This window comes from Phyllobates terribilis, unplaced genomic scaffold, assembly GCF_046119375.1.
Source record: "Phyllobates terribilis strain yellow unplaced genomic scaffold, ASM4611937v1 Scaffold_40__1_contigs__length_11209783, whole genome shotgun sequence".
NCBI classification, from domain to species: Eukaryota; Metazoa; Chordata; class Amphibia; order Anura; family Dendrobatidae; genus Phyllobates; species Phyllobates terribilis.
This window is the reverse complement of record NW_027362800.1, coordinates 1176285-1312713: the sequence shown is the minus strand read 5'-3', so window position 1 is coordinate 1312713 and position 136429 is coordinate 1176285. Positions and strand designations below refer to the sequence as shown.

The 136429-nt window shown below is 62.0% G+C and overlaps 1 long non-coding RNA gene across 1 annotated transcript; it reads right to left on the bottom strand.

The window, feature by feature from the left end:
• Positions 1-51746: 51746 nt before the first annotated feature.
• On the bottom strand, positions 51747-132156 carry LOC141184084 (uncharacterized). The gene is made up of 4 exons (XR_012258873.1): positions 132096-132156; positions 126995-127057; positions 124962-125175; positions 51747-52949 (listed from the first exon to the last, which is right to left on the bottom strand). It is a non-coding gene; the product is annotated as an uncharacterized lncRNA (long non-coding RNA).
• Between the last annotated feature and the right edge of the window lie 4273 nt (positions 132157-136429).

Below are 136429 nucleotides of genomic sequence, written 5' to 3'. Positions count from 1 at the left end.
TTGATTTGGACTAAAACCACTTAGTGGAAATTGAAGTGGTGGTCCATAGCATTATTTAACTGTAGCCCGCTATGTTCCTAAGTCTAAAGGAACTATATTAGAGGTGTAACCAGTTCCACAGATTTACTCTCTTTAGGCGGCTGAGTATAGTTTGCAAGAGTCACCATCGCTTCTTTCTTATATTTTATATTTTATTTCTATTCATCATGATTTTAAATAGCTGAATAAAAGTTAATTTTTAATCTATATATCACAATTTGCCACTTTTTGCTCATTGGTGCTTTCTCTCTGGCTCTGGCCTGCTCTCGCTCTGGCCTGCACTCGCTTTGGCTCCGGCTTGCTGTCGCCCTGGCTCCGGCCTGCTCTCGCTCTGGCACTGGCCTGCCCTCGCTCTGCCTCCGGCCTGCTTTCTCTCTGGCCTGCCCTCGCCCTGGCTCTGGCCTACTCTCGCTCTGGTCTCGCCCTGTCTCCGGCCTGCTCTCGCCCTGGTTCCGGCCTGACCTTGCCTTGGCTCTGGCCTTCTACCGCTCTGGCTCTGGCCTGCCCTTGCCTTGGCTCTGGCCTGCCCTTGCCTTGGCTCTGGCCTACCCTCGCCTTGGCTCCGGCCTGCTCTCGCCTTGGCTCCGGCCTGCTCTCGCTCTGCCTCCGGTCTGCCCTCGCCCTGACTCCGGCCTGCCCTTGCTCTGGCTCTGGCCTGCTCTCTCTCTGGCTATGGCCTGCCGAAGCCTTGGCTCCGGCCTGCTCTTCCTCTGGCTCTGGACTGCCTTCGTCTTGACTCTAGCCTGATCTCGCTCTTGTTCTGGCCTGCCTTCGCCTTGGCTCCAGCCTGCTGTCGCTCTTGTTCTGGCTCTGGCCTCGCCCTGTCTCCGGCCTGCTCTCGCCCTGGTTCCGGCCTGCCCTTGCCTTGACTCTGGCCTTCTATCACTCTGGCTCTGGATTGACCTTGCCTTGGCTCTGGCCTACCCTTGCCTTGGCTCCGGCCTGCTCTCGCCTTGGCTCCGGCCTGCTCTCGCTCTGGCCTGCTCTCGCCTGGGCTCCGGCCTGCTCTTGCTCTAGCCTGCCCTCGCCTTGGCTCCGGCCTGCTCTGGCCTGCACTGCCCTGGCTCCCGCCAGCTCTCACCTTGGCTACGGCCTGCTCTCGCTCTAGTTCCGGACTGCCCTCGCCCTAGCACCGGCCTGCCATCGCTCTGGCTCCGGCCTGCCCTCGCCTTAGCTCCGGCCTGCTCTCGCTTTGGCTCTGGCCCGCCCTCGCCCTGGCTCCGGACTGCTCTCTCTCTGGCCTGCCCTCGCCCAGGCTCTGGCATACTCTCACTCTGGTTGTGGCCTGCCCTCGCACTGGCTCTGGCCTCGCATTCTCTCGGGCCTGCTTTAGCTGTTGTTCCGGCCTGCCCTTGCCTTGGCTCTGGCCTTCTCTCGCTCTGGCTATGGCCTGCCCTTGCCTTGGCTCTGGCCTAATCTCGCTCTGGCTCTTGCCTGCCCTCGCCCTGGCTCCGGCCTGCTGTCGCTCTGGTTCTGGCCTGCTCTCGCTCTGGTGTGCCCTCGCCTTGGATCCGGCCTGCTCTCGCTCTGACTCTGGCCTGCCCTCGCCCTGACTCCAGCCTGCTCTTGCTCTGGCCTGCTCTTGCTCTGGCTCTGGCCTGCCCTCGTCTTGACTCCGGCCTTCTCTCGCTCTGGCTCTGGCCGGCCCTTGCCTTGGCTCTGGCCTACTCTCGCTCTGACTCTTGTCTACCCTCGCCCTGGCTCCGGCCTGCACTCGCCTTGGTTCCGGCCTGCACTCGCTCTGGCCTGCTCTCGCCCTGGCTCTTGCCTACTCTCGCTCTGGCCTCGCCCTGTCTCCGGCCTGCTCTCGCCCTGGTTCCGGCCTGCCCTTCCCTTGGCTCTGGCCTTCTATCGCTCTGGCATACCCTTGTCTTGGCTCTGGCTTACCCTCGCCGTGGCTCCGGCCTGCTCTCGCTTTGGCTCTGGCCCGCCCTCGCCCTGGCTCCGGACTGCTCTCTCTCTGGCCTGCCCTCGCCCAGGCTCTGGCATACTCTCACTCTGGTTGTGGCCTGCCCTCGCACTGGCTCTGGCCTCGCATTCTCTCGGGCCTGCTTTAGCTGTTGTTCCGGCCTGCCCTTGCCTTGGCTCTGGCCTTCTCTCGCTCTGGCTATGGCCTGCCCTTGCCTTGGCTCTGGCCTAATCTCGCTCTGGCTCTTGCCTGCCCTCGCCCTGGCTCCGGCCTGCTGTCGCTCTGGTTCTGGCCTGCTCTCGCTCTGGTGTGCCCTCGCCTTGGATCCGGCCTGCTCTCGCTCTGACTCTGGCCTGCCCTCGCCCTGACTCCAGCCTGCTCTTGCTCTGGCCTGCTCTTGCTCTGGCTCTGGCCTGCCCTCGTCTTGACTCCGGCCTTCTCTCGCTCTGGCTCTGGCCGGCCCTTGCCTTGGCTCTGGCCTACTCTCGCTCTGACTCTTGTCTACCCTCGCCCTGGCTCCGGCCTGCACTCGCCTTGGTTCCGGCCTGCACTCGCTCTGGCCTGCTCTCGCCCTGGCTCTTGCCTACTCTCGCTCTGGCCTCGCCCTGTCTCCGGCCTGCTCTCGCCCTGGTTCCGGCCTGCCCTTCCCTTGGCTCTGGCCTTCTATCGCTCTGGCATACCCTTGTCTTGGCTCTGGCTTACCCTCGCCGTGGCTCCGGCCTGCTCTCGCTCTGGCTCCGGCCTGCCCTCGCCCTGACTCCGGCCTGCCCTTGCTCTGGCTCCGGCTTGCCCTCGCATTGGCTCCGGCCTGCCCTCGCCCTGGCTCCGACCTGCTCTGGCCTGCCCTCGCCCTGGCTCCGGCCTGCTCTTTCTCTGGCTCTTGTCTGCCCATGCCTTGGCTCCGGCCTGCTCTTCCTCTGGCTCTGGCCTGCCCTCTAGCCTGCCTTCGTAATGGCTCCAGCCTGCTCTCGCTCTGGCTTAGGCCTGTTCTCGCTCTGGCTCAGGCCCGCCCTAGCTCTGGCTCCGGACTGCTCTAGCTCTGGCTCTGGCCAGCCCTCGCCCTGGCTCCGGCATACTCTCGCTCAGGTTCTGACCTGCTCTCGCTCAGGCTCTGACCTCGCCCTGTCTCCGGCCTGCTCTCGCCCATGTTCCGGCCTGCCCTTGCCTTGGATCCGGCCTTCTCTCCTTCTGGCTCTGGCCTGTCCTTGCCTTGGCTCTGGCCTACTCTCGCCATGACTCTGGCCTGCTCTGGATCTGGCTCTGGCCTGCCCTCGCCTTGACTACGGCCAGCTCTCGCTCTGGCCCGCCCTCGCCTTGGCTCCAGCCTGCTCTCGCATTGGCTCCAGCCTGCTCTCGCTCTGGCTCCGGCCAGCCCTCGCCTTGGCTCCGGCCTGCTCTCGCCTTGGCTCCAGCCTGCTCTCGCCTTGGCTCCAGCCTGCTCTCGCCTTGGCTCCAGCCTGCTCTTTCTCTGGCTCCGGCCTGCTCTTGCCCTGACTCTGGCCTGCCCTCGCCCTGGCTCCGGCCTGCTCTTGCTCTGGATCTGGCCGGCTCTCGCTCTGGCCTGCCCTCGCTCTGGCTCTCGCCTGCCCATGCCTTGGCTCCGGCCTGCTCTTCCTCTGGCTCTGGCCTGCCCTAGTCTTTACTCTGGCCTTATCTCGCTCTTGTTCTGGCCTGCCCTTGCCTTGGCTCCGGACTGCTTTCGCTCTGGCCTGCTCTCGCTCTGGCCTCCCTCACCTTGACTCCGGCCTGCTCTCGCTCTGGCTCTGGCCTGCCCTCGCCTTGGCTCCGACCTGCTCTTGCTCTGGCTCTGGCCTGCCCTCGCCTTGGCTCTGGCCTGCTCTCACCCTGGCTCCGGCCTGCCCTTGCTCTGGCTCCGGCCAGCCCTCGCCTTGGCTCCGGCCTGCTCTTGCTCTGGCCTGCCCTCGCCCTGGCTCCGGCCTACTCTTGCTCTGGCTCTGGCCTGCCTCGTCTTGACTCCGGCCTGTTCTCGCCCTTGTTCCGGCCTGCCCTTGCCTTGGCTCCAGCCTGCTCTCGTCTTGACTCCGGCTTCCTCTAGCTCTGGTTCGGGCCTGCCTTTGCCTTGGCTCCGGCTTGCTCTCACTCTGACTCTGGACTGCAGTCGCCTTGACTCCGGCCTGCTCTGGATCTGGCTCTGGCCTGCCCTCCCTCGCCTTGGCTCCGTCCTGTTCTCGCCCTGGCTCCGGCCTCCTCTCGGTCTGGCTCTGGCCTGCCCTCGCCTTGGCTCCGGCCTGCTCTCGCCTTGGCTCCGGCTTGCTCTCGCTCTGGCCTGACCTCGCCCTGGCTCCGTCCTGCCTTCGCCCTGGCTCCGGCCTGCCCTCGCTCTGGCTCCGGCCAGCCCTCTCCTTGGCTCCAGCCTGCTCTTGCTCTGGCTCTGTCCTGCCCTCGTCTTGACTCTGGTCTGCTCTCGCTCTGGTTCTAGCCTGACTTCGCCTTGGCTCCGGCCTGCTCTCGCTCTGGCTCAGGCCTACTCTCTCTCTGGCTCTGGCCTGCCCTTGCCTTGGCTACGGACTGCTCTCGCTCTGGCACTGGCCTGCTCTCCTTCTGGCTCTGGCCTGCCCTCACCTTGGCTCCGGCCTGCTCTCGCTCTGGCTCTGGTCTGCCCTCGCTTTGGCTCCAGCCTGCTCTCGCTCTGGCACTGGCCTGCCCTGGCTCTGCCTCTGGCCTGCCCTCGCCTTGGCTCCGGTCTGCTCTCGCCTTGGCACCGGTCTGCCCTCGCCCTGGCTGCTGCCTGCTATTGCTCTGGCTCCGGCCTGCTCTCGCTCTGCCTCTGGCCTGCTCTCGCTCTGGATCTGGCCTGCCCTTGCCTCGGCACCGGCCTGCTCTCTCTCTGGCCTGCCCTCTCCTTGGCTCCGGCCTTCTCTCGCTCTGGCTCTGGCCTGCTCTCGCTCTGGATCTGGCCTGCCCTTGCCTCGGCACCGGCCTGCTCTCTCTCCGGCCTGCCCTCGCCCTGGCTCCGGCCTGCCCTCGACCTGGCTCCAGCCTGCCCTCGACCTGGCTCCAGCCTGCTCTTGCTCTGGCTCTAGCCTGCCCTCGCCCTGGTTCTGGACTGCTCTCACTCTGGCTCTGGCCTGTCCTTGCTCTGGCTCTGGCCAGCCCTCTCCTTGGCTCCAGCCTGATCTCGTTCTGTCCTGCCCTCGCCTTGGCTCCGGCCTCCTCTCGCTCTGGCTCAGGCCTACTCTCTCTCTGGCCTGCCCTTGCCTTGGCTCCGGACTGATCTCGCTCTGGCAATGGCCAGCTCTCGCTCTGGCACTGGCCTGCTCTCCTTCTGGCTCTGGCCTGCCCTCACCTTGGCTCCGGCCTGCTCTCGCTCTGGCTCTGGTCTGCCCTCGCTTTGGCTCCAGCCTGCTCTCGCTCTGGTACTAGCCTGCGCCGGCTCTCCCTCTGGCCTGCCCTCGCCTTGGCTCCGGTCTGTTCTCGCCTTGGCACCGGTCTGCCCTCGCCCTGGCTGCTGCCTGCTATTGCTCTGGCTCCGGCCTGCTCTCGCTCTGGCTCCGGCCAGCCATCGCCTTGGCTCCAGCCAGCTCCTGCAATGGTTCCGGCCTGCCCTCGCCTTGGCTCCGGCCTGCTCTCGCCTTGGCTCCGGCCGGCCCTCGCCCTGGCTCCGGCCAGCCCTCTAACTGGCTCCGGCCTGCCCTCACTCTGGCTCCGGCCTGTCCTCGCACTGGCTCCATCCTGCTCTCGCTTTGGCTCCGGCCTGCCCTCCTCTTGGCTCTGGCTTGCTCTCGCTCTGGCTCCGGCCTGCTCTCGCTCTGGCCTGCCCTAGCCCTGTCTTCGGCCTGCTCTCGCTCTGGCCTGCCCTTGCCCTGGTTTCGGCATTCTCTCGCTCAGGCCTGCCCTCGCCCTGGTTCCGGCATTCTCTCGCTCTGGTTTCGGCCTGCCGTCTCCTTGGATCCGGCCTGCTCTCGCCCTGGCTCCGGCCTGCCCTCACCCTGGCTCCGGCCTGCCCTCGCCCTGGCTCCATCCTGCTCTCGCTTTGGCTCCGGCCTGCCCTCGCCCTGGCTCTGGCCTGCTCTCACTCTGGCTCCGGACTGCCCTCGCTCTGGCTCCGGCCTGTCCTCGCCCTGGCTCCATCCTGCTCTCGCTTTGGCTCCGGCCTGCCCTCGCCCTAGCTCTGGCCTGCTCTCACTCTGGCTCCGGACTGCCCTCCTCTTGGCTCTGGCCTGCTCTCGCTCTGGCTCCGGCCTGCTCTCGCTCTGGCCTGCCCTAGCCCTGTCTTCGGCCTGCTCTCGCTCTGGCCTGCCCTCGCCCTGGTTCCGGCATTCTCTCGCTCTGGCCTGCCCTCGCCCTGGTTCCGGCATTCTCTCGCTCTGGTTTCGGCCTGCAGTCTCCTTGGATCCGGCCTGCTCTCTTTCTGGCTCCGGCCTGCCCTCCCTCGCCTTGGCTCCAGCCTGCTCTCACTCTGGCTCTGGTCTGCCTTTGCCTTGGCTTCGGCCTGCTCTCGCTCTGACTCTGGCCTGCCTTTGCCTTGGCTGCTGCCTGCTCTCGCTCTGGACTGCTCTCGCTCTGGCCTGCCTTCGCCTTGGCTCCAGACTGCTCTCGCTCTGGCTTGGGCCTGTCCTTGCCTTGGCTCCGGCCTGCTCTTGCTCTGGCCTACCCTGGCTCTGCCTCTGGCCTGCCCTTGCCTTGGCTACGGCCTGCTCTCGCTCTAGCTCCGTACTGGTCTCGCCCTGGCTCCGCAATGCCATAGCTCGGGCTCCGGCCTACTCTCGCCTTGGCTTCGTCCTGCTCTTGCCCTGGCTCCGACCTGCTCTTGCTCTGACTCTGGCCTGCCCTCGCCCTGGCTCCGGCCTACTCTCTCTCTGGCTCTGGCCTGCCCTCGCCCTGGCTCCGGCCTACTCTCGCTCTGACTCTGGCCTGCTCTTGCTCTGGCCTCGCCTTGGCTACGGCCTGTTCTCGCTCTCACTCTGGTCTGTCCTCGTCCTGGCCGCCTGCTCTGGCACTAGCTCTGGCCTGCTCTCGCGCTGGCTCCGGCCTGCACTCGTCCTGGCTCCGGCCTGCTCTGGCTCTGGCCTGCCCTCGTCTTGGCTCCAGCCTGCTCTCGCACTGGCTCCAGCCTGCTCTCGCTCTGGATTCGGCCTTCCCTCGCCCAGGCTCCGGCCTGCCCTTGCTCTGGCTCCGGCCAGGCCTCGTCTTGGCTCCGACCAGCACCTGCTGTTCCTCCGGCCTGCTTCCTTCGCCTTGGCTCCTGCCTGCTCTCGCTCTGGCCTGCCTTCGCCTTGGCTCCAGACTGCTCTCGCTCTGGCCTGCTCTCGCTCTGGCTTGGGCCTGTCCTTGCCTTGGCTCCGGTCTGCTCTCGGTCTGGCCTGCTCTTGCTCTGGCCTACCCTGGCTCTGCCTCTGGCCTGCCCTTGCCTTGGCTCCGGCCTACTCTCGCTCTAGCTCCGTACTGCCCTCACCCTGGCTCCGCTATGTCATAGCTCGGGCTCCGGCCTGCCCTCGCCTTGGCTCCATCCTGCTCTCGCCCTGGCTCCGGCCTGCCCTCGTCCTGACTCCGGCCTGCGCTCGCCTTGGCTCTGGCCTGCTCTCGCCCCCGCTCCAGTCTGATCTCGCTCTGGCTTAGGCCTTCCCTCGCCCTGGCTCCGACCTGCCCTAGCTCTGGCCAGCCTTCGCCTTGGATCCGGCCAGGACCTGCTCTGGCTCCGGCCTGCCTTCGCCTTGGCTTCGTTCGGACTGCTCTCGCTCTGACCGGCTCTCGCTCTGGCCTGTCCTTGCCTTGGCTCCGGCCTGCTCTTGCTCTGGCCTGCTCTTGCTCTGTCCTACCCTGGCTCTGCCTCCGGCCAGCCCTCGCCCTGGCTCCGGCCTGCAATGGTCTGGCCTACTCTCGCTCTCGCTCTGGCTCTTGCCTGCCCTTGCCCTGGCTCCGGCCTGCTGTCACTCTGTTTCTGGCCTGCTCTCGTTCTGGTGTGCCCTCGCCTTGGATCCGGCCTGCTCTCGCTCTGACTCTGGCCTGCCCTCGCCCTGACTCCAGCCTACTCTTGCTCTGGCCTGCCCTCGTCTTGACTCCGGCCTGTTCTCGCCCTTGTTCCGGCCTGCCCTTGCCTTGGCTCCGGCCTTCTCTCGCTCTGGCTCTGGCCGGCCCTTGCCTTGGCTCTGGCCTACTCTCGCTCTGGCTCTTGTCTACCCTTGCCCTGGCTCCGGCCTGCTCTCTCTCTGGCATGCCCTCGCCTTGGCTCCGGCCTGCTCTCGCCTTGGCTCTGGCCTGCCCTCGCTTTGGCTCCGGCCTGCTCTCGCTCTGGCCTGCTCTCGCCCTGGCTCTGGCCTACTCTCGCTCTGGCCTCGCCCTGTCTCCGGCCTGCTCTCGCCCTGGTTCCGGCCTGCCCTTCCCTTGGCTCTGGCCTTCTATCGCTCTGGCTTTCGCATACCCTTGTCTTGGCTCTGGCCTACCCTCGCCGTGGCTCCGGCCTGCTCTCGCTCTGGCTCCGGCCTGCCCTCGCCCTGACTCCGGCCTGCCCTTGCTCTGGCTCCGGCCTGCCCTCGCATTGGCTCCGGCCTGCTCTCGCCCTGGCTCCGACCTGCTCTCGCTCTGGCTCTGGCCTGCCCTCGCCCTGGCTTCGGCCTGCTCTTTCTCTGGCTCTTGTCTGCCCATGCCTTGGCTCCGGCCTGCTCTTCCTCTGGCCTGCCCTCTAGCCTGATCTCGCTCATGTTCTGGCCTGCCTTCGTCATGACTCCAGCCTGCTCTCGCTCTGGCTCAGGCCTGTTCTCGCTCTGGCTCAGGCCCGCCCTAGCTCTGGCTCCGGACTGCTCTAGCTCTGGCTCTGGCCTGCTCTCGCTATGGCTCTGGCCAGCCCTCGCCCTGGCTCCGGCATACTCTCGCTCAGGTTCTGACCTGCTCTCGCTCTGCTCTCGCCCATGTTCCGGCCTGCCCTTGCGTTGGATCCGGCCTTCTCTCCTTCTGGCTCTGGCCTGCCCTTGCCTTGGCTCTGGCCTACTCTCGCTCTGGCCTACTCTCGCCCTGGCTCCGGCCTGCCCTCGCCCTGGCTCCGGCCTGCCCTCGCCCTGGCTCCGGCCTGCTCTCGCCCTGGCTCCGGCCTGCTCTCGCCCTGGCTCCGGCCTGCTCTCGCCCTGGCTCCGGCCTGCTCTCGCCCTGGCTCCGGCCTGCTCTCGCCCTGGCTCCGGCCTGCTCTATCTCTGGCTCTGGTGTGCCCTCGCCTTGGCTCTGGCCTGCTCTCGCCATGACTCTGGCCAGCTCTGGATCTGGCCTGCCCTCGCCTTGGCTACGGCCTGCTCTCGCTCTGGCCCGCCCTCGCCTTGGCTCCGGACTGCTTTCGTCTTGACTCCGGCCTGCTCTCGCTCTGGCTCCGGCCAGCCCTCGCCTTGGCTCCGGCCGGCTCTCGACTTGGCTCCAGCCTGCTCTCACCTTGGCTCCGGCCTGCTCTCGCTCTGGCCTGCTCTTGCCCTTGCTCTGGCCTGCCCTCGCCGTGTGCTCCGGCCGGCTCTTGCTCTGGATCTGGCCGGCTCTTGCACTGGCTCTGGCTTGCCCTTGTCATGACTCCGGCCTGCTCTCGCCCTGGCTCTGACCTGCTCTCGCTCTGGCCTGCCCTCGCTCTGGCTCCGGCCTGCTCTCTCTCTGGCTCTCGCCTGCCCATGCCTTGGCTCCGGCCTGCTCTTCCTCTGGCTCTGGCCTGCCCTCGTCTTTACTCTGGCCTGATCTCGCTCTTGTTCTGGCCTGCCCTTGCCTTGGCTCCGGACTGCTTTCGCTCTGGCCTGCTCTCGCTCTGGCCTCCCCTCACCTTGGCTCCGGCCTGCTCTCGCTCTGGCCTGCCCTCGCCTTGGCTCCGACCTGCTCTTGCTCTGGCCTGCCCTCGCCTTGGCTCCGGCCTGCTCTCGCCCTGGCTCCGGCCTCCCCTTGCTCTGGCTCCGGCCAGTCCTCGCCTTGGCTCCGGCCTGCTCTCGCCCTGGCTCCGGCCTGCTCTTGCTCTGGCTCTGGCCTGCCCTCGCCATGGCTCCGGCCTGCTCTTGCTCTGGCCTGCCTCGTCTTGACTCCGGCCTGTTCTCGCCCTTGTTCCGGCCTGCCCTTGCCTTGGCTTCAGCCTGCTCTTGCTCTGACTCTGGCCTGCCCTCGTCTTGACTCCGGCTTGCTCTCGCTCTGGTTCGGGCCTGCCTTTGCCTTGGCGCCGGCCTCCTCTCGCTGTGGCTCAGGCCTACTCGCTCTGGCCTGCCCTTGCATTGGCTCCGGACTTCTCTAACTCTGGCACTGGCCTGCTCTCGTTCTGGCACTGGCCTGCTCTTGCTCTGGCACTGGCCTGTTCTCACTCTGACTCTGGCCTGCCATCGCCTTGGCTCCGGCCTGCTCTTTCTCTTGCTCTGGCCTGCCCTGGCTCTGCCTATGGCCTGCCCTCGCCTTGGTTCCGACCTGCTCTCGCTCTGGTTCTGGGCTGCCTTCTCCTTGGCTCCGGCCTGCTCTCGCTCTGGCTCAGGCCTACTCTCTCTCTGGCTCTGGCCTGCCCTTGCCTTGGCTCCGGACTGCTCTCGTCTTGGCTCCGACCAGCACCTGCTGTTCCTCCGGCCTGCTTCCTTCGCCTTGGCTCCTGCCTGCTCTCGCTCTGGCCTGCTCTCGCTCTGGCCTGCCTTCGCCTTGGCTCCAGACTGCTCTCGCTCTGGCCTGCTCTCGCTCTGGCTTGGGCCTGTCCTTGCCTTGGCTCCGGTCTGCTCTCGGTCTGGCCTGCTCTTGCTCTGGCCTACCCTGGCTCTGCCTCTGGCCTGCCCTTGCCTTGGCTCCGGCCTACTCTCGCTCTAGCTCCGTAGTGCCCTCACCCTGGCTCCGCTATGTCATAGCTCGGGCTCCGGCCTGCCCTCGCCTTGGCTCCATCCTGCTCTCGCCCTGGCTCCGGCCTGCCCTCGTCCTGACTCCGGCCTGCGCTCGCCCCCGCTCCAGTCTGATCTCGCTCTGGCTTAGGCCTTCCCTCGCCCTGGCTCCGACCTGCCCTAGCTCTGGCCAGCCTTCGCCTTGGATCCGGCCAGGACCTGCTCTGGCTCCGGCCTGCCTTCGCCTTGGCTTCGTTCGGACTGCTCTCGCTCTGACCGGCTCTCGCTCTGGCCTGTCCTTGCCTTGGCTTCGGCCTGCTCTTGCTCTGGCCTGCTCTTGCTCTGTCCTACCCTGGCTCTGCCTCCGGCCAGCCCTCGCCCTGGCTCCGGCCTGCAATGGTCTGGCCTACTCTCGCTCTCGCTCTGGCTCTTGCCTGCCCTTGCCCTGGCTCCGGCCTGCTGTCACTCTGTTTCTGGCCTGCTCTCGTTCTGGTGTGCCCTCGCCTTGGATCCGGCCTGCTCTCGCTCTGACTCTGGCCTGCCCTCGCCCTGACTCCAGCCTGCTCTTGCTCTGGCCTGCCCTCGTCTTGACTCCGGCCTGTTCTCGCCCTTGTTCCGGCCTGCCCTTGCCTTGGCTCCGGCCTTCTCTCGCTCTGGCTCTGGCCGGCCCTTGACTTGGCTCTGGCCTACTCTCGCTCTGGCTCTTGTCTACCCTTGCCCTGGCTCCGGCCTGCTCTCTCTCTGGCATGCCCTCGCCTTGGCTCCGGCCTGCTCTCGCCTTGGCTCTGGCCTGCCCTCGCTTTGGCTCCGGCCTGCTCTCGCTCTGGCCTGCTCTCGCCCTGGCTCTGGCCTACTCTCGCTCTGGCCTCGCCCTGTCTCCGGCCTGCTCTCGCCCTGGTTCCGGCCTGCCCTTCCCTTGGCTCTGGCCTTCTATCGCTCTGGCTTTCGCATACCCTTGTCTTGGCTCTGGCCTACCCTCGCCGTGGCTCCGGCCTGCTCTCGCTCTGGCTCCGGCCTGCCCTCGCCCTGACTCCGGCCTGCCCTTGCTCTGGCTCCGGCCTGCCCTCGCATTGGCTCCGGCCTGCTCTCGCCCTGGCTCCGACCTGCTCTCGCACTGGCTCTGGCCTGCCCTCGCCCTGGCTTCGGCCTGCTCTTTCTCTGGCTCTTGTCTGCCCATGCCTTGGCTCCGGCCTGCTCTTCCTCTGGCTCTGGCCTGCCCTCTAGCCTGATCTCGCTCATGTTCTGGCCTGCCTTCGTCATGACTCCAGCCTGCTCTCGCTCTGGCTCAGGCCTGTTCTCGCTCTGGCTCAGGCCCGCCCTAGCTCTGGCTCCGGACTGCTCTAGCTCTGGCTCTGGCCTGCTCTCGCTATGGCTCTGGCCAGCCCTCGCCCTGGCTCCGGCATACTCTCGCTCAGGTTCTGACCTGCTCTCGCTCTGCTCTCGCCCATGTTCCGGCCTGCCCTTGCGTTGGATCCGGCCTTCTCTCCTTCTGGCTCTGGCCTGCCCTTGCCTTGGCTCTGGCCTACTCTCGCTCTGGCTCTGGCCTACTCTCGCCCTGGCTCCGGCCTGCCCTCGCCCTGGCTCCGGCCTGCCCTCGCCCTGGCTCCGGCCTGCCCTCGCCCTGGCTCCGGCCTGCTCTCGCCCTGGCTCCGGCCTGCTCTCGCCCTGGCTCCGGCCTGCTCTCGCCCTGGCTCCGGCCTGCTCTCGCCCTGGCTCCGGCCTGCTCTCGCCCTGGCTCCGGCCTGCTCTCGCCCTGGCTCCGGCCTGCTCTCGCCCTGGCTCCGGCCTGCTCTCGCCCTGGCTCCGGCCTGCTCTCGCCCTGGCTCCGGCCTGCTCTCGCCCTGGCTCCGGCCTGCTCTCGCCCTGGCTCCGGCCTGCTCTATCTCTGGCTCTGGTGTGCCCTCGCCTTGGCTCTGGCCTGCTCTCGCCATGACTCTGGCCAGCTCTGGATCTGGCCTGCCCTCGCCTTGGCTACGGCCTGCTCTCGCTCTGGCCCGCCCTCGCCTTGGCTCCGGACTGCTTTCGTCTTGACTCCGGCCTGCTCTCGCTCTGGCTCCGGCCAGCCCTCGCCTTGGCTCCGGCCGGCTCTCGACTTGGCTCCAGCCTGCTCTCACCTTGGCTCCGGCCTGCTCTCGCTCTGGCCTGCTCTTGCCCTTGCTCTGGCCTGCCCTCGCCGTGTGCTCCGGCCGGCTCTTGCTCTGGATCTGGCCGGCTCTTGCACTGGCTCTGGCTTGCCCTTGTCATGACTCCGGCCTGCTCTCGCCCTGGCTCTGACCTGCTCTCGCTCTGGCCTGCCCTCGCTCTGGCTCCGGCCTGCTCTCTCTCTGGCTCTCGCCTGCCCATGCCTTGGCTCCGGCCTGCTCTTCCTCTGGCTCTGGCCTGCCCTCGTCTTTACTCTGGCCTGATCTCGCTCTTGTTCTGGCCTGCCCTTGCCTTGGCTCCGGACTGCTTTCGCTCTGGCCTGCTCTCGCTCTGGCCTCCCCTCACCTTGGCTCCGGCCTGCTCTCGCTCTGGCCTGCCCTTGCCTTGGCTCCGGACTGCTCTCGCTCAGGCACTGGCCTGCTCTCACTCTGGCTCTGGCCTGCTCTCGCTCTGGCCTGCCCTCACCTTGGCTCCGGCCTGCTCTCGCTCTGACTCTGGTCTGCCCTCGCCCTGACTCCGGCCTGCTCTGGCTGTAGCTCTGGCCTGCTCTCGTGCTGGCTCTGGCCTGCTTTCGCCCTGCCCTCGCTCTGGCCTGACCTCGCCTTGGCTCTGACCTGCTCTCTCCCTGGCTCCGGCCTGCCGTCGCCCTGCTCCGGCCTGCCCTCGCCCTGGCTCCGGCCTGCCCTCGCTCTGGCTCCGGCCAGCCCTCTCCTTGGCTCCAGCCTGCTCTTGCTCTGGCTCTGTCCTGCCCTCGTCTTGACTCTGGTCTGCTCTCGCTCTGGTTCTAGCCTGACTTCGCCTTGGCTCCGGCCTGCTCTCGCTCTGGCTCAGGCCTGCCCTTGCCTTGGCTACGGACTGCTCTCGCTCTGGCACTGGCCTGCTCTCGCTCTGGCACTGGCCTGCTCTCGCTCTGGCACTGGCCTGCCCTCACCTTGGCTCCGGCCTGCTCTCGCTCTGGTCTGCCCTCGCTTTGGCAACAGCCTGCTCTCGCTCTGGTACTGGCCTGCCCTGGCTCTGCCTCTGGCCTGCCCTCGCCTTGGCTCCGGTCTGCTCTCGCCTTGGCACCGGTCTGCCCTCGCCCTGGCTGCTGCCTGCTATTGCTCTGGCTCCGGCCTGCTCTCGCTCTGCCTCTGGCCTGCTCTCGCTCAGGATCTGGACTGCCCTTGCCTCGGCACCGGCCTGCTCTCTCTCTGGCCTGCCCTCTCCTTGGCTCCGGCCTTCTCTCGCTCTGGCTCTCGCCTGCCCTAGCCTTGGCTCTGGCATACACTCGCTCTGGACTGACCTGCCCTCGCCCTGGCTCCGGCCTGCTCTCGCCTTGGCTCCGGCCTCCTCTCTTTCTGATTTAGGTCTTCCCTCGCCCTGGCTCCGGCCTGCTCTGGCTCTAGCTCTGGCCTGCTCTCGCGCTGGCTCTGGCCTGCTCTCGCCCTGGCTCCGGCCAGCCCTCACCCTGGCTCCGGCCTGCCCTCGTTCTGGCTCCGGCCTGCCCTCGCCTTGGCTCTGGCTTGCTCTCGCCCTGGCTCCGGTCTGCCCTCGCTCTGGCCTGCCCTCGCCCTGGCTCCGGCCAGCCCTCACTCTGGCTCCGGCCTGCAATGGTTCCGGCCTGCCCTCGCCTTGGCTCTGGCCTGCTCTCGCCCTGGATCCGGCCTGCCGCCCTGGCTCCGGCCTGCCCTCTAACTGGCTCCGGCAAGCCTTCTAACTGGCTCCGGCCTGCCCTTTAACTGGCTCCGGCCTGCCCTTGCCTTGGCTCCAGCCTGCTTTTGCTTTGGCCTGCCCTCGTCTTGACTCCGGTCTGCTCTCGCTCTGGTTCGGGCCTGCCTTTGCCTTGGCTCCGGCCTCCTCTCGCTCTGGCTCAGGCCTACTCTCTCTCTGGCCTGCCCTTGCCTTGGCTCCGGACTTCTCTAGCTCAGGCACTGGCCTGCTCTCGGTCTGGCACTGGCCTGCTCTAGCTCTGGCCTGCCCTCACCTTGGCTCTGGCCTGTTCTGAATCTGGCTCCGGCCTGCCATCACCTTGGCTCCGGCCTGCTCTCTCTCTTGCTCTGGCCTGCCCTGGCTCTGCCTATGGCCTGCCCTTGCCTTGGTTCCGACCTGCTCTCGCTCTGGTTCTGGGCTGCCTTCTCCTTTGGCTCCGGCCTGCTCTCGCTCTGGCTCAGGCCTACTCTCTCTCTGGCTCTGGCCTGCCCTTGCCTTGGCTCCGGACTGCTCTCGCTCAGGCACTGGCCTGCTCTCACTCTGGCTCTGGCCAGCCCTCGCTCTGGCCTGCCCTCACCTTGGCTCTGGCCTGCTCTCGCTCTGACTCTGGTCTGCCCTCGCCCTGACTCCGGCCTGCTCTGGCTGTAGCTCTGGCCTGCTCTCGTGCTGGCTCTGGCCTGCTCTTGCCATGGCTCCGGCCTGCCCTCGTCCTGGCTCCGGCCTGCTCTCTCTCTGGCTCTGGCCTGCCCTCGCCTTAGCTCCGGCCTGCTCTCGCCCTGGCTCCGGCCTGCCGTCGTCCTGGCTCCGGCTTGCTCTCGCTCTGGCCTGACCTCGCCTTGGCTCCGACCTGCTCTCTCCCTGGCTCCGGCCTGCCCTCACCCTGGCTCCGGCCTGCCCTCGCCCTGGCTCCGGCCTGCCCTCGCCCTGGCTCCGGCCTGCCCTCGCCCAGGCTCCAGCCTGCTCTTGCTCTGGCTCTAGCCTGCCCTCGCCCTGGCTCTGGCCTGCTCTCACTCTGGCTGTGGCCTGTCCTTGCTCTGGCTCTGGCCAGCCCTCTCCTTGGCTCCAGCCTGCTCTTCCTCTGGCTCTGGCCTGCCCTCACCTTGGCTCCGGTCTGCTCTCGCTCTGGTTCTAGACTGACTTCGCCTTGGCTCCGGCCTGCTCTCGCTCTGGCTCAGGCCTACTCTCTCTCTGGCCTGCCCTTGCCTTGGCTCCGGACTGCTCTCGCTCTGGCACTGGCCTGCTCTCGCTCTGGCACTGGCCTGCTCTCCTTCTGGCTCTGGCCTGCCCTCACCTTGGCTCCGGCCTGCTCTCGCTCTGGTCTGCCCTCGCTTTGGCTCCAGCCTGCTCTCGCTCGGGTACTGGCCTGCCCCGGCTCTGCCTCTGGCCTGCCCTCGCCTTGGCTCCGGTCTGCTCTCGCCTTGGCACCGGTCTGCCCTCGCCCTGGCTGCTGCCTGCTATTGCTCTGGCTCCGGCCTGCTCTCGCTCTGGCTCCGGCCAGCCATCGCCTTGGTTCCGGCCAGCTCCTGCAATGGTTCCGGCCTGCTCTCGCCCTGGCTCTGGCCTGCCCTCGCACTGGCTCCGGCCTGCCCTCTAACTGGCTCCGGCCTGCCCTCGCTCTGGCTCCGGCCTGCCCTCGCCGTGGCTCCATCCTGCTCTCGCTTTGGCTCCGGACTGCCCTCCTCTTGGCTCTGGCCTGCTCTCGCTCTGGCCTGCCCTAGCCCTGTCTTCGGCCTGCTCTCGCTCTGGCCTGCCCTCGCCCTGGTTCCGGTATTCTCTCGCTCTGGCCTGCCCTCGCCCTGGTTCCGGCATTCTCTCGCTCTGGTTTCAGCCTGCGGTCTCCTTGGATCCGGCCTGCTCTCGTTCTGGCTCCGGCCTGCCCTCCCTCGCCTTGGCTCCAGCCTGCTCTCACTCTGGCTCTGGTCTGCCTTTGCCTTGGCTTCGGCCTGCTCTCGCTCTGACTCTGGCCTGCCTTTGCCTTGGCTCCTGCCTGCTCTGGCTCTGGCCTGCTCTCGCTCTGGCTCTGGCCTGCCTTCGCCTTGGCTCCGGACTGCTCTCGCTCTGGCTTGGGCCTGTCCTTGCCTTGGCTCCGGCCTGCTCTCGCTCTGGCTTGCTCTGGCCTACCCTGGCTCTGCCTCTGGCCTGCCCTTGCCTTGGCTACGGCCTGCTCTCGCTCTAGCTCCGTACTGGTCTCGCCCTGGCTCCGCAATGCCATAGCTCGGGCTCCGGCCTGTCCTCACCTTGGCTTCGTCCTGCTCTTGCCCTGGCTCCGACCTGCTCTTGCTCTGGCCTGCCCTCGCCCTGGCTCCGGCCTACTCTCTCTCTGGTTCTGGCCTGCCCTCGCCCTGGCTCCGGCCTACTCTCGCTCTGACTCTGGCCTGCTCTTGCTCTGGCCTCGCCTTGGCTCCGGCCTGCTCTCGCTCTCACTCTGGTCTGTCCTCGCCCTGGCCGCCTGCTCTGGCACTAGCTCTGGCCTGCTCTCGCGCTGGCTCCGGCCTGCACTCGTCCTGGCTCCGGCCTGCTCTCGCTCTGGTTCTGGCCTGCCTTCGTCTTGGCTCCGGCCTGCTCTCGCACTGGCTCCAGCCTGCTCTCGCTCTGGCTTCGGCCTTCCCTCGCCCAGGCTCCGGCCTGCCCTTGCTCTGGCTCCGGCCAGCCCTCGCCTTGGCTCCGGCCAGCACCTGCTGTTGCTCCGGCCTGCCTTCCTTCGCCTTGGCTCCTGCCTGCTCTCGCTCTGGCTCTGGCCTGCCTTCGCCTTGGCTCCAGACTGCTCTCGCTCTGACTCTGGCCTGCTCTCGCTCTGGCTTGGGCCTGTCCTTGCCTTGGCTCCGGTCTGCTCTCGGTCTGGCCTGCTCTTGCTCTGGCCTACCCTGGCTCTGCTTCTGGCCTGCCCTTGCCTTGGCTCCGGCCTGCTCTCGCTCTAGCTCCGTACTGCCCTCACCCTGGCTCCGCTATGCCATAGCTCGGGCTCCGGCCTGCCCTCGCCTTGGCTCCATCCTGCTCTCGCCCTGGCTCCAGCTTGCCCTCGTCCTGGCTCCGGCCTGCTCTCGCTCTGGCCTGCCCTCGCCTTGGCTCCGGCCTGCTCTCGCTCTGGCCTGCCCTCGCCTTGGCTCCGGCCTGCTCTCGCTCTGGCTTAGGCCTGCCCTAGCTCTGTCTCTGGCCAGCCTTCGCCTTGGATCCGGCTAGCACCTGCTGTCGCTCTGGCCTGTCCTTGCCTTGGCTCCGGCCTGCTCTTGCTCTGGCCTACCCTGGCTCTGCCTCCGGCCAGCCCTCGCCTTGGCTCCGGCCAGCTCCTGCTCTGGCTCCAGCCTGCCCTCGCCTTGGCTTCGGCCTGCTCTCGCCCTGGCTCGGGCCTGCCCTCGCCCTGGCTCCGGCCTGCCCTCGCCCTGGCTCCGGCCTGCCCTCGCTCTGGCTCCGGCCTGCCCTCGCCCTGGCTCCATCCTGATCTCGCCCTGGCTCCAGCCTGACCTTGCCTTGGCTCCGGCCTGCTCTCGCTCTGGCTCCGGCCTGCTCTCGCTCTGGCTCCGGCCTGCCCTTGCCCTGTCTCCGGCCTGCTCTCGCTCAGGCTTGCCCTCGCCCTGGCTCAGGCATTCTCTTGCTCTGGTTTCGGCCTGCCCTCGATTTGGCTCCGGCCTGCTCTCACTATGACTCTGGCCTGCCCTCGTCCTGGCTCCGGCCTGTGCTCATCCTGGCTCCGGCCTGCTCTCGCTCTGGCCTGCCCATGCCTTGGCTTCGGCCTGCTCTCTCTATGACTCTAGCCTGCCCTCACCCTGGCTCCGGCCTGCTCTCGTCCTGGCTCCGGCCTGCACTCGCTCTGGCTCCGGCCTGCCCTCGCTCTGGCTTCGGCCTGCTCTCGCCCTGGCTCCGGCCTGCTCTCGCCCTGGCTCCGAGCTACTCTCGCTCTGGCACCGGCCTGCCCTCGCCCTGGATCCGGCCTGCCCTTGTTCTGGCTCTGGCCTGCCCTTGCCTTGGCTCCGGCCTGCTCTCTCTATGACTCTGGCCTGCCCTAGTCCTGGCTCCGGCATGTGCTCATCCTGGCTCCGGCCTGATCTCGCTCTGGCCTGCCCATGCCTTGGCTTCGGCCTGCTCTCTCTATGACTCTAGCCTGCCCTCGCCCTGGCTCCGGCCTGCCCTCGCTCTGGCTCCGGCCTGCCCTCGCTCTGGCTTCGGCCTGCTCTCGCCCTGGCTCCGACCTACTCTCGCTCTGGCACCGGCCTGCCCTCGCCCTGGATCCGGCCTGCCTTGCCCTGGCTCCTGCCTACTCTCGCCCTAGCTCCGAACTGCTCTGGCTCTAGCCTGCCCTCGCCCTGGCTCCGGCCTGCTCTCTCTCTCTGGCTCTGGCCTGCCTTTGCCTTGGCTCCGGCCTGCTCTCTCTATGACTCTGGACTGCCCTCGCCATGGCTCCGGCCTGTCCTCGTACTGGCTCCGGCCTGCTCTCAATCTGGCTCTGGAGTACCCTCGCCTTGGCACCAGCCTGCTCTCACCTTGGCTCCGGCCTGCTCTCGCTCTAGCTCCGGCCTGCCCTCGCCCTGGCTCCGACCTGCCCTTGCTCTGGCCGGGGCCAGCCCTTGCCCTGGCTCCGGCCGGCTCTCGCCCTGGCTCTGCCTCTGGCCTGCCCTCGCCTTGGCTCCGGGCTAATCTCGCCTTGGCTCCGGCCTGCTCTCGCTCTACATCCGGACAGCCCTCGCCCTGGCTCCGGACTGCCCTTGCCTTGGCTACGGACTGCTCTCGCCCTGGCTCCTGCCTGCTCTTGCTCTGGCTCTGGCCTGCTCTCTATGTGGCTCTGGCCTGCCCTAGCCCTGGCTCCGGCCTACTTTTGCTCTGGCCTCGAACTGTCTCCGGCCTGCTCTCGCCCTGGTTCCGGCCTGCCCTTGCCTTGGCTCCGGACTGCTCTCGCTCTGGCACTGGCCTGATCTCGCTCTGGCACTGGCCTGCTCTCGTTCTGGCTCTGGCCTGCCCTCACCTTGGCTCCGGCCTGCTCTCGCTCTGGCCTGCCGTCGCCTTGGCTCCGGCCAGCTCTCGCTCTGGCCTGCCCTCGTCTTGGCTCCGGCCTGCTCTCGCCTTGGCACCGGTCTGCCCTCGCCCTGGCCCCGGCCTGCTCTCGCTCTGGCCTGCCCTTGCCTCGGCTCCCGCCTGCTCTCGCTCTGGCTCTGGCCTCTCCTTGGCTCCGGCCGTCTCTCGCTCTGGCTCGCGCCTGCTCTAGCCTTGGCTCTGGACTACTCTCGCTCTGGCTTGGGCCTGCTCTGGCTGTGGCACTGGCATGCTCTCGCTCTGGCCTGCCCTCTCGCTCGGACTCTGGTCTGACCTTGCCTTGGCTCCGGCCTGCTCTCGCCCTGGCTCCGGCCTGCCCTCGCCCTGGCTCCTGCCTGCTCTCACTCTGGCTCCGGCCTGCCCTCGCCTTGGCTCCGGCCTGCTCTCGCTCTGGCCTGCTCTCGCTCTGGCCTGCCCTCGCCCTGTCTCCGGCCTGCTCTCGCTCTGGCCTGCCCTCGCCCTGGCTCCGGCATTCTTTCGCTCTGGTTTCGGCCTGCCGTCGCCTTGGATCCGGCATGCTCTCGCTCTGGCTCCAGCCAGACCTCGCCTTGGCTCCGGCCTGCTCTCGCTCTGGCCTGCCTTTGCCTTGGCTCCGGCCTGCTCTCACTCTGGCTCTGGCCTGCCTTCGCCTTGGCTCCGACCTGCTCTCTCTTTGGCTCTGGCCTGCCCTTGCCTTGGCTCCAGCCTGCTCTCGCCCTGGCCTGCTGTTGCTCTGGCCTACCCTGGTTCTGCCTCTGGCTTGCCCTCGCCTTGGCTCTGGCCTGCTCTCGCTCTGGCTTGGGCCTGTCCTTGCCTTGGCTCCGGTCTGCTCTCGGTCTGGCCTGCTCTTGCTCTGGCCTACCCTGGCTCTGCCTCTGGCCTGCCCTTGCCTTGGCTCCGGCCTGCTCTCGCTCTAGCTCCGTACTGCCCTCACCCTGGCTCCGCTAGGCCATAGCTCGGGCTCCGGCCTGCCCTCGCCTTGGCTCCATCCTGCTCTCGCCCTGGCTCCAGCTTGCCCTCGTCCTGGCTCCGGCCGGCTCTCGCTCTGGCCAGCCCTCGCCTTGGCTCCGGCCTGCTCTCGCTCTGGCATGCCCTCGCCTTGGCTCCGGCCTGCTCTCGCTCTGGCTTAGGCCTTCCCTCGCCCTGGCTCCGGCCTGCCCTAGCACTGTCTCTGGCCAGCCTTCGCCTTGGATCCGGCCAGCACCTGCTGTCGCTCTGGCCTGTCCTTGCCTTGGCTCCGGCCTGCTCTTGCTCTGGCCTACCCTGGCTCTGCCTCCGGCCAGCCCTCGCCTTGGCTCCGGCCAGCTCCTGCTCTGGCTCCAGCCTGCCCTCGCCTTGGCTTCGGCCTGCTCTCGCCCTGGCTCCGGCCTGCCTTCGCCCTGGCTCCGGCCTGCCCTCGCCCTGGCTCCGGCCTGCCCTCGCTCTGGCTCCGGCCTGCCCTCGCCCTGGCTCCATCCTGATCTCGCTCTGGCTAGTGCCTGACCTCGCCCTGGCTCCAGCCTGACCTTGCCTTGGCTCCGGCCTGCTCTCGCTCTGGCCTGCCCTTGCCCTGTCTCCGGCCTGCTCTCGCTCAGGCTTGCCCTCGCCCTGGCTCAGGCATTCTCTTGCTCTGGTTTCGGCCTGCCCTCGATTTGGCTCCGGCCTGCTCTCGCTATGACTCTGGCCTGCCCTCGTCCTGGCTCCGGCCTGTGCTCATCCTGGCTCCGGACTGCTCTCGCTCTGGCCTGCCCATGCCTTGGCTTCGGCCTGCTCTCTCTATGACTCTAGCCTGCCCTCACCCTGGCTCCGGCCTGCTCTCGTCCTGGCTCCGGCCTGCCCTCGCTCTGGCTTCGGCCTGCCCTCGCCCTGGCTCCGAGCTACTCTCGCTCTGGCACCGGCCTGCCCTTGTTCTGGCTCTGGCCTGCCCTTGCCTTGGCTCCGGCCTGCCCTCTCTATGACTCTGGCCTGCCCTCGTCCTGGCTCCGGCCTGTGCTCATCCTGGCTCCGGCCTGATCTCGCTCTGGCTCCGGCCTGCCCTCGCTCTGGCTTCGGCCTGCTCTCGCCCTGGCTCCGACCTACTCTCGCTCTGGCACCGGCCTGCCCTCGCCCTGGATCCGGCCTGCCTTGCCCTGGCTCCTGCCTACTCTCGCCCTAGCTCCGAACTGCTCTGGCTCTAGCCTGCCCTCGCCCTGGCTCCGGCCTGCTCTCTCTCTCTGGCTCTGACCTGCCTTTGCCTTGGCTCCGGCCTGCTCTCTCTATGACTCTGGACTGCCCTCGCCATGGCTCCGGCCTGTCCTCGTACTGGCTCCGGCCTGCTCTCAATCTGGCTCTGGAGTACCCTCGCCTTGGCACCGGCCTGCTCTCACCTTGGCTCCGGCCTGCTCTCGCTCTAGCTCCGGCCTGCCCTCGCCCTGGCTCCGACCTGCCCTTGCTCTGGCCGGGGCCAGCCCTTGCCCTGGCTCCGGCCGGCTCTCGCCCTGGCTCTGCCTCTGGCCTGCCCTCGCCTTGGCTCCGGGCTAATCTCGCCTTGGCTCCGGCCTGCTCTCGCTCTACATCCGGACAGCCCAGGCTCCGGACTGCCCTTGCCTTGGCTACGGACTGCTCTCGCCCTGGCTCCTGCCTGCTCTTGCTCTGGCTCTGGCCTGCTCTCTATGTGGCTCTGGCCTGCCCTAGCCCTGGCTCCGGCCTACTTTTGCTCTGGCCTCGAACTGTCTCCGGCCTGCTCTCGCCCTGGTTCCGGCCTGCCCTTGCCTTGGCTCCGGACTGCTCTCGCTCTGGCACTGGCCTGATCTCGTTCTGGCTCTGGCCTGCCCTCACCTTGGCTCCGGCCTGCTCTCGCTCTGGCCTGCCGTCGCCTTGGCTCCGGCCAGCTCTCGCTCTGGCCTGCCCTGGCTCTGCTCAACCCTGCCCTCGTCTTGGCTCCGGCCTGCTCTCACCTTGGCACCGGTCTGCCCTCGCCCTGGCCCCGGCCTGCTCTCGCTCTGGCCTGCCCTTGCCTCGGCTCCCGCCTGCTCTCGCTCTGCCTCTGGCCTGCCCTCTCCTTGGCTCCGGCCGTCTCTCGCTCTGGCTCGCGCCTGCCCTAGCCTTGGCTCTGGACTACTCTCGCTCTGGCTTGGGCCTGCTCTGGCTGTGGCACTGGCATGCTCTCGCTCTGGCCTGCCCTCTCGCTCGGACTCTGGTCTGACCTTGCCTTGGCTCCGGCCTGCTCTCGCCCTGGCTCCGGTCTGCTCTAGCATTGGCTCTGGCCTGCCCTCGCCCTGGCTCCTGCCTGCTCTCACTCTGGCTCCGGCCTGCCCTCGCCTTGGCTCCGGCCTGCTCTCGCTCTGGCTCCGGCCTGCTCTCGCTCTGGCCTGCCCTCGCCCTGTCTCCGGCCTGCTCTCGCTCTGGCCTGCCCTCGCCCTGGCTCCGGCATTCTTTCGCTCTGGTTTCGGCCTGCCGTCGCCTTGGATCCGGCATGCTCTCGCTCTGGCTCCAGCCAGACCTCGCCTTGGCTCCGGCCTGCTCTCGCTCTGGCCTGCCTTTGCCTTGGCTCCGGCCTGCTCTCACTCTGGCTCTGGCCTGCCTTCGCCTTGGCTCCGACCTGCTCTCTCTTTGGCTCTGGCCTGCCCTTGCCTTGGCTCCAGCCTGCTCTCGCCCTGGCCTGCTGTTGCTCTGGCCTACCCTGGTTCTGCCTCTGGCTTGCCCTCGCCTTGGCTCTGGCCTGCTCTCACCTTGGCTCCGCCCTGCTCTCACTCTGGCTCCGGCCTGCCCTCGCCCTGGCTCCGACCTGCCCTTGCCCTGGCTCTGGCCAGCCCTTGCCCTGGCTCCGGCCTGCTCTCGCCCTGACTATTGCCTGCCCTGGCTCTGCCTCTGGTCTGCCCTCGCCTTGGCTCCAGGCTAATCTCGCCTTGGCTCCGGCTTGCTCTCGCTCTACATCCGGACTGCCCTCGCCCTGGCTCCGGACTGCCCTTGCCTTGGCTCCGGACTGCTCGCGCCCTGGCTCCTGCCTGCTCTCGCTCTGGCTCTGTCCTGCCTTCGCCCTGGCTCCGGCCTGCTCTCTATCTGGCTCTGGCCTGCCCTAGCCCTGGCTCCGGCCTACTTTCGCTCTGTCTCCGGCCTGCTCTCGCCGTGGTTCTGGCCTGTCCTTGCCTTGGCTCCGGACTGCTCTTGCTCTGGCACTGGCCTGCCCTCACCTTGGCTCCGGCATGCTCTCGCTCTGGCTCTGGCCTGCCCTGGCTCTGCTCAAGCCTGCCCTCGTCTTGGCTCCGGCCTGCTCTCTTTCGCCATGGCACCAGTCTGCGCTCGCCCTGGCTCCGGCCTGCTCTCGCTCTGGTTCTGGCCTGCCCTTGCCTCGGCTCCGGCCTGCTCTCGCTCTGGCCTGCCCTCTACTTGGCTCCGGCCTTCTCTCGCTCTGGCTCGCGCCTGCCATAGCCTTGGCTCTGGACTACTCTCGCTCTGGCCTGCTCTGGCTGTGGCTCTGGCATGCTCTCGCACTGGCCTGCCCTGTCCTTGGCTCCGGACTGCTCTCGCTCGGACTCCGGCCTGCTCTAGCTCTGGCTTCGGCCTGACCTCGCCCTGGCTCCGGCATGCCCTTGCTCTGGCTCTGGCCTGCCCTCGCCTTGGCTCCGGCCAGCTCCTGCTCTGGCTCCGGCCTGCCCTCGCCCTGGCACTGGCCTGCCTTCGCGCTGGCTTCTGCTTGCTCTCGCTCTGGCTAAGGCCTGCCCTCTCCCTGGTTCCTGCCTGCTCTCACTGTGGCTCCGGCCTGCCGGAGCCTTGGCTGCGGCCAGCTCTCGCTCTGGCTCCGGCCTGCTCTCGCTGTGGCCTGCCCTCGCCCTGTCTCCGGCCGGCTCTCGCTCTGGCCTGCCCTCGCTCCGGCATTCTCTCGCTCTGGTTTCGGCCTGCCGTCGCCTTGGATCCGGCCTGCTCTCGCTCTGGCTCCGGCCAGACCTCGCCTTGGCTCCAGCCTGCTCTCGCTCTGGCCTGGCTTTGCCTTGGCTCCGGCCTGCTCTCGCTCTGGCCTGCCTTCACCTTGGCTGTGACCTGCTCTCTCTTTGGCTCTGGCCTGTTCTGGCTCTGGCCTGCCCTTGCCTTGGCTCCAGCCTGCTCTCGCCCTGGCCTGCTGTTGCTCTGGCCTACCCTGGTTCTGCCTCTGGCGTACCCTCGCCTTGGATACGGCCTGCTCTCGCATTGGCTCCGGCCTGTTCTGGCTCTAGCTCCGTACTGCCCTCGCCCTGGCTCCGCTATGCCACAGCTCGGGCTCCGGCTTGCCCTCGCTTTAGCTCCATCCTGCTCTCACCGTGGCTCTGACTGCTCTCGCCCTGGCTCTGGCCTGCCTTCGCCCTGGCTACGGCCTGCTCTCTCTCTCTGGCTCTGGCCTGCCCTTGCCCTGGCTCCGGCCTACTCTCGCTCTGGCCTGCTCTCGCTCTAGCCTCGCCCTGGCTCTGGCCTGCTCTCGCCCTGGTTCCGGCCACCCCTTACCTTGGCTACTGCTTGCTCTCGCTCTGGCATGCTCTTGCCTCGGCTCTAGCCTACTCTCGCTCTGTCTCTGGGCTGCCCTCGCCCTGGCTCCAGCCTGCTCTTGTTCTGGCATGCCCTTGCATTGGCTCCGGCCTCTTCTCGTCCTGGCTCCGGCTTGCTCTCGCTCTGGCATGCCCTTGCCTTGGCTCCGGCCTCTTCTCGTCCTGGCTCCGGCTTGCTCTCGCTCTGGCATGCCCTCGCCTTGGCTCCGGCCTGCTCTCGCTCTACATCCGGACTGCCCTCGCACTGGCTCCGGACTGCCCTTGCCTTGGCTCCGGACTGCTCTCGCTCTGGCTCCGGCCTGCTCAATATCTGGCTCTGGCCTGCCCTAGCCCTGGCTCCGGCCTACTTTCGCTCTGGCTCTGGCCTGCTCTCGCTCTGGCCTCGAACGGTCTCCGGCCTGATCTCGCCCTGGTTCCGGCCTGCCCTTGCCTTGGCTCCGGCCTTCTCTTGCTCTAGCTCTGGCTTGCCCTTGCCTTGGCTCTGTCCTACTCTTGCTCTCTCTGGCATGCCCTCGCCTTAGCTCCGTCCTACTCTCGCAGTTACTCTGGCCAGCCCTCACCCTGGCTCCGGCCTGCTCTGGATCTGGCTCTGGCCTGCCCTCTCCTTGGCTACGGCCTGCTCTCGCCCTGGCTTCGGCCTGATCTCGCTCTGGACTGCCCTCGCCTTAGCTCCGACCTGCTCTCGCCTAGGCTCTGGCTTGCTCTTGCTCTGGCTCCGGCCTGCCCTTGCTCTGGCTCCGGCCTGCCCTCGCATTGGCTCCGGCCAGCTCTCGCCCTGGCTCCGACCTGCTCTCGCTCTGGCCTGCTCTCGCCCTGGCTCCGGCCTGCTCTCTCGCTGGCTCTGGCCTGCCCTCGCCCTGGCCTACTCTCGCTCTAGCTCCGGCCTGCCCTCGCATTAGCTCCGCCCTGGCTCCGACCTGCTCTCGCTCTGGCCTGCCCTTGCTCTGGCTCCGGACAGCTCTCGCCCTGGCTCCGGCCTGCTCTTGCTCTGGCCTGCTCTTGCTCTGGCCTGCCCTCGTCTTGACTCCGGCCTGTTATTGCCCTTTTTCCGGCCAGCCTTTGCCCTGGCTCCGGCCTGCTCTCGCTCTGGCTCTCGCCTGCCGATGCCTTGGCTCCGGCCTGCTCTCGCCTTGGCTCCGGCCTGCTCTCGCTCTGGCTCATGCCTGTGCTTGCCCTGGCTCCGGCCTGCCCTTGCTCTGGCTCCGGACAGCTCTCACCCTGGCTCCGGCCTGCTCTTGCTCTGGCCTGCTCTTGCTCTGGCCTGCCCTCGTCTTGACTCCGGCCTGTTATTGCCCTTTTTCCGGCCAGCCTTTGCCCTGGCTCCGGCCTGCTCTCGCTCCGACCTACTCTCGCTCTGGCTCTGGCCTGCCCTGGCTCTGCCTCTGGCCTGCGACCTCGCCTTGGCTCCGGGCTAATCTCGCCTTGGCTCCGGACTGCTCTCACCCTGGCTCTGGCCTGCTCTTGCTCTGGCCTCGAACTGTCTCCGGCCTGCTCTCGCCCTGGTTCCGGCCTGCCCTTGGCTTGGCTCCGGCCTTCTCTTGCTCTAGCTCTGGCTTGCCCTTGCCTTGGCTCTGGCCTGCCCTCGCCCTGGCGTGCCCTCGCCTTAGCTCCGTCCTGCTCTCGCAGTTACTCTGGCCTGCCCTCACCCTGGCTCCGGCCTGCTCTGGATCTGGCCTGCCCTCTCCTTGGCTATGGCCTGCTCTCGCACAGGCTCCGGCCTGATCTCGCTCTGGACTGCCCTCGCCTTAGCTCCGGCCTGCTCTCGCCTTGGCTCTGGCTTGCTCTTGCTCTGACTCCGGCCTGCCCTCTCCCTGGCTCCGGCCTGCCCTTGCTCTGACTCTGGCTAACCCTCGCTTTGGCTCCGGCCTGCTCTTGCTCTGGCCTGTCCTCGCCCTGGCTCCGGCCTGCTCTTGCTCTGGCTTGCCCTCGTCTTGACTCCGGCATGCTCTCGCTCTGGTTCTGGCCTGCCTTCGCCTTGGCTCCGGCCTGTTCCTGCGTTAGCTCCAGCCGGCTCTCGCTCTGGCATGCCCTCGCCCTGACTCTAGCCTGCCCTTGCTCTGGCTCCAGCCTGCTCTCGCCTTGGCTCCGACCTGCTCTCCCTCTGGCCTTCCCTCGCCCTGGCTCCGGCCTGCACTCTCTCTGGCTCTGGCCTGCCCTTGCCTTAGCTCCGGCATGCTCTCGCTGACTCTGGCCTGCCCTCGCCCTGGCTACTGCCTGCCCTCATCCTTGCTCCGGCCTGCTCTCACTCTGGCTCTGACCTGCCCTCCTCACCTTGACTCCGGCCAGCTCTCGCCCTGGCTCCGGCCTGCTCTCGCCCTGGCTCCGGCCTGCTCTCGCCCTGGCCTGTCCTCGCCCTGGCTCCGGCCTGCCCTTGCTCTGGCTCCGGCCTGCCCTTGCTCTGGCTAGCCCTCGCCTTGGCTCCGGCTTGCTCTTGGCCTGCCCTCGCCCTGGTTCCGGCCTGCTCTAGCTCTGGCTTCGGCCTGACCTCGCCCTGGCTCCGGCATGCCCTTGCTCTGGCCTGCCCTCGCCTTGGCTCCGGCCAGCTCCTGCTCTGGCTCCGGCCTGCCCTCGCCCTGGCACCGGCCTGCCTTCGCGCTGGCTTCTGCTTGCTCTCGCTCTGGCTAAGGCCTGCCCTCTCCCTGGTTCCTGCCTGCTCTCACTGTGGCTCCGGCCTGCCGGAGCCTTGGCTGCGGCCAGCTCTCGCTCTGGCTCCGGCTTGCTCTCGCTCTGGCCTGCCCTCGCCCTGTCTCCGGCCGGCTCTCGCTCCGGCCTGCCCTCGCCCTGGCTCCGGCATTCTCTCGCTCTGGTTTCGGCCTGCCGTCGCCTTGGATCCGGCCTGCTCTCGCTCTGGCTCCGGCCAGACCTCGCCTTGGCTCCAGCCTGCTCTCGCTCTGGCCTGGCTTTGCCTTGGCTCCGGCCTGCTCTCACTCTGGCTCTGGCCTGCCTTCGCCTTGGCTGTGACCTGCTCTCTCTTTGGCTCTGGCCTGTTCTGGCTCTGGCCTGCCCTTGCCTTGGCTCCAGCCTGCTCTCGCCCTGGCCTGCTGTTGCTCTGGCCTACCCTGGTTCTGCCTCTGGCGTACCCTCGCCTTGGATACGGCCTGCTCTCGCATTGGCTCTGGCCTGTTCTCGCTCTAGCTCCGTACTGCCCTCGCCCTGGCTCCGCTATGCCACAGCTCGGGCTCCGGCTTGCCCTCGCTTTAGCTCCATCCTGCTCTCACCGTGGCTCTGACTGCTCTCGCCCTGGCTCTGGCCTGCCTTCGCCCTGGCTACGGCCTACTTTCTCTCTCTGGCTCTGGCCTGCCCTTGCCCTGGCTCCGGCCTACTCTCGCTCTGGCCTGCTCTCGCTCTGGCCTCGCCCTGGCTCCGGCCTGCTCTCGCCCTGGTTCCGGCCACCCCTTACCTTGGCTACTGCTTGCTCTCGCTCTGGCATGCTCTTGCCTCGGCTCTAGCCTGCTCTCGCTCTGTCTCTGGGCTGCCCTCGCCCTGGCTCCAGCCTGCTCTTGTTCTGGCTCTGGCATGCCCTTGCCTTGCTCCGGCCTCTTCTCGTCCTGGCTCCGGCTTGCTCTCGCTCTGGCATGCCCTTGCCTTAGCTCCGGCCTCTTCTCGTCCTGGCTCCGGCTTGCTCTCGCTCTGGCATGCCCTCGCCTTGGCTCCGGCCTGCTCTCGCTCTACATCCGGACTGCCCTCGCACTGGCTCCGGACTGCCCTTGCCTTGGCTCCGGACTGCTCTCACCCTGGCTCCTGATTGCTCTCGCTCTGGCTCCGACCTGCTCAATATCTGGCTCTGGCCTGCCCTAGCCCTGGCTCCGGCCTACTTTCGCTCTGGCTCTGGCCTGCTCTCGCTCTGGCCTCGAACGGTCTCCGGCCTGATCTCGCCCTGGTTCCGGCCTGCCCTTGCCTTGGCTCCGGCCTTCTCTTGCTCTAGCTCTGGCTTGCCCTTGCCTTGGCTCTGTCCTACTCTTGCTCTGGCTCTGGCCTGCCCTCGCACTGCTCTCGCTCTGGCCTGCTCTCGCTCTGGCATGCCCTCGCCTTAGCTCCGTCCTGCTCTCGCAGTTACTCTGGCCAGCCCTCACCCTGGCTCCGGCCTGCTCTGGATCTGGCTCTGGCCTGCCCTCTCCTTGGCTACGGCCTGCTCTCGCCCTGGCTCCGGCCTGATCTCGCTCTGGACTGCCCTCGCCTTAGCTCCGACCTGCTCTCGCCTAGGCTCTGGCTTGCTCTTGCTATGGCTCCGGCCTGCCCTTGCTCTGGCTCCGGCCTGCCCTCGCATTGGCTCCGGCCAGCTCTCGCCCTGGCTCCGACCTGCTCTCGCTCTGGCCTGCTCTCGCCCTGGCTCCGGCATGCTCTCACTCTGGCAATGGCCTGCCTTCGCCCTGGCTCCGGCCTGCTTTCTCGCTGGCTCTGGCCTGCCCTCGCCCTGGCCTACTCTCGCTCTAGCTCCGGCCTGCCCTCGCATTAGCTCCGCCCTGGCTCCGACCTGCTCTCGCTCTGGCCTGCCCTCGCTCTGGCTCCGGCCTGCTCTCTCTCTGGCTCTCGCCTGCCGATGCCTTGGCTCCGGCCTGCTCTCGCCTTGGCTCCGGCCTGCTCTCGCTCTGGCTCATGCCTGTCCTCGCCCTGGCTCCGGCCTGCCCTTGCTCTGGCTCCGGACAGCTCTCGCCCTGGTTCCGGCCTGCTCTTGCTCTGGCCTGCCCTCGTCTTGACTCCGGCCTGTTATTGCCCTTTTTCCGGCCAGCCTTTGCCCTGGCTCCGGCCTGCTCTCGCTCCGAACTACTCTCGCTCTGGCCTGCCCTGGCTCTGCCTCTGGCCTGCCCTCGCCTTGGCTCCGGGCTAATCTCGCTTTGGCTCCGGACTGCTCTCACCCTGGCTCTGGCCTGCCCTAGCCCTCGCTCCGGCCTACTTTCGCTCTGGCTCGGGCCTGCTCTTGCTCTGGCCTCGAACTGTCTCCGGCCTGCTCTCGCCCTGGTTCCGGCCTGCCCTTGCCTTGGCTCCGGCCTTCTCTTGCTCTAGCTCTGGCTTGCCCTTGCCTTGGCTCTGGCCTGCCCTCGCCCTGTTCTCGCTCTGGCCTGCTCTCGCTCTGGCGTGCCCTCGCCTTAGCTCCGTCCTGCTCTCGCAGTTACTCTGGCCTGCCCTCGCCCTGGCTCCGGCCTGCTCTGGATCTGGCTCTGGCCTGCCCTCTCCTTGGCTACGGCCTGCTCTCGCACAGGCTCCGGCCTGATCTCGCTCTGGACTGCCCTCGCCTTAGCTCCGGCCTGCTCTCGCCTTGGCTCTGGCTTGCTCTGACTCCGGCCTGCCCTCTCCCTGGCTCCGGCCTGCCCTTGCTCTGACTCTGGCTAACCCTCGCTTTGGCTCCGGCCTGCTCTCGCCCTGGCTCCGGCCTGCTCTTGCTCTGGCCTGTCCTCGCCCTGGCTCCGGCCTGCTCTTGCTCTGGCTTGCCCTCGTCTTGACTCCGGCATGCTCTCGCTCTGGTTCTGGCCTGCCTTCGCCTTGGCTCTGGCCTGCGCTCTCGCTCTGGCTCAGGCCTGCTCGCTCACCTTGCCTTGGCTCCGGACTGCTATCGCTCGCTCTGGCTTGCTCTCGCTCTGGCCTGCCCTTGCCTTGGCTCCGGCCTTCTCTGACTCTGCCTCTGGCCTGCCCTCGTCTTGACTCCGGCATGCTCTCGCTCTGGTTCTGGCCTGCCTTCGCCTTGGCTCCGGCCTGCTCTCGCTCTGGCCTGTCCTCGCATAGGCTCCGGCCCGCTCTCGCCCTGGCTCCGGCCTGTTTTCACTCTGGCTCTGGCCTACCCTCGCCTTGGCTCCGGCCTGTTCCCGCCTTAGCTCCAGCCGGCTCTCGCTCTGGCTCCGGCATGCCCTCGCCCTGACTCTAGCCTGCCCTTGCTCTGGCTCCAGCCTGCTCTCGCCTTGGCTCCGACCTGCTCTCCCTCTGGCCTTCCCTCGCCCTGGCTCCGGCCTGCACTCTCTCTGGCTCTGGCCTGCCCTTGCCTTAGCTCCGGCATGCTCTCGCTCTGACTCTGGCCTGCCCTCGCCCTGGCTACTGCCTGCCCTCATCCTTGCTCCGGCCTGCTCTCACTCTGGCTCTGACCTGCCCTCCTCACCTTGGCTCCGGCCAGCTCTCGCCCTGGCTCCGGCCTGCTCTCGCCCTGGCTCCGGCCTGCTCTCGCCCTGGCCTGTCCTCGCCCTGGCTCCGGCCTGCCCTTGCTCTGGCTCCGGCCTGCCCTTGCTCTGGCTAGCCCTCGCCTTGGCTCCGGCTTGCTCTTGGCCTGCCCTCGCCCTGGTTCCGGCCTGCTCTAGCTCTGGCCTGACCTCGCCCTGGCTCCGGCATGCCCTTGCTCTGGCCTGCCCTCGCCTTGGCTCCGGCCAGCTCCTGCTCTGGCTCCGGCCTGCCCTCGCCCTGGCACCGGCCTGCCTTCGCGCTGGCTTCTGCTTGCTCTCGCTCTGGCTAAGGCCTGCCCTCTCCCTGGTTCCTGCCTGCTCTCACTGTGGCTCCGGCCTGCCGGAGCCTTGGCTGCGGCCAGCTCTCGCTCTGGCTCCGGCTTGCTCTCGCTCTGGCCTGCCCTCGCCCTGTCTCCGGCCGGCTCTCGCTCTGGCCTGCCCTCGCCCTGGCTCCGGCATTCTCTCGCTCTGGTTTCGGCCTGCCGTCGCCTTGGATCCGGCCTGCTCTCGCTCTGGCTCCGGCCAGACCTCGCCTTGGCTCCAGCCTGCTCTCGCTCTGGCCTGGCTTTGCCTTGGCTCCGGCCTGCTCTCACTCTGGCTCTGGCCTGCCTTCGCCTTGGCTGTGACCTGCTCTCTCTTTGGCTCTGGCCTGTTCTGGCTCTGGCCTGCCCTTGCCTTGGCTCCAGCCTGCTCTCGCCCTGGCCTGCTGTTGCTCTGGCCTACCCTGGTTCTGCCTCTGGCGTACCCTCGCCTTGGATACGGCCTGCTCTCGCATTGGCTCCGGCCTGTTTTCGCTCTAGCTCCGTACTGCCCTCGCCCTGGCTCCGCTATGCCACAGCTCGGGCTCCGGCTTGCCCTCGCTTTAGCTCCATCCTGCTCTCACCGTGGCTCTGACTGCTCTCGCCCTGGCTCTGGCCTGCCTTCGCCCTGGCTACGGCCTACTTTCTCTCTCTGGCTCTGGCCTGCCCTTGCCCTGGCTCCGGCCTACTCTCGCTCTGGCCTGCTCTCGCTCTGGCCTCGCCCTGGCTCCGGCCTGCTCTCGCCCTGGTTCCGGCCACCCCTTACCTTGGCTACTGCTTGCTCTCGCTCTGGCTCTGGCATGCTCTTGCCTCGGCTCTAGCCTGCTCTCGCTCTGTCTCTGGGCTGCCCTCGCCCTGGCTCCAGCCTGCTCTTGTTCTGGCTCTGGCATGCCCTTGCCTTGCTCCGGCCTCTTCTCGTCCTGGCTCCGGCTTGCTCTCGCTCTGGCATGCCCTTGCCTTGGCTCCGGCCTCTTCTCGTCCTGGCTCCGGCTTGCTCTCGCTCTGGCATGCCCTCGCCTTGGCTCCGGCCTGCTCTCGCTCTACATCCGGACTGCCCTCGCACTGGCTCCGGACTGCCCTTGCCTTGGCTCCAGACTGCTCTCACCCTGGCTCCTGATTGCTCTCGCTCTGGCTCCGGCCTGCTCAATATCTGGCTCTGGCCTGCCCTAGCCCTGGCTCCGGCCTATTTTCGCTCTGGCCTGCTCTCGCTCTGGCCTCGAACGGTCTCCGGCCTGATCTCGCCCTGGTTCCGGCCTGCCCTTGCCTTGGCTCCGGCCTTCTCTTGCTCTAGCTCTGGCTTGCCCTTGCCTTGGCTCTGTCCTACTCTTGCTCTGGCCTGCCCTCGCACTGCTCTCGCTCTGGCATGCCCTCGCCTTAGCTCCGTCCTGCTCTCGCAGTTACTCTGGCCAGCCCTCACCCTGGCTCCGGCCTGCTCTGGATCTGGCCTGCCCTCTCCTTGGCTACGGCCTGCTCTCGCCCTGGCTCCAGCCTGATCTCGCTCTGGACTGCCCTCGCCTTAGCTCCGACCTGCTCTCGCCTAGGCTCTGGCTTGCTCTTGCTATGGCTCCGGCCTGCCCTTGCTCTGGCTCCGGCCTGCCCTCGCATTGGCTCCGGCCAGCTCTCGCCCTGGCTCCGACCTGCTCTCGCTCTGGCCTGCTCTCGCCCTGGCTCCGGCATGCTCTCACTCTGGCAATGGCCTGCCTTCGCCCTGGCTCCGGCCTGCTTTCTCGCTGGCTCTGGCCTGCCCTCGCCCTGGCCTACTCTCGCTCTAGCTCCGGCCTGCCCTCGCATTAGCTCCGCCCTGGCTCCGACCTGCTCTCGCTCTGGCCTGCCCTCGCTCTGGCTCCGGCCTGCTCTCTCTCTGGCTCTCGCCTGCCGATGCCTTGGCTCTGGCCTGCTCTCGCCTTGGCTCCGGCCTGCTCTCGCTCTGGCTCATGCCTGTCCTCGCCCTGGCTCCGGCCTGCCCTTGCTCTGGCTCCGGACAGCTCTCGCCCTGGCTCCGGCCTGCTCTTGCTCTGGCTCTGGCCTGCTCTTGCTCTGGCCTGCCCTCGTCTTGACTCCGGCCTGTTATTGCCCTTTTTCCGGCCAGCCTTTGCCCTGGCTCCGGCCTGCTCTCGCTCCGAACTACTCTCGCTCTGGCCTGCCCTGGCTCTGCCTCTGGCCTGCCCTCGCATTGGCTCCGGGCTAATCTCGCTTTGGCTCCGGACTGCTCTCACCCTGGCTCTGGCCTGCCCTAGCCCTGGCTCCGGCCTACTTTCGCTCTGGCTCGGGCCTGCTCTTGCTCTGGCCTCGAACTGTCTCCGGCCTGCTCTCGCCCTGGTTCCGGCCTGCCCTTGCCTTGGCTCCGGCCTTCTCTTGCTCTAGCTCTGGCTTGCCCTTGCCTTGGCTCTGGCCTGCCCTCGCCCTGTTCTCGCTCTGGCCTGCTCTCGCTCTGGCGTGCCCTCGCCTTAGCTCCGTCCTGCTCTCGCAGTTACTCTGGCCTGTCCTCGCCCTGGCTCCGGCCTGCTCTGGATCTGGCTCTGGCCTGCCCTCTCCTTGGCTACGGCCTGCTCTCGCACAGGCTCCGGCCTGATCTCGCTCTGGACTGCCCTCGCCTTAGCTCCGGCCTGCTCTCGCCTTGGCTCTGGCTTGCTCTGACTCCGGCCTGCCCTCTCCCTGGCTCCGGCCTGCCCTTGCTCTGACTCTGGCTAACCCTCGCTTTGGCTCCGGCCTGCTCTCGCCCTGGCTCCGGCCTGCTCTTGCTCTGGCCTGTCCTCGCCCTGGCTCCGGCCTGCTCTTGCTCTGGCTTGCCCTCGTCTTGACTCCGGCATGCTCTCGCTCTGGTTCTGGCCTGCCTTCGCCTTGGCTCTGGCCTGCTCGCTCACCTTGCCTTGGCTCCGGACTGCTATTGCTCGCTCTGGCTTGCTCTCGCTCTGGCCTGCCCTTGCCTTGGCTCCGGCCTTCTCTGACTCTGCCTCTGGCCTGCCCTCGTCTTGACTCCGGCATGCTCTCGCTCTGGTTCTGGCCTGCCTTCGCCTTGGCTCCGGCCTGCTCTCGCTCTGGCCTGTCCTCGCATAGGCTCCGGCCCGCTCTCGCCCTGGCTCCGGCCTGTTTTCACTCTGGCTCTGGCCTACCCTTGCCTTGGCTCCGCCTGTTCCCGCCTTAGCTCCAGCCGGCTCTCGCTCTGGCTCCGGCATGCCCTCGCCCTGACTCTAGCCTGCCCTTGCTCTGGCTCCAGCCTGCTCTCGCCTTGGCTCCGACCTGCTCTCCCTCTGGCCTTCCCTCGCCCTGGCTCCGGCCTGCACTCTCTCTGGCTCTGGCCTGCCCTTGCCTTAGCTCCGGCATGCTCTCGCTCTGACTCTGGCCTGCCCTCGCCCTGGCTACTGCCTGCCCTCATCCTTGCTCCGGCCTGCTCTCACTCTGGCTCTCACCTGCCCTCCTCACCTTGGCTCCGGCCAGCTCTCGCCCTGGCTCCGGCCTGCTCTCGCCCTGGCTCCGGCCTGCTCTCGCCCTGGCCTGTCCTCGCCCTGGCTCCGGCCTGCCCTTGCTCTGGATAGCCCTCGCCTTGGCTCCGGCTTTCTCTTGGCCTGCCCTCGCCCTGGCTCCGGCCTGCTCTTCACCCTTCCTCGGTGTTCCCTCCCCCCCCCCCCCACTCCAGCCAGGGACAGGGACTGTCGTGCCCATCTCAGGGGCATATTGGTCGCCCTGTCCCACGTCAATGTGGTGTATGCAGGTGTCGGGGTCCTGATCCACACTCCATCCTTACCTGAGAGTGAGATATCTCTGTAGCAACCGAGTCCTCGGGGTGCTACAGTTACATTTATCTTCAGCCTAGGTGACGTATTGCGATACAGGGCCGTGATTTTGGCTATAAAAGGGTCCCCTAGACCCCTACCCCAAGCTTTTTAAGAGAATAATATGGCCTGCTCTTGCTGTGGCCTGCCCTCGTCTTGACTCCGGCCTGCTCTCGCTCGTTATGGCCAGCCTTCGCCTTGGCTCCAGCATGCTCTCGCTCTGGCGTAGGCCTGCTGTCGCTCTGGCTCTGTCTGGCCTGCCCTTGCCTTGGCTCCGGACTGCTCTTGCTCTGGCCTGCCCTCGCCCTGGCTCCGGCCTGCTCTCGCCCTGGCTCCGGCCTGCTCTCGCCCTGGCCTGTCCTCGCCCTGGCTCCGGCCTGCCCTTGCTCTGGATAGCCCTCGCCTTGGCTCCGGCTTTCTCTTGGCCTGCCCTCGCCCTGGCTCCGGCCTGCTCTTCACCCTTCCTCGGTGTTCCCTCCCCCCCCCCCCCACTCCAGCCAGGGACAGGGACTGTCGTGCCCATCTCAGGGGCATATTGGTCGCCCTGTCCCACGTCAATGTGGTGTATGCAGGTGTCGGGGTCCTGATCCACACTCCATCCTTACCTGAGAGTGAGATATCTCTGTAGCAACCGAGTCCTCGGGGTGCTACAGTTACATTTATCTTCAGCCTAGGTGACGTATTGCGATACAGGGCCGTGATTTTGGCTATAAAAGGGTCCCCTAGACCCCTACCCCAAGCTTTTTAAGAGAATAATATGGCCTGCTCTTGCTGTGGCCTGCCCTCGTCTTGACTCCGGCCTGCTCTCGCTCGTTATGGCCAGCCTTCGCCTTGGCTCCAGCATGCTCTCGCTCTGGCGTAGGCCTGCTGTCGCTCTGGCTCTGTCTGGCCTGCCCTTGCCTTGGCTCCGGACTGCTCTTGCTCTGGCCTGCCCTCGCCCTGGCTCCGGCCTGCTCTCGCCCTGGCTCCGACCTGCTCTCGCCCTGGCTCCGACCTGCTCTCGCCCTGGCTCTGGCCTTCTATCGCTCTGGCCTGCCCTTGCCTTGGCTCTGGCCTACTCTCGCCTTGGCTCCGGCCTGCTCTCGCCCTAGCTCTGGCCTGCCCTCGCCCTAGCTCCGTCCGGCCTGCCCTTGCTCTGGCTCCGGCCTGCCCTCGCATTGGCTCCGGCCTGCTCTCGCCCTGGCTCCGACCCGCTCTTGCTCTGGCCTGCCCTCGCCCTGGCTCCGGCCCGCTCTTGCTCTGGCCTGCCCTCGCCCTGGCTCCGGCCTGCTCTCTATCTGGCTCTGGCCTGCCCATGCCTTGGCTCCAGCCTGCTCTTCCTCTGGCTCTGGCCTGCCTTCGTCTTGACTCTAACCTGATCTCGCTCTTGTTCTGGCCTGCCTTCGCCTTGGCTCCAGCCTGCTCTCGCTCTGGCTCAGGCCTGCTCTCGCTCTGTCTGGCCTGCCCTAGCTCTGGCTCCGTCCGGACTGCTCTCGCTCTGGCCTGCTCTCGCTCTGGCTCTGGACTGCCCTCGCCTTGGCTCTGGCCTGCTCTCGCTCTGGCCTGCTCTCTCTCTGGCCTACTCTCGCTCTGGCCTGCTCTCGCTGTGGCTCTGGCCTCACTCACCCTGTCTCCGGCCTGCTCTCGTTCTGGTTTCGGCCTGCCCTTGCCTTGGCTCTGGCCTACTCTCGCTCTGGCCTGCCCTCATCCTGGCTCCAGCCTGCTCTCGCTCTGGCCTGCTCTCGCCTTGGCTCTGGCCTGCTCTCTCTCTGGCTCTGGCCTGCCCTCGCCCTGGCTCAGGCCTACTCTCGCTCTGGCCTGCTCTCGCTCTGGCCTCGCCCTGTCTCCAGCCTGCTCTCGCCCTGGTTCCGGCCTGCACTTGCCTTGGCTCTGGCCTTCTATCGCTCTGGCTCTGGCCTGCCCTTGCCTTGGCTCTGGCCTGCTCTCGCTCTGGCTCCGGAATGCCCTCGCACTGACTCCGGCCTGCCCTTGCTCTGGCTCCGGACTGCCCTCGCATTGGCTCCGGCCTCCTCTCGCCCTGGCTCCGACCTGCTCTCGCTCTGGCCCGCCTTGGCTTCTCCGGCCTGCTCTTCCTCTGGCTCTGGCCTGCCCTCCTCATGACTCTAGCCTGATCTCCCTCTTGTTCTGCCCTGCCTTCCCCATGGCTCCAGCCGGCTTTCGCTCTGGCTCAGGCCTGCTCTCGCTCTGGCCTGCCCTAGCTCTGGCTCCAGACTGCTCTCGCTCTGGCATACTCTCGCTCTGGTTCTGACCTGCTTTGGCTCTGGCCTCGCCCTCTCTCCGGCCTGCTCTTGCCCTGGTTCCGGCCTGCCCTTGCCTTGGCTCCGGCCTTCTCTCGCTCTGGCCTGACCTTGCCTTGGCTCTGGCCTACTCAACCTCTGGCCTGCCCACGCCCTGGCTCCGGCCTGCTCTCGCTCTGTCTCTGACCTGCTCTCGCTCTGGCGTGCCCTAGCCCTAACTCCGGCCTGCTCTGGATCCGGCTCTGGCACACTGTCCTCAGGGCCTTGGCTCCATCTCGCTCTGGCTCTGGCCTGCCCTCTCCTTGGCTCCGGGAGCCTGCTCTCGCCTTGGCTCCGGCCTACCTTCGCTCTGGCCTGCTCTCGCCTTGGCTCTGGCCTGCTCTCTTCCTGGCTCCGGCCTGCCCTTGCTCAGGCTCCGGTCAGCCCTCGCCTTGACTCCGGCCTGCTCTCGCCCTGGCTCCGGCCTGCTGTTGCTCTGGCCTGCCCTCGCCCTGGCTCTGGCCTGCCCTTGACTCCAGCCTGCTCTCGCTCTTCTTCAGGCCTGCCTTCGCCTTGGCTCTGGCCTGCTCTCGCTCTGGCGCTATGGCCTGCCCTCCTTGGTTCTGGCCTGCTCTCGCTCTGGCCTGCCCTCGCCCTGTCTCCGGCGTGCTCTCTCTCTGGCCTGCCCTCGCCATGGCTCCGGCCTACTCTCGCTCTGTGGCCTGCTCTCGCTCTGGCCTCACCCTGTCTCCGGCCTGCTCTCGTCCTGGTTCCGGACTGCCCTTGCCTTGGCTCTGGCCTACTCTCGCTCTGGCCTGCCCTCGCCCTGGCTCCGGCCTGCTCTCGCTCTTGCCTCCTCTCGCTCTGGCGTTCCCTTGCCCTGGCTCCGGCCTGCTCTGGATCTGGCTCTGACCTGCCCTCGCCTTGGCTCCGGCCTGCTCTCACCCTGGCTACGGCCTGCTCTCGCTCTGGCCTGTCCTCACCCTGGCTCTGGCCTGCTCTTGCTCTGACCTGCCCTCGCCCTGGCTCCGGCCTGCTCTTGCTCTGGCATGCTCTTGCTCTGGCCTGCCCTCGTCATGGCTCCGGCCTACTCTCGCTCTGTGGCCTGCTCTCGCTCTGGCCTCACCCTGTCTCCGGCCTGCTCTCGTCCTGGTTCCGGACTGCCCTTGCCTTGGCTCTGGCCTACTCTCGCTCTGGCCTGCCCTCGCCCTGGCTCCGGCCTACTCTCGCTCTGGCCTCCTCTCGCTCTGGCGTTCCCTCGCCCTGGCTCCGGCCTGCTCTGGATCTGGCTCTGACCTGCCCTCGCCTTGGCTCCGGCCTGCTCTCACCCTGGCTCCGGCCTGCTCTCGCTCTGGCCTGTCCTCACCCTGGCTCCGGCCGGCCCTTGCTCTGGCCTGCCCTTGCTCTGGCTCTGGCTAGACCTCGCCTTGGCTCCGGCCTGCTCTCGCCCTGGCTCTGGCCTGCTCTTGCTCTGACCTGCCCTCGCCCTGGCTCCGGCCTGCTCTTGCTCTGGCATGCTCTTGCTCTGGCCTGCCCTCGTCTTGACTCCATCCAGCCTGCTCTCGCTCTTGTTATGGCCTGCCTTCGCCTTAGCTCCGGCCTGCTACCGCTTTGGCGTAGGCCTGCTGTCGCTCTGGCTCTGCCTGGCCTGCCCTTGCCTTGGCTCCGGACTACTCTTGCTCTGGCCTGCCCTCGCCCTGGCTCCGGCCTGCTCTTGCTCTGGCCTCGCCCTGTCTCCGGCCTGCTCTCGCCCTGTCTCCGGCCTGCTCTCGCTCTGGCTCCGGCCTGCCCTCGCCCTGACTCCGGCCTGCCCTTGCTCTGGCTCCGGCCTGCCCTCGCATTGGCTCCGGCCTGCTCTCGCCCTGGCTCTGACCTGCTCTCGCTCTGGCCTGCCTTCGCCCTGGCTCTGGCCTGCTCTCTCTTTGGCTCTGGCCTGCCCTCGCCCTGGCTCAGGCCTACTCTCGCTCTGGCCTGCTCTCGCTCTGGCCTCGCCCTGTCTCCAGCCTGCTCTCGCCCTGGTTCCGGCCTGCACTTGCCTTGGCTCTGGCCTTCTATCGCTCTGGCCTGCCCTTGCCTTGGCTCTGGCCTGCTCTCGCCTTGGCTCCGGCCTGCTCTCGCTCTGGCTCCGGAATGCCCTCGCCCTGACTCCGGCCTGCCCTTGCTCTGGCTCCGGACTGCCCTCGCATTGGCTCCGGCCTCCTCTCGCCCTGGTTCTGACCTGCTCTCGCTCTGGCCTGCCCATGCCTTGGCTTCTCCGGCCTGCTCTTCCACTGGCTCTGGCCTGCCCTCCTCATGACTCTAGCCTGATCTCCCTCTTGCTCTGCCCTGCCTTCCCCATGGCTCCAGCCGGCTTTCGCTCTGGCTCAGGCCTGCTCTCGCTCTGGCCTGCCCAAGCTCTGGTTCCAGACTGCTCTCGCTCTGGTTCTGACCTGCTCTGGCTCTGGCCTCGCCCTGTCTCCGGCCTGCTCTTGCCCTGGTTCCGGCCTGCCCTTGCCTTGGCTCCGGCCTTCTCTCGCTCTGGCCTGACCTTGCCTTGGCTCTGGCCTACTCAAGTTCTGGCCTGCCCACGCCCTGGCTCCGGCCTGCTCTCTCTCTGTCTCTGACCTGCTCTCGCTCTGGCGTGCCCTCGCCCTAACTCCGGCCTGCTCTGGATCTGGCTCTGGCACACTGTCCTCAGGGCCTTGGCTCCATCTCGCTCTGGCTCTGGCCTGCCCTCTCCTTGGCTCCGGGAGCCTGCTCTCGCCTTGGCTCCGGCCTGCTCTCGCTCTGGCTCCGGCCAGCCCTCGCCTTGGCTCCGGCCTGCTCTCGCCTTGGCTCTGGCCTGCTCTCTCCCTGGCTCCGGCCTGCCCTTGCTCTAGCTCCGGTCATCCCTCGCCTTGACTCCGGCCTGCTCTCGCCCTGGCTCCGGCCTGCTGTTGCTCTGGCCTGCCCTCGCCCTGGCTCTGGCCTGCCCTTGACTCCAGCCTGCTCTCGCTCTTCTTCAGGCCTGCCTTCGCCTTGGCTCCGGCCTGCTCTCGCTCTGGCGCTATGGCCTGCCCTCCTTGGTTCTGGCCTGCTCTCGCTCTGGCCTGCCCTCGCCCTGTCTCCGGCCTGCTCTCTCTCTGGCCTGCCCTCGCCATGGCTCCGGCCTACTCTCGCTCTGTGGCCTGCTCTCGCTCTGGCCTCACCCTGTCTCCGGCCTGCTCTCGTCCTGGTTCCGGACTGCCCTTGCCTTGGCTCTGGCCTGCTCTCGCTCTGGCCTCCTCTCGCTCTGGCGTTCCCTCGCCCTGGCTCCGGCCTGCTCTGGATCTGGCTCTGACCTGCCCTCGCCTTGGCTCCGGCCTGCTCTCGCTCTGGCCTGTCCTCGCCCTGGCTATGGCCTGCCCTTGCTCTGGCCTGCCCTTGCTCTGGCTCCGGCTAGACCTCGCCTTGGCTCCGGCCTGCTCTCGCCCTGGCTCTGGTCTGCTCTTGCATGCTCTTGCTCTGGCCTGCCTTCGTCTTGACTCCACATCCAGCCTGCTCTCGCTCTTGTTATGGCCTGCATTCGCCTTGGCTCCGGCCTGCTACCGCTTTGGCGTAGGCCTGCTGTCGCTCTGGCTCTGCCTGGCCTGCCCTTGCCTTGGCTCCGGACTACTCTTGCTCTGGCCTGCCCTCGCCCTGGCTCCGGCCTGCTCTTTCTCTGGCTCTGGCCTGCTCTTGCTCTGGCCTCGCCCTGTCTCCGGCCTGCTCTCGCACTGGCTCTGGCCTGCCCTCGCACTTGCTCCGGCCTGCCCTCGCACTTGCTCCGGCCTGCTCTCTATAGCTCTGGCCTACTCTCTCTCTGGCTCTGGCCCGCTCTCTCTCTGGCTCTGGCCTCGCCCTGTCTCCGGCCTGCCCTCCTCCTGGTTCCGTCTCTGGCCTGCCCTTGCCTTGGCTCTGGCCTACTCTCGCTCTGGCCAGCCCTCGCCCTGGCTCCGGCCTGCTCTCGCTCTGTCTGGCTCTGGCCTGCTCTCTTGCCTTGGCTCCGGCCTGCTCTCGCCACTCTGGCCTGCCCTCGCCTTGGCTCAGTCCTGCTCTGGATCTGGCACCGGCCTGCCCTTGCTCTGGCCCCGGCCTGCTCTCGCCCTGGCTCCGGCCTGCTCTTGCTCTTTTCAGTCTGCTGCTGGGCAGCCAGCAGCAGCAGGTACGGTAAGTACTCCTGCTAAGGGCGGCCGGCCACCGCGACAAATCAGTAAAGCGGTGTTTAAATTTGGCGCCAATAATGCTGATTAGTTGCGGCTGGCAACCGCGACCAATCAGCGAAGTGGTGTTTAAATTTGGCGCCAATATCGCTTATTGGTCACGGCCGGTGTTTGCGACTAATCTGCAGAGCGGTGTTTAAATTTGGCGCCAATACTGCTGATTGGTCGTCTGGCCTACCCTCGCTCTGGCTCCGGCTGCTCTTACTCTGGCCTGCCCGCGCCCTGGCTCCGGCTGCTCTTACTCTGGCCTGTGCTCGTCTTGCTTCGCCTTGGCTCCGGCCTGCCCTCGCTCTGGCTCAAGCCTGCTACATCTGGCTCCGGCCTGCCCTTTCCTTGGCTCCAGATTGCTTGGCTACATCTGGCCTGCTCCCGCTCTGGCCTGCCCTCGCCTTGGGTCCGGCCTGCTCTCGCTCTGTCTCTGGCCTGCCCTCGCCTTGGCTCCGACCAGCTCTCGCTCTGTCTCTGGCCTGCCCTCGCCTTGGCTCCGACCAGCTCTCGCTCTGGCCTGCCCTTGCTTGGCTCCGGCCTGCTCTCGCTCTGGCCTGCCCTGGCTCTGCCTCTGGCCTGCCCTCGCCTTGGCCCCGGCCCTGCTCTCGCCTTGGCGCTGGCCTACTCTCGCTTTAGCTTCGGACTGCCCTCGCCCTGGCTCCGGCTTGCCATCGCTCTGGCTCCGGCCTGCTCTCGATCTGGCCTGCCCTCGCCCTGCTGCCTGCTCTCTCTCTGGCTTCGGCCTGCCCTCGCCCAGGCTCCAGCCTACTCTGGCTCTGGACTGCTCTCTCGCTCTGGCCTCGCCCTGTCTCTGGCCTGCTCTCGCTCTGGCGTGCCTTCGCCATGGCTCCGGCTCTGCTCTTGCTCTGGCCTGCCTCGCCCTAGCTCTGGCCTGCCCTCGCCTTGGCTCCGGCCTGCTCTCGCCCTGGCCTGCCCTCGCCTTGGCTCTGTCCGGCCTGCTCTCGCCCTGGCTCCAGCCTGCTCTCGCTCTGGCTTAGGCCTTCCCTCGCCATAGCTCCGGCCTGCCCTTGCTCTGGCTCCGGCCAGCCCTCGCCTTGGATACGGCCAGCACCTGCTCTGGCTCCGGCCTGCCTTCGCCTTGGCTTCGGACTGCTCTCGCTCAGGCCTGCTCTCGCTCTGGCCTGTCCTTGCCTTGGCTCCGGCCCGCTCTTGCTCTGGCCTACCCTGGCTCTGCCTTCGGCCAACCCTCGCCTTGGCTGCGGCCAGCTCCGCCTCTGGCTCCGGCCTGCCCTCGCCCTGGCTCCAGCCTGCTCTCGCTCTGGCTCCGGCCTGCCCTTGCCCTGGCTCCGGCCTGCCCTAGCTCTGGCTCCGGCCTGCCCTAGCTCTGGCTCCGGCCTGCCCTAGCTCTGGCTCCGGCCTGCTCTCGCCCTGTCTCCGGCCTGCTCTTGCTCTGGCCTGCCCTCGCTCCAGTATTCTCTCGCTCTGGTTTTGGCCTGCCCTCGCCTTGGCTCCGGCCTGCCTTTGCCATGTCTACGGCGTGCTATCGCTCTGGCTCCGGCCTGCCTTTGCCTTGGCTCCGGCCTGCTCTCGCTCAGGCTCTGGCCTGCTCTCGCTGTGGCTCTGGCCTGCCTTCGCCTTGGCCAGAGCGAGATTTGGCGAGCGACAAGGCAAGGGCAGGCCAGAGAAAGAGAGAAAGAAGGCCGGAGCCAAGGTAAGGGCAGCCGGAAGGAACCAGGGCGAGAGCAGGCCAGAGCCAGGGCGAGAGCAGGCCGAGGGCAGGCCAGAGCCAGAGTCAGATCAGGCCGGAGACAAGGCGAGGGCAGGCCAGAGCCAGAGCAGGCCAGAGCCAGAGCGAGAGCAGGCAGGAAGGAGCCAAGCAAGGGCAGGCCAGAGCCAAAGCGAGAGCAGTCCGGAGCCAAGGCGAGGGCAGGCCAGAGCCAGAGCGGGAGCAAGCCGGAGCAAAGGCAGGGGCAGGCCAGAGCGAGAGCAGGCCAGAGGCAGAGCGAGAGCAGGCCGGAGCCAGGGCAAGGGCAGGCCGGAGCCAGAGCGAGAGTTGGCCAGAGCCAAGGCAAGGGCAGGCCAGAGCCAGAGCAAGAGAAGGCCAGAGCCAAGACAAGGGCACGCCGGAACCAGGGCAAGAGCAGGCCAGAGCCAGGACAAGAGCAGGCCAGAGCCAGAGCAAGAGAAGGCCAGAGCCAAGGCAAGAGCACGCCGGAACCAGGGCAAGAGCAGGCCAGAGCCAGGGTAAGAGCAGGCCAGAGCAAGGGCGAGAGCAGGCCGGAGCCAGGGCGAGAGCAGGCCGGAGCCAGGGCGACAGCAGGCCGGAGCCAGGGCGAGGGCAGGCCCGAGCCAGAGTCAGAGCAGGCCGGAGTCAAGGCGAGGGCATGCAAGAGCCAGAGCGAGGGCAAGCCAGAGCCAGAGAGAGCTTGGGCAGGCTAGAGCCAGAGCGATAGCAGGCCGGAGCCAAGGCGAGAACATTCCGGAGCCAGGGCGAGGGCAGGCCAGAGCCAGAGCGAGAGCAGGCCAGAGCCAAAGCGAGGGCACGCCAGAGCGAGAGCAGGCCAGAGCGAGAGCAGGCCAGAACCAGGGCGAGGGCAGGCCAGAGCCAGAGAAGGCCAGATCCAAGGCAAGGGCAGGCCGGAGCCAGGGCGAGAGCAGGCCGGAGCCAAGGCGAGGGCAGGCCAGAGCCAAGGCAAGGGCAGGCCAGAGAGAGAAGAGCAGGTCGGAGCCAGGGCGAGAGAAGGCAAGAGCCAATGCGAGGGCTGGCCGGAGCCAGAGCAAGGGCAGGCCGGAGTCAGGGCAAGGGCAGGCAGGAGCCAGAGTGAGGGCAGGCAGGAGCCAGAGCGAGGACAGGCAGGAGCCAGAGTGAGAGCAGGCTGGAGCCAAGGCGAGAGCAGGCCGGAGCCAAGGTGAGGGAGGGTAGGCCAGAGCCAGGGCGGGCAGGTCAGAGTCAGAGCGAGAGCAGGCCGGAGCTCAGGCAAGGGCAGGCCAGAGCCAGAGAGAGAGCAGGCCGGAGCCAAGGCCTGGGAAGGCCAGAGCCAGAGAGAGAGCAGGCCGGAGCCAGGGCGAGGGCAGGTCAGAGCCAGAGAAGGCCGGAAGCAGGGCGAGAGCAGGCCGGAGCCAATGCGAGAGCAGGCCAGAGTCAATGCGAGAGCTGGCCGGAGCCAGAGCAAGGGATGGCCGTAGCCAGAGCGAGAGCAGGCCAGAGCCAAGGCGAGAGCAGGCCGGAGTCAAGGCGAGGGGAGGCCACAGCCAAGGCAAGGGCAGGCTGGAGCCAGAGATAGAGAAGGCCAGAGCCAAGGCAAGGGCAGGCCAGAGCGACAGTAGGCCGGAGCCAGAGCGAGGGCAGGCCAGAGCCAGAGCGAGAGCAGGCCAGAGCCAAGTTGAGGTCAGGCCAGATATAGAGCAGGCATGAGCCACAGCAAGGGCAGGCCGGAACCAGAGAGAGAGCAGGCCGGAGCCAAGGCGAATGCAGGCCGGAACCAGGGCAAGAACAGGTAGGAGCCAAGGCGAAGGCAGGCGGAGCCACAGAGATAGCAGGCCGGAGCCAAGGCGAGAGCAGGCCGGACGGAGCCAAGGTGAGAGCAGGCCGGACCCAGGGCGAGAGCAGGACAGAGCGAGAGCAGGCCGGAGCCAGGACGAGGGCAGGCCGGAGCCAGTGCGAGAGCAGGCCGGAGCCAAGGAGAGGACAGGACAGAGCCAGAGCAAGAGCAAGCAAGAGACAGGGCGAGAGCAGGCCGGAGCAAAGGCAAGGGCAGGCCAGAGCGAGAGCAGGCTGGAGCCAGGGCGAGAGGAGGCCGGAGGCATGGCGAGGGCAGGCCAGAGGCAGAGCGACGGCAGGCCGGAGCCAGGGCGAGGGCAGGCCAGAGCCAGAGCAGGCCGGAGCCAGGGCGAGGGCAGGCTGGAGCCAGAGTGATAGCACACTGGAGCCAAGGCGAGGGCAGGCCAGAGCCAAAGCGAGGGCAGGCCGGAGCCAGAGCAAGAGCAGGCCGGAGTCAAGTTGAGGGCAGGCCAGATAGAGAGCAGGAACCAGAACGAGAGCAGGCCGGTGCCAAGGCTCTAGGTCGTATCCAGGGCGAGAACAGGCAGGAGCCAAGGCGAGGGCAGGCAGGAGCCAGAGAGATAGCAGGCCAGAGCCAGAGCGAGAGCAGGCCGGAGCCAGGACGAGGGCAGGCCGGAGCCAGTGCGAGAGCAAGCCGGAGACAAGGAGAGAACAGGTCAGAGCCAGAGCAAGCAAGAGCAAGGGCGAGAGCAGGCCGGTACCAGGATGAGGGCAGGCCAGAGCTAGAGCAAGAGCAGGCGGAGCCAGGGCGAGAGCAGGCCAGAGCCAAGGTGAGGGCTAGCTGGAGCAAGAGCAAGGGCAGGCCGGAGCCAGGGCGAGGGCAGGCCGGAGCCAAAGCAAGAGCAGGCCGGAGCCAAGGCGAGAGCAGGCCGGAGCCAAGGAGAGGGCAGGTCAGAGCCAGAGATAGAGCAGGCCAGAGCCAGGGCGAGAGCAGGCCGGAGCCAAGGCGAGGGCAGGCCAGAGCCAGATCCAGAGCAGGCCGGAGCCAGGGCGAGGGCAGGCCAGAGTCAGAGCGGGAGCAGGCCGGAGCCAAGGCGAGGGCACGCCAGAGCCAGAGCGAGAGCAGGACAGAGCCAGAACGAGAGCGGACCGGAACCAGGTCGAGGGCAGGCCAGAGCGAGAGTGGGCCAGAGCCAAAGCAAGGGCAGGCCAGAGCCAGAGCGAGAGAAGGCCGGAGTGAGGGCAAGGGCAGGCCGGAACCAGGGCGAAAACAGGCCGGAGCCAGAGCAGGCCAGAACTAGAGCGAGAGTAGGCCGGAGCCAGGGCGAGGGCAGGCCAGAGCCAAAAAGAGAGCAGGCCGGAGCCAGGGCGAGGGCAGGCCAAAGCCAGAGCGAGAACAGGCCGGAGCCAGGGCGAGAGCAGGCCAGAGCCAGAGCGAGAGCAGGCCGGAGCCAGGGCAAGAGCAGGCCGGAGCCATGGCAAGAGCAGGCCGGAGCCAGGGCAAGAGCAGGCCGGAGCCAGGGCACGAGCAGGCCAGAGCCAAGGCGAGGGAAGGCCAGAGCGAGAGCAGGCCAGAGCCAGAGCGAGAGCAGTCCGGAGCCAAGGCAAGGGCAGGCCAGAGCCAGAGCGAGAGAGAGCAGGCCTGAGCCAGAAGTAGAGCAGGCTGGAGCCAGGGCGAGGGCAGACCAGAGTCAGAGCAAGAGGAGGCCGGAGCCAAGGTGAGTGCAGACCAGAGCCAGAGCGAGAGCAGGCCAGAGCCAGAGCGAGATCGGCCGGAGCCAGGGTGAGGGCATTCCGGAGCCAGGGCAGGCCGGAGCCAGGGCGAAAGCAGGCCGGAGCCAAGGTAAGGGCATGACGGAGCCAGAGCAGGAGCTGGCCGGAGCCAAGGCGAGGGCTGCCCAGAGCCAGAGCAAGGGCAGGCAGGAGCCAGGGCGAGGGCAGGCCGAAGCCAGAGCGAGAGCAGGCCGGAGCCAGAGCAAGAGCAGGCCGGAGTCAAGTTGAGGGCAGGCCAGATAGAGAGCAGGAACCAGAGCGAGAGCAGGCCGGTGCCAAGGCTCTAGGTCGTATCCAGGGCGAGAACAGGCAGGAGCCAAGGCGAGGGCAGGCAGGAGCCAGAGAGATAGCAGGCCAGAGCCAGAGCGAGAGCAGGCCAGAGCCAGAGCGAGAGCAGGCCGGAGCCAGGACGAGGGCAGGCCGGAGCCAGTGCGAGAGCAAGCCGGAGACAAGGAGAGAACAGGTCAGAGCCAGAGCAAGCAAGAGCAAGGGCGAGAGCAGGCCGGTACCAGGATGAGGGCAGGCCAGAGCTAGAGCAAGAGCAGGCGGAGCCAGGGCGACAGCAGGCCAGAGCCAAGGTGCGGGCTAGCTGGAGCAAGAGCAAGGGCATGCCGGAGCCAGGGCGAGGGCAGGCCGGAGCCAAAGCAAGAGCAGGCCGGAGCCAAGGCGAGAGCAGGCCGGAGCCAAGGAGAGGGCAGGTCAGAGCCAGAGATAGAGCAGGCCAGAGCCAGGGCGAGAGCAGGCCGGAGCCAAGGCGAGGGCAGGCCAGAGCCAGATCCAGAGCAGGCCGGAGCCAGGGCGAGGGCAGGCCAGAGTCAGAGCGGGAGCAGGCCGGAGCCAAGGCGAGGGCACACCAGAGCCAGAGCGAGAGCAGGACAGAGCCAGAACGAGAGCGGACCGGAACCAGGTCGAGGGCAGGCCAGAGCGAGAGTGGGCCAGAGCCAAGGCAAGGGCAGGCCAGAGCCAGAGCGAGAGAAGGCCGGAGTGAAGGCAAGGGCAGGCCGGAACCAGGGCGAAAACAGGCCGGAGCCAGAGCAGGCCAGAACTAGAGCGAGAGTAGGCCGTAGCCAGGGCGAGGGCAGGCCAGAGCCAAAAAGAGAGCAGGCCGGAGCCAGGGCGAGGGCAGGCCAAAGCCAGAGCGAGAGCAGGCCGGAGCCAGGGCGAGGGCAGACCAGAGCCAGAGCGAGAGCAGGCCGGAGCCAGGGCAAGAGCAGGCCGGAGCCATGGCAAGAGCAGGCCGGAGCCAGGGCAAGAGCAGGCCGGAGCCAGGGCACGAGCAGGCCGGAGCCAGGGCACGAGCAGGCCAGAGCCAAGGCGAGGGAAGGCCAGAGCGAGAGCAGGCCAGAGCCAGAGCGAGAGCAGTCCGGAGCCAAGGCAAGGGCAGGCCAGAGCCAGAGCGAGAGAGAGCAGGCCTGAGCCAGAACTAGAGCAGGCTGGAGCCAGGGCGAGGGCAGACCAGAGTCCGAGCAAGAGGAGGCCGGAGGCAAGGCGAGTGCAGACCAGAGCGAGAGCAGGCCAGAGCCAGAGCGAGATCAGGCCGGAGCCAGGGTGAGGGCATGCCGGAGCCAGGGCGAGGGCATGCCGGAGCCAGGGCGAGGGCAGGCCGGAGCCAGGGCGAAAGCAGGCCGGAGCCAAGGTGAGGGCATACCGGAGCCAGAGCAGGAGCTGGCCGGAGCCAAGGCGAGGGCTGCCCAGAGCCAGAGCAAGGGCAGGCCGGAGCCAGGGCGAGAGCAGGCCGGAGCCAAGGCGAGAGCAGGCCGGAGCCAAGGCGAGGGCAGACCAGAGTCAGAGCGAGAGCAGGCCGGACGAAGCCAAGGAGAGGGCAGGCAGGAGCCAAGGAGAGGGCAGGCCAGAGGCAGACCAGAGCCAGAGCGAGAGCAGGCCGGAGACAAGGAGAGGGCAGGCCGAAGCCAGAGCGAGAGCAGGCCGGAGCCAGGGCGAGTGCAGGCCGGAACCAGAGTGATGGCAGGCCAGAGACGGCGTGGGGGAAGGCAAGAGTCAGAGGAGGCCGGAGCCAGGGCGAGGGCAGGCCAGAGCCAGAGCAGGCCAGAGCCTGGGCGAGGGCAGGCCAGAGCCAGAGCAGGCCAGAGCCTGGGCGAGGGCAGGCCAGAGCCAGAGCGAGAGCAGGCTGGAGCCAGGGCGAGGGCAGGCCGGAGCTAGAGCGAGGGCAGGCCGAGCCAGAGAGAGAGCAAGCCGGAGCCAGAGCGAGAGCAGGCCGGAGCCAGGGCGAGGGCAGGCCAGAGCCAAAACGAGAGCAGGCCAGATTCAGGGCTAGAGCAGGCCGAAGCCAAGGCAAGGGCAGGCTAGAGCGAGAGCAGGCTGGAGCCAGAGCGAGAGCAGGCCGGAGCCAGGGCGAGGGCAGGCCAGAGCCAAAACGAGAGCAGGCCAAATTCAGGGCGAGAGCAGGCCAGATTCAGGGCGAGAGCAGGCCGAAGCCAAGGCAAGGGCAGGCCAGAGCGAGAGCAGGCCGGAGCCAGAGCTAGAGCAGGCCGGAGCCAAGGCGAGAGTAGGCCGGAGCCAAGGCGAGAGTAGGCCGGAGCCAGTGCGAGAGCAGGCGAGAGTAGGCCGGAGCCAGTGCGAGAGCAGGCCACAGTCAGAGCGAGAGCAGGACAGAGCCAGGGCAAAGGCAGGCCAGAGCCAGGATATTTCAAAGCAAGCAGACCTCTAATATGGGCCATAGAAGTATGTATAGATTTACATTTCTATAACCTTTATGCCCATATTAGAGGTCTGATAAGTCCTAGGGGGTGACAGATTCCCTTTAAAGCTTGTGTCGTGGTTGGCCTCTAGCCCGGTGTCTCATGTGTTGGGTTTGCCCACTCCGGGTCCTCCTGAAGGAGGAAGGAGGATTTCTCTTTTTATTTTGTGCTTTTGGCTTCTTGCCCAGTGATAGGGGCAGATCTCATCCTCTCAGGCCTAGCCCAACCCTAACCCTAACCCCAACCCTAACCCTACCACAACCCTAACCCTAGAGTTTATATTTTACGCCGTTTAGACACCTTTATTCTTCGAGTCAGTGCGATTACAGCGATACCAGAATCATATCAGGTTTTTATGATTGACAGCTGTCACACACTAAAAGACGCATTTTTTTGTAAAATCTAGTTTTGCATCGCAATATTTTGAGAGCTATAATTTTTCCATATTTTGGTCGACAGAGTCATGTGACATCTTGTTTTTTGCGGAATGAGTTGACGTTTTTATTGGTGCCATTTTCAGGCACGTGACATATTTTGATCACTCTCTATTCCGATTTTTGGGAGGCAGAATAAACAAAAACCAACAATTCAGGAATTGTTGTTTTTCTTTTTTATGCTGTTCCGCGTGTGGTAAAATTGATAAGGTAGCTAGCTTTATTCTTCGGGTCAGTACGTTTACAGTGGTACCACATTTATATCGATTTTCTATGTTTTGGCGCTTTTACACAATAAAAGCTATTTTATAGAAAAAATAATTTTTTTGCATTGCTTTACTCTGAGAGCTATAACTTTTTTATTTTTAGGCTGATGGAGCAGTATGGCGGCTTGGTTTTTGCGGGGCTAGATGACGTTTTCAGTGGTATCATTATTATTTATATTCGTCTTTTTGATCGCGTGTTATTCCATTTTTTGTTTGGCGGTATGATGATAAAGCATTGTTTTTTGCTTCATTTTTTATTTATTTTTTTACCATGTTCACTGAAGGGGCTAACTAGTGGGACAATTTTATAGGTCAGGTCATTCCGGACGCGGTGATACCAAATATGTGTACTTTTATTGTTTTTTTTTTCATAATAATATTTATTGATGGGTACATTATATTTTTATTTTTGGTGGTTTATTTATTTATTTTTTTCTTCACTTTCTGACACTTTTTTTACTTTTATTCTTTGTCCCACTATGGGACTTTCACTTTTTTTATTCTGATCGCCTGTATAGCATAGGGATGGAGCACCAGCCCTGTGCTATACAGGCTGTCAGCGCTGCAAATGCAGAAGATACTTTGGTCATGCACTGCGCATGCCAAAATATCTTCCTGCTGTCTGGTGACCCAGATGTTGTCATGACGACATCGGGTCGTCATGGCAACATCCAGGAAGCCGCGGCAGACATCGCTGGACGCCGGCAGGAGAGGTGAGTATCCCGATCACCTCCCCTTGCCCCCGCAATGCTGCGATCGACTCAGCTGCGACAATCGGCTGACACCCGGCGGCGATCGCACCCGCACAGCCTGTGTGCGGGCGCGATCGCAAAGACGTACTAATACGTATCAGGCTCTTAAGTCCCATGGCGCAGATACGTATTAGTACGTCTTGAGCTTTAAAGGGGTTAAACTACAACTCCAATGTCAGCCCCTAATTCAATAGGAACCAAAGATCTGAGAACAGAGAATGATAATAAAATAATTTGTCCACATAAATGGCAAAACTACCCAAAAATGGAGCCCCATAAAGATGTCCCAACTTGACCTCCCCCACCCACCTATCGTCAGCAATTTCTCATTTAGACAAGGGGTTGTCCTGAAAATGTCTTATTACAGAGTGTTCCCGGCAATCCATGATAAATCCGGTGGATACATTATAAGTATACCAAAGCTTAAAAGTAAAGAGCTACTTACCAGACTCGTTCTCTCTCAGCTGTCAGGTTATAGTGACACAAGATGGCAGCAGTGTAGAAATTTATACATTCTATTCCAATTGTGATGTCTATGATGTCATGTGCCTTGTGATGTCATAATAGCTATCACTGTCATTTCAAATTTACAACCGCAAGAAAAAGTTGATTTCATGGTTTAAGAAAAAATATGGTGGGTAATTGCAGCCTGTGATTATTTTACATATTGTTATTAATATTTGTCATGTCCTTCACTGCTGCCTCCTGCACTGCTTTTTATATACTGTTTATTTTAATAATGGACAATTCACAAGCCCTGCATGTAGAATATATAGTTAATGGCCTCTGTTGAATGACTAGATGCCTATTAGAGCAATAAGATATACTCTAGGTCTACAATCTTTTGGCTGAGTCTAAGGGCTCATACTCATCTGCGTTTAAATCACATGAGTGCAATCTGCTAAAAAAAAATTGGATTGCACTCTGATTCCTGTTATTGAATGATTATGTGTTCATCTGTGATTTTTTTTTTCCAGCTCGGATCGAACTGAGAAAAAAAAAATCACAGCATGCTGCAAGTGGCTGCATATATCAGACGAGACTCGCCAATGCAAGTCAATGTGTGCGAGAAAAAAAAAGCACAGCAAACGGACCATGCTTATGCCATCCATATAGCGTCCATATAATACGCATCTATGTAACACCTTTCCGTGACTGTGGCGGCATCTCAGCACACAAATCCTGTATCTCACATCTTTGTCTGGCCTTGTCTTCTGTGTTTTGGCCATCATGCCAACAAGACAAGGGTGATTGGGGCAAGAGACATGCTGGTGAGGGGGTTGTTGGCTGCCGTGATGCTGGTAATGGAGGTGGCTGCCAAGATGCTGGCACTGAAGGTGGCTGCCGTGATGGTGCCACTGTAGTTGGTGGTGGTTGCTGTGATGCTGTGACTGGAGGTGGTGGTGATGGCTGCTGTGATGCTGGTACTGGTGATTGCCGTGATGCTGGCACTGGAGGTGGCGGCTGCTGTGATGGTGGGTCTGCTGAGTGCCCTTCTTGGGGGGTCTAATGACCGGGTTTGGTTGTCCTCAGAAAGTTGCCACCTTTCAAGGAATTAAAAGATGGCCATCGGTGAATTTGGTGGCGCAGCGGCAGACAAAACAATTTGGAGGGCAGCCCTGGTCTGCAGCCTCAATAAAAAGGGAACGTGCCTGAAATAACGGGCCAGGCTTAGACAAAAACTCTCATCATCATCACTCACAGGTATTCCCATGTCACGTACGCCAGTGATGGTGGGGCGGTAGCGATGCTGGCTTATTGGTGCATGAGGGGAGGTGTCGAGGGGCTGTGGTGTACTGGTGCTCTCCGCAGGCTCTTCTTCTTTCTGGCCCCCAGCTCCGGCCTCCATTTCAGATTCCTCTCTGGCTTCCAGCACCTCCGAGCTACAGGTATTTCCCTTTTTGGTCCAGTCAGATCTGTAAGGTCAGGGATGACAGAGAAAAAAGCATTTTTAATATGCAAAATAATAATCAAACCATTACAACAAATAAAACTGAAAAAGATAGCCACTTACGGGTGAAAATTTAGGACTAGGGTCAAAAACTGGAGCCGGTCATAATATAGTTACAGTGCAGACCAAAAGTTTGGACAAACCTTCTCATTTAAAGATTTTTCTGTATTTTCATGATTTTGAAAATTGTACATTCACACTGAATTATATACTTAACAAAAAAGTGTGAAACAACTGAAAATATGTCTTATATTCTAGGTTCTTCAAAGTTGCCACCTTTTGCTTTGATGACTGCTTTGCACACTCTTGGTATTCTCTTGATGAGCTTCAAGAGGTAGTCACCGGAAATGGTTTTCACTTCACAGGTGTGCACTGTCAGGTTTAATAAATTGGATTTCTTGCCTTATAAATGGGGTTGGGACCATCAGTTGTGTTGTGCAGAAGTCAGGTGGATACACAGCTGATAGTCCTACTCAATAGACTGTTAGAATTTGTATTATGGCAAGAAAAAAGCATCTAAGTAAAGAAAAACGAGTGGCCATCATTACTTTAAGAAATGAAGGTCAGTCAGTCCGAAAAATTGGGAAAACTTTGAAAGTGTCCCCAAGTGCAGGTGCAAAAACCATCAAGCGCTACAAAGAAACTGGCTCACATGAGGACCACCCCAGGAAAGGAAGACCAAGAGTCACCTCTACTTCTGAGGATAAGTTTATCCGAGTCACCAGCCTGAGAAATCGCAGGTTACCAGCAGCTCAGATTAGAGACCAGGTCACTGCCACACAGAGTTCTAACAGCAGACACATCTCTACAACAACTGTTAAGAGGAGACTTTGTGCAGCAGGCCTTCAGGGTAAAATAGCTGCTAGGAAACCACTGCTAAGGAGAGGCAACAAGCAAAAGAGACTTGTTTGGGCTAAAGAACACAAGGAATGGACATTAGACCAGTGGAAATCTGTGTTTTGGTCTCATGAGTCCAAATTTGAGATCTTTGGTTCCAACCACCGTGTCTTTCTGCGACGCAGAAAAGGTGAACGGATGGACTCTACATGCCTGGTTCCCACCGTGAAGCATGGAGGAGGAGGTGTGATGGTATGGGGGTGCTTTGCTGGTGACACTGTTGGGGATTTATTCAAAATTGAAGGCATACTGAACCAGTATGGCTACCACAGCATCTTGCAACGGCATGCTATTCCATCCGGTTTGTGTTTAGTTGGACTATCATTTATTTTTCAACAGGACAATGACCCCAAACACACCTCCAGGCTGTGTAAGGGCTATTTGACCAAGAAGGAGAGTGATGGGGTGCTACGCCAGATGACCTGGCCTCCACAGTCACCAGACCTGAACCCAATCGAGATGGTTTGGGGTGAGCTGGACCGCAGAGTGAAGGCAAAAGGGCCAACAAGTGCTAAGCATCTCTGGGAACTCCTTCAAGATTGTTGGAAGACCATTTCCAGTGACTACCTCTTGAAGCTCATCAAGAGAATGCCAAGATTGTGTAAAGCAGTCATCAAAGCAAAAGGTGGCTACTTTGAAGAACCTAGAACATATTTTCAGTTCTTTCACACTTTTTTGTTAAGTATATAATTCCACATGTGTTAATTCATAGTTTTGATGCCTTCAGTGTGAATGTACAATTTTCATAGTCATGAAAATACAGAAAAACCTTTAACACTAGAACTACTGATGGAGTCATTTTGACTCCTTTCGTTTTTTATTTCTCTTCTGTGACTACATTTTTCAGAATTCCGGCTTGAAACTCGGTGACTTTTCCTCAAATATGATGTGAAAAAAGATTTTGTGAGAATAAATAATTTTGGTGAAAAATTTGCGCGTTTTTTTCAAAATTTACCAAGAACTACTGAAGGGAGTCATTTTGACTCCCTACTATATTTTGAGGTCTTTTTGTCACTAAATGTTGCTATAAAGTTTTGTGCATAATTTTTTCACTCTGTCTTATTTACCCTGATGTTCATATAGATGTAGTTCAATTTACATGTCAACTTTTCACATTTTCCTTGTGTTTTACCTGCTTGTATTACTGTGTAATGCTGAACAAAATAGCTTGTTTACTATAGGCTCTTATCTTATGCTAATGAAGGGTGGTGTTTTTCTAAGGTCCTAGCAGGAGACAGTATTCTGGATAGTAACTTTACTTTCAGTTCAGCTGAAGAGACAAAGAGAACAGACGCAGACATACGAGCTCTGAAGACTCATACAGGTATGAATTGTTATGAAATAGTTTAGCTGTCTGTCAACTGATTCAGCCCACCTACTTTTGAAGGTGGCAGAACAGTTATTATTTCTTTTAGTTTTCATTTCATTTCTATTTTTCAGCAGGGAACTATATAGAATTATGGAATTTGTGAGGAATATGGAGAGAAGACGTTTGATAAAGCCTCAGGATATTCTGGCTACTTTGCAATCCATACCGGAGGATGAATCGGAATCCGAATTGCAGGAACATTTATTTGATTCTGACAGTGATGAAGATTTCATTCCTCAGAACATATCAAGTGAATCTGAAGACTCAGAAGGAACAAATCCAGAAGGTAAGTAGTTATGTGTATTTATTTGTTCTTCCACACACTGAGTTAGGGCCTGTGCACACTAGCAGAATTCTGGCTGAATAGCCATCTGGATATTCTTGCCGCAATACAGGCCGTACCTGCCCGCTCATGCCTGAAGCTCCGCTCCGAACCCCGGGCTGGAGCCGCTGTCAGGGACAGAGCAGCGCTTGCTTACGCGCGAGCACGGCTCCGTCCCAGACAGCGGCTCCAGCCCGGGGTTCGGAGCGGAGCTTCAGGTATGAAACTCCGCTCTGTACCTGAGCGGGCAGGTACGGGCCGGATTGTGGTGAGAATATCCGGTCGGATATTCCGCCGCTAATCCAGCCAGTGTGCACGGACCCTTACAAAACAAAAATTCTAAATATTCATCAACTTTTTTACAGATATTCCAAGCACATCAACTGGGGATCGGGCTCATGCAATTATGTTGCCTCGTGACCATCCTCCTGGTCGTGGACAGAAAAAATCAGCAAAACGTCCCAGAAATGAAAGAACAACAGATAACGATGGCGGCGAAGGTAATGCAACAACAAACACCAGAGAAGACGAATCTGAAGGAATACTAGTTTCAGCGGATGGTATTCAATGGAAACCTGTTGAAATTGGAGAACACTTGCCTGGTAGGCGTGACAGCCAAAATATTCTTCGAGAAGCACCTGGCCCTACAGGATACGCCAGAAGAAATATCATTATCGATAGTCCTTTGAGCGCATGGCGTTTATTTTTTGATTCATATATATTGACACATATAAAGAACTGTACGCTTGCAGAAGCATGCAGGAACAATAATTTACAGTTTACTCTATCTGATGAGGAGCTAGATGCATTCACTGCGATATTCTATGCTCGTGGAATATCTGGCACGAACCATCACTCGATTAGCAGTATTTGGTGTAATGACTGGGGAATACCGTTTTGCAAAGCGACAATGTCTAGGGACCGCTTTGTTGAAATTATGAGGTTTCTCAGATTTGATGAGAAATCTACTCGATCGGAGAGACTGCAAACGGACAAGTTTGCTCTATTTTCTACTGTGTGGGACAGGTTTATTGAAAATTGTATTGCGTGTTACAAACCTGGCCCATACATAACGGTGGATGAGCAACTTTTCCCAAGCAAAACTAGGTGTCCATTCACGCAGTACATGCCTTCCAAACCAGATAAATATGGCCACAAATATTGGCTAGCTGTTGATAAGAGGAGCAAATATCTGGCAAATGGCTTCCCTTATCTAGGCAAAGATGACACACGCCGTGCTGAGGACCGTTTAGCTGACCATGTGGTAATGAAGTTATTGGACCCGTTTTTGAAAAAAGGTCGCAATGTTACAACCGATAATTATTTTACTTCAGTAAAATTAGCTAAACAGCTAAAAAGCAAAGGAACAACCATCGTGGGAACACTGAACAAGATAAGGCGAGAAGTGCCTAAAGAAATAAAATCCATGAAAGAGGAATTGTACAACACTAAAGTGTTTAGAAATGAAGACAATTTTACACTTACAGTATATCAAGGAAAGCCCAACAAAAATGTTGTCATTTTGAGTTCCGTCCATCCAGATGTTGTTGTTGCGTCTGATTCCGCTAAAAAAACTCCAGAAACGGTAAAGTTTTACAATGAAACAAAATATGGAGTAGATGTAGTGGATCAGATGGCACGAAAATATACCACACGAACATGCACAAAGAGATGGCCTGTTCATGCATTTGAAAATGCCTTAGACTTTGCGGGTATAAATGCATGGATAATATTCAAGGAGATTACCCACCAAAAAATGTCACGCAAGGCATTTTTGCAAACGCTTGTGAGAGAGTTGAGTGGTCCTTATGTCACAGATAGGGAAAAGGGTTCCACGTCCCAAGTTTCTACATGCTCAGAAGTGATGGTTCAAACAAAATTTTGCCAGATCAAAGAAAAGTGCAAGAAAAATAGATCTGTCGGAAATTGTAAGACTTGTGGTAAGTCTTTGTGTGGGCAATGTACTGCCATAAATCAAAGGCAATGCCTAAAATGCGAAACACCAAATGTTTAGAAGGTGAATTCTGCGCCATATTTTCATTTTTATGCTCCTCCACCTACATTTTCTCTGCTTTTTGTTCTTCAGTTGTTGTTTATATGTGTGCACTTGAATAAAAAAAAATGTTTGAAAAACGTCTATTATAATTATTGTTATTTTCTGTAGAAAAATAAGAAAAGCAGAAAAAAAACAATCAAAAGCATTACTGTTGGATCTCACAATAATAATACATTACAAAAAATATAATTATTAATAAATAACCACAAATGAAAGTCTAAAAATAAACAAAAACAAGCAAGGAGTCAAAATGACTCCTTTCAGTAGTTCTAGGCGGGGTCACGAGTCCAGTAGTCCTAGTGTTAAATGAGAAGGTGTGTCCAAACTTTTGGTCTGTACTGTATGGCCTTTCTTTTTAAGAGCCACATCACCACTCTTCCTACCCTGTTGTCGCTCGCGGCGGCACTGGTCCCGGCAACTGCTCCATAATCTTGTCACTACACCCACTGGAAAGAATATACTTTTGTTCGCAGAAAACCCCTTCAACATGTTTATTACCAGCTGCTTCATAGGCTATATTCACACAAACGTATTGTCTAAGTGCTGCCCGTGGAGAAAAATGACAGCACTTGGTCCAGTTCAGGTGAGCATTTAAAACTGGTAATACATAAGCATAATATGTACAATGTCTGACCACTACAACACGGATTTAGGTTGTTAGAGGTGTAATGCAAGTAATCCAAGGTACGCTGTGCTTTTCTACACTCCTAAACAGAGTAAGGCTAAGTGCCCACAATGCAGAAATGCTGAGAATTTTTCCAGAGCGTTTCTGCATCTCCCTGGCAGAAAAAACGCATGCGGATTCTATGAGTTTTCCTGCCAGGGACAAGCAGAAGTGAAGCGCTCTTCACATGCATTTCCGCATGCGGGTTGTCAAGCGCTTTGCAAGCGATTTTAGCATCACTTGGAAAGTGCTGGACAACTTGGTCACACTATATAAATCCATGCAACCGGTATGGATTTATATAGTGTGACCGTAAAAGAATGGTAAACAATAAATATTATACTTACCTTCTGACGGCCCCTGGTCTCCTTATCCGATGCGTCCGGTCTTCCCGGTGTCTTGCGGTTGTGTAAAAGGACCTGCCATGACGTCATTTAGTCATGTGACGGGTCAACAGACCGCCGACGTCAGCAGTCACGTGACCTGTCACATGACTAAATCACGTCATGGCAGGTCCTTTTAGACCATCATGAGCTGCCAGGAAGTCAGGACGCATCGCTATGGAGACCGGGGGCCATCAGAAGGTAAGTATAATGTATATTTTTTATTTTAATTCTTTTTTTTTACAGGTACTATGGTACCCGGATCTGGAGGAGAGTCTCTTCTTCTCCAAATCCGGGTACCATGCGCACATTGAATCGCTAAATATCCGCATGTGCACATGTAGTCATGCGGATATTATGCAATTCAATGCAAGTCAATGGCGGCGAAAACGCTGCGATTACACAAAATAATTGGTAGTGCGGCCGATTTTTCCGCATTGATAATCCGCAGCGGAAATTTCCGCAGCATGTGCACAGCAGATGCGGATTATCATTGGGGAACATAGCAGACCTTCTACCAAGCGTTTTTTAAGCGTTTCTGCAGCGGAATTGCCGTTGCGGAAACGCTTAAAAAACGCATAGTGGGCACACAGCCTAAAGGTGGCCACACATAAGCACAGGTCTGCCAGATAGATACCTAGGAATTATTATTTTGTGTATTATTTCCTACATACTTGATCGAGCAAGTCATTAATGTAAAAGTCAACTCCACATTATAGTATATGATGTACGAGTCACTAATTATCATGTGTGTCCCATCTGATGTCTGTGCACACAGTGAACATATTATACCACATACAATACAATATACATAGGAGAATATATGACTGATAGATAGAGATGAGCAACTTCATTTGCAGGACCCTGATCCAATGGTCAGATGAATATTCAGTGGCTGCTGGATAGGAGCCCTGACAGCCTCCTACCTGACACCATTCTCTTTCTCTTCCTTTGATTTGTAGCCAGGCACAATGTCATGTATGTGTCACGCCAAAAAGATGACATCATGCAAAGACTATAATCAAAAGAGGAGTCAGAGATGCCGGCAGGCGGGAGGAGGCTCGCGGGGCTCTGGTCTGGTGGCCACAGACTACTGACGGGACTGTTTGACCAGTGTCCTGCGAATCAATTCGCTCATCTGTACTGGAATAAGATATATTATGACTACATACATCAGATATTACATACAGAATAGCATGTGACAGTTATATACCACACTATGAGCACAGACATCAGATATTACACCAGTGACATATTATCCTCTGTATAACATTGGATGCCTGTATCAAAGTCCATCACATCCAGTATACAGCATAATATGTGATGGTAAGCGATATACTGGGATACAGACATCACATATTCATACCTCTCAACTTTTGAAGAACAGAAAGGGGGACAGAAAGATGCTATGCGTGGAAAATTTTGGCCTCGCCCCTGGTCACACCCCAATCCACGCCCATTTACCATTATCTTTCTCGCCCGGCAGGAGGAGTTGTCAGAGGGGCGCTGGTAGTGAGGGAAATTCAGCAGACGGCCGAGACTGCAAGGCCCAGACCCAAATCCAGGACTGTCCACTGTATCCAGGGCAGCTGGGACTAGAGATGAGCAGATGGATTCCGGGGCCTCCAGTCGGGGGTCCGGGTCAGTGCTACCTGGCGGCTGGACTGGAGGCCATGAGTCTCTTATCTTCCGGGCAGTGCGGCCTCATCTGTGAGTCCTGCTCATCTCTTGTTGGGACCTGAGGATTATTTTTTGTTCCCTCATTCACAGTCGGAGCCGCCAGAACTTTCTCATCTTTATGTAGATTCATTATACGACATCTGGCTTTCTTGTGGTGGCTCTTACTGTATATTGGGGGCTATGCGAGGGCTCATACCGTAGGTAGGGGTGGCGTGTGCTAATACTGTATGTACGGGGTTGTGTGGGGGCTCATACTGTATATAGGGGGATGTCAGCATACTTAAATCTGCTCAATATTAAGTGCTAATATAAATATACAAAAAAAATATAATTAATAAGTTAATATTAATATTGAGCTGAATTAATTTGAACCTATTGGTTCGGGCTCCACAACAGTCACGGTCTCTCACGTGGCCCCTTGGGAAAATTAATCTCCCACCCCTGCCTATTTCAAAGCGCTATGTTAAAAATCACACAGACATCATACACACAGCGGGCACAACCATCACACAGACATCATACACACAGCGGGCACAACCATCACACAGACATCATACACACAGCGGGCACAACCATCACACAGACATCATACACAGAGCGGGCACAACCATCACAAGGACATCATACACACAACAGGCACAACCATCACACAGACATCATACACACAGCGGGCACAACCATCACACAGACATCATACACACAGTGGGCACAACCATCACACAGACATCAGACACACAGCGGGCACAACCATCACACAGACAACATACACACAGCGGGCACAACCATCACACAGACAACATACACACAGCGGGCACAACCATCACACGGACATCATACACACAGCGGGCACAACCATCACACAGACATCATACACACAGCGGGCACAACCATCACACAGACATCATACACACAGCGGGCACAACCATCACACAGACATCATACACAGCGGGCACAACCAACACACAGACATCATACACACAGCGGGCACAACCATCACACACACAGCAGGCACAACCATCACACGGACATCATACACACAGCGGGCACAACCATCACACAGACATCACACACACAGCGGGCACAACCATCACACGGACATCATACACACAGCGGGCACAACCATCACACAGACATCATACACACAGCGGGCACAACCATCACACAGACATCATACACACAGCGGGCACAACCATCACACAGACATCATACACACAACGGGCACAACCATCACACAGACATCATACACACAGCAGGCACAACCATCACACAGACATCATACACACAGCAGGCACAACCATCACACACACAGCAGGCACAACCATCACACAGACATCATACACACAGCGGGCACAACCATCACACAGACATCATACACACAGCGGGCACAACCATCACACAGACATCATACACACAGTGGGCACAACCATCACACAGACATCATACACACAACGGGCACAACCATCACACAGACATCATACACACAGCGGGCACAACCATCACACAGACATCATACACACAGCAGGCACAACCATCACACAGACATCATACACACAGTGGGCACAACCATCACACAGACATCATACACACAGCGGGCACAACCATCACACAGATATAATACACACAGCGGGCACAACCATCACACAGACATCATACACACAGAGGGGACAACCATCATACAGACATCACACACACAGCGGGCACAACCATCACACGGACATCATACACACAGCGGGCACAACCATCACACAGACATCATACACACAGCGGGCACAACCATCACACAGACATCATACACACAGCGGGCACAACCATCACACAGACATCATACACACAGCGGGCACAACCATCACACAGACATCATACACACAGCGTGCACAACCATCACACAGACATCATACACACAGCGGGCACAACCATCACACAGACATCACACACACAGCGGGCACAACCATCACACGGACATCATACACACAGCGGGCACAACCATCACACGGACATCATACACACAGCGGGCACAACCATCACACGGACATCATACACACAGCGGGCACAACCATCACACAGACATCATACACACAGGGGGCACAACCATCACACAGACATCACACACACAGCGGGCACAACCATCACACAGACATCATACACACAGCGGGCACAACCATCACACAGACATCACACACACAGCGGGCACAACCATCACACGGACATCATACACACAGCGGGCACAACATGACATGTATATATTCCCTTCTTCTCCATCATGTCTCCAGTGGCAGTGGTGGGGCCTGGTGTTTGCAATCAGCAGCAGAGTATGGGCTGTACGCAGGAGAGCTATCAGCCCTGCAGTGTCCCTAAATCCCCTTCCCATCCCCCCTAGTCCCGACTGCAGAGCTGCTGGTGACATTGCATGAGCCCCCTCCCATCCTGTAATAGCAGCAGCCACAGATGGGAGAGGCTGCGGGTCTCCCCCTCACCTCAGGACCGCACCTTGTTGTCATGTCCTCCGCAGACTTGGCCCCGCCCCCTGACCCCTCACCTCCTCATGCTGTGCGGTCTCTGCACAGTAGAATTCCTCTGCCCTGATGCCGGGGAGGAGCAGAGAGCGGGAGGCGGAGCTACAAGGGGTCACACACAGTATGGAAAGCCTGCGTGTCTGGAGGAAAAGCCCAGTGCCCAGCAGCGCCCCTACCGGGAGAAGAGCTGAGCCGGGCAGGGACTGAGCCCTCAAATCGGGACAGGCCCAGGGAATAGGGGAGGCTTGTTAGCTCTGGATATTATACCCGCCTCCTATTATCCTGTATATAATATGGGATGTCTGGGCCTATAGTATATATATTATACCACCTACAGGCTAATATGTAACTAGTGCACATTACACCTTGAGTACAGCCATTAGATATTACACCAGTCACTTCTTCTCCTCTGCACCATCTGATGTCTGTGCACAGTATATGACATCCAGTATACAGGAGAATATGTGATGGGATATAGGACATACTGTTATACAGACATCAGATGCTATATACTGGATAATAAATGATGGTATATATCAGGGGTGGGCAATTCATTTTCCAGAGGGGCCACATGAGAGAACGTAACTGTTGTGGGGGCCTGAACCAATAGGCTGAAAGGCTGAAATTAGTTCTGCTCAATATTAATATTAACTACAATTAATATAAAATAATATTTATATCACTTAATATTGAGCAGAATTAAGTATGCCAATATCCCCCTGTATACCGTATGAGCACACACACAGCCCCCCTATATACCATATGAGCACACACACAGCCCCCTGTATACAGTATGAGCCCCCACACAGCCTCCCTATATACCATATGAGCACACACACAGCCCCCTGTATACAGTATGAGCCCCCACACAGCCCCCCTATATACCATATGAGCACACACATAGCCCCCTGTATACAGTATGAGCCCACACACATCCCCCTATATACCATATGAGCACACACACAGCCCCCTGTATACAGTATGAGCCCCCACACAGCCCCCCTATATACCATATGAGCACACACATAGCCCCCTGTATACAGTATGAGCCCCCACACAGCTCCCCTATATACCATATGAGCACACACACAGCCCCCTGTATACAGTATGAGCCCCCACACAGCCCCCCTATATACCATATGAGCACACACATAGCCCCCTGTATACAGTATGAGCCCCCACACAGCTCCCTATTTATTTATTTATTTTACTAACCATATTTTGCAGATTATAAAATGCACCGTATCATAAGACGCACCCCAAATTTTGGTGAGAAAAATAGGAAAATTGTTTTTTAATAAAATGGTGGTGTTTCTTATAGTCTGCTTTTACGGTAGATTACCCAGGGAAGGGGGCTGCTGTGGTGGAGCAGAGCCGCTGCTCCAGGAAGCTGGCAGCGGCAGGAGTGGGCTGATGCTGTGGACCCCAGGCTGGGAGGAGGATGTTCGACGATGAGCCGGGCTCAGTGCTTTCACAAAATGCCGGCGGATCCCCTGTACTTCCCGTGGTTTTCAATGCTGTAGACTTAGGGAAAATGGCCACCGGAGGCGGCACATGCTTAGGTTGAGACCTCGGGAGACAAGATCTCGGTGTCACGATCTCAATCCGCACATGCGCCGCCTCTGGTGGCCTTTTTACCCCAAGTTCACCGCATTGAAAACCATGGAAAGTGCGGGGGCTCCTCCGACATTTTGTGAAAGCACAGAGCCCATCGCACAGCCAGACACCCACCTTCCTAGCCTGGGGCCCGCAGCATCGCCTCACTCCTGCCGTCACCAGCTTCCTGCAGCAGCGACCCTAAAATGCCGCTCCCAAATGCCCCGGTAAACTACATTCAGATTATAAGACGTACCCCCATTTTCCCAAAAATTTTTGGAGGAGAAAAGTGCGTACTATAATCTGAAAAGTACAGTATATAGTGCTATTAATTCCACAGCAGATTACAGACATTATTCCTACATACAGTAAGCACCCCACATAGCCCCTATATACAGTGTAAGCCACCACATAGCCCTTATATACAGTGTGAGCCCTCATATTCCATCCTATATACAGTATTAGCCACCACATAGCCCCCTATATACCGTATGAGACCCACATAGCCTCCTATACATATTATGAGCCGCCACATAGCCTCCTTTGTACAGTATGAGCCCCCACATAGCCTTCTACTGTATACATATTATTAGCTGCCACATAGCCTCCTATGTACAGTATGAGTCCCACATAGCCTCCTTTATACAATGTGAGTCCCCACATAGCCTCTCTATATATTGTCAGACCCCACGTGGCCTCTTATATACATTATGAGATCCACATAGCTTCCTATATACAGTGTGAGCCCCCACATAGTCTCTCTATATACAATATGAGCCCTCAAATAGCCTCCTATATACAGTATGATTCCCTCATAGCCTTCTATATACAGTGTAAGGCCCCACATAACCTCTTATATACAGTGTGAGGCCTCACATAGCCTCCAACATACAATGTGAGCCCTCACATAGCCTCCTATATACTATATGAGCCCTCACATAGCCTCCTATATACTATATGAGCCCTCACATAGCCTCCTATATACTATATGAGCCCTCACATAGCCTCCAATATACAATGTGAACCCTCACATAGCCTCCTATATACTATATGAGTACTATATGACTTATATGAGAAAGCTCACTTCATTATACTAAGCTTTGTAATTTCCATCTTTGCTTATGTAGACCAGCAGCCACTGGCAAACTCATCTCCCCTTCTGCGTTCTGCATAAATAGCGTTGGGTGGGCATTCGCTTTGCTACTCAACACGGTCTTCATTTATTACATAGAGCTGCTTTTATAGTTTTACATTTTTACTAACCCGAACTAGTGTTACAAGCAGGTCAAGAGACTGGTTTAGGATTAAGCTAATGGTTAGGGCTAGGAATAGGGCTAAGGTAATAACATTGTTCTATAAAAAATGTATTAAGAAAATAGAAAGCATACAAATAAAATAATGTATTGCGTTTTATATTTTTAAAATTCGAGAGATGACTTCAGCAAAAAACAGAAAAAAAATTAAGAAATGAAATTGCAAAGTATAATTACATCAGTATTTTCCTTAAATTACAATACACGTGCAATACTGGGCTTTTGGAAAGGACTCACGGAGTGCTATTGGTTCACGGGTTAGGGGGCATATACTTGTCTTGTCCTGGGTGCTCGCAACCCATGCTGTGACAGTGTGCTATCAGCAGAGTGCACAGCAACCAGCAAGTTTTTTAATTTACTTTTTTTTTTCTGATTTTTTTCATCTGTAGCCTAAAAGACAACAGGTAAATATTAAATACACTACAAACATCAGGCTTTTTTATTGTGTGATAGCTCACTGTAGGTGTGTTTTTGAACAAGCCCTAATGAGTATGAGTATGCATATGATGATATGGTCAGTATGTGTTATTGTTTTTTTTCATGTATATGGTATATTTGTATGTATATTGGGGGCTATTTGGGACTCACACTGTATATATGGAGGCTATGTGGGGTTCACACTGTATATATGGAGGCTATGTAGGGCTCACACTGCATAGATGGAGGCTATGTGGGGCTCACACTGTATATATGAAGGTTATGTGGGGCTCATACTGTATATAGGAGCCCATGTGGAGGCTCATACTGTATATAGGGGGCTATGTTGGGGCTCAATCTGTATATACAGAGGCTATGTGGGGCTCATGCTATATATAGGAAGCTATGTGGGGGCACATACTAGATTAGGAGGCTATGTGAGGGCTCATACTGAATGTAGGAGGTTATGTGGGGGTTCATACTGTATGTAGGAGGCTATGTGGGGGCTTATACTGTGTATAGGAGGCTATGTGAAGGCTCATCTTGTATATAAGAGGCTCCTTGGGGCTCACACTATATACAGGGAGGCTATGTGGGGGCTCCTGCTGTATATACAGAGGCTATGTGGTGCTCATGTGGTATATAGGAGGCTATTTGGGGCTCATACTGTAAATAGGAGGCTATATATATGGGACACACTGTATATGCAGGCTATGTGGGGCTCACACTGTATATATGGAGGCTGTGTGGGGGTTCGTACTGTATATGGGAGGTTATGTGGGGGCTCATACTGAATGTGGGAGGCTATTTGGGGGCTCAGACTGAATGTAGGAGGCTATGTGGGGGTTCATACTGTATATAGGAGGCTATATGGAGGCTCATACTGTATATAGGAGGCTATGTGAGGGCTCATATTGTTTATAGGAGATAACCGGGGCTCATACTATATAGGGTGGTCCAAAAGTAGGTGCACAGAAAGTGTAATAAGGTTATGAAGGGGGAGGTTTATCAAACATGGTGTAAAGTGAAACTGGCTCAGTTGCCCTTAGCAACCAATCAGATTCCACTTTTCATTCCTCACAAAGTTTATAGTCGAAAACCAAAAAGTGTCAGTGATTTGAAAAATTACATAAGAGATGCATTTCAAGAAATTAATACCCAAAGAGACTTGTGCAAAAAAAATTTGTCGAAGCGTAAGAGGCAGACTTCAAAGCTGTGCAAATTGTAATGGAAAACAGTTTGAGCACCTGCGTTGATAAAATTTAAGGGCTTTTGCATTATTGTTCAGAATAAAATGTAATTGTCAATGTTATGCTTGTGTTAGTAAATATAATTTTATATATAAATCAAAATAAATGTTATTATTTTCTGTCCACCTACTTTTGGACCACCCTGTATATAGGGAGCTGTGTGTGAGCTTTTACGGTATTGAGGTGTGCAGTAGCCCTCTTTTCCTTCTGCTCCAATATGACCACAGGTAATATTTATCCATTGTGATTAGTGATGAGCGAACGTGCTCGCCACTACTCGGTACTCGCCGGAGCACCATGGTGCTCGACAAGCTCGGCGAGTATTTCCGGGTTGCTCGGGCGAGAACTCGGGTCCCCTCCCTACATGTTTGGCGCTCTTTAGAGAGCCAATGAACATGCAGGGATTGCCTGCCATGCACTGTAATGCCGTAGCCATGTTGGTTGTGGACATCACAGTGATTGGCTGGCCGCACAGCGTCATCAGGTCTATATCAGACCTGGCGCCACCATGCTCGTCACAGTCACTCCGGATCAGACAGTGTAGGGAGAGCTGCTGCTTTCTCAGGGAGAGATTTGATCGTGTATTAGGTAGTGTAGGGAGAAAAACCGTACATTACACATATCCAACTTAACAAACAGACCTTCTGAGGACTAATCCATCTGCAGAGATATATCAGGCAGGCAGGGTGTATAGGCAGGCGGTGTATATAGCAGACTGCAGTGCATATAGTACAAGAGGCTCCATTCCAGTTCTGTCAGCTGCTGCTGTTAAATATTTCTGGAAATAGGCCCAGGTCTCAGGGGCCAGGAATAATTTTTTTTGCATCTTAATCCTCATCATTTGTTTAAAAAGCAATCCAGAGAACAAGGTTTTTCTGCACCATTTGCTTGTTGGCACTGCAGAATACAGCCAGGTCCTTTCCATATTACAGCGCTAAAAATCCATCTATTTAAAACTGTGTTTTCTCCGTCACACGGCTCACATATACGATTTCAGAAAATACTGTCAATTCTGGCCTCCATTAGATTTTTTTTTCAGTGTGTCAGCGAAGTTTTTGACACTGGTTTGCTGTTCAAATCAGTTACCTACAGGCCAGGTATTTAAACTGTGTTTTCTCCATCACACGGCTCACATATTCGTTTTCAGAAAATACTGCCATTTCTGGCCTCCATTTAAAAAAAATTTCAGTGTGTCAGCAAAGTTTTTGGCACTGGTTTGCTGTTCAAAACGGTTACCTACAGGCCAGATATTAAAAACTGTGTTTTCTCCGTCACACGGATTACATATACGTTTTCAGAAAATACTGCCATTTCTGGCCTCCATTAAAAAAAAATTTCAGTGTGTCAGTGAAGCAATTGAAACCAGATTGCTGTTCAAAATAGTTACCTACAGGCCAGGTATTTAAAACTGTGTTTTCTCCGTCACACGGCTCACATATACGTTGTCAGAAAATACTGCCATTTCTGGCCTCCATTAAATTTTCTTTTCAGTGTGTCAGCAAAGTTTTTGACACTGGTTTGCTGTTCAAAACAGTTACCTACAGGCCAGGTATTTAAAACTGTGTTTTCTCCATCACACGGATTACATATACGTTTTCAGAAAATACTACCATTTCTGGTCTCCATGAAAAAATTTTTTCAGTGTGTCAGCAAAGTTTTTGACACTGGTTTGCTGTTCAAAACAGTTACCTACAGGCCAGGTATTTAAAACTGTGTTTTCTCCATCACACGGATTACATATACGTTTTCAGAAAATACTGCCGTTTCTGGCCTCCATTAAAAAATGTTTTCAGGGTGTCAGTGAAGCAATTGACACCAGACTGCTGTTCAAAACAGTTACCTACAGGCCAGGTATTTAAAACTGTGTTTTCTCCGTCACACGGCTCACATATATGTTGTCAGAAAATACTGCCATTTCTGGCCTCCATGATAAAAATTTTTCAGTGTGTCAGCAAAGTTTTTGACACTGGTTTGCTGTTCAAAACAGTTACCTACAGGCCTGGTACTAAAAACTGTGTTTTGCTTCGGCCTGCCCTCGCCTTGGCTCCGGCCTCCCCTCGCTCTGGAACCGGCCTGATCTCGCAATGGCTCTGGCCTGCCCTTGCCTTGGCTCTGGCCTGCCCTCGCTCTGGATCCGGCCTGATCTCGCAATGGCTCTGGCCTGCCCTTGCCTTGGCTCCGGCCTGCTCTTGCCTTGGCTCCGGCCTGCCCTCGCTCTGGCTCCGGCCTGATCTTGCTCTGGCCTGCCTTCGGCTCCGGACTGCTCTGGCTCTGGTTCTGGCCTGCCTTGGCCGTGGCTCCGGCCTGCTCTCTCTTTGGCTCTGTCCTGCCCTCGTCCTGGCTACGGCCTGCTCTCCCTCTGGTCTGCCCTTGCCTTGGCTCCGGCCTGCTCTCACCCTGGCTCCGGCTTGCTCTCTCTCTGGCCTGCCCTCGCCCTGGCTCCGGCCTGCTCTCGCTCTGGCTCTGGCCTTGCCGAGGCTCCGGCCTGCTCTCGCTCTGGCTGTGGCCTGCTCTTGCTCTGGCTCCGCCCTGCTCTCACCCTGGCTCCGGCTTGCTCTCTCTCTGGCTCTGGCCTGCCCTCGCCCTGCTGTTTGCATGGATTTATATAGTGTGACCTAGTTGTCAAGCACTTTCCAAGTGATGCTATCGCCTGGAAAGCGCCTGTCAATCTGCATGCGGAAACGCATGTGGATCCGCATGTATTCTGCAGGAAAAACGCATGCACAATCTGCAGAAATTTTCTGCTTTATTTCTGCATCATGGGCGTTCTCGCTATAGCTCTGGCCAGCTCTAGCTCTGTCTCTGGCCTGCCCTGGCCTTGGCTCTGGCCTACTCTCGCTTTGTATCTGGGTTGCCCTTGCCTTTGCTCCGGCCTTCTCTCGCTCTGGCTCTTGCCTGCTGTCGCCCTGGCTCCGGCCTGCCATCGTCCTGGCTCCGGTCTGTTCTTGCTCTGGCTATGGCCTGCCCTCGCCTTGGCACCGGCCTGCTCTCTCGCTCTGGCTCTGTCCTGTCCTCGCCCTGGCTCCGGCCTGCTCTCGCTCAGGCTCTGGGCTGCCGTCGCCCTGGCTCCGGCCTTCTCTCGCTCTGGCATGCCCTTGCCCTGGCTCTGGCCTGCTCCCCCTCTGGCCTGCTCTCGCCCTAGCTCAGGCCTGCCCTCGTCCTGGCTCCGGCCTTCCCTCGCCTTTGCTCCGGCCTTCTCTCGCTCTGGCTCTTGCCTGCTGTCGCCCTGGCTCCGGCCTGCCATCGTCCTGGCTCCGGTCTGTTCTTGCTCTGGCTATGGCATGCCCTCGCCTTGGCACCGGCCTGCTCTCTCGCTCTGGCTCTGTCCTGTCCTCGCCCTGGCTCCGGCCTGCTCTCGCTCAGGCTCTGGGCTGCCGTCGAGCTGGCTCCGGCCTTCTCTCGCTCTGGCCTGCTCCCGCTCTGGCCTGCTCTCGCCCTGGCTCAGGCCTGCCCTCGTCCTGGCTCCGGCCTTCCCTCGCCTTGGCTCCGGCCTGCTCTCGCTCTGGCTCGGTCCTGCCCTCGCCCTGGCTCCGGCCTGGTCTCGCTCAGGCTCTGGGCTGCCCTCGCTCTGGCTCCGGTCTGCCCTTGCCCTGCTCTGGCCTGCTCTTGCTTTGGCTCTGTCCTGCTCTTGCCTTTGCTCCGGCCTGCTCTAGCTCTGGTTCTGGCCCACCCTCGTCTTGACTCCGGCTTGCTGTTGCTCTGGCTCTGGTCTGCCCTTGCCTTGGCTCTGGCCTACTCTCGCTTTGGCTCCGGCCTGCTCTCAACCCTGGCTCCGGCTTGCTCTCGCTCTAGCTCCGGACAGTGCTCGCCCTGGCTCCGGCTTGCCATCGCTCTGGCTCCGGCCTACCCTCGCCCTGGCTCCGCCCTGCCCTCGCTCTGGCTACGGCCAGCCCTCGCCTTGGCTTCGGCCTGCCCTCGACCTGGCTCCGGCCCGCCCTCGCTCTGCATTGGCCTGTTCTCTCCTTGGCTCCGGCCTGCTCTTGCACTGGCTCCCGGCCTGCCCTCGTCCGGGCTCTGGCCTGCTCTCGCACTGGTTCCGGCCTGCTCTCGCCTAGGCTCCGGCCTGCTCTCGCCCTGGCTACTAACTGCTCTCGCACAGGCTCCGGTCTGCTATCTCTCTGGCTCCGGCCTGCCCTCGCTTTGTTTGGCTCATGCCTGCTCTCGCTCTGGATCCGGCCTGCCCTCGCTCTGGAACTGGCCTGCCCTCGCCCTGGCTCCAGCCTGCTCTCGCTCTAGCTCTGGCCTGTCCTCTCCTTGGCTCCGGCCTGCTCTCGCACTGGCTCCGGCCTGCCTTCGCCTTGGCTCCGGCCTGCTCTCGCCCTGGCTTCGGCCAGCTCTCACCCTGGCTAAGGCCTGCTATCTCTCTGGCTCCGGCCTGCCCTCGCCTTGGCTCCTGCTTGTTCTCGCCCTGCATCCGGCCTGCTCTCGCCTTAGCTAAGGCCTGCACTTGCCCTGGCTCCGACCTGCTCTCACCCTGGTTCCGGCCTGCTCTCGCCCTGGTTCCGGCCTGACCTTGCCTTGGCTCATGCTTGCTCTCGCTCTGGCCAGCACTCGAGTTGGCTCCAGCCTGCTTTCGCTCTGGCTCCGGCCTGCCCTTGCCCTGGCTCCGGCCTGCCATAGCTCTGCCTCCGGCCTGCCCTCGTCTTAGCTCCGGCCTGCTCTCGCCCTGGCTCCGGCCTGCTCTCGCTTTGGCTCTGGCCCGCCCTCGCCCTGGCTCCGGCCTGCTCTCTCTCTGGCTCTGGCCTGCTCTCTCTCTGGCTCTGGCCTGCCCTCGCCCTGGCTCCGGCATACTCTCACACTGGCTGTGGCCTGCTCTTGCTCTGGCCTCGCCCAGTCTCGGGCCTGATTTAGCCCTTGTTCCGGCCTGCCCTTGCCTTGGCTCCGGCCTGCTCTCGCTCTGACCTGCCCTTGCCTTGGCTCTGGCCTACTCTCGCTCTGGCTTTTGCCTGCCCTCACCCTGGCTCTGGCCTGCTCTCACTCTGATTCTGGCCTGCTCTCGCTCTGGCGTGCCCTCGCCTTGGCTCTGGCCTACTCTCGCTCTGGCCTGCTCTCGCTCTGGCCTCGCCCTGTCTCCGGCCTGCTCTCGCCCTTGTTCCGGCCTGTCCTCGCCTTGGCTCTGGCCTACCCTCGCTCTGGCTCCGGCCTGCCCTACACCTGAGGCTCTGGCCTTCTATCGCTCTGGCTCTGGCCTGCCCTTGCCTTGGCTCTGGCCTACCCTCGCCTTGGCTCTGGCCTACCCTCGCCTTGGCTCTGGCCTGCTCTTGCCTTGGCTCCGGCCTGCTCTTGCCTTGGCTCCGGCCTGCTCTCGCTCTGGCTCCGGCCTGCCCTTGCTCTGGCTCCGGCCTGCCCTTGCATTGGCTCCGGCCTGCTCTCGCCCTGGCTCCGACCTGCTCTGGCCTGTTCTCTCTCTGGCTCTGGCCTGCCTTGGCTCTGGCCTGCCCTTGCCTTGGCTCTGGCCTTCTCTCGCTCTAGCAGGCCCTTGCCTTGGCTCTGGCCAACTCTCGCTCTGGCTCCTGCCTGCCCTCGCCCTGGCTCCGGCCTACTCTTGCTCTGACTCTGGCCTGCCCTCGCCCTGACTCCGGCCTGCTCTGGATCTGGCTCTGGCCTGCCCTCGCCTTGGTTCCGGCTTGCTCTTGCCCTGGCTCCGGCCTGCTCTCGGTCTGGCTCTGGCCTGCCCTCGCCTTCGCTCCGGCCTGATCTCGCCTTGGCTCCGGCCTGCTCTCGCCCTGGCTCTGGCCTACTCTCGTTCTGGTCTGCTCTCGCTCTGGCCTCGCCCTGTCTCCGGCCTGCTCTCGCCCTGGTTCCGGCCTGCCCTTGCCTTGGCTCTGGCCTACCCTCGCCGTGGCTCCGGCCTGCTTTCGCCTTGGCTCCGGCCTCCTCTCACTCTGACACCGGCCTGCCCTCGCCCTGACTCCGGCCTGCCCTCTCTCTGGCTCTGGCCTGCCCATGCCTTGGCTCCGGCCTGCTCTTCCTCTGGCTCTGGCCTGCCCTCGTATTGACTCTAGCCTGATCTCGCTCTTGTTCTGGCCTGCCTTCGCCATGGCTCCAGCCTGCTCTCGCTCTGGCTCAGGCCTGCTCTCGCTCTGGCTCAGGCCTGCTCTCGCTCTGGCTCTGGCCAGACCTAGCTCTGGCTCCGGACTGTTCTCGCTCTGGCCTGCTCTCACTCAGTCTCTGGCCTGCCCTCGCCCTGGCTCCGGCATACTCTCGCTCTAGTTCTGACCTGCTCTCGCTCTGGCCTCGCCCTGTCTCCGGCCTGCTCTCGCCCTTGTTCCGGCCGGCCCTTGCCTTGGCTCCGGCCTTCTCTCGCTCTGGCCTGCCCTTGCCTTGGCTCTGGCCAACTCTCGCTCTGGCCTGCCCTCGCCCTGGCTCCGGCCTGCTCTCGCTCTGGCGTGCCCTCGCCTTGGCTCCAGCCTGCTCTCGCCCTGACTCTGGCCTGCTCTGGATCTGGCTCTGGCCTGCCCTCGCCTTGGCTCCGGCCTGCTCTCGCTCTGGCCTGCCCTCGCCTTGGCTCCGGCCAGCCCTCGCCTTGGCTCCGGCCAGCCCTCTCCTTGGCTCCGGCCAGCCCTCGCCTTGGCTCCGGCCAGCCCTCGGCCTGCTCTCGCCCTGGCTTCGGCCTGCCCTCGCTCTGGCTCCGTTGAGCCCTCGCCTTGGCTCCGGCCTGCTCTCGCTCTGACTCCGGCCTGCTCTTGCCCTGCCTCTGGCCTGCCCTCGCCCTGGCTCCGGCCTGCTCTTGCTCTGGATCTGGCCGGCTCTTGCTCTGGCTCTGGCCTGCCCTTGTCTTGACTTCGGCCTGCTCTCGCCCTGGCTCTGACCTCCTCTCACTCTGGCCTGCACTCGCTCTGGCTCCAGCCTGCTCTCTCTATGGCTCTCGCCTGTCCATGCCTTGGCTCCGGCCTGCTCTTCCTCTGGCTCTGGCCTGCCCTCGTCTTGACTCTGGCCTGATCTCGCTGTTGTTCTGGCCTGCCTTCGCCTTGGCTCCGGCCTGCTCTTGCTCTGGCTCAGGCCAGCTCTCGCTCTGGCCTGCCGTTGCCTTGGCTCCGGCCTGCTCTCGCTCTGGCTCTGGCCTGCCCTCGCCTTGGCTCCGACCTGCTCTTGCTCTGACTCTGGCCAGCCCTCGCCTTGGCTCCGACCTGCTCTTGCTCTGGCTCTGGCCAGCCCTCGCCTTGGTTCCGGCCTGCTCTTGCTCTGGCCTGCCCTGGCTCTGCCTCTGGCCTGCCCTCGCCTTGGCTCCGGTCAGCTCTCACCTTGGCTATGGCCTGCTCTCGCTCTAGGTCCGGACTGCCCTTGCCCTGGCTCCGGCCTGCCATCGCTTTGGCTCTGGCCTGCCCTCGCCTAAGCTCTGGCCTGCTCTCGCCATGGCTCTGGCCTGCTCTCACTTTGGCTCTGGCCCGCCCTCGCCCTGGCTCCAGCCTGCTCTCTATCTGGCTCTGGCCTGCCCTCGCCCTAGCTCCGGCATACTCTCACTCTGGCTGTGGCCTGCTCTCGCTTTGGCCTCGCCCTGTCTCGGGCCTGCTCTAGCCCTTGTTAAGGCCTGCGCTTGCCTTGGTTCCGGCCTTCTATCGTTCTGGCCTGCCCTTGCCTTGGCTCTGTCCTACTCTCGCTCTGGCTCTTGCCTGCCCTCGCCCTGGCTCTGGCCTGCTCTCGCTCAGGGTCTGGCGTGCCCTCGCTTTGGCTCCGGCCTGCTCTGGATCTGGCTCTGGCCTGTCCTCGCCCTGGCTCCGGCCTGCCCTTGCTCTGGCTCCGGCCTGCTCTCGCCTTGGCTCCGGCCTGTCCTCGCCCTGGCTCCGGCCGGCCCTTGCTCTGGCTCTGGCCAGCCCTCGCCTTGGCTCCGGCCTGTCCTCGCCCTGGCTCCGGCCTGCCCTTGCTCTGGCTTCGGCCAGCCCTCGCCTTGGCTCCGGCCTGCTCTCGCCCTGGCTCCGGCCTGCCCTCGTCTGGACTCCGGCCTGTTCTCGCCCTTGTTCCGGCCTACTCTCGCTCTGGCTCTTGCCAGCCATCGCTCTGGCTCCAGCCTGCTCTCGCTCTGGCGTGCCCTCGCCTTGGCTCCGGCCTGCTCTCGCTCTGACTCTGGCCTGCCCTCGCCCTGCCCTGGATCTGGCCTGCCCTCGCCTTGGCTCCGGCCTGCTCTCGGTCTGGCTCTTGCCTGCCCTCGTCTTAGCTCCAGCCTGCTCTCGCCTTGGCTCCGGCCTGCTCTCGCTCTGGTTCCGGCCTGCCCTCGCCCTGGCTCCGGCCTGCTCTTGCTCTGGCTCTAGCCTGCTCTTGCTCTGGCTCTGGCCTGCCCTCATCTTGACGCCATCCTGTTCTCGCTCTTGTTCTGGCCTGCCTTCGCCTTGGCTCCGGCCTGCTCTCGCTCTGGCTCAGGCCTGCTTTCTCTCTGGCTCTGGCCTGCCCTTGCCTTGGCTCCGGACTGCTTTCTCTCTGGCTCTGGCCTGCTCTCGCTCTGGCCTGCTCTCGCCCTGGCTCCGGCCTGCTCTCACTCTGGCACTGGGCTGCCCTCGCCTTGGCTCTGGCCTGCTCTCTCTCTGGCTCTGGCCTGCCTTTGTCTTGACTCCGGCCTGCTGTCGCCCTGGCTCCGACCTGCTCTCGCTCTGGCCTGCCCTCGCCCTGGCTCCGGCCTTCCCATGCCTTGGCTCCGGCCTGCTCTTCCTCTGGCTCTGGCCTGCCCTCGTTTTGACTCTAGCCTGATCTCGCTCTTGTTCTGGCCTGCCTTCGCCTTGGCTCCAGCCGTCTCTCACTCTTGTTCTGGCTCTGGCCTCACCCTATCTCCGGCCTGCTCTCGCCCTGGTTCCGGCCTGCCCTTGCCTTGGCTCTGGCCTTCTATCGCTCTGGCTCTGGCCTGCTCTTGCCTTGGCTCTGACCTACCCTCGCCTTGGCTCCGGCCTCCTCTTGCTCTGGCTCCGGCTTGCCCTCACCCTGACTCCGGCCTGCACTTGCATTGGCTCCGGCCAGCAATCGCCCTGCTCTCGATCTCGCTCTGGCCTGCCCTCGCCCTGGCTCCGGCCTGCTCTCTCTTTGGCTCTGGCCTGCCCATGCCTTGGCTCCGGCCTGCCCTCGTCTTGACTCTAGCCTGATCTCGCTCTTGTCCTGGCCTGCCTTCGCCATGGCTCCAGCCTGCTCTCGCTCTGGCTCAGGTGTGCTCTCGCTCTGGTTCTGGCCTGCCCTAGCTCTGGCTCCGGACTGCTCTCGCTCTGGCTCCGACCGGCTCTCGCTCTGGCCTGCCCTCGCTCCGCCTACTCTCTCTGGCTCTGGCCTGCCGTCGCCCTGGCTCCGGCCTACTCTCGCTCTAGCTCTGGCCTGCTCTCGCTCTGGCCTCGAACTGTCTCCGGCCTGCTCTCGCCCTGGTTCCGGCCTGCCCTTGCCTTGGCTCCGGCCTTCTCTTGCTCTGGCTCTGGTCTGCCCTTGCCTTGGCTCTGGCCTTCTCTTGCTCTGGCTCTGGCCTGCCCTCGCCCTGGCCTTCTCTCGCTCTGGCTCTGGCCTGCTCTCGCTCTGGCCTGCTCTCGCTCTGTGTTGCCCTCGCCTTGGCTCCGTCCTGCTCTCGCTCTGACTCTGGCCTGCCCTCGCCCTGGCTCTGGCCTGCTCTGGATCTGGCCTGCCTTCTCCTTGGCTATGGCCTGCTCTCGCCCTGGCTCCGGCCTGCTCTTGCTCTGGACTGCCCTCGCCTTGGCTCCGGCCTGCTCTCGCCTTGGCTCAGGCTTGCTGTTGCTCTGGCTCCGGCCAGCCCTCACCCTGGCTCCGGCCTGCCCTCGCTCTGACTCTGGCCAGCCCTTGCCTTGGCTCCGGCCTGCTGTCGCCCTGGCTCCGGCCTGCCCTCGCTCTGACTCTGGCCAGCCCTCGCCTTGGCTCCGGCCTGCTCTCGCTCTGGATCCGGCCTGCTCTTGCTCTGGATCTGGCCTGCCCTCGCCCTGGCTCCGGCCTGCTCTTGCTCTGGCCTGCCCTCGTCTTGACTTCGGCATGCTCTCGCTCTGGTTCTGGCCTGTCTTTGCCTTGGTTCCGGCCTGCAGTCGCTCTGGTTCAGGCCAACTCTCGCTCTGGCCTACCCTTGCCTTGGCTCCGAACTGCTCTCGCTCGCTCTGGCTCTGGCGTGCTCTCGCCCTGGCTCCGGCCTGCTCTCGCTCTGGCCTGCTCTCGCCCTGGTTCCGGCCTGCTCTCGCTCTAGCTCCGGACTGCCCTCGCCCTGGCTCCGGCCTGCCATCGCTCTGGCTCCAGCCTGCCCTCGCCTTGGCTCCGGCCTGCTCTCGTCCTGGCTCCGACCTGTTCTCGCTCTGTTTCTAGCCTGCCCTCGCCAAGGCTCCGCCCTGCTCTCTCTCTGGCTCTGGCCTACTCTCGCTCTGGCCTGTTCTCGCCCAGGTTCCAGCCTGACCTTGCCTTGGCTCCGGCCTTCTCTCGCACTGGCTCTGGCCTGCCCTCGCCGAGGCTCCGGCCTGCCCTCGCCGAGGCTCCGGCCTGCCCTCGCTCTGGCCGGCTCTCGCTCTGGCCTGCCCTCGTCCTGGCTCCGGCCTGTTTTCACTCTGGCTCTGGCCTACCCTCGCCTTGGCTCCGGCCTACACTCGCCTTGGCTCTGGCCTACCCTCGCCTTGGCTCCGGCCTACCCTCGCCTTGGCTCCGGCCGGCTCTCGCTCTGGCTCCGGCATGCCCTCGCCCTGATTCCGGCCTGCCCTTGCTCTAGCTCCAGCCAGCCCTTGCATTGGCTCCGGCCTGCTCTAGCCTTGACTCCGACCTGCTCTCGCCATGGCTGCGGCCTGCTCTCTCTCTGGCTCTGGCCTGTCCATGCCTTGGCTCCGGCCTGCTCTCTCTCTGGCTCTGGCCTGCCCTTGCCTTAGCTCTGGCCGGCTCTCGCTCTGACTCTGGCCTGCCCTGGCTCCGGCCTGCTCTTCCTCTGGCTCTGGCCTGCCCTCGTCTTGACTCTGGCCTGATCTCGCTCTTGTTCTGGCCTGCCTTCGCCTTGGCTCAGGCCTGCTTTCGCTCTGGCTCTGGCCTGCCCTTGCCTTGGCTCCGGACTGCTTTCTCTCTGGCTCTGGCCTGCTCTCGCTCTGGCCTGCTCTCGCCCTGGCTCCGGCCTGCTCTCACTCTGGCACTGGGCTGCCCTCGCCTTGGCTCTGGCCTGCTCTCTCTCTGGCTCTGGCCTGCCTTTGTCTTGACTCAGGCCTGCTGTCGCCCTGGCTCTGACCTGCTCTCGCTCTGGCCTGCCCTCGCCTTGGATCCGGCCTGCTCTTCCTCTGGCTCTGGCCTGCCCTCGTTTTGACTCTAGCCTGATCTCGCTCTTGTTCTGGCCTGCCTTCGCCTTGGCTCCAGCCGTCTCTCACTCTTGTTCTGGCTCTGGCCTCACCCTATCTCCGGCCTGCTCTCGCCCTGGTTCCGGCCTGCCCTTGCCTTGGCTCTGGCCTTCTATCGCTCTGGCTCTGGCCTGCTTTTGCCTTGGCTCTGGCCTACCCTCGCCTTGGCTCCAGCCTGCTCTCGCTCTGGCTCAGGTGTGCTCTCGCTCTGGTTCTGGCCTGCCCTAGCTCTGGCTCCGGACTGCTCTCGCTCTGGCCTGCTCTCGCTCTGGCCTCCCCTCGCCCTGGCTCCGGTATACTCTCGCTCTGGTTCTGACCTGCTCTGTCCTCGCCCTGTCTCCGGCCTGCTCTCGCCCTTGTTCCGGCCTGCCCTTGCCTTGGCTCCAGCCTTCTCTCGCTCTGGCTCTGGCCTGCCCTTGCCTTGGCTCTGGCCTACTCTCGCTCTGGCCTGCCCTCGCCCTGGCTCCGGCCTGCTCTCACTCTGGCTCTGACCTGCTCTGGCTCTGGCGTGCCCTCGCCTTGGCTCTGGCCTGCTCTCGGATCTGGCTCTGGCCTGCCCTCGCCTTGGCTCCGGCCTGCTCTCGCTCTGGTTCCGGCCAGCCCTCGCCTTGGATCTGGCCTGCTCTCGCCCTGGCTCCGGCCTGCCTTTGCTCTGGCTCCGGCCAGCCTCGCCTTGACTAGAGCCTGCTCTCGCCCTGGCTCCGGCCTGCTCTTGCTCTGGCCGGCCCTCGCCCTGGCTCCGGCCTGCTCTCGCTCTGGTTCTGGACTGCCTTCCTTCGCCTTGGCTCCGGCCTGCCCTCGCTCTGGCTCAATCCTGTTACATCTGGCTCTGGCCTGCCCTTTCCTTGGCTCCGGACTGCTCTCACTCTGGCCTGCTCCTGCCTTGGCTCCGGACTGCTTTCGCTCTGGCTTGCTCTCGCTCTGGCTTGGGCCTGTCTTTGCCTTGGCTCCGGACTGCTCTCGCTCTGGCCTACTCTTGCTCTGGCCTACCCTGGCTCTGCCTCTGGCCTGGCTTTGCCTTGGCTCCAGCCTGCTCTCGCTCTAGCTCCGTATTGCCCTCACCCTGGCTCCGCTATGCCATAGCTCGGGCTCCGACCTGCTCTCGCCTTGGCTCCGTCCTGCTCTCGCCCTGGCTCCGACCGGCTCTCGCTCTGGCCTGCCCTCGCTCCGCCTACTCTCTCTGGCTCTGGCCTGCCGTCGCCCTGGCTCCGGCCTACTCTCGCTCTAGCTCTGGCCTGCTCTCGCTCTAGCCTCGAACTGTCTCCGGCCTGCTCTCGCCCTGGTTCCGGCCTGCCCTTGCCTTGGCTCCGGCCTTCTCTTGCTCTGGCTCTGGTCTGCCCTTGCCTTGGCTCTGGCCTACTCTTTCTCTGGCTCTGGCCTGCCCTCGCCCTGGCCCCGGCCTCCTCTCGCTCTCGCTCTGGCCTGCTCTCGCTCTGGCCTGCTCTCGCTCTGGCCTGCTCTCGCTCTGTGTTGCCCTCGCCTTGGCTACGTCCTACTCTCGCTCTGACTCTGGCCTGCCCTCGCCCTGGCTCTGGCCTGCTCTGGATCTGGCTCTGGCCTGCCTTCTCCTTGGCTATGGCCTGCTCTCGCCCTGGCTCCGGCCTGCTCTTGCTCTGGACTGCCCTCGCCTTGGCTCCGGCCTGCTCTCGCCTTGGCTCAGGCTTGCTGTTGCTCTGGCTCCGGCCAGCCCTCGCCTTGGCTCCGGCCTGCCCTCGCTCTGACTCTGGCCAGCCCTTGCCTTGGCTCCGGCCTGCTGTCGCCCTGGCTCCGGCCTGCCCTCGCTCTGACTCTGGCCAGCCCTCGCCTTGGCTCCGGCCTGCTCTCGCTCTGGATCCGGCCTGCTCTTGCTCTGGATCTGGCCTGCCATCGCTCTGGCCTGCCCTCGTCTTGACTTCGGCATGCTCTCGCTCTGGTTCTGGCCTGTCTTTGCCTTGGCTCCGGCCTGCAGTCGCTCTGGTTCAGGCCAACTCTCGCTCTGGCCTACGCTTGGCTTGGCTCCGAACTGCTCTCGCTCGCTCTGGCGTGCTCTCGCCCTGGCTCCGGCCTGCTCTCGCTCTGGCCTGCTCTCGCCCTGGTTCCGGCCTGCTCTCGCTCTAGCTCCGGACTGCCCTCGCCCTGGCTCCGGCCTGCCATCGCTCTGGCTCCAGCCTGCCCTCGCCTTGGCTCCGGCCTGCTCTCGTCCTGGCTCCGACCTGTTCTCGCTCTGTTTCTAGCCTGCCCTCGCCAAGGCTCCGCCCTACTCTCTCTCTGGCTCTGGCCTACTCTCGCTCTGGCTCTGGCCTGTTCTCGCCCAGGTTCCAGCCTGACCTTGCCTTGGCTCCGGCCTTCTCTCGCACTGGCTCTGGCCTGCCCTCGTCCTGGCTCCGGCCTGTTTTCACTCTGGCTCTGGCCTACCCTCGCCTTGGCTCCGGCCTACACTCGCCTTGGCTCCGGCCTACCCTCGCCTTGGCTCCGGCCTGCTCTCGCCTTAGCTCCGGCCGGCTCTCGCTCTGGCTCCGGCATGCCCTCGCCCTGATTCCGGCCTGCCCTTGCTCTAGCTCCAGCCAGCCCTTGCATTGGCTCCGGCCTGCTCTAGCCTTGACTCCGACCTGCTCTCGCCATGGCTCCGGCCTGCTCTCTCACTGGCTCTGGCCTGTCCATGCCTTGGCCGGATCCGGCCTGCTCTCTCTCTGGCTCTGGCCTGCCCTTGCCTTAGCTCTGGATGGCTCTCGCTCTGGCCTGCCCTCGTTCTGGTCTACCCTCGCCTTGGCTCCGGACTGCTCTTGCCTTGGCTCAGGCCTGCTCTCGCTCTGGCTCAGGCCTGCTCTCTCTCTGTCTCCGGCGTGCTCTCTCTCTGGCTCGGGCCAGCCCTTGCTCTAGCTCCGGCCGGCCCTCGCATTCGCTCCGGCCTGCTCTCGCCCTGGCTCCGACCTGCTCTCGCTCTGGTCTGCCCTCTCTCTGTCTCCGGCCTGCTCTCTCTCTGGCTCTCGACTGCCGAAGCCTTGGCTCCGACCTGCTCTTCCTCTGGCTCTGGCCTGCCCTCGTCTTGACTCTGGCCTGATTTCGCTCTTGTTCTGGCCTGCCTTCTCCTTGGCTCCGGCCTGCTCTCGCTCTGGCTTCAGCCTGCCCTCGCCCTGCTCCGGCCTGCCCTTGCTCTGGCTCCGGCCAGCTCCTGTTCGGGCTCCGGCCAGCTCCTGTTCGGGCTCCGGCCAGCCCTCGCCTTGGCTCCAGCCTGCTCTTTCTTGCTCTGGCTCTGGCCTGCCCTCGTCTTGACTCCGGCCTGCTCTCGCTTTGGTTCTGCCCCGCCTTGGCTCCGGCCTGCTCTCGCTCAAGCCTATTCTCTCTCTGGCTCTGGCCTGCCCTTGCCTTGGCTCCGGACTGCTCTCGCTCTGGCACTGGCCTGATCTCGCTCTGGCACTGGCCTGCTCTCGTTCTGTCTCTGGCCTGCCGTCGCCTTGGCTCCGGCCTGCTCTTGCCCTGGCTCCGGCCTGATCTCGCTCTGGCCTGCCCTCGCCTTGGCTCCGGCCTGCTCTCGCTCTGACTCTGGTCTGCCCTCGCCCAGGCTCCAGCCTGCTCTGGCTCTAGCTCTGTCCGGTCTTCGCCTTGGCTCTGGCCTGCCCTCGCCTTAGCATGCCGGAGCTCTCGCCCTGGATCCGGCCTGCCCTCGGCCTGGCTCCGGCCTGCCCTCTAAGTGGCTCCGGCCTGCCCTCTGACTGGCTCCGGCCTGCCCTCCCTCTGGCTCCAGCCTGCCCTCGCCCTGGCTCCGGCATGCTCTTGCCCTGGCTCCGGCCTGCTCTCACTCTGGCTCCAGCCTGCCCTTGCTCTGGCTTAGGCCAGCCCTCGCCTTGGCTCCAGCCTGCTCTTGTTCTGGCTCTGGCCTGCCCTCGTCTTGACTCCGGCCTGCTCTCGCTTTGGTTCTGGCCTGCCTTCGCCTAGGCTCCGGCCTGCTCTTGCTCTCGCTCGGCCGACTCTCTCTCTGGTTCTGGCCTGCCCTTGCCTTGGCTCCGGACTGCTCTCGCTCTGGCACTGGCCTGATCTCGCTCTGGCACTGGCCTGCTCTCGTTCTGGCTCTTGCCTGCCCTCACCTTGGCTCCGGCCTGCTCTCGCTCTGGCTCTGGCCTGCTGTCGCTTTGGCTCCAGCCTGCTCTCGCTCTGGCCTGCCCTGGTTCTGCTCAAGCCTGCCCTCGTCTTGGCTGCAGCCTGCCCTCGCCCTGGCTCCGGCCTGCTCTCGCTCTGGCCTGCTCTCGCTCTGGTTCATGCCTGCCCTTGCCTCGGCTCAGGCCTGCTCTCGCTCTGGCTCGGGCCTGCTCTCGCTCTGGCCTGCCTCTCCTTGGCTCCGGCCTTCTCTCGCTCTGGCTCACGCCTGCCCTCGTCTTGGCTCCGGCCTGCTCTCGCTCTGACTCTGGCCTGTCCTCGCCCTGGCTCCGTCCTACTCTGGATCTGGCTCTGGCCTGCCCAGGCCTTGGCTCCGGCCTGCTGTTGCCCTGGCTTCAGCCTGCTCTCGCTCTGGCCTGCCCTCGCCTTGGCTCCGGCCTGCTCTCGCTGTGGCTCCAGCCTGCCCTTGCTCTGGCTACGGCCAGCTTACGCCTTGGCTCCGGCCTGCTCTCGCCCTGGCTCCGGCCTTCTCTTGCTCTGGATCTGGACTGCCCTCGCCCTGGCTCCGGCCTGCTCTTGCTCTGGCCTGCCCTCGTCTTGACTCCGGACTGCTCTCGCTCTGGTTCTGGCCTGCCTTCACCTTGGCCCCGGCATGCCCTCGCTCTGGCTCAAGCCTGCTCTGGCTCCAGACTGCTCTCGCTCTGGCCTGCACTCGCCTTGGCTCCGGCCTGCTCTCGCTCTTGCCTGCCCTCGCCTTGGCTCCGACCTGCTCTTGCTCTCGCTCTGGCCTGTCCTCGCCTTGGCTCGGGCCAGCTCTCGCTCTGGCCCGCCCTGGCTCTGCTTCTGGCCTGCCCTAACCTTGCCTCTGGCTTGCTCTCGCTCTGGCTCCGTCCGGCCTGCCCTCGCCCTGGCTCCAGCCTGCTCTCACTCTGCCTCCGGCCAGCCCTCGCCTTGGCTCCGGCCTGCTCTCGCTCTGGCTCCGGCCTGCTCTAGCTCTGGCTCCGGCCTGCCCTCGCCCTTTCTCCGGACTGCTCTCGCTCTGGCCTGCCCTCGTCCTGACTCCGGCATTCTCTCGATGTTGCACAGGCCTACTCTTGATCTGGAACTGACCTACTCTCGCTCTGGCCTGCCCTCACCTTCTCTCCGGCTTGCTCTCGCTCTGGCTCTGGCCTGTCCTCGCCTTGGCTCCAGACTTCTCTCGCTCTGGCTCTCGCCTGCCCTAGACTTGGCTCTGGCCTACTTTCGCTCTCTCTGGCCTGCCCTTGCCCTTGCTCCGGCCTGATCTTGCTCTGGCCTGCCCTCGCCTTGGCTCCAGCCTGCTCTCGCTTTGACTCTGGTCTGCCCTCTACCTGGCTCCGGCCTGCCCTCGCCTTGGCTCCGGCCTGCTCTCGCTCTAACTCTGGTCTGCCCTCGCCCAGGCTCCGACCTGCTATGGCTCTAGCTCTGTCCTGCCCTCGTCTTGGCTACGGCCTGCTCTCGCCCTGGCTCCGGCTTGCCCTCCTCCTGGCTCCAGCCTGCTCTCGCTCTGGCCTGCCCTCGACCTTTCTCCGGCCTGCTCTCGCCCTGACTCCGGCATTCTCTCGCTCTTGCACTGGCCTGCTCTCGATCTGGAATTGACCTGCTCTCGTTCTGGCTCTGGCCTGCCCTCACCTTGTCTCCGGCTTGCTCTCGCTCTGGCTCTGGCCTGTCCTCGCCTTGGCTCCGGACTTCTCTCGCTCTGGCTCTCGCCTGCCCTAGCCTTGGCTCTGGCCTACTTTCGCTCTCTCTAGCCTGCTCTTGCCCTGGCTCCGGCCTGATCTCGCTCTGTCCTGCCCTCGCCTTGGCTCCAGCCAGCTCTAGCTTTGACTCTGGTCTGCCCTCGCCCAGGCTCCGGCCTGCTCTCGCTTTCCTCGGCCTGGCTCCGGCCTGCCCTCGCCTTGGCACCGGCCTGCTCTCGCTCTGACTCTGGTCTGCCCTCGCCCAGGCTCCGGCCTGCTCTGGCTTTAGCTCGATTCTGCCCTCGCCTTGGCTACGGCCTGCCCTCATCCTGGCTCCGGCCTGCTCTTGCTCTGGCCTGCCATCTCCTTGGCTCCGGCCTGCTCTCGCCCTGGCTCCGGCCTGCTCTCGCTCTGGCTTCAGCCTGCCCTCGCCCTGGCTCCGGCCTGCCCTTGCTCTGGCTCCGGCCAGCTCCTGTTCTGGCTCCGGCCAGCCCTCGCCTTGGCTCCAGCCTGCTCTTTCTTGCTCTGGCTCTGGCCTGCCCTCGTCTTGACTCCGGCCTGCTCTCGCTTTGGTTCTGGCCTGCCTTCGCCTTGGCTCCGGCCTGCTCTCGCTCAGGCCTATTCTCTCTCTGGCCTGCCCTTGCCTTGGCTCCGGACTGCTCTCGCTCTGGCACTGGCCTGATCTCGCTCTGGCACTGGCCTGCTCTCGTTCTGGCTCTTGCCTGCCCTCACCTTGGCTCCGGCCTGCTCTCGCTCTGGCCTGCCGTCGCCTTGGCTCCGGCCTGCTCTTGCCCTGGTTTCGGCCTGATCTCGCTCTGGCCTGCCCTCCCTCTGGCTCCAGCCTGCCCTCTTGGCTCCGGCCAGCTCCTGCCCTCGCCTAGGCTCCGGCCTGCTCTCACCCTGGCTCCGGCCTGCCCTCGACCTGGCTCCGGCCTGCCCTCGACCTGGCTCCGGCCTCCTCTTGCTCTGACTCTGGCCTGCCCTCGCCCTGGCTACGGCCTGCTCTGACTCTGTCCTGCCCTCGCCTTGGCTCCGGCCCGTTCTCGCCTAGGCTCCGGCCTGCCCTCGTCCTGGCTCCAGCCTGCTCTCGCTCTTGCCTGCCCTCGCTTTGGCTCTAGCCTACTCTCGCTCTGGCCTGCCCTCGTCCTGGCCCCGGCCTGCTCTCGCTCTGGCATGCCCTCGCCTTGGCTCCGGCCTCCTCTCGGGCTGACTCTGGCCTGCCTTCGCCCTGGCTCCGGCCTGCTCTGGCTCTGTCCTGCCCTCGCCTTGGCTCCGGCCTGCTCTCTCCCAGGCTCCGGCCTGCCCTCGTCCTGGCTCCGGCTTGCTCTCGCCTTGGCTTCGGCCTGCTCTCGCCCTGGCTCCGACCTGCTCTCGCTCTGGCTCCGACCTGCTCTCGCTCTGTCCTGCCCTCGCCCTGGCTCCTGCCTGCTCTAGCTCTGGTTCTGGCCTGCCCTTGCCTTGGCTCCGGACTGCTCTCACTCTGGCACTGGGCTGCTCTCGCTCTGGATCTGGCCAGCCCTCCCTGCCATCGCTCTGGCTCTGGCCTGCCTTCGCGCTGGCTCCGGCATGCCCTCACCCCGGCTCCGACCTGCTCTGGCTCTGGCCTGCCCTTGCCTTGGCTCCGGACTGCTCTCGCTCTGGCCTGCTCTCGCATTGGCTCCGGCCTGCCATAGCTCTGGCTCCGGCCTGCTCTCGCTCTGGTTCTGGCCTGCCCTTGCCTTGGCTCCGGACAGCTCTCTCTGGCACTGGCCTGCTCTCGGTCTGGCTCTGGCCTGCCCTCCCTGCCCTCGCTCTGGCCTCCCCTGGCTCCGGCCTGCCTTCACCCTGGCTCAGACCTGCTCTCGCTCTGGCCTGCCCTAGCCTTGCGACCTGCTCTCACTCTGGCTCCGGCCTGCCCTCACCTTGGCTCCGGCCTGCTCTGACTCGGCCTCTGGCCTGCCCTTGCCTTGGCTCTCGGGGGCTCTCGCTCTTACTCTGGCCTGCCCTTGCCCTGGCTCCGGCCTGCCCTCGTCCTTCCTCAGGCCTGGTCTCGTTCTGGTCTACCCTCGCCTTGGCTCCGGACTGCTCTCGCTCTGGCCGGATCCGGCCTGCCCTCGCCATGACTCCGGCCTGCCCTCGCCCTGAATCCGGCCTGCCCTTGCTCTGGCTCCGGCCTGCCCTCGCCCTGATACCGGCCTGCCCTCGCCCTGACTCCTGTCTGCCCTTGCTTTGGCTCCGGCCTACCCTCGCCCTGATTCCGGCCTGCCCTTGCTCTAGCTCCAGCCAGCCGTTGCATTGGCTCCGGCCTGCTCTAGCCTTGACTTCGACCTGCTCTCGCCCTGGCTCCGGCCTGCTATCTCTCTGGCTCTGGCCTGCCCATGCTTTGGCTCCGGCCTGCTCTCTCTCTGGCCTGCCCTTGCCTTAGCTCTAGCCGGCTGTCGCTCTGACTCTGGCCCACCCTCGCCTTGGCTCCGGCCTGCTCTTGCCTTGGCTCCGGTCTGCTCTCGCTCTGGCTCCGGCCTGCCCTCGCCCTGACTCCGGCCTGCCCTCGCCCTGACTCCGGCCTGCCCTTGCTCTAGCTCCGGCCTGCACTCGCATTAGCTCCGGCCTGCTCTCGCACTGGCCTGCCCTCGCTCTGGCTCCGGCCTGCTCTCTCTCTGGCTCTCGCCTGCCGATGCCTTGGCTCCGGCCTGCTCTTCCTCTGGCTCTGGCCTGCCCTCGTCTTGACTCTGGCCTGATCTCGCTCTTGTTCTGGCCTGCCTTCGACTTGGCTCCGGCCTGCTCTCGCTCTGGCTCAGGCCTGCTCTCGCTCTGGCCTGCCCTTGCCTTGGCTCCGGGAGACTGCTCTCGCTCTGGCTCTGGCCTGCTCTCGCTCTGGCCTCCCCTCGCCTTGGCTCCGGCCCGCTCTAGCTCTGGCCTGCCCTCGCCTTGGCTCTAACCTGCACTTGCCAGATCTGGCTCTAGCCAGCCCTCGCCTTGGCTCCGGCCTGCTCTCGCTCTGGCCTGCCCTCGCCTTGGCTCCAGCCAGCTCTCGCTCTAGTTACGGACTGCCCTTGCCCTGGCTCCAGCCTGCCATCGTTCTGGCTCCGGCCTGCCCTCGCCTTAGCTCTGGACTGCTCTCGCCCTGGCTTCAGCCTGCTCTCGCTTTGGCTCTGGCCCGCCATCGCCCTGGCTCTGGCCTGCCCTCGCCCTGGCTCCGGCATACTCTCACTCTGGCTGTGGCCTGCTCTCGCTCTGGCCTCGCCCTGTCTCGGGCCTGCTCTGGCCCTTGTTCCAGTCTGCCCTTGCCTTGGCTCCAGCCTTCTCTCGCTCTGGCTCTGACCTGCCCTTGACTTGGCTCTGGCCTACTCTCGATCTGGCTCTTGCCTGCATTCGCCCTGGCTCTGGCCTGCTCTCACTTTGGTTCTGGCCTGCTCTTGCTCTGGCTCTGGCCTCCCCTCGCCTTGGCTCCGGCCTGCTCTTGCTCTGACTCTGGCCTGCCCTCGCCCCTGACTCCGGCCTGCTCTGGATCTGGCTCTGGCCTGCCGTCGCCTTGGCTCCGGCCTGCTCTTGGTCTGGCTCTGGTCTGCCCTCGCCTTGGATCCGGCCTGCTCTCGCTCTGGCTCCGGCCTGTACTCGCACTGGCTCCGGCCTGCCCTTGCTCTGGCTCCGGCCAGCTCTCGCCTTGGCTCCGGCCTTTTCTCGCCCTTGTTCCGGCCAGCCTTTGCCCTGGCTCTGGCCTGCCCTGGCTCTGCCTCTGGCCTTCCCTCGCCTTGGCTCCGGGCTAATCTCGGCTTGGCTCCGGCCTGCTCTCGCTCTACATCCGGACTGCCCTCGCCCTGGCTCCGGACAGCTCTCGCCCTGGCTACAGCCTGCTCTCGCCCTGGCTCTGGCCTGCCCTAGCCCAGGCTCCGGCCTACTTTCGCTCTGGCCTCGAACTGTCTCCTGCCTGCTCTCCCCCTGGCTCCGGCCTGCCCTTGCCTTGGCTCCGGCCTTCTCTTGCTCTAGCTCTGGCCAGCCCTTGCCTTGGCTCTGGCCTACTCTTGCTCTGGCTCTGGCCTGCCCTCGCCTGCTGTCGCTCTGGCCTGCTCTCGCTCTGGCGTGCCCTCGCCTTGGCTCCGTCCTGCTCTCACTGTGACTCTGGCCTGCCCTTGCTCTGGCTCCGGCCAGCTCTCGCCTTGGTCCCGGCCTGCTCTTGCTCTGGTCAGCCCTCGCCCTGGCTCCGGCCTACTCTTGCTCTTGCTCTGGCCTGCTCTTGCTCTGGTCTGGCCTCGTCTTGACTCCGGCCTGTTCTTGCCCTTGTTCCGGCCAGCCTTTGCCCTGGCTCCGGCCTGCTCTCGCCCTGGCTCCGACCTACTCTCGCTCTGGCTATGGCCTGCCCTGGCTCTGTCTCTGGCCTGCCCTCGCCTTGGCTCCGGGCTAATCTCGGCTTGGCTCCGGCCTGCTCTCGCTCTACATCCGGACTGCCCTCACCCTGGCTCCGGACTGCCCTGGCCGTGGCTCCGGACTGCTCTCGCCCTGGCTCCTGCCTGCTCTCTATCTGGCTCTGACCTGCCCTAGCCCTGGCTCCGGCCTACTTTCGCTCTGGCTCTGGCCTGCTTTCGCTCTGGCCTCGAACTGTCTCCGGCCTGCTCTCGCCCTGGGTCCGGCCTGCCCTTGCCTTGGCTCCGGCCTTCTCTTGCTCTAGCTCTGGCCTGCCCTTGCCTTGGCTCTGGCCTACTCTTGCTCTGGCCTGCCCTCGCTCTGGCCTGCTCTCGCTCTGGCGTGCCCTCGCCTTGGCTCCGTCCTGCTCTCACTGTGACTCTGGCCTGCCCTCGCCCTGGCTTCGGCTCTGGCCTGCCCTCTCCCTGGCTCCGGCCTGCTCTCGCCCTGGACTGCCCTTGCCTTAGCTCCGGCCTGCTCTCGCCTTGGCTCTGGCTTGCTCTTGCTCTGGCTCCGGCCTGCCCTCGCCCTGGCTCCGGCCTCCCCTTGCTCTGACTCTGGCCAGCCCTCGCCTTGGCTCCGGCCCGCCCTCGCCCTGGCTCCGGCCTGCCCTCGCCCTGGCTCCGGCCTGCTTTTACTCTGGCTCTGGCCTGCCATCATCTTGACTACGGCATGCTCTCGCTCTGGTTCTGGCCTGCCCTCGCCTTGGCTCCGGACTGCTCTCGCTCGCTCTGGCTCTGGCTTGCTCTCGGTCTGGCCTGCCCTTGCCTTGGCTCCGGCCTTCTCTGACTCTGGCCTGCCCTCTTCTTGACTCCGGCATGCTCTCGCTCTGGTTCTGGCCTGCGATCGCCTTGGCTCCGGCCTGCTCTCGCTCTGGCCTGTCCTCGCATAGGCTCCGGCCCGCTCTCGCCCTGGCTCCGGCCTGCTCTCGCTCTGGCCTGCTCTCGCCCTGGCTCCGGCCTGCTCTCGCTCTAGCTCCGGACTGCCCTCGCCCTGGCTCCGGCCTGCCACTGCTCTGGCTCCGGCCTGCCCTCGCCTTGGTTCCGGCCTGTTCTCGCTCTGTTTCTGGCCTGCCCTCGCCCAGGCTCCGCCCTGCTCTCTCTCCGGCTCTGGCCTACTGTCGCTCAGGCTCTGGCCTGTTCTCGCCCTGGTTCCGGCCTGACCTTGCCTTGGCTCCGGCCTTCTCTCGCTCTGGCTATGGCCTGCCCTCGCTGAGGCTCCGGCCTGCTCTAGCTCTGGCCTGCCCTCGTCCTGGCTCTGGACTGTTTTCACTCTGGCTCTGGCCTACCCTCGCCTTGGCTCCGGCCTGTTCCCGCCTTAGCTCCGGCCGACTCTCGCTCTGGCTCCGGCATGACCTCGCCCTGACTCCGGCCTGCTCTCTCTCTGGCCGGCCCTTGCCTTAGCTCCGGCATGCTCTCGTTCTGACTCTGGCCTGCCCTTGCCCGGGCTAGTGCCTGCCCTCTCCCTGGCTCCGGCCTGCTCTCGCCCTGGACTGCCCTTGCCTTAGCTCCGGCCTGCTCTCGCCTTGGCTCTGGCTTGCTCTTGCTCTGGCTCCGGCCTGCCCTCGCCCTGGCTCCGGCCTCCCCTTGCTCTGACTCTGGCCAGCCCTCGCCTTGGCTCCGGCCCGCCCTCGCCCTGGCTCCCGCCTGCTTTTACTCTGGCTCTGGCCTGCCATCATCTTGACTACGGCATGCTCTCGCTCTGGTTCTGGCCTGCCCTCGCCTTGGCTCCGGACTGCTCTCGCTCGCTCTGGCTTGCTCTCGGTCTGGCCTGCCCTTGCCTTGGCTCCGGCCTTCTTTCGCTCTGGCCTCGAACTGTCTCCTGCCTGCTCTCCCCCTGGCTCCGGCCTGCCCTTGCCTTGGCTCCGGCCTTCTCTTGCTCTAGCTCTGGCCAGCCCTTGCCTTGGCTCTGGCCTACTCTTGCTCTGGCTCTGGCCTGCCCTCGCCTGCTGTCGCTCTGGCCTGCTCTCGCTCTGGCGTGCCCTCGCCTTGGCTCCGTCCTGCTCTCACTGTGACTCTGGCCTGCCCTTGCTCTGGCTCCGGCCAGCTCTCGCCTTGGTCCCGGCCTGCTCTTGCTCTGGTCAGCCCTCGCCCTGGCTCCGGCCTACTCTTGCTCTTGCTCTGGCCTGCTCTTGCTCTGGTCTGGCCTCGTCTTGACTCCGGCCTGTTCTTGCCCTTGTTCCGGCCAGCCTTTGCCCTGGCTCCGGCCTGCTCTCGCCCTGGCTCCGACCTACTCTCGCTCTGGCTATGGCCTGCCCTGGCTCTGTCTCTGGCCTGCCCTCGCCTTGGCTCCGGGCTAATCTCGGCTTGGCTCCGGCCTGCTCTCGCTCTACATCCGGACTGCCCTCACCCTGGCTCCGGACTGCCCTGGCCGTGGCTCCGGACTGCTCTCGCCCTGGCTCCTGCCTGCTCTCTATCTGGCTCTGACCTGCCCTAGCCCTGGCTCCGGCCTACTTTCGCTCTGGCTCTGGCCTGCTCTCGCTCTGGCCTCGAACTGTCTCCGGCCTGCTCTCGCCCTGGGTCCGGCCTGCCCTTGCCTTGGCTCCGGCCTTCTCTTGCTCTAGCTCTGGCCTGCCCTTGCCTTGGCTCTGGCCTACTCTTGCTCTGGCCTGCCCTCGCTCTGGCCTGCTCTCGCTCTGGCGTGCCCTCGCCTTGGCTCCGTCCTGCTCTCACTGTGACTCTGGCCTGCCCTCGCCCTGGCTTCGGCTCTGGCCTGCCCTCTCCCTGGCTCCGGCCTGCTCTCGCCCTGGACTGCCCTTGCCTTAGCTCCGGCCTGCTCTCGCCTTGGCTCTGGCTTGCTCTTGCTCTGGCTCCGGCCTGCCCTCGCCCTGGCTCCGGCCTCCCCTTGCTCTGACTCTGGCCAGCCCTCGCCTTGGCTCCGGCCCGCCCTCGCCCTGGCTCCGGCCTGCCCTCGCCCTGGCTCCGGCCTGCTTTTACTCTGGCTCTGGCCTGCCATCATCTTGACTACGGCATGCTCTCGCTCTGGTTCTGGCCTGCCCTCGCCTTGGCTCCGGACTGCTCTCGCTCGCTCTGGCTCTGGCTTGCTCTCGGTCTGGCCTGCCCTTGCCTTGGCTCCGGCCTTCTCTGACTCTGGCCTGCCCTCTTCTTGACTCCGGCATGCTCTCGCTCTGGTTCTGGCCTGCGATCGCCTTGGCTCCGGCCTGCTCTCGCTCTGGCCTGTCCTCGCATAGGCTCTGGCCCGCTCTCGCCCTGGCTCCGGCCTGCTCTCGCTCTGGCCTGCTCTCGCCCTGGCTCCGGCCTGCTCTCGCTCTAGCTCCGGACTGCCCTCGCCCTGGCTCCGGCCTGCCACTGCTCTGGCTCCGGCCTGCCCTCGCCTTGGTTCCGGCCTGTTCTCGCTCTGTTTCTGGCCTGCCCTCGCCCAGGCTCCGCCCTGCTCTCTCTCCGGCTCTGGCCTACTGTCGCTCAGGCTCTGGCCTGTTCTCGCCCTGGTTCCGGCCTGACCTTGCCTTGGCTCCGGCCTTCTCTCGCTCTGGCTATGGCCTGCCCTCGCTGAGGCTCCGGCCTGCTCTAGCTCTGGCCTGCCCTCGTCCTGGCTCTGGACTGTTTTCACTCTGGCTCTGGCCTACCCTCGCCTTGGCTCCGGCCTGTTCCCGCCTTAGCTCCGGCCGACTCTCGCTCTGGCTCCGGCATGACCTCGCCCTGACTCCGGCCTGCTCTCTCTCTGGCCGGCCCTTGCCTTAGCTCCGGCATGCTCTCGTTCTGACTCTGGCCTGCCCTTGCCCGGGCTAGTGCCTGCCCTCTCCCTGGCTCCGGCCTGCTCTCGCCCTGGACTGCCCTTGCCTTAGCTCCGGCCTGCTCTCGCCTTGGCTCTGGCTTGCTCTTGCTCTGGCTCCGGCCTGCCCTCGCCCTGGCTCCGGCCTCCCCTTGCTCTGACTCTGGCCAGCCCTCGCCTTGGCTCCGGCCCGCCCTCGCCCTGGCTCCCGCCTGCTTTTACTCTGGCTCTGGCCTGCCATCATCTTGACTACGGCATGCTCTCGCTCTGGTTCTGGCCTGCCCTCGCCTTGGCTCCGGACTGCTCTCGCTCGCTCTGGCTTGCTCTCGGTCTGGCCTGCCCTTGCCTTGGCTCCGGCCTTCTCTGACTCTGGCCTGCCCTCTTCTTGACTCCGGCATGCTCTCGCTCTGGTTCTGGCCTGCGATCGCCTTGGCTCCGGCCTGCTCTCGCTCTGGCCTGTCCTCGCATAGGCTCCGGCCCGCTCTCGCCCTGGCTCCGGCCTGCTCTCGCTCTGGCCTGCTCTCGCCCTGGCTCCGGCCTGCTCTCGCTCTAGCTCCGGACTGCCCTCGCCCTGGCTCCGGCCTGCCACTGCTCTGGCTCCGGCCTGCCCTCGCCTTGGTTCCGGCCTGTTCTCGCTCTGTTTCTGGCCTGCCCTCGCCCAGGCTCCGCCCTGCTCTCTCTCCGGCTCTGGCCTACTGTCGCTCAGGCTCTGGCCTGTTCTCGCCCTGGTTCCGGCCTGACCTTGCCTTGGCTCCGGCCTTCTCTCGCTCTGGCCTGCCCTCGCTGAGGCTCCGGCCTGCTCTAGCTCTGGCCTGCCCTCGTCTTGGCTCCGGCCTGCCCTCGTCCTGGCTCTGGACTGTTTTCACTCTGGCTCTGGCCTACCCTCGCCTTGGCTCCGGCCTGTTCCCGCCTTAGCTCCGGCCGACTCTCGCTCTGGCTCCGGCATGACCTCGCCCTGACTCCGGCCTGCTCTCTCTCTGGCCGGCCCTTGCCTTAGCTCCGGCATGCTCTCGTTCTGACTCTGGCCTGCCCTCGCCCGGGCTAGTGCCTGCCCTCATCCTTGCTCCGGCCTGCTCTAGCTCTGTCCTACTGGGCAGGCCAGAGCGAGGGCAGGCCGGAGCCAGGGCAAGGGCTGGCCAGAGCCAGAACGGGTCGGAGCCAGGGCGAGAGCAGGCCGGATCCAATGCAAGGGCAGGCCGGAGCCAGAGGGGCAGGCCAGAGACTGGGCGAGGGCAGGCCAGAGCGAGAGCAGGCCGGAACCAAGGCGAGGGCAGGCCAGAGCCAGATCCAGAGCAGGACGGAGCCAGGGCGAGGGCAGGCCAGACAGAGCGAGAGCAGGCCGTAGCCAAGGCAAGGGCACGCCAGAGCGAGAGCAGGCCGGAGCCAGGGCGAGGGCAGGCCAGAGCCAGAGCGAGAGTAGGCCAGAGCCAAGGCAAGGGCAGGCCAGAGCGAGAGAAGGCCAGAGTCAAGGCAAGGGAAGGACGAGAGCAGGCCGGAGACAGGGTGAGTGAGGCCAGAGCGAGAGCAGGCCAGAGCGAGAGTAGGCCGGAGCCAGGGCAAGGGCAGGCCAGAGAGAGAGCAGGCCGGAGCCAGACGAGGGCAGGCCAGAGCGAGAGCAGGCCAGCGCCAAGGCGAGGGCAGGCCAGAGCCAGAGCGATAGCAGGCCAGAGCCAGAGCGAGAGAAGGCCAGAGTCAAGGCAAGGGAAGGACGAGAGCAGGCCGGAGACAGGGTGGGTGAGGCCAGAGCGAGAGCAGGCCAGAGCCAGAGCAGGCTGGATCCAAGGCGAAGGCAGGCCAGAACAAGAGCGAGATCAGGTTAGAGTCAAGACGAGGGCAGGCCAGAGCGAGAGCAGGCCAGAGAAAGAGCAGGCCGGAGCCAGGGCAAGGGCAGGCCAGAGCCAGAGCGGGTCGGAGCCAGGGCGAGAGCAGGCCGGAGCCAATGCGAGGGCAGGCCGGAGCCAGAGGGGCAGGCCGGACTCAGGGCGAGGGCAGGCCAGAGCGAGACGGAGCCAAGGCGAGGGCAGGCCAGAACGAGAGAAGGCCGGAGCCGAGGCAAGGGCAGGCCGGAACAAGAGCGAGAGCAGGCCGGAGACAGGGCGAGGCCAGAGCCAGAGCGAGAGCACGTCAGAACCAGAGCGAGAGTATGCCGGAGCCAGGGCGAGGGCAGGCCAGAGCCAGAGCGAGAGCAGGCCAGAGCGAGAGCAGTCCAGAGCCAGAGCTAGGGCAGGCCAGAGCGAGAGCAGGCCAGAGCCAGAGCGAGAGCAGGCTGCAGCCAAGGCGAAGGCAGGCCAGAACAAGAGCAAGATCAGGTTAGAGTCAAGACGAGAGCAGGCCAGAGCCAGAGGAAGAGCAGGCCGGAGCCAAGGCATGGGCAGGCCAGAGCCAGAGAGAGAGCAGGCCGGAGCCAGGGCAAGGGCAGGCCAGAGCCAGAGCAAGAGCGGGTCGGAGCCAGGGCGAGAGCAGGCCGGAGCCAATGCGAGGGCAGGCTGAAGCCAGAGGGGCAGGCCGGAGTCAGGGCGAGGGCAGGCCGGAGCCATAGCGAGAGGAGGCCGGAGCCAAGGCGAGAGCAGGCCGTAGCCAAGGCGAGAGCAGTCCGGAGGCAAGGCAAGGGAAGGCCAGACAGAGCCAGAGCAAGAGCAGGCCGGAGCCAGGGCGAGGGCAGGTCAGAGCCAGAGCAAGAACAGGCCAGAGCAAGGGCGAGAGCAGGTCGGAGCCAAGGCGAGGGCCAGCCGGAGCCAGAGCAAGGGCAGGCCGGAGCCAGAGCAAGGGCAGGCCGGAGCCAGAGCGAGGACAGGCCAGAGCCAGAGCGAGAGCAGGCCGGAGCCAGGGCGAAAGCAGGCCGGAGCCAAGGCGAGGGCAGGTCAGAGCCAGATCCAGAGCAGGCCGGAGCCAAGGCGAGGGCACGCCAGAGCGAGAGGAGGCCAGAGCGAGAGCAGGCCGGAGCCAGGGCAAGGGCAGGCCAGAGCGAGAGTAGGCCAGAGCCAAGGCAAGGGCAGGCCAGAGCGAGAGAAGGCCGGAGCCAAGGCAAGGGCAGGCCGGAACCAGGATGAGAGCAGGCCGGAGACAGGGTGAGGCCAGAGCGAGAGCAGGCAAGAGCCAGAGCAAGAGTAGGCCGGAGCCAGGGCGAGGGCAGGCCAGAGAGAGAGCAGACCGGAGCCAGAGCGAGGGCAGGCCAGAGCGAGAGCAGGCCAGAGCCAAGGCAAGGGCAGGCCATAGCCAGAGCGAGACTAGGCCAGAGCCAGAGCGAGAGCAGGCCGGAGCCAAGGCGAAGGCAGGCCAGAAGAAGAGCGAGAGCAGGCTGGAGTCAAGACAGGGCATACCAGAGCCAGAGCAATGGCCGGCCAGATCCAGAGCAAGAGCAGGCCGGAGCCAGGGCGAGGGCAGGCCAGAGCAAGAGCAGGCCGGAGCCAGGGCGAGAGCAGGCCGGAGCCAGAGCAAGAGCAGGCTGGAGCCAGGGCGAGGGCTGACCGGAGCCAGAGCAAGGGCTGGCCGGAGCCAGGGCGAGAGCAGGCCGAAGCCAAGGCGAGATTTGGCCGGAGCCAAGGCGAGGGCAGGCCAGAGCGAGAGCGCGCCGGAGCCAAGGCGAGGGCAGGCCAGAGCCACATCCAGAGCAGGCTGGAGTCAGGGCGAGGGCAGGCCAGAGCGAGAGCAGGCCGGAGCCAAGGCGAGGGCAGGCCAGAACTTGAGTAGGCCACAGCCAAGGAAGAGCAGGCCAGAGCCAGAGCGAGAGTAGGCCGGAGCCAGGACGAGGGCAGGCCAGAGCCAAGGCAAGGGCAGGCCAGAGCAAGAGAAGGCCGGAGCCAAGGCAAGGGCAGGCCGGAACAAGGGCGAGAGCATGCCGGAGACAGGGCGAGGCAAGAGCCAGAGTGCGAGCAGGTCAGAACCAGAGCGAGAGCAGGCCAGAGCGAGAGCAGGCCAGAGCCAGAGCAGTCCGGGGCCAGAGCGAGAGCAGGCCAGAGCCAGAGCAGTCCGGGGCCAGAGCGAGAGCAGGCCAGAGCCAGAGCGAGAGCAGGCCGGAGCCAAGGTGAGGGCAGGCCAGAGCCAGAACGAGAGCAGGCCAGTGCCAGAGCGAGATCAGGCCAGTGCCAGAGCGAGAGCAGTCCGTAGCCAAGGCAAGGGCAGGCCAGAGCCAGAGAGAGAGAATAGGCCTGAGCGAGAGCAGGCCGGAGTCAAGACGAGGGCAGGCCAGAGCCAGAGCAAGAAAGAGCAGGCTGGAGCCAAGGCGAGGGCTGGCCGGAGCCAGAACAGGAGCTGGCCGGAGCCAGAGCAAGGGCAGGCCGGAGCCAGAGCAAGGGCAGGCCGGAGCCAGAGCGAGGGCAGGCTGAAGCCAGAGTGAGAGCAGGCCGGAGCCAGGGCGAGAGCAGGCCGGAGCCAAGGAGAGGGCAGGCCAGAGTCAGAGCGAGAGCAGGCCAGAGTCAAGACGAGGGCAGGCGCGAGCCAAAGCGAGAGAAAGCCGGAGCCAAGGAGAGGCAGGCCAGAGCGAGAGCAGGCTGGAGCCGAGGCAAGGGCAGGCCAGAACCAGAGCGAGAGCAGGCCAGAGCGAGGGCAGGCTGAAGCCAGAGCGAGAGCAGGCCGGAGCCAGGGCGAGAGCACGCCGGAGCCAAGGAGTGGGCAGGCCAGAGCCAGAGCAAGAGCAGGCCGGAGCCAGGATGAGGGCAAGCCGGAGCCAGGTCTAGAGCAGGCCGTAGCCAAGGCGAGGGCAGGACAGAGCTAAAGCCAGAGCAGGCCGGAGCCTGGGCAAGGGCAGACCAGAGTCAGAGCGAGAGCAGGCCGGAGCCAAGGCGAGGGCAGGCCAGAGCGAGATCAGGCCGGAGCCAGGGCAAGAGCAGGCCGGAGCCAAGGCGACAGCAGGCCAGAGCGAGAGCAGGCCGGAGCCAAGGCGAGGGCTGGCCGAAGCCAGAGCAAGGGCAGGCTGGAGCCAGAGTGAGAGCAGGCCGGAGCCAGGGCAAGAGCAGGCCGGAGCCAGGGCGAGGGCAGGCCGGAGCCAGGCCGAGGGCAGGCCGGAGCCAGGCCGAGGGCAGGCCAGATCCAGGGCGAGAGCTCCGGCATGCTAAGGCGAGGGCAGGCCGGAGCCAAGGCGAGGGCAGGACAGAGCTAGAGCCAGAGCAGGCCGGAGCCTGGGCAAGGGAAGACCAGAGTCAGAGCGAGAGCAGGCCGGAGCCAAGGCGAGGGCAGGCCAGAGCGAGATCAGGCCGGAGCATGGGCAAGAGCAGGACGGAGCCAAGGCGACGGCAGGCCAGAACCAGAGTGAGAGCAGGCCGGAGCCAAGGTGAGGGCAGGCCAGAGCAAGAAAGAGAGCAGGCCAGTGCCAGAGCGAGATCAGGCCAGTGCCAGAGCGAGAGCAGTCTGGAGCCAAGGCAAGGGCAGGCCAGAGCCAGAGAGAGAATAGGCCTGAGCGAGAGCAGGCCGGAGCCAAGGCGAAGGCAGGCCAGAACCAAAGCGAGAGCAGGCCGGAGTCAAGACGAGGGCAGGCCAGAGCAAGAGCAGGCCGGAGCCAGGATGAAGGCAGGCCGGAGCCAGGGCGAGGAAAGCGAGAGCAGGCCGGAGTCTGGGCGAGGGCAGGCTGAAGCCAGAGCGAGAGCAGGCCGGAGCCAGGGTGAGAGCAGGCCGGAGCCAAGGAGAGGGCAAGCCAGAGCAAGAGCAGGCCGGAGCCAGGATGAAGGCAGGCCGGAGCCAGGGCGAGGAAAGCCAGAGCAGGCCGGAGTCTGGGCGAGGGCAGACCAGAGTCAAAGCGAGAGCAGGCTGGAGCCAAGGCGAGGGCAGGCCAGAGCGATATCAGGCCGGAACCAGGGCAAGAGCAGGCTAGAGAGAGCGAAAATAGGCCAGAGCCAAGGCTAGGGCAGGCGAGAGCCAGAGCGAGAGAAGTCCGGAGCAAAGGCGAGGACAGGCCAGAGCCAGAGCGAGAGCAAGCCGGAGACAAGGTGAGGGCAGGCCAGAGCCAGAACGAGAGCAGGCCAGTGCCAGAGCGAGATCAGGCCAGTGCCAGAGCGAGAGCAGTCCGTAGCCAAGGCAAGGGCAGGCCAGAGCCAGAGAGAGAGAATAGGCCTGAGCGAGAGCAGGCCGGAGTCAAGACGAGGGCAGGCCAGAGCCAGAGCAAGAAAGAGCAGGCTGGAGCCAAGGCGAGGGCTGGCCGGAGCCAGAACAGGAGCTGGCCGGAGCCAGAGCAAGGGCAGGCCGGAGCCAGAGCAAGGGCAGGCCGGAGCCAGAGCGAGGGCAGGCTGAAGCCAGAGTGAGAGCAGGCCGGAGCCAGGGCGAGAGCAGGCCGGAGCCAAGGAGAGGGCAGGCCAGAGCCAGAGCAAGAGCAGGCCGGAGCCAGGATGAGGGCAGGCCGTAGCCAAGGCGAGGGCAGGACAGAGCTAAAGCGAGAGCAGGCCGGAGCCTGGGCGAGGGCAGACCAGAGTCAGAGCGAGAGCAGGCAGGAGTCAAGGCGAGGGCAGGCCGGAGCCAGGGCGAGGAAAGCAAGAGCAGGCCGGAGTCTGGGCGAGGGCAGACCAGAGTCAAAGCGAGAGCAGGCTGGAGCCAAGGCGAGGGCAGGCCAGAGCGATATCAGGCCGTAACCAGGGCAAGAGCAGGCTAGAGAGAGCGAAAATAGGCCAGAGCCAAGGCTAGGGCAGGCGAGAGCCAGAGCGAGAGAAGTCCGGAGCCAAGGCGAGGACAGGCCAGAGCCAGAGCGAGAGCAAGCCGGAGACAAGGTGAGGGCAGGCCAGAGCCAGAAAGAGAGCAGGTCAGTTCCAGATCGAGAGCAGGCCAATGCAAGAGCGAGAGAATGCCGGAGTCAGGGCGAGAGCAGGCCAGAGCGAGAGCAGGCCGGAGAAAGGGCGAGGGCAGGCCAGAGCCAGAGCGAGAGCAGGCCGGAGCCAGGAGGAGGGCAAGCTAGAGCCAGGGCGAGAACAGGCCGTAGCCAAGGTGAGGGCAGGACAGAGCTAGAGTCATAGCAGGCCGGAGCCTGGGCGAGGGCAGACCAGAGTCAAAGCGAGAAAAGGCTGGAGCCAAGGCGAAGGCAGGCCAGAGTAAGATCAGGCCGGAGCCAGGGCAAGGGCAGGCCAGAGAGAGCGAAAGTAGGCCAGAGCCAAGGCTAGGGCAGGCGAGAGCCAGAGCGAGAGAAGTCTGGAGCCAAGGCGAGGACACGCCAGAGCCAGAGCGAAAGCAAGCCGGAGACAAGGTGAGGGCAGGCCAGAGCCAGAGCGAGAGCAGGTCAGTTCCAGATCGAGAGCAGGCCTGTGCAACAGCGAGAGAATGCCGGAGTCAGGACGAGGGCAGGCCAGAGCGAGAGCAGGCCGGAGAAAGGGCAAGGGCATGCCGGAGCCAGAGCGAGAGCAGGCCGGAGCCAGAGCGAGAGCAGGCCGGAGTCAGAGCGAGAGCAGGCCGGAGCCAAGGTGAGGGCAGGCCGGAGGCAGTGTGAGAGCAGGCCGGAGCCAGGGCGAGGGCAGGCCGGAGCCAGAGCGAGAACAAGCCAGAGCCAAGGCGAGGGCAGGCCAGAAGCAGAGGCAAGGCGGGCCAGAGCGAGAGCAGGCCGGAGCCAAGGCGAGGGCAGGCAAGAGCGAGAGCAGGCCGGAGCCAAGGCGAGTGCAGGCCAGAGCCAGAGCGAGAGCAGTCTGGAGCCAGGGCAGGCCAGAGCCAGAGCTAGAGCAGGCTTGAGCCAGAGCGAGGGCAGTCTGGAGTCAAAACGAGGGCAGGCCAGAGCAAGAGCAGGCCGGAGCCAGGGCGAGGGCAGTCCAGAGCCAGAGCAAGAGAAGGCCGGAGCCAGGGCGAGAGCAGGCCGGAGCCAAGGCGAAGGCTGGCTGTAGCCAGAGCAAGGGCAGGCCGTAGCCACAGCGAGGGCAGGCTGAGGCCAGAGCGAGAGCAGGCCGGAGCCAAGGCGAGGGCAGGCCAGAGCGAGAGCAGGCTGGAGCCAGGGCAACAGCAGGCCGGAGCCAACGCCAGGGCAGGCCAGAGCCAGATCCAGAGCAGGACGGATCCAGGGCGAGGGCAGGCCAGAGTCAGAGCGAGAGCAGGCCAGAGTCAAGACGAGGGCAGGCGCGAGCCAAAGCGAGAGAAAGCCGGAGCCAAGGAGAGGCAGGCCAGAGCGAGAGCAGGCTGGAGCCGAGGCAAGGGCAGGCCAGAACCAGAGCGAGAGCAGGCCAGAGCGAGGGCAGGCTGAAGCCAGAGCGAGAGCAGGCCGGAGCCAGGGCGAGAGCACGCCGGAGCCAAGGAGTGGGCAGGCCAGAGCCAGAGCAAGAGCAGGCCGGAGCCAGGATGAGGGCAAGCCGGAGCCAGGTCTAGAGCAGGCCGTAGCCAAGGCGAGGGCAGGACAGAGCTAAAGCCAGAGCAGGCCGGAGCCTGGGCAAGGGCAGACCAGAGTCAGAGCGAGAGCAGGCCGGAGCCAAGGCGAGGGCAGGCCAGAGCGAGATCAGGCCGGAGCCAGGGCAAGAGCAGGCCGGAGCCAAGGCGACAGCAGGCCAGAGCGAGAGCAGGCCGGAGCCAAGGCGAGGGCTGGCCGAAGCCAGAGCAAGGGCAGGCTGGAGCCAGAGTGAGAGCAGGCCGGAGCCAGGGCAAGAGCAGGCCGGAGCCAGGGCGAGGGCAGGCCGGAGCCAGGCCGAGGGCAGGCCAGATCCAGGGCGAGAGCTCCGGCATGTTAAGGCGAGGGCAGGCCGGAGCCAAGGCGAGGGCAGGACAGAGCTAGAGCCAGAGCAGGCCGGAGCCTGGGCAAGGGAAGACCAGAGTCAGAGCGAGAGCAGGCCGGAGCCAAGGCGAGGGCAGGCCAGAGCGAGATCAGGCCGGAGCATGGGCAAGAGCAGGACGGAGCCAAGGCGACGGCAGGCCAGAACCAGAGTGAGAGCAGGCCGGAGCCAAGGTGAGGGCAGGCCAGAGCAAGAAAGAGAGCAGGCCAGTGCCAGAGCGAGATCAGGCCAGTGCCAGAGCGAGAGCAGTCTGGAGCCAAGGCAAGGGCAGGCCAGAGCCAGAGAGAGAATAGGCCTGAGCGAGAGCAGGCCGGAGCCAAGGCGAAGGCAGGCCAGAACCAAAGCGAGAGCAGGCCGGAGTCAAGACGAGGGCAGGCCAGAGCAAGAGCAGGCCGGAGCCAGGATGAAGGCAGGCCGGAGCCAGGGCGAGGAAAGCGAGAGCAGGCCGGAGTCTGGGCGAGGGCAGGCTGAAGCCAGAGCGAGAGCAGGCCGGAGCCAGGGTGAGAGCAGGCCGGAGCCAAGGAGAGGGCAAGCCAGAGCAAGAGCAGGCCGGAGCCAGGATGAAGGCAGGCCGGAGCCAGGGCGAGGAAAGCCAGAGCAGGCCGGAGTCTGGGCGAGGGCAGACCAGAGTCAAAGCGAGAGCAGGCTGGAGCCAAGGCGAGGGCAGGCCAGAGCGATATCAGGCCGGAACCAGGGCAAGAGCAGGCTAGAGAGAGCGAAAATAGGCCAGAGCCAAGGCTAGGGCAGGCGAGAGCCAGAGCGAGAGAAGTCCGGAGCAAAGGCGAGGACAGGCCAGAGCCAGAGCGAGAGCAAGCCGGAGACAAGGTGAGGGCAGGCCAGAGCCAGAACGAGAGCAGGCCAGTGCCAGAGCGAGATCAGGCCAGTGCCAGAGCGAGAGCAGTCCGTAGCCAAGGCAAGGGCAGGCCAGAGCCAGAGAGAGAGAATAGGCCTGAGCGAGAGCAGGCCGGAGTCAAGACGAGGGCAGGCCAGAGCCAGAGCAAGAAAGAGCAGGCTGGAGCCAAGGCGAGGGCTGGCCGGAGCCAGAACAGGAGCTGGCCGGAGCCAGAGCAAGGGCAGGCCGGAGCCAGAGCAAGGGCAGACCGGAGCCAGAGCGAGGGCAGGCTGAAGCCAGAGTGAGAGCAGGCCGGAGCCAGGGCGAGAGCAGGCCGGAGCCAAGGAGAGGGCAGGCCAGAGCCAGAGCAAGAGCAGGCCGGAGCCAGGATGAGGGCAGGCCGTAGCCAAGGCGAGGGCAGGACAGAGCTAAAGCGAGAGCAGGCCGGAGCCTGGGCGAGGGCAGACCAGAGTCAGAGCGAGAGCAGGCAGGAGTCAAGGCGAGGGCAGGCCGGAGCCAGGGCGAGGAAAGCGAGAGCAGGCCGGAGTCTGGGCGAGGGCAGACCAGAGTCAAAGCGAGAGCAGGCTGGAGCCAAGGCGAGGGCAGGCCAGAGCGATATCAGGCCGTAACCAGGGCAAGAGCAGGCTAGAGAGAGCGAAAATAGGCCAGAGCCAAGGCTAGGGCAGGCGAGAGCCAGAGCGAGAGAAGTCCGGAGCCAAGGCGAGGACAGGCCAGAGCCAGAGCGAGAGCAAGTCGGAGACAAGGTGAGGGCAGGCCAGAGCCAGAAAGAGAGCAGGTCAGTTCCAGATCGAGAGCAGGCCAATGCAAGAGCGAGAGAATGCCGGAGTCAGGGCGAGAGCAGGCCAGAGCGAGAGCAGGCCGGAGAAAGGGCGAGGGCAGGCCAGAGCCAGAGCGAGAGCAGGCCGGAGCCAGGAGGAGGGCAAGCTAGAGCCAGGGCGAGAACAGGCCGTAGCCAAGGTGAGGGCAGGACAGAGCTAGAGTCATAGCAGGCCGGAGCCTGGGCGAGGGCAGACCAGAGTCAAAGCGAGAAAAGGCTGGAGCCAAGGCGAAGGCAGGCCAGAGTAAGATCAGGCCGGAGCCAGGGCAAGGGCAGGCCAGAGAGAGCGAAAGTAGGCCAGAGCCAAGGCTAGGGCAGGCGAGAGCCAGAGCGAGAGAAGTCTGGAGCCAAGGCGAGGACACGCCAGAGCCAGAGCGAAAGCAAGCCGGAGACAAGGTGAGGGCAGGCCAGAGCCAGAGCGAGAGCAGGTCAGTTCCAGATCGAGAGCAGGCCTGTGCAACAGCGAGAGAATGCCGGAGTCAGGACGAGGGCAGGCCAGAGCGAGAGCAGGCCGGAGAAAGGGCAAGGGCATGCCGGAGCCAGAGCGAGAGCAGGCCGGAGCCAGAGCGAGAGCAGGCCGGAGTCAGAGCGAGAGCAGGCCGGAGCCAAGGTGAGGGCAGGCCGGAGGCAGAGTGAGAGCAGGCCGGAGCCAGGGCGAGGGCAGGCCGGAGCCAGAGCGAGAACAAGCCAGAGCCAAGGCGAGGGCAGGCCAGAAGCAGAGGCAAGGCGGGCCAGAGCGAGAGCAGGCCGGAGCCAAGGCGAGGGCAGGCAAGAGCGAGAGCAGGCCGGAGCCAAGGCGAGTGCAGGCCAGAGCCAGAGCGAGAGCAGTCTGGAGCCAGGGCAGGCCAGAGCCAGAGCTAGAGCAGGCTTGAGCCAGAGCGAGGGCAGTCTGGAGTCAAAACGAGGGCAGGCCAGAGCAAGAGCAGGCCGGAGCCAGGGCGAGGGCAGTCCAGAGCCAGAGCAAGAGAAGGCCGGAGCCAGGGCGAGAGCAGGCCGGAGCCAAGGCGAAGGCTGGCTGTAGCCAGAGCAAGGGCAGGCCGTAGCCACAGCGAGGGCAGGCTGAGGCCAGAGCGAGAGCAGGCCGGAGCCAAGGCGAGGGCAGGCCAGAGCGAGAGCAGGCTGGAGCCAGGGCAACAGCAGGCCGGAGCCAACGCCAGGGCAGGCCAGAGCCAGATCCAGAGCAGGACGGATCCAGGGCGAGGGCAGGCCAGAGTCAGAGCGAGAGCAGGCCAGAGTCAAGACGAGGGCAGGCGCGAGCCAAAGCGAGAGAAAGCCGGAGCCAAGGAGAGGCAGGCCAGAGCGAGAGCAGGCTGGAGCCGAGGCAAGGGCAGGCCAGAACCAGAGCGAGAGCAGGCCAGAGCGAGGGCAGGCTGAAGCCAGAGCGAGAGCAGGCCGGAGCCAGGGCGAGAGCAGGCCGGAGCCAAGGAGTGGGCAGGCCAGAGCCAGAGCAAGAGCAGGCCGGAGCCAGGATGAGGGCAAGCCGGAGCCAGGTCTAGAGCAGGCCGTAGCCAAGGCGAGGGCAGGACAGAGCTAAAGCCAGAGCAGGCCGGAGCCTGGGCAAGGGCAGACCAGAGTCAGAGCGAGAGCAGGCCGGAGCCAAGGCGAGGGCAGGCCAGAGCGAGATCAGGCCGGAGCCAGGGCAAGAGCAGGCCGGAGCCAAGGCGACAGCAGGCCAGAGCGAGAGCAGGCCGGAGCCAAGGCGAGGGCTGGCCGAAGCCAGAGCAAGGGCAGGCTGGAGCCAGAGTGAGAGCAGGCCGGAGCCAGGGCAAGAGCAGGCCGGAGCCAGGGCGAGGGCAGGCCGGAGCCAGGCCGAGGGCAGGCCGGAGCCAGGCCGAGGGCAGGCCAGATCCAGGGCGAGAGCTCCGGCATGCTAAGGCGAGGGCAGGCCGGAGCCAAGGCGAGGGCAGGACAGAGCTAGAGCCAGAGCAGGCCGGAGCCTGGGCAAGGGAAGACCAGAGTCAGAGCGAGAGCAGGCCGGAGCCAAGGCGAGGGCAGGCCAGAGCGAGATCAGGCCGGAGCATGGGCAAGAGCAGGACGGAGCCAAGGCGACGGCAGGCCAGAACCAGAGTGAGAGCAGGCCGGAGCCAAGGTGAGGGCAGGCCAGAGCAAGAAAGAGAGCAGGCCAGTGCCAGAGCGAGATCAGGCCAGTGCCAGAGCGAGAGCAGTCTGGAGCCAAGGCAAGGGCAGGCCAGAGCCAGAGAGAGAATAGGCCTGAGCGAGAGCAGGCCGGAGCCAAGGCGAAGGCAGGCCAGAACCAAAGCGAGAGCAGGCCGGAGTCAAGACGAGGGCAGGCCAGAGCAAGAGCAGGCCGGAGCCAGGATGAAGGCAGGCCGGAGCCAGGGCGAGGAAAGCGAGAGCAGGCCGGAGTCTGGGCGAGGGCAGGCTGAAGCCAGAGCGAGAGCAGGCCGGAGCCAGGGTGAGAGCAGGCCGGAGCCAAGGAGAGGGCAAGCCAGAGCAAGAGCAGGCCGGAGCCAGGATGAAGGCAGGCCGGAGCCAGGGCGAGGAAAGCCAGAGCAGGCCGGAGTCTGGGCGAGGGCAGACCAGAGTCAAAGCGAGAGCAGGCTGGAGCCAAGGCGAGGGCAGGCCAGAGCGATATCAGGCCGGAACCAGGGCAAGAGCAGGCTAGAGAGAGCGAAAATAGGCCAGAGCCAAGGCTAGGGCAGGCGAGAGCCAGAGCGAGAGAAGTCCGGAGCAAAGGCGAGGACAGGCCAGAGCCAGAGCGAGAGCAAGCCGGAGACAAGGTGAGGGCAGGCTAGAGCCAGAAAGAGAGCAGGTCAGTTCCAGATCGAGAGCAGGCCAATGCAAGAGCGAGAGAATGCCGGAGTCAGGGCGAGAGCAGGCCAGAGCGAGAGCAGGCCGGAGAAAGGGCGAGGGCAGGCCAGAGCCAGAGCGAGAGCAGGCCGGAGCCAAGGTGAGGGCAGGCCAGAGCAAGAAAGAGAGCAGGCCAGTGCCAGAGCGAGATCAGGCCAGTGCCAGAGCGAGAGCAGTCCGGAGCCAAGGCAAGGGCAGGCCAGAGCCAGAGAGAGAATAGGCCTGAGCGAGAGCAGGCCGGAGCCAAGGCGAAGGCAGGCCAGAACCAAAGCGAGAGCAGGCCGGAGTCAAGACGAGGGCAGGCCAGAGCAAGAGCAGGCCGGAGCCAGGATGAAGGCAGGCCGGAGCCAGGGCGAGGAAAGCGAGAGCAGGCCGGAGTCTGGGCGAGGGCAGGCTGAAGCCAGAGCGAGAGCAGGCCGGAGCCAGGGTGAGAGCAGGCCGGAGCCAAGGAGAGGGCAAGCCAGAGCAAGAGCAGGCCGGAGCCAGGATGAGGGCAAGCCGGAGCCAGGTCTAGAGCAGGCCGTAGCCAAGGCGAGGGCAGGACAGAGCTAAAGCCAGAGCAGGCCGGAGCCTGGGCAAGGGCAGACCAGAGTCAGAGCGAGAGCAGGCCGGAGCCAAGGCGAGGGCAGGCCAGAACGAGATCAGGCCGGAGCCAGGGCAAGAGCAGGCCGGAGCCAAGGCGACAGCAGGCCAGAGCGAGAGCAGGCCGTAACCAAGGCGAGGGCTGGCCGAAGCCAGAGCAAGGGCAGGCTGGAGCCAGAGTGAGAGCAGGCCGGAGCCAGGGCAAGAGCAGGCCGGAGCCAGGGCGAGGGCAGGCTGGAGCCAGAGGGAGGGCAGGCCGGAGCCAGGCCGAGGGCAGGCCGGAGCCAGGCCGAGGGCAGGCCAGATCCAGGGCGAGAGCTCCGGCATGCTAAGGCGAGGGCAGGCCGGAGCCAAGGCGAGGGCAGGACAGAGCTAGAGCCAGAGCAGGCCGGAGCCTGGGCAAGGGCAGACCAGAGTCAGAGCGAGAGCAGGCCGGAGCCAAGGCGAGGGCAGGCCAGAGCGAGATCAGGCCGGAGCCTGGGCAAGAGCAGGACGGAGCCAAGGCGACGGCAGGCCAGAACCAGAGTGAGAGCAGGCCGGAGACAAGGTGAGGGCAGGCCAGAGCCAGAAAGAGAGCAGGCCAGTGCCAGAGCGAGATCAGGCCAGTGCCAGAGCGAGAGCAGTCCGGAGCCAAGGCAAGGGCAGGCCAGAGCCAGAGAGAGAATAGGCCTGAGCGAGAGCAGGCCGGAGCCAAGGCGAAGGCAGGCCAGAACCAAAGCGAGAGCAGGCCGGAGTCAAGACGAGGGCAGGCCAGAGCAAGAAAGAGCAGGCTGGAGCCAAGGCGTGGGCTGGCCGGAGCCAGAACAGGAGCTGGCCGGAGCCAGAGCAAGGGCAGGCCGGAGCAGGGCGAGGGCAGGCTGAAGCCAGAGCGAGAGCAGGCCGGAGCCAGGGTGAGAGCAGGCCGGAGCCAAGGAGAGGGCAAGCCAGAGCAAGAGCAGGCCGGAGCCAGGATGAAGGCAAGCCGGAGCCAGGTCGAGAGCAGGCCTTAGCCAAGGCGAGTGCAGGACAGAGCTAAAGCCAGAGCAGGCCGGAGCCTGGGCGAGGGCAGACCAGAGTCAGAGCGAGGGCAGGCCGGAGCCAGGGCGAGGAAAGCGAGAGCAGGCTGGAGCCAAGGCGAGGGCAGGCCAGAGCGAGATCAGGCCGGAGCCAGGGCAAGGGCAGGCCAGAGAGAGCGAAAGTAGGCCAGAGCCAAGGCTAGGGCAGGCGAGAGCCAGAGCAAGAGAAGTCCGGAGCCAAGGGGCAAGAGCAGGCCGGAGCCAGGGCAAGAGCAGGCCGGAGCCAGGGCGATGGCAGGCTGGAGCCAGAGGGAGGGCAGGCCGGAGCCAGTGAGAGGGCAGGCCGGAGCTAAGGCGAGCGCAGGCCGGAGCCAAGGCGAGGGCAGGACAGAGCTAAAGCCAGAGCAGGCCGGAGCCAAGGCGAGGGCAGGCCAGAGCGAGATCAGGCCGGAGCCAGGGCAAGAGCAGGCCGGAGCCAAGGCGACTGCAGGCCAGAGCCAGAGCGAGAGCAGGCCGGAGCCAAGGTGAGGGCAGGCAAGAGACAGAACGAGAGCAGGCCAGCGCCAGAGCGAGATCAGGCCAGTGCCAGAGCGAGAGCAGTCCGGAGCCAAGGCAAGGGCAGGCCAGAGCCAGAGAGAGAGTAGGCCTGAGCGAGAGCAGGCCGGAGCCAAGGCGAAGGCAGGCCAGAACCAAAGCGAGAGCAGGCCGGAGTCAAGACGAGGGCAGGCCAGAGCCAGAGCAAGAAAGAGCAGGCTGGAGCCAAGGCAAGGGCTTGCCGGAGCCAGAATAGGAGCTGGCCGGAGCCAGAGCAAGGGCAGGCCGGAGCCAGGGCAAGGGCAGGCTGAAGCCAGAGCGAGAGCAGGCCGGAGCCAGGGCGAGAGCAGGCCGGAGCCAAGGAGTGGGCAGGCCAGAGCCAGAGCAAGAGCAGGCCGGAGCCAGGATGAGGGCAAGCCGGAGCCAGGTCGAGAGCAGGCCGTAGCCAAGGCGAGGGCAGGACAGAGCTAAAGCCAGAGCAGGCGGGCAGACCAGAGTCAGAGCGAGAGCAGGCCGGAGCCAAGGCGAGGGCAGGCCAGAGCGAGATCAGGCCGGAGCCAGGGCAAGAGCAGGCCGGAGCCAAGGCGACTGCAGGCCAGAGCGAGAGCAGGCCGGAGCCAAGGTGAGGGCAGGCAAGAGACAGAACGAGAGCAGGCCAGTGCCAGAGCGAGATCAGGCCAGTGCCAGAGCGAGAGCAGTCCGGAGCCAAGGTAAGGGCAGGCCAGAGCCAGAGAGAGAGTAGGCCTGAGCGAGAGCAGGCCGGAGCCAAGGCGAAGGCAAGCCAGAACCAAAGAGAGAGCAGGCCGGAGTCAAGACGAGGGCAGGCCAGAGCCAGAGCAAGAAAGAGCAGGCTGGAGCCAAGGCGAAGGCTGGCCGGAGCCAGAACAGGAGCTGGCCGAAGCCAAGGCGAGGGCAGGCCGGAGCCAGGGCGAGGGCAGGCTGAAGCCAGAGCGAGAGCAGGCCGGAGCCAGGGCGAGAGCAGGCCGGAGCCAAGGAGTGGGCAGGCCAGAGCCAGAGCAAGAGCAGGCCAGAGCCAGGATGAGGGCAAGCCGGAGCCAGGTCGAGAGCAGGCTGTAGCCAAGGCGAGGGCAGGACAGAGCTAAAGCCAGAGCAGGCCGGAGCCAAGGCGAGGGCAGGCCGGAGCCAGGGCGAGGAAAGCGAGGGCAGGCCGGAGCCTGGGCGAGGGTAGACCAGAGTCAAAGCGAGAGCAGGCTGGAGCCAAGGCGAGGGCAGGCCAGAGCGAGATCAGGCCGGAGCCAGGGCAAGGGCAGGCCAGAGAGAGCGAGAGCAAGCCGGAGACAAGGTGAGGGGAGGCCAGAGCCAGAACGAGAGCAGGTCAGTTCCAGATCGAGAGCAGGCCAGTGCAAGAGCGAGAGAATGCCGGAGTCAGGGCGAGAGCAGGCCAGAGCGAGAGCAGGCCGGAGAAAGGGCGAGGGCAGGCCAGAGCCAGAGCTAGAGCAGGCCGGAGCTAGGACGAGGGCAAGCCGGAGCCAGGGCGAGAGCAGGCCGTAGCCAAGGCGAGGGCAGGAGAGAGCTAGAGCCATAGCAGGTCGGAGCCAGGGCGAGAGCAGGCCGAAGCCAAGGCGAGAGCAAGCCGGAGCCAAAGCGGGGGCAGGCCGGAGCCAGGACGAGGGCAGGCCGGAGCCTGGGCGAGAGCAGGCCGGAGCCAAGGTGAGGGCAGGACAGAGCCAGAGCAGGCCGGAGCCAGGGCGAAGGCAGGCCAGAGTCAGAGCGAGAGGAGGCCGGAGCCAAGGCGAGGGCATGCGAGAGCGAGAGCAGGCCGGAGCCATGACGAGGGCAGGCCAGAGCCAGAGCGAGAGTAGGGTAGAGCCAAAGCGAGGGCAGGCAAGAGCGAGAGCAGGCTGGAGCCAGGACGAGGGCAGGCCGGAGCCTAGGCGAGAACGGGCCGGAGCCAAGGCGAGGGCAGGACAGAGCCAGAGCAGGCCGTAGCCAGGGCGAGGGCAGGCCAGATTCAGAGCGAGAGGAGGCCGGAGCCAGGTCGAGAGCAGGCCGGAGCCAGGGCGAGGGCAGGCCGGAGCCAGGGGGAGGGCAGGCCGGAGCCAGGGCGAGAGCAGACCGGAGCCAAGGCAAGGGCAGGCCGGAGCCAAGTCAAGGGCAGGAGCTGGCCGGAGCCAGAGGGAGGGCAGGCTGGAGCCAGAGGGAGGGCAGGCCGGAGCCAGAGGGAGGGCAGGCCGGAGCCAGTTAGAGGGCAGGCCGGAGCCAGGCCAAGGGCAGGCCGGATCCAGGGCGAGAGCATGCCGGAGCTAAGGCGAGGGCAGGCCGGAGCCAAGGCGAGGGCAGGACAGAGCTAGAGCCAGAGCAGGCCGGAGCCTGGGCGAGGGCAGACCAGAGTCAGAGCGAGAGCAGGCCGGAGCCAAGGCGAGGGCAGGCCAGAGCGAGATCAGGCCGGAGCCAGGGCAAGACCAGGCCGGAGCCAAGGCGACGGCAGGCCAGAGCGAGAGCAGGCAGGAGCCAAGGTGAGGACAGGCAAGAGCCAGAACGAGAGCAGGCCAGTGCCAGAGCGAGATCAGGCCAGTGCCAGAGCGAGAGCAATCCGGAGCCAAGGCAAGGGCAGGCCAGAGCCAAAGAGAGATTAGGCCTGAGCGAGAGCAGGCCGGAGCCAAGGCGAAGGCAGGCCAGAACCAAAGCGAGAGCAGGCCGGAGTCAAGACGAGGGCAGGCCAGAGCCAGAGCAAGAAAGAGCAGGCTGGAGCCAAGGCGAGGGCTGGCCGGAGCCAGAACAGGAGCTGGCCGGAGCCAGAATAAGGGCAGGCCGGAGCCAGAGCAAGGGCAGGCCGGAGCCAGGGCGAGGGCAGGCTGAAGCCAGAGCGAGAGCAGGCCGGAGCCAGGGCGAGAGCAGGCCGGAGCCAAGGAGAGGGCAGGCCAGAGCCAGAGCAAAAGCAGGCCGGAGCCAGGATGAGGGCAGGCCGTAGCCAAGGCGAGGGCAGGACAGAGCTAAAGCCAGAGCAGGCCGGAGCGTGGGGGAGGGCAGACCAGAGTCAGAGCGAGAGCAGGCCGGAGCCAAGGCGAGGGCAGGCCGTAGCCAGGGCGAGGAAAGCGAGAGCAGGCCGGAGCCTGGGCGAGGGCAGGCCAGAGAGAGATCAGGCCGGAGCCAGGGCAAGAGCAGGCTAGAGAGAGCGAAAGTAGGCCAGAGCCAAGGCTAGGGCAGGCGAGAGCCAGAGCGAGAGAAGTCCGGAGCCAAGGCGAGGACAGGCCAGAGCCAGAGCGAGAGCAAGCCGGAGACAAGGTGAGGGCAGGCCAGAGCCAGAACGAGAGCAGGTCAGTTCCAGATCGAGAGCAGGCCAGTGCAAGAGCGAGAGAATGCCGGAGTCAGGGCGAGAGCAGGCCAGAGCGAGGGCAGGCCAGAGCGAGAGCAGGCCGGAGCCAGGAGGAGGGCAAGCCGAAGCCAGAGCGAGAGCAGGCCGTAGCCAAGGCGAGGGCAGGACAGAGCTAGAGCCATAGCAGGCTGGAGCCTGGGCGAGGGCAGACCAGAGTCAGAGCGAGAGCAGGCCGGAGCCAAGGCGAGGGCAGGCCGGAGCCAGGGCGAGGGCAGACCAGAGTCAGATCGAGAGCAGGCCGGAGCCAGGATGAGGGCAGGCCTTAGCCAAGGCGAGGGCAGGACAGAGCTAAAGCCAGAGCAGGCCGGAGCCTGGGCGAGGGCAGACCAGAGTCAGAGCGAGAGCAGGCCGGAGCCAAGACGAGGGCAGGCCGGAGCCAGGGCGAGGGCAGGCCAGAGCAAGATCAGGCCGGAGCCTGGGCAAGGGCAAGCCAGAGAGAGCGAAAGTAGGCCAGAGCAAAGGCTAGGGCAGGCGAAATCCAGAGCGAGAGAAGTCTGGAGCCAAGGCGAGGACAGGCCAGAGCCAGAGCGAGAGCAAGCCAGAGACAAGGTGAGGGCAGGCCAGAGCGAGAGCAGGTCAGTTCCAGATCGAGAGCAGGACTGTGCAACAGCGAGAGAATGCCGGAGTCAGGACGAGGGCAGGCCAGAGCGAGAGCAGGCCGGAGAAAGGGCGAGGGCAGACCGGAGCCAGAGCGAGAGCAGGCCGGAGCCAGAGCGAGAGCAGGCCGGAGCCAAGGTGAGGGCAGGCCGGAGGCAGAGTGAGAGCAGGCCGGAGCCAGGGCGAGGGCAGGCCGGAGCCAGGGCGAGAGCAGACCGGAGCCAAGGCAAGGGCAGGCCGGAGCCAAGTCGAGGGCAGGAGCTGGCCGGAGCCAGAGGGAGGGCAGGCTGGAGCCAGAGGGAGGGCAGGCCGGAGCCAGTTAGAGGGCAGGCCGGAGCCAGTTAGAGGGCAGGCCGGAGCCAGGCCAAGGGCAGGCCGGATCCAGGGCGAGAGCATGCCGGAGCTAAGGCGAGGGCAGGCCGGAGCCAAGGCGAGGGCAGGAAAGAGCTAGAGCCAGAGCAGGCCGGAGCCTGGGCGAGGGCAGACCAGAGTCAGAGTGAGCAGGCCGGAGCCAAGGCGAGGGCAGGCCAGAGCGAGATCAGGCCGGAGCCAGGGCAAGACCAGGCCGGAGCCAAGGCGACGGCAGGCCAGAGCGAGGGCAGGCCGGAGCCAAGGTGAGGACAGGCAAGAGCCAGAACGAGAGCAGGCCAGTGCCAGAGCGAGATCAGGCCAGTGCCAGAGCGAGAGCAATCCGGAGCCAAGGCAAGGGCAGGCCAGAGCCAAAGAGAGATTAGGCCTGAGCGAGAGCAGGCCGGAGCCAAGGCGAAGGCAGGCCAGAACCAAAGCGAGAGCAGGCCGGAGTCAAGACGAGGGCAGGCCAGAGCCAGAGCAAGAAAGAGCAGGCTGGAGCCAAGGCGAGGGCTGGCCGGAGCCAGAACAGGAGCTGGCCGGAGCCAGAATAAGGGCAGGCCGGAGCCAGAGCAAGGGCAGGCCGGAGCCAGGGCGAGGGCAGGCTGAAGCCAGAGCGAGAGCAGGCCGGAGCCAGGGCGAGAGCAGGCCGGAGCCAGGTTGAGGGCAGGCCGTAGCCAAGGCGAGGGCCGGACAGAGCTAAAGCCAGAGCAGGCCGGAGCGTGGGGGAGGGCAGACCAGAGTCAGAGCGAGAGCAGGCCGGAGCCAAGGCGAGGGCAGGCCGGAGCCAGGGCGAGGAAAGCGAGAGCAGGCCGGAGCCTGGGCGAGGGCAGGCCAGAGAGAGATCAGGCCGGAGCCAGGGCAAGAGCAGGCTAGAGAGAGCGAAAGTAGGCCAGAGCCAAGGCTAGGGCAGGCGAGAGCCAGAGAGAGAGAAGTCCGGAGCCAAGGCGAGGACAGGCCAGAGCCAGAGCGAGAGCAAGCCGGAGACAAGGTGAGGGCAGGCCAGAGCCAGAACGAGAGCAGGTCAGTTCCAGATCGAGAGCAGGCCAGTTCAAGAGCGAGAGAATGCCGGAGTCAGGGCGAGAGCAGGCCAGAGCGAGGGCAGGCCAGAGCGAGAGCAGGCCGGAGCCAGGAGGAGGGCAAGCCGAAGCCAGAGCGAGAGCAGGCCGTAGCCAAGGCGAGGGCAGGACAGAGCTAGAGCCATAGCAGGCTGGAGCCTGGGCGAGGGCAGACCAGAGTCAGAGCGAGAGCAGGCCGGAGCCAAGGCGAGGGCAGGCCGGAGCCAGGGCGAGGGCAGACCAGAGTCAGATCGAGAGCAGGCCGGAGCCAGGATGAGGGCAGGCCTTAGCCAAGGCGAGGGCAGGACAGAGCTAAAGCCAGAGCAGGCCGGAGCCTGGGCGAGGGTAGACCAGAGTCAGAGCGAGAGCAGGCCGGAGCCAAGGCGAGGGCAGGCCGGAGCCAGGGCGAGGGCAGACCAGAGTCAAAGCGAGAGCAGGCTGGAGCCAAGACGAGGGCAGGCCAGAGCAAGATCAGGCCGGAGCCTGGGCAAGGGCAAGCCAGAGAGAGCGAAAGTAGGCCAGAGCAAAGGCTAGGGCAGGCGAAATCCAGAGCGAGAGAAGTCTGGAGCCAAGGCGAGGACAGGCCAGAGCCAGAGCGAGAGCAAGCCAGAGACAAGGTGAGGGCAGGCCAGAGCGAGAGCAGGTCAGTTCCAGATCGAGAGCAGGACTGTGCAACAGCGAGAGAATGCCGGAGTCAGGACGAGGGCAGGCCAGAGCGAGAGCAGGCCGGAGCCAGGGCGAGGGCAGGCCGGAGCCAGAGCAAGAGCAGGCCGGAGCCAGGGCAAGAGCAGGCCGGAGCCAAGGCGAGGGAAGGCCAGAGCCAGAGGGAGAACAGGCCAGAGCCAGAGCGAGAACAGGCCAGAGCCAGAGCGAGAACAGGCCAGAGCGAGAACAGGCCAGAGCCAGAGCGAGAGCAGTCCAGAGCCAAGTGCAGGCCAGAGACAGAGAAAGAGAACAGGCCTCAGCCAGAGCTAGAGCAGGCTGGAGCCAGGGCGAGGGCAGACTCTCAGAGCCAGAGCGAGAGCAGGCCAGAGCCAGAACGAGATCAGGCCGGAGCCAGGGGGAGGGCAGGCCGAAGCCAGGGCGAGAGCAGGCCGGAGCCAAGGCGAGGGCAGGCCGGAGCCAGAGCAGGAGCTGGCCGGAGCCAAGGCGAGGGATGCCCAGAGCCAGAGCAAGGGCAGGCCGGAGCCAGGGCGAGTGCAGGCCGAAGCCAGAGCGAAAGCAGGCAGGAGCAAGGGCGAGAGCAGGCCGGAGCCAAGGCGAAGGCAGACCAGAGTCAGAGCGAGAGCAGGCCGGAGCCAAGGAGAGGGCAGGCCGGAGCCAAGGCAAGGGCAGGCCGGAGCCAGAGCGAGGGTAGGCCGGAGCCAGAGCGAGAGTAGGCCGGAGTCAAGTTGAGGGCAGGCCAGATAGAGAGCAGGCATGAGGCAAGGTAAGGGCAGGCTGGAACCAGAGCGAGAGCAGGCAGGAGCCAAGGAGAGGGCAGGCAGGAGCCAGAGAGATAGCAGGCCTCCGGAGCCAGGACGAGGGCAGGCCGGAGCCAGTGCGAGAGCAGGCCGGAGACAAGGAGAGGACAGGCAAGAGCCAGAGCGAGAGCAAGCAAGAGCCAGAGCGAGAGCAAGCAAGAGCAAGGGCGAGAGCAGGCCGGAGCCAAGGAATGGGCAGGCGAGAGCCATAGAGAGAGCAGGCCGGAGCCAGAGCAAGTGCAGGCCTGAGCAAGAGCAGGCCAGAGTCAAGACAAGGGCAGGCCAGAGCCAGAGCAAGAGCCGGCCAGATCCAGAGCAAGAGCAGGCCGGAGCCAGGGCGAGGGCAGGCCAGAGGCAGGGCAAGAGCAGGCCAGAGCGAGAGCAGGCCGGAGCCAAGGCGAGGGCTCAACGGAGCCATAGCGAGGGCAGGCCGAAGCCAGAGCGAGAGCAGGCCGGAGCCAAGGAGAGAGCAGGCCGAAGCCAAGGCGAGGGCTGGCCGGAGCCAAGGTGAGGGCAGGCCAGAGCGAGAGCAGGCCGGAGCCAAGGCGAGGGCAGGCCAGAGCCAGATCCAGAGCAGGCCAGAGTCAGGGCGAGAGCAGGCCGGATCCAAGGCGAAGGCACACCAGAGCCAGAGCGAGAGTAGGCCAGAGCCAAGGCAAGGGCAGGCCAGAGCCAGAGCGAGAGAAGGCCGGAGCCAAGGCAGGGGCAGGCCGGAACAAGGGCGAGAGCAGGCCGGAGACAGGGCGAGGCCAGAGGGAGAGCAGGCCAGAACAAGAGTAGGCCAGAGCCAGGGCGAGAACATGCCGGAGCCAGGGCGAGGGCAGGCCAGAGCCAGAGAGAGGGCAGGCCGGAGACAAGGCGAGAGCAGGCCGGAGCCAAGGCGAGGGCAAGCCAGAGAGAGAGCAGGCCGGAGCCAGAGCGAGAGCAGGCCGGAGCCAGAGCGAGATCAGGCCGGAGCCAGAGCGAGAGCAGGCCGGAGCCAGATCCAGAGCAGGCCGGAGCCAGAGAGAGAGCAGGGCAGAGCCAGAGAGAGAGCAGGGCAGAGCCAGAACGAGAGCAGACCGGAGCCAAGTCGAGGGCAGGCCAGAGCCAGAGCGAGAGTAGGCCAGAGCCAAGGCAAGGGCAGGCCAGAGCCAGAACGAGAGAAGGACCGGGTCAAGGTAAGGGCAGGCCGGAACCAGGGCGAGAACAGGCAGGAGCCAGGGCGAGGCCAGAGCCAGAGCGAGAGCAGGCCAGAGCCAGAGAGAGAGTAGGCCGGAGCCAGAGAGAGAGTAGGCCGGAGCCAGGGCGATGGCAGGCCAGAGCCAAAAAGAGAGCAGGCCGGAGCCAGGGCGAGGGCAGGCCAGAGCCAGAGCGAGAGCAGGCCGGAGCTAGGGCGAGGGCAGGCCAGAGCCAGAGCAAGAGCAGGCCGGAGCCAAGGCGAGGGAAGGCCAGAGCCAGAGCAAGAGCAGGCCAGAGCCAAGGCGAGGGAAGGCCAGAGCCAGAGCGAGAACAGGCCAGAGCCAGAGCGACAACAGGCCAGAGCGAGAACAGGCCAGAGCCAGAGCGAGAGCAGTCCGGAGCCAAGGGCAGGCCAGAGCCAGAGAAAGAGAACAGGCCTTAGCCAGAGCTAGAGCAGGCTGGAGCCAGGGCGAGGGCAGGCCGGAGCCAAGGTGAAGGCTGGCTGGAGCCAGAGCAAGAGCAGGCCGGAGCAAGGGCGTGGGCAGGCCGGAGCCAAGGCGAGAGAGAGCAGGCCAGAGCCAAGGCGAGGGCAGGCGAGAGCCAGAGCGAGAGCAGGCCGGAGCCAGGGCGAGAGCAGGCCGGAGCCAGGGCGAGAGGAGGCCGGAGCCAGGGCGAGAGGAGGCCGGAGCCAAAGCGAGGGCAGGCCAGAGCCAGATCCATAGCAGGTCGGAGCCAGTGCGAGGGCAGGCCAGAGCCAGAGCGTGAGCAGGCCGGAACCAGGGCAAGAGCAGGCCGGAGCCAAGGCAAGGGCAGGCCAGAGCGAGGGCAGGCCAGAGCCAAGGCAAGGGAAGGCCAGAGGCAGGGCGAGAGCAGGCCGGAGCCAATGCGAGGGCTGGCTGGAGCCAGAGGAAGGGCAGGCCGGAGTCAGGGCGAGGGCAGGCAGGAGCCAGAGAGAGAGCAGGCCGGAGCCAGGTCGATGGCAGGCCAGAGACAGAGCGAGAGCAGTTCAGAGCCAGAGAGAGAGCAGGACGTAGCCAAGGCGAGGGTAGGCCGGAGCCCGAGCTGTGGCATAGTGGAGCCAAGTCCCTGAGGGCAGGCCAGAGCCAGAGCGAGTGCAGGCCGAAGCAAAGGCAGGCCAAAGCCAGAGTGCGTGCAGGCCGGAGCCAAGGCAAAGGCAGGCCAGAGCGAGAGCAGTCTGGAGCCAGAGCGAGAGCAGGCCGGATCCAAGGCGACGGCAGGCCAAAACCAGAGCGAGAGAATGCCGGAGCCAGGGCGAGAGCAGGACAGATCGAGAGCAGGCCAGAGACAGGGCGAGGGCAGGCCGGAGCCAGAGCGAGAGCAGGCCGGAGCCAAGGGCAGGCCAGAGCCAGAGAAAGAGAACAGGCCTCAGCCAGAGCTAGAGCAGGCTGGAGCCAGGGCGAGGGCAGACTCTCAGAGCCAGAGCGAGAGCAGGCCAGAGCCAGATCAGGCCGGAGTCAGGGTGAGGGGAGGCCGGAGCCAGGGCGAGAGCAGGCCGGAGCCAAGGCGAGGGCAGGCCGGAGCCAGAGCAGGAGCTGGCCGGAGCCAAGTCGAGGGCTGCCCAGAGCCAGAGCAAGGGCAGGCCGGAGCCAGGGCGAGTGCAGGCTGAAGCCAGAGCGAAAGCAGGCCGGAGCAAGGGCGAGAGCAGGCCGGAGCCAAGGCGAAGGCAGACCAGAGTCAGAGCGAGGGCAGGCCGGAGCCAAGGCAAGGGCAGGCCGGAGCCAAGGCAAGGGCAGGCCGGAGCCAAGGCAAGGGCAGGCCGGAGCCAGAGCGAGGGCAGGCCGGAGCCAGAGCGAGAGTAGGCCGGAGTCAAGTTGAGGTCAGGTCAGATAGAGAGCAGGCATGAGGCAAGGTAAGGGCAGGCTGGAACCAGAGCGAGAGCAGGCCGGAGCCAAGGAGAGAGCAGGTAGTAGGGCGAGAATAGGCAGGAGCCAAGGAGAGGGCAGGCAGGAAGGAGACAGAGAGATAGCAGGCCTCCGGAGCCAGGACGAGGGCAGGCCGGAGCCAGTGCGAGAGCAGGCCGGAGACAAGGAGAGGACAGGCAAAAGCTAAAGTGAGAGCAAGCAAGAGCAAGGGCGAGAGCAGGCCGGAGCCAAGGCAAGGGCAGGCCAGAGCGAGAGCAGGCCGGAGCCAGGGTGACGGCAGGCCAGAGGTAGAGCAAGAGCAGGCGGAGCCAGGGCAAGAGCAGGCCGGAGCCAAGGTGAGGGCTGGCTGGAGCCAGAGCAAGGGCAGGCCGGAGCAAGGGCGTGGGCAGGCCGGAGCCAGAGGGAGAGCAGGCCGGAGCCAAGACGAGAGAGAGCAGGCCAGAGCCAAGGCGAGGGCAGGCGAGAGCCAGAGCGAGAGCAGGCCGGAGCCAGGGCGAGAGGAGGCCGGAGCCAAAGCGAGGGCAGGCCAGAGCCAGATCCATAGCAGGTCGGAGCCCGTGCGAGGGCAGGCCAGAGCCAGAGCGTGAGCAGGCCGGAGCCAGGCCAAGAGCAGGCCGGAGCCAAGGCAAGGGAAGGCCAGAGCGAGAGCAGGCCAGAGCCAAGGCAAGGGAAGGCCAGAGCCAGGGCGAGAGCAGGCCGGAGCCAATGCGAGGGCTGGCCGGAGCCAGAGGAAGGGCAGTCCGGAGTCAGGGCGAGGGCAGGCAGGAGCCAGAGAGAGAGCAGGCCAGAGCCAGGTCGAGGGCAGGCCAGAGACAGAGCGAGAGCAGTTCAGAGCCAGGGAGAGAGCAGGACGTAGCCAAGGCGAGGGAGGGTAGGCCGGAGCCAGAGCTGTGGCATAGTGGAGCCAAGTCCCTGAGGGCAGGTCAGAGAGAGAGCAGGCCAGAGACAGAGCGAGTGCAGGCCGAAGCAAAGGCAGGCCAAAGCCAGAGTGAGTGCAGGCCGGAGCCAAGGCAAAGGCAGGCCAGAGCGAGAGCAGGCTGGAGCCAGAGCGAGAGCAGGCCGGATCCAAGGCGACGGCAGGCCAAAACCAGAGCGAGAGAATGCCGGAGCCAGGGCGAGAGCAGGACAGATCGAGAGCACGCCAGAGACAGGGTGAGGGCAGGCCGGAGCCAGAGCGAGAGCAGGCCGGAGCCAGAGCGAGAGCAGCCGGAGATAAGGCGAGGGCAGCCCGGAGCCAGAGTGAGAGTAGGCCGGAGCCAGGACGAGGGCAGGCCGGAGCTAGACCGAGAGAGAACAGGCCGGAGCCAGGGCAAGGGCAGGCCGGAGCAAGAGCGAGGGCAGGCCGGAGAAATAGCGAGGGCAGGCCGGAGCCAGGACGAGGGCAGGCCGGAGCCAGGACGAGGGCAGGCCGGAGCCAGGACGAGGGCAGGCCGGAGCCAGGACGAGAGCAGGCCGGAGCCAAGGCGAGGGCAGGCCGGAGACAGAGCAGGAGCTGGCCGGAGCCAAGGCGCGCCAGAGTCAGAGCAGGGCAGGCCGGAGCCAAGGCGCGCCAGAGTCAGAGCAAGGGCAGGCCGAAGCCAGGGCGAGGGCAGGCCGAAGCCAGAGCGAGAACAGGCCGGAGCCAGGGCGAGCGGAGGCCGGAGCAAAGGCGAGGGCATACCAGAGTCAGTGCGAGAGCAGGCTGGAGCCAAGGAGAGGGTAGGCCAGAGCCAGAGCGAGAGAAGGCCAGAGCCAGAGCAGGCCGGAGCCAGGGCGAGGGCAGGCCAGAGCCAGAGCGAGAGTAGGCCAGAGCCAAGGCTAGGGCAGGCGCAAGCCAGAGAGAGAGCAGGCCGGAGCCGAGGCAAGGGGAGGCCAGAACCAGAGCAAGAGCAGGCCAGAGCGAGACCAGGCCAGAGCCAGAGCGAGAGCAGGCAGGAGCCAGGGAGAGGGCAGACCGGTGCCAAAGCGAGAGCAGGCCGGAGGCAAGGCGAGGGCAGGCAAGAGGCCACAGAGCGAGAGCAGGCCGGAGCCAAGGCAAGGGCAGGCCAGAGCCAGAAAGAGAGTAGGCCTGAGCCAGAGCGAGAGCTGGCCGGAGCCAAGGCGAAGGCAGGCCAGAACCAGAGCGAGAGCAGGCCGGAGTCAAGACGAGGGCAGGCCAGAGCAAGAGCATGCTGGAGCCAAGGCGAGGGCTGGCCGGAGCCAGAGTAAGGGCAGGCATGAGCCAGAGTGAGAGCAGGCCGTAGCCAGAGGGAGAGCAGGCCGGAGACAGGGCGAGGGCAGGCCGGAGCCAGATCGAGGGCAGGCCGGAGCCAATTAGAGGGCAGGCCGGAGCCAGTGCGAGGGCAGGCCGCAGCCAGGGCGAGAGCTGGCCAGAGCCAAGGCGAGGGTTTGTTGGAGCCAAAGCAAGGGCAGGCCGGAGCCAGGGCGAGGGCAGGCCGATGCCAGAGCAAGAGAAGGCCGGAGCCAGTTAGATGGAAGTCCGGAGCCAGGGCGAGGGTAGGCCGGAGCCAGGGCAGGAGCAGGCCGGAGCCAAGGCGAAGGCAGGCCAGAACCAGAGCGAGAGCAGGCCGGAGTCAAGACGAGGGCAGGCCAGAGCCAGAGCAAGAGCATGCTGGAGCCAAGGCGAGGGCAGGCCGGAGCCAGAGGGAGAGCAGGCCGGAGCCAGGGCGAGGGCAAGCCGGAGCCAGTGGGAGGGCAGGCCGCAGCCAGGGCGAGAGCTGGTCAGAGCCAAGGCGAGGGCTTGCCGGAGCCAAAGCAAGGGCAGGCCGGAGCCAGGGCGAGGGAAGGCCAAAGCAAGAGCGAGACCAGGCTGGAGACAAGGTGAGGGCAGGCCAAAGCAAGAGCGAGACCAGGCTGGAGACAAGGTGAGTGCAGGCCAGAGCCAGAACAAGAGTAGGCCAGAGCCAGAGCGAGAGCAGGACAGAGCCAGAGCGAGATCAGGCCGGAGCCGGGGCGAGAGCAGGCCGGAGCCAAGGCGAGGGCAGGCCGAAGCCAGAGCAGGAGCCGGCAGGAGCCAAGGCGAGGGCTGGCAGGAGCCAGAGCAAGGGCAGGTCGAAGCAAGGGCGAGTGCAGGCCGAAGCCAGAGCGAGAGCAGGCACGAGCCAGGGCGAGAGCAGATCGGAGCCAAGGCAAGGGCAGGCCAGAGCCAGAGCAGGCCGGAGCCAGGACTAGGGAAGCAGGAGCCAGGGCGAGAGCAAGCCATAGCCAAGGCGAGGGCAGGACAGAGCCTAGCCAGAGCAGGCCGGAGCCAGAGCGACAGCAGGCCGGAGCCAAGGCGAGGCAGGCCAGAGCGAGAGCAGGCCAGAGCCAGCGCGAGATCAGGCCGGAGCCAGAGAGAGGGCAGGCCGGAGCCAGTTAGAGGGCAGGCCGGAGCCAGGGCGAGGGCAGGCTGGAGCCAGGGCGACGGCAGGCCGGAGCCAGGGCGAGAGCAGGCCGGAGCCAAGGCGAGCGCAGGCTGAAGCCAAAGCAGGTGCTGGCCTTCCGGAGCAAAGGCGAGGGCTGGCCAGAGCAAGGGCAGGCCGAAGCCAGAGCGAGAGCAGGCCGGAGCAAGGGCGAGAGCAGGTCGGAGCAAGGGCGAGAGCAGGCCGGAGCCAAGGTGAGGGCAGACCAGAGTCAGAGCGAGAGGAGGCCGGAGCCAGAGCGAGAGCAGGCCGGAGCCAAGGCGAGGCAGGCCAGAGCCAGAGCGAGAGCAGGCCGGAGCCAGAGCGAGATCAGGCCGGAGCCAGGGCGAGGGCAGGCCGGAGCCAGTTAGAGAGCAGGCCGGAGCCAGGGCGAGGGCAGGCCGGAGCCAGGGCGAGAGCAGGCCGGAGCCAGTGCGAGGGCAGGCCGGAGCCAGGGCGAGAGCAGGCCGGAGCCAAGGCGAGGGCAGGCCGAAGCCAGAGCAGGTGCTGGCCTTCCGGAGCAAAGGTGAGGGCTGGCCGGAGCAAGGGCAGGCCGGAGCCAGGGCGAGAGCAGGCCGAAGCCAGAGCGAGAGCAGGCCTGAGCCAGTGCGAGAGCAGGCCAGAGTCAGAGCGAGAGCAGGACAGAGCCAGGGCAAAGGCAGGCCAGAGCCAGAGTGAGAGCATGCCGGAGCCAGGATATTTCAAAGCAAGCAGACCTTCTAATATGGGCCATAGAAGTATGTATAGATTTACATTTCTATAACCTTTATGCCCATATTAGAGGTCTGATAAGTCCTAGGGGGTGACAGATTCCCTTTAAAGCTTGTGTCGTGGTTGGCCTCTAGCCCGGTGTCTCATGTGTTGGGTTTGCCCACTCCAGGTCCTCCTGAAGGAGGAAGTAGGATTTCTCTTTTTATTTTGTGCTTTTGGCTTCTTGCCCAGTGATAGGGGCGGATCTCATCCTCTCAGGCCTAGCCCAACCCTAACCCTAGCCCTAACCCTAACCCCAACCCTACCACAACCCTAAGCCTAGAGTTTATATTTTACGATGTTTAGACAACTTTATTCTTCGAGTCAGTGCGATTACAGCGATACCAGAATCATATCGGGTTTTTATGATTGACAACTGTCACACACTAAAAGACGCATTTTTTCGTAAAATCTAGTTTTTGCATCGCCATATTTTGAGAGCTATAATTTTTCCATATTTTGGCCGACAGAGTCATGTGGCGTCTTGTTTTTTGAGGGATGAGTTGACGTTTTTATTGGTGCCATTATCAGGCACGTGACATATTTTGATTGCTCTCTATTCCGATTAATGGGAGGCAGAATAAACAAAAACCAACAATTCAGGAAATGCTTTTTTTTTTTTTTTTTTTTTTTGATGCTGTTCCGCGTGTGGTAAAATTGATAAGGTAGCTTTATTCTTCGGGTCAGTACGTTTACAGTGGTACCACATTTATATCGATTTTCTATGTTTTGGCGCTTTTACACAATAAAAGCTATTTTATAGAAAAAATCATTTTTTTGCATCGCTTTATTCTGAGAGCTATAACTTTTTTATTTTTCGGCTGATGGAGCTGTATGGCGGCTTGTTTTTTGCGGGACAAGATGACGTTTTCAGTGGTATCATTATTATTTATATTCGTCTTTTTGATCGCGTGTTATTCCATTTTTTGTTTGGCGGTATGATGATAAAGCATTGTTTTTTGCTTCATTTTTTATTTATTTTTTTTACCATGTTCACTGAAAGGGCTAACTAGTGGGACAGTTTTATAGGTCAGGTCATTCTGGACGCGGCGATACCAAATATGTGTACTTTTATTGTTTTTTTTTCCATAATAATATTTATTGATGGGTACATTATATTTTTCTTTTTGGTGTATTTTTTTTTTATTCACTTTCTGACACTTTTTTTTACTTTTATTCTTTGTCCCACTATGGGACTTTCACTTTTTTTATTCTGATCGCCTGTATAGCATGGGGATGGAGCACCAGCCCTGTGCTATACAGGCTGTCAGCGCTGCAAATGCAGAAGATACTTTGGTCATGCACTGCGCATGCCAAAATATCTTCCTGCTGTCTGGTGACCCAGATGTTGTCATGACGACATTGGGTCGTCATGGCAACATCCAGGAAGCCGCGGCAGACATCGCTGGACGCCGGCAGGAGAGGCGAGTATCCCGATCACCTCCCCTTGCCCCCGCAATGCTGCGATCGACTCAGCTGCGACAATCGGCTGACACCCGGCGGCGATCGCACCCGCACAGCCTGTGTGCGGGCGCGATCGCAAAGACGTACTAATACGTATCAGGCTCTTAAGTCCCATGGCGCAGATACGTATTAGTACGTCTTGAGCTTTAAAGGGGTTAAACTACAACTCCAATGTCAGCCCCTAATTCAATAGGAACCAAAGATCTGAGAACAGAGAATGATAATAAAATAATTTGTCCACATAAATGGCAAAACTACCCAAAAATGGAGCCCCATAAAGATGTCCCAACTTGACCTCCCCCACCCACCTAATATCAACTGATCGTCAGCAATTTCTCATTTAGACAAGGGGTTGTCCTGAAAATGTCTTATTACAGAGTGTTCCCGGCAATCCATGATAAATCCGGTGGATACATTATAAGTATACCAAAGCTTAAAAGTAAAGAGCTACTTACCTGGACTCGTCCTCTTCCAGCTGTCAGGTTATAGTGACACAAGATGGCAGCAGTGTAGAAATTTATACATTCTATTCCAATTGTGATGTCTATGATGTCATGTGCCTTGTGATGTCATAATAGCTATCACTGTCATTTCAAATTTACAACGGCAAGAAAAACTTGATTTCATGGTTTAAGAAAAAATATGGTGGGTAATTGCAGCCTGTGATTATTTTACATATTGTTATTAATATTTGTCATGTCCTTCACTGCTGCCTCCTGCACTGCTTTTTATATACTGTTTATTTTAATAATGGACAATTCACAAGCCCTGCATGTAGAATATATAGTTAATGGCCTCTGTTGAATGACTAGATGCCTATTAGAGCAATAAGATATACTGTATGTCTACAATCTTTTGGCTGAGTCTAAGGGCTCATACTCATTTGCGTTTAAATCACACGAGTGCAATCTGATAACAAAAAATTGGATTGCACTCTGACTCTTGTTATTGAATGATTATGTGTTCATCTGTGATTTTTTTTTCCCAGCTCGGATCGAACTGAGAAAAAAAAAATCACAGCATGCTGCAAGTGGCTGCATATATCAGACGAGACTCGCCAATGCAAGTCAATGTGTGCGAGAAAAAAAAAGCACAGCAAACGGACCATGCTTATGCCATCCATATAGCGTCCATATAATACGCATCTATGTAACACCTTTCAGTGACTGTGGCGGCATCTCAGCACACAAATCCTGTATCTCACATCTTTGTCTGGCCTTGTCTTCTGTGTTTTGGCCATCATGCCAACAAGACAAGGGTGATTGGGGCAAGAGACATGCTGGTGAGGGGGTTGTTGGCTGCCGTGATGCTGGTAATGGAGGTGGCTGCCAAGATGCTGGCACTGAAGGTGGCTGCCGTGATGGTGCCACTGTAGTTGGTGGTGGTTGCTGTGATGCTGTGACTGGAGGTGGTGGTGATGGCTGCTGTGATGCTGGTACTGGAGGTGGTGGTGATTGCCGTGATGCTGGCACTGCTAAGTGCCCTTCTTGGGGGGTCTAATGACCGGGTTTGGTTGTCCTCAGAAAGTTGCCACCTTTCAAGGAATTAAAAGATGGCCATCGGTGAATTTGATGGCGCAGCGGCAGACAAAACAATTTGGAGGGCAGCCCTGGTCTGCAGCCTCAATAAAAAGGGAAAGTGCCTGAAATAACGGGCCAGGCTTAGACAAAAACTCTCATCATCATCACTCACAGGTATTCCCATGTCACGTACGCCAGTGATGGTGGGACGATAGCGATGCTGGCTTATTGGTGCATGAGGGGAGGTGTCGAGGGGCTGTGGTGTACTGGTGCTCTCCGCAGGCTCTTCTTCTTTCTGGCCCCCAGCTCCGGCCTCCATTTCAGATTCCTCTCTGGCTTCCAGCACCTCCAAGCTACAGGTATTTCCCTTTTTGGTCCAGTCAGATCTGTAAGGTCAGGGATGACAGAGAAAAAAGCATTTTTAATATGCAAAATAATAATCAAACCATTACAACAAATAAAACTGAAAAAGATAACCACTTACGGGTGAAAATCTAGGACTAGGGTCAAAAACTGGAGCCGGTCATAATATAGGTACAGTACAGACCAAAAGTTTGGACAAACCTTCTCATTTAAAGATTTTTCTGTATTTTCATGATTTTGAAAATTGTACATTCACACTGAAGGCATCAAAACTATGAATTAACACATGTGGAATTATATACTTAACAAAAAAGTGTGAAACAACTGAAAATATGTCTAATATTCTAGGTTCTTCAAAGTAGCCTCCTTTTGCTTTGATGACTGCTTTGCACACTCTTGGCATTCTCTTGATGAGCTTCAAGAGGTAGTCACTGGAAATGGTTTTCACTTCACAGGTGTGCACTGTCAGGTTTAATAAATGGGATTTCTTGCCTTATAAATGGGGTTGGGACCATCAGTTGTGTTGTGCAGAAGTCAGGTGGATACACAGCTGATAGTCCTACTGAATAGACTGTTAGAATTTGTATTATGGCAAGAAAAAAGCAGCTAAGTAAAGAAAAACGAGTGGCCATCATTACTTTAAGACATGAAGGTCAGTCAGTGCGAAAAATTGGGCAAACTTTGAAAGTGTCCCCAAGTGCAGGTGCAAAAACCATCAAGCACTACAAAGATACTGGCTCACATGAGGACCGCCCCAGGAAAGGAAGATCAAGAGTCACCTCTGCTTCTGAGGATAAGTTTATCCGAGTCACCAGCCTCAGAAATCGCAGGTTAACAGCAGCTCAGATTAGAGACCAGGTCAATGCCGCACAGAGTTCTAGCAGCAGATACATCTCTACAACAACTGAAGGAGACTTTGTGCAGCAGGCCTTCATGGTAAAATAGCTGCTAGGAAACCATTGCTAAGGACAGGCAACAAGCAAAAGAGACTTGTTTGGGCTAAAGAACACAAGGAATGGACATTAGACCAGTGGAAATCTGTGTTTTGGTCTGATGAGTCCAAATTTGAGATCTTTGGTTCCAACCACCGTGTCTTTGTGCGACGCAGAAAAGGTGAACGGATGGACTCTACATGCCTGGTTCCCACCGTGAAGCATGGATGAGGAGGTGTGATGGTGTGGGGGTGCTTTACTGGTGACACTGTTGGGGATTTATTCAAAATTGAAGGCATACTAAATCAGCATGGCTACCACAGCATCTTGCAACGACATTCTATTCCATCCGATTTGCGTTTAGTTGGACCATCATTTATTTTTCAACAGGACAATGACCCCAAACACACCTCCAGGCTGTGTAAGGGCTATTTGACCAAGAAGGAGAGTGATGGGGTGCTACGCCAGATGACCTGGCCTCCACAGTCACCAGACCTGAACCTAATCGACATGGTTTGGGGTGAGCTGGACCGCAGAGTGAAGGCAAAAGGGCCAACAAGTGCTAAGCATCTCTGGGAACTCCTTCAAGATTGTTGGAAGACCATTTCCAGTGACTACCTCTTGAAGCTCATCAAGAGAATGCCAAGAGTGTGCAAAGCAGTCATCAAAGCAAAAGGAGGCTACTTTGAAGAACCTAGAATATAAGACATATTTTCAGTTGTTTCACACTTTTTTGTTAAGTATATAATTCCACATGTGTTAATTCATAGTTTTGATGCCTTCAGTGTAAATGTACAATTTTCATAGTCATGAAAATACAGAAAAATCTTTAAATGAGAAGGTGTGTCCAAACTTTTGGTCTGTACTGTACGGCCTTTCTTTTTAAGAGCCACATCACCACTCTTCCTACCCTGTTGTCGCTCGCGGCGGAACTGGTCCCGGCAACTGCTCCATAATCTTGTCACTACACCCACTGGAAAGAAAAGTGGAAGAGATTATATACAATTTTTATAGGTAAAGGATGCTGTATGTAATAACATGTATAGTGTGTATTCTAATATCACTGCTAGCAGGGGCTGGCTGACAAATTTTTGCCTGGGGGCAAGCACACAGCAGTGGTCCATGAGTAGCGGCCCATCCTTAAAGGTCGTTTTCCCACAAACAATAGTATATTTTAATCAATAGGTCTTGGAGTAATAATAATTTCCACAATTGGATGTGATATAATAATGTTCCTGTGCTGAGATAATCTTATAAATGTGCCCCTGCTGTGTACTGTGTAATGGCTGTGTCTGACCGTGCAGGAACATGGTCTGATCATACCACATCTCCTGGGCAGGGGGGGAGAAAAAGAGGATACAGGCAGGATAGCAGGGGATCACAGAGGATTCTTTTTGTGAGTAAAACATTTCAATGCCTGTTTTTAAACAATATTTTAGCTCAAAGAAAGACTCAGCTGTGATCCCCTGCTGTAATGTATATATACTCTCTTTATATATAGATGATTAGCGTGCACACAGTCTGTAGGTCAAGGTGCAGGTACACGGGATGTGGAATCCCCAGAATCGGCGTAGATTAAATCACCGCACATTCTAGTTTCATGACGCAAACTAAAGTCTATTTGAAGACATGCAATAAGACACATTTAAGGTGCAGGGAATAATGCAACAGTAAATGAACGTTTTGACCCATCGTTTGCATCTTGAAACTAGAGTGTGCAGTGATTTAATCGATGCTATATACTCTTTTGCTTCCTCCCCTGCCCAGTAGCTGTGGTATGATCAGACCATGTTCCTGCACAGTCAGACACAGCCACTACACAGTACACAGCAGGGGCACATTTATAACATTATCTCAGCACAGGGACATTTTATTTAAACACATCCAATTGTGGAAGTTATTATTATTATTCCAAGATCTATTGATTAAAATATACTTTTGTTCGCAGAAAACCCCTTCAACATGTTTATTACCAGCTGCTTCATAGGCTATATTCACACAAACGTATTGTCTAAGTGCTGTCCGTGGAGAAAAATGACAGCACTTGGTCCAGTTCAGGTGAGCATTTAAAACTGGTAATACATAAGCATAATATGTACAATGTCTGACCACTACAACACGGATTTAGGTTGTTAGAGGTGTAATGCAAGTAATCCAAGGTACGCTGTGCTTTTCTACACTCCTAAACAGAGTAAGGCTAAGTGCCCACAATGCAGAAATGCTGAGAATTTTTCCAGAGCGTTTCTGCATCTCCCTGGCAGAAAAAACGCATGCGGATTCTATGAGTTTTCCTGCCAGGGACAAGCAGAAGTGAAGCGCTCTTCACATGCATTTCCGCATGCGGGTTGTCAAGCGCTTTGCAAGCGATTTTAGCATCACTTGGAAAGTGCTGGAGAACTTGGTCACACTATATAAATCCATGCAACCGGTATGGATTTATATAGTGTGACCGTAAAAGAATGGTAAAAAATAAATATTATACTTACCTTCTGACGGCCCCTGGTCTCCTTATCCGATGCGTCCGGTCTTCCCGGTGTCTTGCGGTTGTGTAAAAGGACCTGCCATGACGTCATTTAGTCATGTGACGGGTCAAGAGACCGCCGACGTCAGCGGTCGCGTGACCTGTCACATGACTAAATGACGTCATGGCAGGTCCTTTTAGACCATCATGAGCTGCCAGGAAGCCAGGACGCATCGCTATGGAGACCGGGGGCCATCAGAAGGTAAGTATAATGTATATTTTTAATTTTAATTCTTTTTTTTTTTACAGGTACTATGGTACCCGGGTCTGGAGGAGAGTCTCTTCTTCTCCAAATCTGGGTACCATCCGCACATTGAATCGCTAAATATCCGCATGTGCACATGTAGTCATGCGGATATTATGCAATTCAATGCAAGTCAATGGCGGCGAAAACGCTGCGATTACACAAAATAATTGTTAGTGCGGCGGATTTTTCCGCATTGATAATCCGCAGCGGAAATTTCCGCAGCATGTGCACAGCAGATGCGGATTATCATTGGGGAACATAGCAGACCTTCTACCAAGCGTTTTTTAAGCGTTTCTGCAGCGGAATTGCCGTTGCGGAAACACTTAAAAAACGCATAGTGGGCACACAGCCTAAAGGTGGCCACACATAAGCACAGGTCTGCCAGATAGATACCTAGGAATTATTATTTTGTGTATTATTTCCTACATACTTGATCGAGCAAGTCATCAATGTAAAAGTCCACTCCACATTATAGTATATGATGTACGAGTCACTAATTATCATGTGTGTCCCATCTGATGTCTGTGCACACAGTGAACATATTATACCACATACAATACAATATACATAGGAGAATATATGACTGATATATAGAGATGAGCAACTTCATTTGCAGGACCCTGATCCAATGGTCAGATGAATATTCAGTGGCTGCTGGATAGGAGCCCTGACAGCCTCCTACCTGACACCATTCTCTTTCTCTGCCTTTGATTTGTAGCCAGGCACAAGGTCATGTATGTGTCACGCCAAAAAGATGACATCATGCAAAGACTATAATCAAAAGAGGAGTCAGAGATGCCGGCAGGCGGGAGGAGGCTCGCGGGGCTCTGGTCTGGTGGCCACAGACTACTGACGGGACTGTTTGACCAGTGTCCTGCGAATCAATTCGCTCATCTGTACTGGAATAAGATATATTATGACTACATACATCAGATATTACATACAGAATAGCATGTGACAGTTATATACCACACTATGAGCACAGACATCAGATATTACACCAGTGACAGATTATCCTCTGTATAACATTGGATGCCTGTATCAAAGTCCATCACATCCAGTATACAGCATAATATGTGATGGTATGCGATATACTGGGATACAGACATCACATATTCATACCTCTCAACTTTTGAAGAACAGAAAGGGGGACAGAAAGGTGCTATGCGCGGCAAATTTTGGCCTCGCCCCTGGTCACACCCCAATCCACGCCCATTTACCATTATCTTTCTCGCCCGGCAGGAGGAGTTGTCAGAGGGGCGCTGGTAGTGAGGGAAATTCAGCAGACGGCCGAGACTGCAAGGCCCAGACCCAAATCCAGGACTGTCCACTGTATCCAGGGCAGCTGGGACTAGAGATGAGCAGATGGATTCCGGGGCCTCCAGTCGGGGGTCCGGGTCAGTGCTACCTGGCGGCTGGACTGGAGGCCATGAGTCTCTTATCTTCCGGGGCAGTGCGGCCTCATCTGTGAGTCCTGCTCATCTCTTGTTGGGACCTGAGGGTTATTTTTTGTTCCCTCATTCACAGTCGGAGCCGCCAGAACTTTCTCATCTTTATGTAGATTCATTATACGACATCTGGCTTTCTTGTGGTGGCTCTAACTGTATATTGGGGGCTATGCGAGGGCTCATACCGTAGGTAGGGGTGGTGTGTGCTAATACTGTATGTACGGGGTAGTGTGGGGGCTCATACTGTATATAGGGGGATGTCAGCATACTTAAATCTGCTCAATATTAAGTGATAATATAAATATACAAAAAATATATAATTAATATGTTAATATTAATTTGAACCTATTGGTTCGGGCTCCACAACAATCACGGTCTCTCACGTGGCCCCTTGGGAAAATTAATCTCCCACCCCTGCCTATTTCAAAGCGCTATGTTAAAAATCACACAGACATCATACACACAGCGGGCACCACCATCACACAGACATCATACACACAGCGGGCACAACCATCACACAGACATCATACACACAGCGGGCACAACCATCACACAGACATCACACACACAGCGGGCACAACCATCACACAGACATCACACACACAGCGGGCACAACCATCACACAGACATCACACACACAGCGGGCACAACCATCACACAGACATCACACACACAGCGGGCACAACCATCACACAGACATCATACACACAGCGGGCACAACCATCACACAGACACCATACACACAGCGGGCACAACCATCACACAGACATCATACACACAGCGGGCACAACCATCACACAGACATCATACACACAGCGGGCACAACCATCACACGGACATCACACACACAGCGGGCACAACCATCACACGGACATCACACACACAGCGGACACAACCATCACACACACCGCGGGCACAACCATCACACGGACATCACACACACAGCGGGCACAACCATCACACGGACATCATACACACAGCGGGCACAACCATCACACGGACATCACACACACAGCGGGCACAACCATCACACGGGCATCACACACACAGCGGGCACAACCATCACACCGACATCACACACACAGCGGGCACAACCATCACACAGACATCACGCACACAGCGGGCACAACCATCACACAGACATCATGCACACAGCGGGAACAACTATCACACAGACATCATACACACAGCGGGCACAACCATCACACAGACACCATACACACAGCGGGCACAACCATCACACAGACATCATACACACAGCGGGCACAACCATCACACAGACATCATACACACAGCGGGCACAACCATCACACAGACATCACACACACAGCGGGCACAACCATCACACAGACATCATACACACAGCGGGCACAACCATCACACAGACATCATACACACAGCGGGCACAACCATCACACAGACATCATACACACAGCGGGCACAACCATCACACAGACATCATACACACAGCGGGCACAACCATCACACGGACATCATACACACAGCGGGCACAACCATCACACAGACATCATACACACAGCGGGCACAACATGACATGTATATATTCCCTTCTTCTCCATCATGTCTCCAGTGGCAGTGGTGGGGCCTGGTGTTTGCAATCAGCAGCAGAGTATGGGCTGTACGCAGGAGAGCTGTCAGCCCTGCAGTGCCCCTAAATCCCGTTCCCATCCCCCCTAGTCCCGACTGCAGAGCTGCTGGTGACATTGCATGAGCCCCCTCCCATCCTGTAATAACAGCAGCCACAGATGGGAGAGGCTGCGGGTCTCCCCCTCACCTCAGGACCGCACCTTGTTGTCATGTCCTCCGCAGACTTGGCCCCGCCCCCTGACCCCTCACCTCCTCATGCTGTGCGGTCTCTGCACAGTAGAATTCCTCTGCCCTGATGCCGGGGAGGAGCAGAGAGCGGGAGGCGGAGCTACAAGGGGTCACACACAGCATGGAAAGCCTGCGTGTCTGGAGGAAAAGCCCAGTGCCCAGCAGCGCCCCTGCCGGGAGAAGAGCTGAGCCGGGCCGGGACTGAGCCCTCAAATCGGGACAGGCCCAGGGAATAGGGGAGGCTTGTTAGCTCTGGATATTATACCCGCCTCCTATTATCCTGTATATAATATGGGATGTCTGGGCCTATAGTATATATATTATACCACCTACAGGCTAATATGTAACTAGTGCACATTACACCTTGAGTACAGCCATTAGATATTACACCAGTCACTTCTTCTCCTCTGCACCATCTGATGTCTGTGCACAGTATATGACATCCAGTATACAGGAGAATATGTGATGGGATATAGGACATACTGTTATACAGACATCAGGTGCTATATACTGGATAATAAATGATGGTATATATCAGGGGTGGGCAATTCATTTTCCAGAGGGGCCACATGAGAGAACGTAACTGTTGTGGGGGCCTGAACCAATAGGCTGAAAGGCTGAAATTAGTTCTGCTCATTATTAATATTAACTACAATTAATATAAAATAATATTTATATCACTTAATATTGAGCAGAATTAAGTATGCCAACATCCCCCTATATACCGTATGAGCCCACACACAGCCCCCCTATATACCGTATGAGCCCACACACAGCCCCCCTATATACCATATGAGCCCACACAGCCCCCCTATATACCATATGAGCACACACACAGCCCCCTGTATACAGTATGAGTCCCCACACAGCCCCCCTATATACCATATGAGCACACACACAGCCCCCTGTATACAGTATGAGCCCACACACAGCTCCCCTATATACCATATGAGCACACACAGCCCCCTGTATACAGTATGAGCCCACACACATCCCCCTATATACCATATGAGCACACACAGCCCCCTGTATACAGTATGAGCCCCCACACAGCCCCCCTATATACCATATGAGCACACACACAGCCCCCTGTATACAGTATGAGCCCCCACACAGCCTCCCTATATACCATATGAGCACACACAGCCCCCTGTATACAGTATGAGCCCACACACAGCCTCCCTATATACCATATGAGCACACACAGCCCCCTGTATACAGTATGAGCCCACACACAGCCCCCCTATATACCATATGAGCACACACACAGCCCCCTGTATACAGTATGAGCCCACACACAGCCTCCCTATATACCATATGAGCACACACAGCCCCCTGTATACAGTATGAGCCAGGGGCGGACACAGACTGTAGTGGGCCCCTGTGCAAGAAATTTTGGGGGGCCCCCCCTGCCCTTCATAAGGCAACAAAGTTATGTAAACATAACCCCCCATGTGCATCTCTCACCCCCCCATGTGCAGCTCTCATCCCACCCATGTGCAGCTCTCACCCCCCGTGCATCTCTCATCCCCCCCATGTGCATCTCTCATCCCCCCCATGTGCATCTCTCATCCCCCTCCGTGCATCTCTCATCCCCCCCATGTGCATCTCTCATCCCCCCCATGTGCATCTCTCATCCCCCCCCATGTGCATCTCTCATCCCCCCCCATGTGCATCTCTCATCCCCCCCCCATGTGCATCTCTCATCCCCCCCATGTGCATCTCTGATTCCCCCCACTCCTAGTTAATTAATTGTATTTAAAAAAAATAAAACTTGTTATACTTACCCCCATGCAATCCCTGCAGAATCCTGGCGCTCGTCCACGTCGCTGCCACCAGGTTCTCCTGACGTTCGGCCATGTGACGGCGCCACATACATAGCCATCAGCTTTTGTTTTGGCCAAAAGATTTTTAAAGCCGCCACCACGATAAGGTAGACTCTTCTGGGCGGGCCCTACTCTAACCTATTAAAATTTTCTTAAAATATCCAATACTCTTTTTAGATATATTTTTATTTAGTTTTCTTTAAGGGAATGTGTCATATACATTTTTTTTTTAAATGACCAATAATACCACATACAGGGAATACCGCCACACCATGACCAGACCACATATTACCACAACATAGTGACCGAATAATACCACACAGAAGGGAGAAAAACTGCCACACCATGACCAGACCACATATTACCACTACATTACTAATATTACCACCACATTACTAATATTACCATAAGTGTCATTATACACGGGAGCTCTATACATGGTATGTATAACGTAAGTGTCCAGGTAATCTAGTGATCACCAGTGAAATTATACACAGGAGCTCTGTATATAGTGTCAGTGTACAGGTAATACAGTGACATTATACACAGGAGCTCTGTATATAGTGTACAGGTAATACAGTGATCATCAGTGACATTATACACAGGAGCTCTGTATATAGTGTCAGTGTAGAGGTAATACAGGGATCACCAGTGACATTATACACAGGAGCTCTGTATATAGTGTCAGTGTACAGGTAATACAGTGATCACCAGTGAAATTATACACAGGAGCTCTGTATATAGTGTCAGTGTACAGGTAATACAGTGATCACCAGTGACATTATACACAGGAGCTCTGTATATAGTGTCAGTGTACAGGTAATACAGTGATCACCAGTGACATTATACACAGTGTACATGTAATAGACTGACTCACCGGTGACGTCTCTAGGTGAAGTCCTTCATCTTCGCTTTTCTCCTTCATCCAGCACAGACCGCCATCACTCGTCTCTGCATAAAATAACACAGTTATCTAGAGCACATTCCCCAACTTCTACATTACGCAGCTGAATACAGACGTGCATCCACCATCAATATATGGTTAGTTATTAGGCAACCTACCATTCCAAATATAAATTGTAATCCACCACTGTGCCCCCATTAACTGTAAATAGGCACTTAATATATAATTTAATTAGAACCTCTACTCTTTCCGCCAATTTGTTACCAGTCACACTCCTGCATCCGCAACGCCCCCTACTCTATACTTCCTGCTCCCCGCATTCAATATTTACATGCACCCCCTGCCCCAATTCATTATATCATGTCCGTGCTCTCCCCACCCCATCATCATTTATCATTTACTCTCCCCCACCCCACATTCGTTATGTGCAGCTCATTATCCCCCTACTCCCAATTCCCCCATGTGCAGCTCTCATCCCCCTCCATGTGCCCCTCTCTCATCCCCCTCCCCCCTCCATGTGCCCCTCTCTCATCCCCCTCCCCCCTCCATGTGCCCCTCTCTCATCCCCCTCCCCCCCACATGTGCCCCTCTCTCATCCCCCTCCCCCCCCACATGTGCCCCTCTCTCATCCCCCTCCCCCCCACATGTGCCCCTCTCTCATCCCCCTCCCCCCCACATGTGCCCCTCTCTCATCCCCCTCCCCCCCACATGTGCCCCTCTCTCATCCCCCTCCCCCCCACATGTGCCCCTCTCTCATCCCCCTCCCCCCCACATGTGCCCCTCTCTCATCCCCCTCCCCCACATGTGCCCCTCTCTCATCCCCCTCCACCACATGTGCCCCTCTCTCATCCCCCTCCACCACATGTGCCCCTCTCTCATCCCCCTCCACCACATGTGCATCTCCCATCTCCCCCCACACATGTGCATCTCCCATCTCCCCCCACACATGTGCATCTCCCATCTCCCCCCACACATGTGCATCTCCCATCTCCCCCCCCCACATGTGCATCTCCCATCTCCCCCCCCCACACACATGTGCATCTCCCATCTCCCCCCCCCACACACATGTGCATCTCCCATCTCCCCCCCCCACACACATGTGCATCTCCCATCTCCCCCCCCCACACACATGTGCATCTCCCATCTCCCCCCCCCACACACATGTGCATCTCCCATCTCCCCCCCCCACACACATGTGCATCTCCCATCTCCCCCCCCCACACACATGTGCATCTCCCATCTCCCCCCCCACACACATGTGCATCTCCCATCTCCCCCCCCCCCACACACGTGCATCTCCCATCTCCCCCCCCCACACACGTGTGCATCTCCCATCTCCCCCCCCACCACACACATGTGCATCTCCCATCTCCCCCCCCACCACACACATGTGCATCTCCCATCTCCCCCCCCCACCACACACATGTGCATCTCCCATCTCCCCCCCACACACATGTGCATCTCCCATCTCCCCCCCCCACACACATGTGCATCTCCCATCTCCCCCCCCACACACATGTGCATCTCCCATCTCCCCCCCCCACACACACACGTGCATCTCCC